Here is a 141,992-nt window from a genome sequence, read left to right as displayed (position 1 = left end):
AGACACCATTTCTGGGTTCTTAACTCATCAGCTCTCCCCTCTTCAATCTGTGCTTGAAAACTTCAGTCTCTGATTGCCATAGAATTTCCATGGAAAGGGGTTTATGGAACATCTAGTTCCCACTGTGAGCTTGGATCCTCTGTGTGTTCCCCCAAATTCAACCAAAGCCACTCAGTACCAATAGGAAACCCCTATTGGTACTTCCACAACAGGCCTGATTATTTCATCTCTGCTTATAAACATGCAGGGGCTTCACTTGCTGTCAGAATGAAAGGCAAAATATTAGCAAGCTTGCCACAGGCCCTTTGCACATGCTGCTCCCGCTGTGTACTCCCCATGCCTGGGTAAACCCACTCAGCCTGCTGAATCCACTAGCTGGGTTCATCTAGAAGGGGCATTCAAGGGCTGACTGTAAAATTTTCAAAAATGTTACAAGCTAGTTGTTAAAAAGAGCTGCTCTCATTTTAAAACTTAATTACATAAATGGATGAACAATTTATATTAAAATAAAGGCAAGCCTCAAAATCCATCACTTCCTGATTATCTTGCTACACTGTCCTTCAATCTCTGCTCTTTTATTTCCTGGTCTTATTGTGATATAATTGACATAGAACATCGCACAAGTTCAAGGTTCCCATGTTGATCTGATACACCTGCACGTTGCTAAATGATCATCACCGTAGCATCTCCGTCGCATCTCATGATTATAATTTCTTTTTTGTGGTGAGGACATTTAAGACCAAGTTTCAAGTATATAGTATGTATTGATTGGAGTCACCAAGCTGTACCTTAGACCCCAAGAACTGACTCCTCCCCTAACTCTGACCTATATCTCCTCATTTTCCCCAACCATCTCCCTATGGGAGCCACCATTCACCTGCCTGTTTCTATGAGTTCATCTTTTTTAGATTCCACCCAGATGTGATGTCACGCGGTATATATGCTCTTAATGTCTTTTCTCTAAGGCTGAAACGTGTGTAACAGGCCTGACTCTACTTGACTTCCCAACTCTGGATTCAAACACACCACGTGGACAGCCTGAAATCAGACACTATGGAAACCGGCAAAATCAGGTGTCCCCAACCAACAGCTCATTGTGAAAGCTTTAGGAATGCACCACTGCCTCAAAAGCCCCTCCGTCCTCACCCCCAGGGAAACTATTCTTAATCCCCAGTCTAGGCCAGATTCTTAAGAAGTGGGATTTCATAGGACAGAATTCCTTTCTTGCAAAGTTTTCTCCTTTTCGTAATTACACATTACTGCAGATGGCACTGCCAGCCAGGGACATGCTATGCACGCTGACAGCAAAATTCCTGCTGGGCTCCTCACATGATTATCATGCCCTGGCAGCAAGAGGATTGCCACACTTGTGAGTTCTTCATAAAAACTGTAGGATGGATATCACCCCAAATTATTAGAAAGGTTTAACTGAGTTGAAATTTTCAGCCCCTTTGAGGGAGAATAATAATGTATCATCCTGACACCTGACACTCGGATGAGAGTTCCTCTTGGGAAGAGACTGTTTTCATTCTTGGAGTAACAATGATAAGTCGCTGGAGATGAGGACTGGGCGTGAGCAGGGCTAAGGTGCCAAGCCCCGGGCATGGAGGAGAGGCACAGGTGAGCCCACAGCGTGAGGGCAGAGCACTAGGACCTGTGAACTCTGCCAGAGAGTATTTGAGAAAAAGAATGTCTAGTATGTCGTGGAAAGGTTTTGTTGTGCGCCAGTTAAGGCTCATCTAGTCTCCCACACTGAAACAGGCCACTAGGCCGCGCCCCCAGAGCTGCTGTGTCACCAGAACTGGGCTGAGGCCCTGCGTTTGCATTTCTCACAAGCTCCCAGGAGATGCTGCTGGACCCGGTATCAGGGATCGAGAACCCCTCTCCAGTTCATTTCTTCCCATGGCTTCCTGGCCCGGAATCTGCAGCCTCTGCACTAGACTCATTCATTCCTCCAAAGATGTGTGGCCTGGAGGTCTCGGTTCCGCCGTTCCACACGCAGTGTTGCACTCAGCATCGTCCTGCCACCCTCCCCTCACACGCACTGCGCGTGACAGTCTCTTCCTTTCTACCCAGGAATGGAGCCCATAGGGCACGTGAGTGTTTTATGTCAGAAAGCACTGCCTAGTCACACTCTGGTATGGCGGAGCCAGGCCATGATCCCACCCTCTGGGCCCAAGCAGTTTTATCCTCATGTAACAGAGCAGAAACCATTCAGCTGACCCCTTTTACCCCCACCACGAACATGGCTCATGAGCCAAGATTCAGGTGCACACCCCCCTCTGACTGCACCCTGCTGGGCACTTACAAAACCGCCAGGCAGTGGCTTTGAGTTCACCACAGAATGTTCCACCAGGCTCAGACTGATCTTTGTGCTTCACCTCACCCCTGAATGTACTTTCTTAACCCACCTGGACCTAATGGTCTTATGCTGACAAAAAAGCCAGCATTTTGTTCAGAAGTTTAATGTTTATAAAAGCCAAGGGAGCCCCACTCAGGTCAAATGCCCAATTTCCATCTTGAGTCGATCACTCTGACGTATTGCCCACCCCTCCCCAGCAGAGACTTGGGCTTCTGCTTGAACATCCAGAGACGGGGGTGGCCGAGGCAGTGCTGTGTCTGAGGAAACAGCCCAGACTTGATGTGGTGACCAAAGACCATTGTACGTGGCCTTGAAGCTCAAGCAGCTTCTGGGTAATGGAACTGCTTGACCGCAGTCCCCATGCTGGGCAGCATCAATCAGGCCTTGTCACCCCGGTGTAGAGGACACAGCTTCTAGGTAACTCCAGGTCATGAGGCTAAAACTCTGGACATATTCTTGAGTTCACAACATGTCTGTGATTTGACCTTCTGCATAAACTGAGAAGGTTGAAGGAGTTGTGCTTGTCCATAGTTTACTCCTTTTCGTCGCTGTGCAGTACTCCATGGTATAGACAGGCCACAGGTTGCCTAAATCCCTCACTCCTTGAAGGATATTTGCAGTCTTTCCATTTTTTTACCATTATGAATAATAACCTGTATTTGTGTGTGTTATTATGTGAACATAAGCTTTCGTTTCTCTGGAATACGTGCCTGGAGCTGCAATTGCTAGACATTTGTGTTTTAAAAAATAGCAAAACTGTTTTCCACTACCATTTTATATGCTCACCAGTAACTTATGAGTAACTTATGTGTGACCTTATGGGGAATCTGGACCCCTTAAACATTGCTGGTGGCTACTTAAAATGGCACGGGGTCTCTGGAGAGCAGACACTTTGATGCAGCCATTCTCATAGGTGTGCAGTGATATTTAATTCAGGTTTTGATTTGCATTTTTCTAATAGTTAATGACATTGGACATCTTTTCATGTGCTTATTTGCCACCAGTGTATCCTCTTGTGTGAAATGTCTGCTCATGTCTTTAGCCCATTTTCTCATCCAATTTTTGCTGTTGAGTTTTGAGAGTGCTTTAAATAGTCTAGATATCAGTTCTTTGTCAGGTAGATATATGGTTTGCAAATTTTTCCTCCCAGTCTACGGTTTGTCTTTCATCCTTTCAAGTCTTTCATAGAACAAGAGGTTTTCATTTTGATGAAGTCAAATTTATCAACTCTTCCTCTTCTGAATTATGCTTTTGGTGTCAAGTCTAAGAACTCTTTGCCCTTGATGCAAAGATTTGTCCTATTTCTCTCTAAAAGTTTTACAATTTAGATTTTATATTTAAACCTATGACCCAGTTTGAATTAATATTTGTATAAAGTATGAGACCTCGCTTCTTTATATTGTTATTATTACCTCTGGATGTCCAATTACTCCTCAACTATTAGCTTAAAAGACTATTTTTCCTCCACTGATTCACTTTTGTGCTTTTGTCAAAAATCAGTTGGGCATATTTGTGTAAATCTATTTCTGGGCTATCTGTTCGACTCCGGTAATCTTTATGTCCATCATCCCAATATCACACAGTCTTCTTGCTATCTTGTAATTAAATAAACTGATCCTTACATTTTATTATTTTATCTCCAAAATTGTTTTGGCTCTCCCAGTTATTTTGCCTTTTCATATAAACTTTGGAATAATCTTATCTGTATCTACCCAAAATAATCCTATTTGACTCTCCATAATAATTGTGTTATTCTTATGTATCAAATTGAAGAGAATTGTACATGCTTTCTTAGACATACCCCTAAGCATTAATTATATTTTTTATAATGATTGTAAGTGATATTTTAATTTCAATGTCCTTATGTCAGTGCTAATATATAATTATGCCAGGAGCTTGATATACTCGTTTATTAATCTAAGAGGTTTTTGCTAGATTACTCAGGTTTTCTATATTGATTGTAATGCCATCTACACATAGAGACAGTTTTATTTCTTCCTCTTTGACTGTATGACTCATTTCTTTTTCTAACCTCATTGAAGGCTAGAAATTCTAGCACTATATTGACCAAGAGCTGTAAGAGCAGGTGCCCTAGTTTTCTTCCTGGTCCTAAAGAGAAAACAGTTAGTCATTCAACACCCAATATGATGTAAGCTGAGTTTCTCTGTAGGTATTCTTTATCCGGATGATATTTACCCCCTCTACTCCAATTTTCCAGAGTTTTTATCATCAGTGGATGTTGCATTTTGTCAGTGCTTTTTCTAACATAAATTTATTGGGTCATACAGTTTTTGTTCTTTAGCTTGTTAACATAGTGGATTACATGGATTGAATTTTAAATATTAAGCCAGCCTTGCATTCCTGGAATAAACTCCACTTGGTCATGTTATACAATTCTTTTACAATTGTTGGGTTTTATTTGCTAATATGTTGTTAAAGTTTTTTTACATCTCTATTCATAAGGTGCATTTCTCCCTTGTTTTTTTATCTTGTACTGTCTTTGGCATTTTTGGTAGCAACATCACAGTAGCTTCATAAAATGAATTAGAAAGTTTCCCTCTTCTTCTATTTTCTGGAAAAATATTGTATAGAATTTGTGTTAATTCCTCTGTAATGTTTGAGGAAGTTCTCCAAAGAAACCATCTGAGAAACCAAATTCAATTTCTTTTATAGGACAAGTCAAGTTACCTATTTTATATTGGGTGGACAGTGATATTTTGTATTTTTTGAGGAATTGATTATAAATTTTGTCTAGGTTTTAAAATCAATGTGTGTGGAGTTGTTTCGAGTTCCCTTTTTATCATTTCCATGTCTAGAAATACTCCAATCTCTCCTTCCTGCCAGTGACTATTTATATCTTCTCTCTTTTTTTCTTAGTCTTTCTCCAGGTGTGTAAATTTTAATGACTTTTTTCAAATAAACAGATTCTTGTTTCACTGATTTTCTCTAATGTTTTTATGTTTTTTAAGTCATTTCATTGACTTTTTGCTCCTAGCTTTATGGTTTTCTTCCTCTGCATGTACTTTGTTCTTTTTTTGGTTTAGATTATTGATTTTATATTTTACTTTTTCATATATTCTGATTGTGCTATAAATTCCCATCTCTACATTTTTTGGCCATGTCCTAATCAATCTTTATATATTGTTTTGTCATGTTCATTCAGTTCAGTGTGTTTTTGTAATTTCCCTTGAGACATCCTCTTTGATCCTTGGGTTAGTATGCTGTGTAGTTCTCAAGTGCTTGGAGATATTCTAGTTATCTTTGCTAGTTATCTTTCCTCTAGTTCTACTTGGTCAGGTAACACACACTGTATGATATAAACTCATCAATTTTTTGAGATTTGTTTTATGACCCAGGATGTTATTCTTGATATACTTCCCATGGACACTTGAAAAGAGTGCTTATTCTGCTAATGTCAGGGCACTTTGTAATAACTAGATTAAATATTTTTCAAATACAAGAGGCCAATAGCCATGATCCATAAAGAAGTTATACAACTCAATAAAAAGTAAACAAACGAATAACCAAGTCAAACATTGGGAAGAAGCAACAAGTAGGCACTTCTCCAAATAAGACAAAGAGTTGGCCAACAGACACATGAGAAAATGCTCATCATCAAGGAAATGCAAATCAAACAATGAGATACCATCTCACACTGTGAGAATCACCCATAAGGACCCTCTGCACTGCAGGTGGGAGTGCAGACTGGTCCAGTCCATGGAAACAGAATGGGGATTTCTCACAAACTTAAAAATATATCTGCAATGTGGTCCAGCAACCCCACTCTTAAGTATCTACTCAAAGATTGCAAAATCACTCATTTGAAGGGATAGATACACGCGTGTATTCATTATAGCACTACTTACAATCATGAAGTTATGGAAACAACCTAAGTGTTCAACAACTGGTGAGAGGCTGGAGAAGTGGTGCACATACACTGGAATACTTCTGAGCATAAAACAGAGGGAACATTACCATGTGCGACAACAGGAATGGAACTGGAGGGGCTGATGCTAAGTGAAAAAAGTCAGAAGAGAAAGACAAATACCAGATGATTTCACCCATAAGTGAAATATAAAGAAATCAAACCAAAAAAAAAGAATATAAAAACTAGCCCCCATCCCTGACCCTGCTCCCAGCGTGTCGGGGCTGGACACGGACAACAGGATAGAGTGTGGGTGGGCTGAGCGGCCAGGCTCCGCGGAGGACACGGGCGCTCTCCTACCCAGGCCAAGCAGGGAATTTGAATCTCAGTAGCTTGGATCACTTTAGTGCAACTAAAGTACTGTGAGCTCATTTTTAATTATACTCTGGGTGACTGAGATGGCCGAATGAGTAGAGGAGGAGGGAAGCAGGAGGGAGAGAGGCGAGGGAGGGAGGGAGGCAGGCTGGGAGGGTATTAAGTGTGGGGTGTGGGTTGAATGCGCACCAAGCTGGATCCATCAAAGATCCAGGACTCTGGTCCCTTATTTAGGTTTTCCAAATTCCTGCTATGAGTGAGACCATCCGGTATTTTTCCCTTTCTTTCTGGCTAATTTCGCTGAGCATGATCCCTTCCAGTGCCATCCATGTTGTTGCAAACTGCATGTGTTTATCTTTTTTGAAGGCTGAGTAATATTCCATGGTGTATATGTACCACATCTTCTTGATCCAGTCATCTATTTTTGGGCATTTGGGTTGTTTCCAGAAAAAAAGGCTAATTATAATAAAGTAAAAATCAAAACCAACAAGCAACTATAAACCAGAGACACACTGGGGCGGGGGGAGGGAGCAGGATCAAAAAAGGGGGGGGGGAATTTTACGGGGACTATAACCAAAATGAAAATGCATACATTGTGCAAAAATGAAAAATGATATAAAAAGTATATAAAAGAAAAAAAAAATCCAGGTGTCTGAGTGCCTCCCTGACACTGAACCCTGGAGGTAGCCAGGCTGAAACAGTGCTTCGCTGATGCTAATGAGCTTCAGGCTCCTGCTCAGTGAGCCCAAGACAGACTTGCGAATGTGGACATATAACCAGGCTACAAATTATTCTGCTGCTTCTGTTCCCCTGACTACATTATAAACACCAAGGACCTAAAAGCTCCCCTGCGGTCATATGTAAAGTTCTACAATCCAAAGTATTTCAGGCAATTCCTTGTTTTTTTCTTAAATGAAACAGTCATAAAAAATATATGTCTGCCTCATTACTGATATTGAAAATGAATCGGGATGTTGATTTAAGGCAGGGGGGGAAAGCAGACTGCACATAAATGCAGAAAGAAAATTCCTGAATATGAAAAGAAAACTCAGCCCTTGCCAGTTACCAAAAGTTGTGCTTATTTAAGCGACCTTTCCATTGAGATGTGGCATATTTAACCCCACACACACTCTGAACAAGTTATCCAAAAGACTTCAGATTGAAACTGATCTAAAGGCCTAGGAGTGTTTATTTTCCAGCTGCTGTCCTGGTTGTTGAATCTGTGGTGTGTCTAAGTCAAAACGCAGCCCTGTGCAGGGCGATCGAAGGGAAGTGCTTAGCCCTTTGAGCAGCAGAGACCCCGGTGTGCTCCAGGTGATTCTGTTTTCATCAGTCCTGCCTCTCCTCTCTAGTCCAGCCGGTTGAAGTCACAAGCACAATTGTGCTTCATTATTTAAAAAGTGCACTTCCTGTAAAATGCAACTTTTCGTTCTTCATATAATCGTATCACTTTATGTTAGGTGACTTTGACTGGGAACTGTGCATGGCTTAGGGCTCTAGCTTTGCTCCTCTTCAGATGACTGTGACCACACCACACCACCACCAAACCCCAAAATCTCCATCCTAGTCCACTGGGCCCCCTCCCTCCTTTACCACCCCCCCCCCCCGCCCTTCCCTCTCCCATGGCGGCAATTCTTAAAAAGCGAAATTTCAGTGTCCTTTAGATAAATACCTAGGAGGGGAATTGCTGGATCATATGGAAGCTCCATCGTTAGCAGGTTGAGGAATCTCCACACAGCTTCCATAGTGGACCCAAAGGGCACCCACACCCCACTATTTTCAAATGGCTAAGCTATGGAAACAACCCAAATGCCCAAAAATAGATAACTGGACAAGAAGAAGTGGTACATATACACCATGGAATATTACTCAGCAATCAAAAAAGAAAAAACTCATGCCATTTGCAGCAACATGGATGGAGCTAGAAGGGATCATGCTCAGCGAAACAAGCCAGAAAGAAAAAGAAAAACACCGGACGGTCTCACTCATAGCAGGAATTTGGAAAACCTAAATAAGGGACCAGGAAGAAGACTAATTATAATAAAGTAAAAATCAAAATCAACAAGCAACTATAAACCAGAGACAAACTACTGGGGTAGGGTTGGGGTGGCAGTGGAGGAGGGATTAGGGTCAAAATAAGGAAGGTGGGAATTGTATAGGGACTATAACCAAGATGAAAATGCTTACACTGTGTAAAAATGAAAAATGATGCAAACAATATATAAAATTAAAAAATGGGGAAAAAACTAAAAGATGTGGCTTAAAAAAAAAGCAAAATTTCAACCTGAGGGTCACAGCTCCTCTCCTCCCTCCTGCCCCCCGGTGGACCTGCAGTTTGGGGGAAGCACAGCCAGGGAAGGGGCCTCAAGGTGGCTCCTGCTCTTTCCCCTACTAGTGCTTTGTCCTGGAGCAGCCTGCAGGTGCGGAGCAGGTGGAAAGGAAGCAAAGGAGAGGGTGACGGGGAAGTTCTGGCCTGGCCGATGCTGCCGGGAGCAGGTGGAAGGGCTTGGCAGATGCAGCAAGGGTCATGAAGTGTCCCAAAGGGGGTCAACGTCAGAGACTCCCCCATCCCTGCCCCGCTGTTGGCTCCCCCGGCGGCAGCTCTCCCGCCCTCTGTCCACTCGTCTTCCTCTTTTAGACGACTTTCACCCTCCAGCGCCATCTTGGACAGCAGCTAAGACGACCCAGGCCAGCTCCCTGTGGCCCGCGACACTCAGGCTGTCTGTGGAGAGCGCTTCCGCGGAGAAAGGCTTGGAGCACAAGGTGTCCAACGCAGTCGAGCCCCGTGCCCCAGCCCCCATGCCTGGCTCATCCGTGACAGCCAGCAGCTCCCTCTCACTCCTCAGAGAAGGAATCTTCCCAGAGAAGACTCAGACACCCTGGATGTGGGGGAGACACTGGTCTGTGACGACCTACTTGACCCTTCTGCCTATGATCTGCCTCGTTCTTGGAAACGAGAGCTCCATGGCCTCCTCAGCCAGTATTTCCACCACCACCTTCATATCCTCCGGCTACAGCAGCGGGCCTCCAGAGTCGCCAAGAGTGTCTCTGAAATTTCCTCCAGCATCAAATCTTCTTGAAGGGGCCAGTCCCGGGGCTGGTTTGGAACACGTCTTGCACGTGAGCGTGCCGGCACTGGCAAGGCCTTCACAAGTCCTCTATTTCAAATTCCTCCCTTAGTAGGGAAGGTGATGGGGGTCCTGAGGGTTCGTGGATTAAGTAAAGGCGCCCAGGTTCCGAGTGGCAGGCGGAGGAGGGGGATAGTCGCCAGACCGCAGACCCCCCACCACCCAAGGGCCAGGAAGGAGTCACAGGCTTCCAGGAGAATAAAAACATCTTTTGTTGTTTTGTTTTTTTTTTTTAAGTGGCACTAAACGAGTCTTTCAAAACAGAAAGACTCCGTGAAGAACACGTGAGCAGTGTGTGTGTTTTCAAGACTCTGCTCCAGCGTTCCCTGGCATTCTGAATTCACGTGCATTTTCTATTCTTCAAAGTGACTTGGCAGCGACTGTTTGGGGGACAGGGTCCTGTGACTCAGCAGTGTCAGTGGATGGTCTCCTGAGCAGCGAGAGGCCAAGTCGGGGGCACCTCTCTGAGGCGGAGAGACCCGATGGCTCTCGGGCTTGTGTTGGCTGCAGCGTCCCTAGGGCCTGTGACCTCAGCGGCAGGAAGCAGTTAAGAGCAGAGACGCTTCGGCGTCCCCAGTGAGTCCTGACCGCCAGCTCACACCTGCAGAGGAAGAAGACTGTGGCCTCCCAGTTCTAAAAATGCTTTATTGTCTACAGATGTTGCACTTCGCGAGGCACCTTCACACCCAGAAGACCAATTCACACCTGTGGCCATAAACCTCACTCATCAGACACTAGTGCTCAGACCTCAAGCCCAGGAGGAAACGTTCTTGCAGCATCTGGGTTCCATCTGGCCCGATCAGACTCGCCTGCCCGTCTGCTCTGCAGCTTCTTGCCCAATCTTCCCCTGGCCTTGCATTAAGCAGCTAACGCGTGAAGAGGACCCCACCATAAATTCATATGACAGCCCTGGAGGTGACAGGATAAAGGGAGACACAGACGTGGCAAAGAGAAGCAGCCCTCTTTCCCCGCGCGGTGACCCCAGGGGCCAGGGACACGCACCCCGGCTTTGGGGTAGGACACATCCCAGTTCTGCTCCAAAGATGCAGGGAATTCACGGCCTTGGTCGGGATCCTTAGCATCCCACGGCCCCGTCGCCTGGCCCACTAGAGTCAAGGACCCTGAAGGCCAGACGCGCTGGCATGTCCAGCTTAGCGAGGACCGAGCGCTGCGCGCCATCCAGGCGACACACACGCTCGTAGTCCGGAGGGTGATGATGGGCCAGCGCCAGGAAATAAACAGAAGAAGCCGGTGTCCTGTCATTATTTTGCAAGTGTTTCCTGAGCTCACTTCTCCCCTTTCACTTTTCAGTTATGACCAGCGTCACTTTCACCCGCTCCCTGGGCGCTGGACGGCCACCCTGGCCTGGCCAGCAAAAACACCACACGGCAAACAGACCCCACCCAGTGATGTCCTGCGCGTCTGGAGTCCGGCTTTGAGGGCGGGTGGGAAGACCTGTGGCAAGCTCTTTCAATAAACAAACTGGTCTCCAGTGTCCCGCGGAGGCAACGCTCTGTTACCCACTCAGGCCTTCTGGACAGCACCGGGCGGAGGCCCTGCAGCGGGTCCCCGGCCCCATTTGCCCAGCTCTCCCGGGCTCCTGTGTGGGGCGATGCCCCTGTCGCCCCTGCCCGGCTGGAGCCGACACCGCGTGCCGTGTACTGTGCTCTGCCCACCTGGGGGTGCGCCCGGGCGGGGACTCCAGCTTTCCGCGCATTAATTAACTCGTGACCTTGGCCAGGACTCACTTTTCTACAGTTTCTTCATCATTGGAATAGGGCAAAGAGCAGTGTCTAAAACAAAGAATTGTGAAGATTAAAGAAATAACAGTCACAAAGACTTCGAAGAGTACCTGGAAGTAAGAAATACTGTGTTCGCTGTCTTATTTTATCTACTATGGTTGCCATGGGGTGGCACAGAATCATGTTTCCACTTGCAGATGGAAAAGCCCCATGAAAAGAAAGATTAATATGAACAGTAAGTGACTCCGTTGGGATTTGAGGCCCAGGGTGCAGGCCTGGCCCCCGCATCCACCAGGATGGGTTTGTGGGTGGTCCTGCTGTTCTTCATGACACTAAGGGGTCTCAGAGCCTGTGGACATTCTAGGGCTGAATTTAAGAAAAGCAAGAAAGCTGGCAGAGGCCAGGTCTGCTGTGATTTATATTACTGTGTGCCGGGCATTTGACCAGCCACTTTATATAATTGTGTCATTTATTTTTCCCAGTCCAGGCTCTTCGCTTCAGAGAATTAGCCCTCTCCCAAGCCCACAGGCAGCAAGAAGCACAGCGGGATTGTCAGCCCCAGAGAGGGGACCTGTGGGTATAGGGGCTCTGCCCATGGCCGGGACAGAGACGTGGCCTCCCAGAGCTGGGCAGCCTGTCCTACCAGAGCCACACTGCCCAGGAGGGGGTGGGCCTGGGCCTCCCCCAGCTGACGGTGAACTGAGGCCAGGGGCGGGAGGGAGCTGAAACACCATCCCCAGGGGCCAGGACAGGCAGCTGACATCATCCAGCAAGAAAAATCCACTTTTAAAATAGCATAAGAAAAATTAAACTTGCAGCTCCATCATTTCATATAAAAACCCAAGAATGAAAATAAAAATGATCCCAAGTTATTTTATTCTGAATTTATTTTTAATGCCAATGACAACAAAATAGCTCTTTTACATGAGTCATTTTACAAAGCAGAAAACACGATTTCCTGAAATGGCCTTTTACAGAAGCATAAAGGAAACCACTATTTGACATGAGAAAGATGGAATGTAATTAACCGTTCACAGCGCTGGTCTCTCTCTGTGTCTCTGTCTGTCTGTCTGTCTGCCTGTGTGTTTGTGTGTCTATGTGGGAGGGAGTCTATTTCTCATCCCGCCCCCCAATCTCTGGAATGTTCTCCCTTCTCTCTTTTCTAGCTACCTCCCCCCATTCTATCTGCAAATCTTATTTAAATAAGATTTCTCATAAGGTCTTTTCTGGCTGCCCCCTCATTTTAGGTGCCATCCCATTATTATACTCTCAAATAATACGGTGCTATTTCTTCCCAGCACTTCCTGAACTTGTGCTAATCATTCTGTTCGTTTACGTGCTGGGAGCTTCGGACGCCAGGCAGTGTAGACCAACCAGGACCCTCTCGAGCTCTCTGATCAGGAGAGCAGGATGGTTTCTGTGTCTCTCAACAACTGTACTAAGAAATGCGGAACTCGGAAAACAGCTGGGCTGAGGCAGGACCCGGAGGACACCTAGCAGGGGGCAGGCACATGTGCTCAGACGTGAAATAACCACCAAAGCACGTGTCTCCTGCTGACTCTGGGCCCGTCGTCCCTGGCACATCCCATACACCGGATGGAAACTCTAAAGCAGCCGCAGCCACCCCTGGCCCGCAGCTACCGTGCAGGTAAGGCCTGCAGCTGTGGGGCCAGCCACACGCCAGGTGTGTGAGGAACACGCCTGGACTGGGGGTGGGTAATGAGCCACAACCACGTTCGACTCCCCCAAAGGTTGATTCCAACACCGGAGGCTCATTTCCATCTTGAACCTACTTGTTCTCCGGGCTGGTTTCTGCCCCGCTGACACCACCTTCTCCGAGGAGCTTGGCGCCTTACACAAGGGCAGAAAGGAGCCAGGGTGTGGCATCCTAGGAAGGCCGCAGGAGCCCAGGAATGGACGGTCACCCTCCCCACACCTGGCGCAAAACCCGCGGGGACAGGGATCTGGGAAGGTGTGTGGTGTGTTCCACACACCCCACCTGGACACCGGGGCCAGGACACGCAGCTCTCACGAAGAACATTCCACGGCCCTGGCTGTGAGGGGGTGTGTGCAGGGGAGGCGTGGGGCGCGTGTCCACGGGCAGCAGGGGCAGCCGAGCCTGAAACAGACGGTGTTGCTCTTCAGGGCGGCGGTGAGGTGCAAGCATTTTCTGGTCCAAGTATCGACAGAGAAATGAGACAAGATGCATCTTACTCGCAGCTGAAAAAGCTGGGGAGGAGGGCCCCGCGGACGTCTTTATTAAATAAATGAACTCATTCGGGGCTTATGGAAGTGTTGATGCCGCAGAGGTTAAGAGCTGGCACAGCTTCCACCGGTGCTGAAGGCGGTTGCCATTTTCCAGCGTATCGAGATCCTCACAATTTGAAGTGTTTTGGCAACAAAACCGTGGAATGACTTAAGCTCTAAACATAGTCTCTGTGGAAATATGTGTGCACGACTCGAGCTGCTCTTCAGTGTGCTGTGCGTGTCCCTGTTTGCCATTGTTTAGGGGAAATCACGTTTCTTCGGCTTGATGGAAGGCGCAGAGATTTCTGTAGGCGTCTCCGCCCAGGCCTGTGGCCTCACCAGCTCCGGAAGGGGCTCCGAGAACCAGCCCCGCAAAGCAGGCGGCCCAGCGAGAATGCTGCAGGATGAACAACTCACATTGCTTCCCCAAGTCTCCAGCATCCTTATCTGTACCATTAAAAATAGCACCCACTTTGCAAGCTGGGTGCCCAGGGCTGAGTGAGGTAATGAGCACCAACTTTCGGGTGTCTGGGAAGCTCGGTGCTTGTGTAATAGGAGCCCGGCCTCAGTCTCTCAGGCAAAATAGCGGGTAGCTCCGGGGTCCCTGCAGAGCTGCTGTGGACGGCGTCGCCCGCTGCCCGGGTGTCGTCAGGATTTCCCTGCACGCTCCCCTCTTTGCTCCCCTCTGCCTCTCAGACGCCCCAGAGGCTCATGTTAGAGCCACTGGCCGTTCCGGCCCAAGGGTGGGGCTGGATGTGAGAAGCCCCAGACTCAGAATCCAAACCACAAGCCTCAGCTCTGCAAGTGCTAACTGAGAACTTGGCGGTGACCTTCATGTCACCGTGCCTCGGCTCCCCCTGCGTTAGGATGCGGGAAATGCTGGCTGGGGCAAGACCCGAGGGCTGGAGGTTCCGCTGGTGCTTGCTCCGTGGTTTGCCAGCTAGGGGAGACCAACTAGACTCAAAACGTTGTTCGCTTGAGTCAAAAATGATGCTGACAGAGGCCACGTCACAGACTATGGTGCAAATGAGAATCCAGTCAGGAAAAGATCAGAAAATTGTAGCTACTCTACTTATTCCAGCTGTTGTTTTTCCTACTCAGCCTAAGGAAGAGAAAGCAGTTTAGGCCTCCTTCTCTCTTCATCTAGAAAAAGAAAAAAGAAATTAAAGAAAAAGACCGAGGGCCTCCCTGGTGGCGCAAGGGGTTAAGATGCGGCCTATGAAGCTATCCACAGACTCTGCAGCATGAGTTCAATCCCTGGCAGGGCAGGGAGCTACCCACAGGGCGCAGCAGACCTCTCCTGTCTCTCCGCTGCTCCCCTCAGCAGTGGATTTCAGTGGATCTGCCTGTTCTGCTCCCCACTCTGTCTCTGGTGAATCCTCTCACCCCCCGAACCTCTGGCCTGTACCCCAGTTCTTGTATGCATAAATAAATAAAATAAATCTTTAAAAAAATCAGTTTCTTAGCAGAAACTAGGGGAGGGGCTACCTGGGCCTTCTCTGTGCAATTTAGAGAGAGTTGAGAGATATTAAAATAATTTCTAAATTGTAGATAAAAATTTCAATTTCTCCTCATGTGCACTAATTTCTTAAGAACTGAAAAAAAGGTCAAGATCGGTGGGTGGGTTCCAGGTGTTCGCATGTGGTTACCCTCAGATCCCGTCTGCAGTTTGCAAGGTGACCTCATCATGCTATGCACTAAGAACTGCAATGAATTTCGAAGTATCACACCCTTCATAAAGGTGGAAAAAAAGAGAATCCGTTAGTTTCGATTACTTGCTAGAATTCACTGAGTGAGGCCAGGAGGGACTGGACCGAAGCCAGGGACGCCCCAAGGCCCGGCAATCCCCAGTTCTGTCTCCTGGCAAGACCTGCAAAAACCAGCACAGAGTCCTTCTCTCCCTCCCAGAACCTGGGGCCTACTTCAACAGGACTGGGGCTTGTGGGTCCTATTGGGGGTGGGGGCTTACCTTTAAATTAAAAATGAGGTTGTTAGATGGAACCTGATCCAATGTGGCTGATATATTTTTTGAAGATTTATTTTTATTTATTTATGCATACAAGAACTGGGGTGTAGACCAGAGGTACAGGGGTGAGAGGACTCACCAGAGACAGAGTGGGGAACAGAACAGGTAGACTGACTGAGATACACTGCTGAGGGGAGCAGTGGGGAGACGGGAGAGGTCTGCTGCGCCATGTGGGTAGCTCCCTGACCAGCCAGGCATAGAATTCATGCCTCAGTGACTGGCCATAGCTTGATAGTGCTGAGACTTTAACCCCAATGCCACCAGGGAGGCCCCCAACATGCTGATCTCAAGGATAGGAAATTTGCTCATGGACCCAAGGGAGTCTCCTGGGAAGGTGCTGGTCCCCGAGGAGCTAAGGGGCCTTCCCTGCCAGCCTCAGAAGGAAGCGGCTCCCCCTGGCTCTCCCTGCACCTGTATTCCCAGGCTCCAGCAGTGGAGACACCCATTTCTGAAGGGTCAGCCACTTGGTGAGACTCTGACAGCAGCCCCAGGAAGCTGACACAGGAGGGGCCAGAAGAACTGACCACATAAGCCACATGGTTGTGAACAACACAAAATGGTTCTTGCTCAAAGCCCCATGGCAGCAAAAGCTAATTGATAAAGTGGGAAATTACTTGACCCTGTCTAGGCTGCCCTTTTCACAGTGGTAAGGGGAGTTTAAAACTATTTTCCTTACAAGGTTATCAGAAAGATCTTGTAGGCTAATACCTGTAAATTGCCCAGCAAGTTACCCAGCACAAAATTAGCATTTAATGAGCGCTTCTGTGGTAGCTTGGGGCCATATGTTAAGTTAAAACAGAGTTATTTACCAAAGATAATATAAACATCTACCTGTGGATTTATTTCTATGGATGTTGGGGTTTATTATGGCATGCAACATCAATTTACATAAAACTAGAGTTTTCTGTGAGACAAATGGTGGAAATGCTTGGCGAGGGCTAACTTGGAGTTTAAACGAACCAGAGTTAAGGTGGAGAGAAATTCAATTATGCTACGAGCTTAATCCATGCCCCAAACCTTGCTACATGTCTTTATTTACATTACTTTGTTCATTTGTTGGAATATCTCTAAAATATGAAAGATTTTATCCCTCACCCCCGACATGGAAACTAGTTGAGAAATAAATTGCCATTTGCCCCAGATGACAAAACTCATATTAAAAAGTGAGAACTAGAGCCCGCCTCTCCCATCCCTGTCCCCAGCTCCTCCCCGTAACACAGAGACCCTGTGTCTTGGGTGGTCTTGGGAAGCCACTGGCAACATCAAGTCACAGGAAAATGAGTGTTCCAGAAGAAGTGAGGCGAAACCAGCAAAACCTAAGCTTGAACGTCCACCATTGTTAATCTGCATCACGGTCTTCAAGGAGAGGGTGAGCCACGGCCTCCTGGCCCCCCACGGCCTCCTCCGTTGTCTTCAGCCCTAGAAGAGGAAGTCCTGCCCGCTCGCCCGGCCAAGCCCCCTGGGTCTGTGGCTGCGTTTCACAGGAAGCCAAACCTGAAACTGACCTGGGAGGAGGTTTCTGCTGAAGGCCACTGCTCAGCGGTGAGAAAAAGGCACCCAACTCCCTGCCCTCGATCAGCAGCTCCCGGATTCCCTGTGATGCCGCCATGGCCTCCCACACAGGAGTCCCACGTCCCGGCCGGCAGCCTGGGGTGCGCCCCCCACTGCACAGGTAAATGAAGAAGGCCCGCCCCACCTGAGCGGTGCTCTCCCTGCCCCTCTTGAGCATCAGAACGAGCTGGCCCTAGCCAAAGGGGTTTCTCTGGCATGGAACTCAGGACCTCCTAGGGAGGAGAGAAAGTCAGGTCCCTCCACTCAGCTTTTAAAGATCCCTTCTTTCTGCAGGAAGAGGGAATCAAGACACCCACCCATCGCAATGAAAAGACTAAATTTTTCTTTTTTTTAAGATTTATTTATTTTTATACAATAGCTGGGGTACAAGCCAGAGGCATGGGAGGGGGAGAGGATTCACCAGAGACAGAGCAGGGAGCAGAACAGGCAGACGGACCAAAGACACTGCTGAGAAGAGCAGCGGGGAGACAGGAGAGGTCTGCTGCGCCATGTGGGATTCTCCCTGGCTGGCTGGGTATCGAACCCGCACTGCAGAGGCTGCGGACAGCTCCACAGCGCTATGCTCAACCCACTGTGCCACCGGGGAGGCCCGAAAAGACTAAATTTTCAATCTTTTCTGTCTGGCACTTGAGCCCCCGATGGACCCCACTAAAATCTGAAGACCAGGCCAGTGGCTGACTTTCTTGGTGACCTCCCTGAGGACAGCTCTTTAAAGTGCAGAGCAGGTGATTGAAAAGTGGAAGCTAAGTCCCATCCCGCATGGGTAGATGGTTTTCTAAACTGCAGTGGTGCTTTTTCTGCGTTGGTGTGGAGGAGACGGTGGCGTTCTGCCTCACCGAGCATTCTCGCCCTCCCAAGGGGGAGGTACCCGGCGGTGAGGTTAAAGCTGGGGTAAAATGTTACCCTTTGGGGTGCCAGGACACTTCTTTTCCAAGTTTTTCTTGGCAAGAACAAACAAATAAGCTGGAGGGAAACGGACAGTTAGCTGGAGGTGCTCTGTAATTTGAAACTGGGCGGAATAACACACTGTGTGCGTTGCTGAGAGGACAGGAATGTCACTGAGGCATCCAGACCTAGAAGGATCCCAAGAGAGGGAACTTCATGCTGGTGGCATCACTGGCCCCTGTGTCCTGGTCAGAGTCGCCTCCCAGGGCTCAGCCTCCGTGGGGCCTCTGGTCTGGCCATGCAGCCTGCCCCCCACCCTGAGCCTCGGGAACCGTCATGTCAGGAAGACAGTGGCAGGAGGCTCCTCGGAGGGCTGCCAGGGAAACGCAAAGCTTCCAAAAGCCTCTGAAGCTGCAGAAAATTGATGCCCTGAGAAGCAGGAGGGGCAGCGATGGAACCCGGCTCTGGCCAGACCTCTCTATTCATGAACTCAGTCCTTCCTCCCGAACGTGAGGTGTAGGCATCACTGCCCTAGTTCGCAGAGGAAGCACTGAGTAACCCGGGTGAGTGTGCGAGTCGGTGCCATCGCTGGGGTCAGGAGCAGGTTCACACCAGGCGGAGCTGCACTGAGTCGCTGGAGGCGCGGTGCCCGGTCCCCGCAGCCCAGGGAGCTCAGCCCCAGCCCACCCCTGCTGCGGTCTCTCGCCGCTGGCATTGCTCCTCCCGCCAAGGGTCTCTGAGAGGAACAAGATCAGCCTAAGAGCTCCACACCTCCTGGCCGGCTCTGGCCGTAGCCTCCTGGGGCCCCATTTCAGGCTCACTTGCCACGAGTCAGGGGTTGTCCCCAAAACACTGGGATTTAGCCTCGGACCAAATTGGCTGATCCAAACAGTGCTGCTGGGACCGCGCATTTTATCCCATCCCTCTGACCCTCAATCCCTGCATGTTTATAGGAGAGCAAGACAGCATCGCACTGAACTGACAGCTATTTAGCTTCAATAGTTTAATACTTGTAGTGAATAAAATATGGGGCAGACTTGGCGCTTAGCGGGTCCTCGGTGATGCTACCTTCTTTCCTTTCCTTGCCCCAGCTCAGCCTGTGCTTATTCCTACAACACCCCCTGGGTGCCGGGGAACTCACGCAGAGCTCTTCTGCGTGTTTTATTTCAACTCTCCTTCGTGGTCGGCCACAGCTGCCCAGTCTCGGGCGATCTGCGAAGGCTTCAGACACTTTCTCATTAACGGTCTTCGCTTAGTAAAGTAGGCATGGCGATATTAGGTCATGCATGGGTAGGAGTCAAAATGGAGGTTCAGAGACGCGGATGAGGATGGACAGTGTGGTGAAATGAAGGTGGCTTTGAGCTCACTCGAAACTTAGTTGTGTGTCCTCAGGTAAGTGGCTGAGCCTCTCTGGGCTTCCGTTAGCTGTTGGTGCTTTGTAATTTGGAATAACACATTCTGTGTGTTGCTGTGAGGACAAGACCAGGAAGCAGAACCTCAGGCAGAGAAGATATTCAGTACATGGATTTATGGCAGCTATGACCAAGGGCACACGGTGAGTGGCAGAATTACGTGTAGAAGGATCCTTTCATGGATGCCACTCCATAAATCAATCACTCCCACCTTTGCAGGCACTCACCCAGGTCTACCCAGGCCTGATTTCTGGAGTTTTGCTCCAGGCTAGACAGAATGCCCAAGGGATTAAATTATCAAATGGAGAGAAGCACTTGAATCGAAATTAGATTTAACATTTCAAACAGATTGTGCCAAAGTTTCCAGTGATTTTTGAAAGTAAACTATCAATAGGACTGGGAACTATCAGGTGAGGTAGCTTAGGTGTGGGAACTTAGAAAGAAAAATAACCATGCAAAGTAGACTTGTGGAAAACGGCAATCAGAGGAATTTGTTTTGTGGATTTTGTTCCCTTCTGTTACTTTTGTGGATAAAATGCATGGGAAATCCTTCCCATGATGGTGCCGCTTGGTTTTAATCAGATGTCGGAGCAGCGATGGCGGGTAGGTCGCCCTCTGAGGGCCCGCTCGTTTCAAAAGCTTGTCGGTTCTCGTTGGATCTGAGACTTCTTACGCAGCAGGAGAGGATCTGAGATTCAGAGTGCCCCCGCACTGTACTGTCCAGCCCCCCTGCTGGATGAGGTCGTGCTTGGAGCCTCCCTTTGGTCAGTCTAACCTGCAGGCTCAGGATTCCCAGACAAGCCACGGCCACAGGAAAACACGTGTGTGAGTCCGGGCCTCGTGTCTCATGGGTGGTGCTGATGGAAACGTGGCTTCCCAAGCCCCTCACAGCAGAAATGGAATCCCACTGGCTTTACCCACTGGGTTTACCCAGCACCGAGCACGGGGACTCGGGCCGTGGAGTGAAATGAGATGAGTGTCCTGAGCTCAGAGTGGAACATCAACGTGGGAGGCCGAGGGCTTCCCTGGTGGAGTGTTCTCTGTTCAGTAGCGTGAAATGAAGATGAAGGGTGGCGGGCAGCCCCCGGCCAGCCTCGGAGAGGGGCGAACCTTTGTGGGGTCCCTGAGCCCCGCACTGGGGCAGAGCATTGCAGAATGAGAGGGCTGATTCCGCCCGCGGCACTCAGGGTAGGTAGGCCTTGGGCCTCTGTCTCCATCTGGCCTGCCGGTCCATCCCTCCATCCGCTGAGGCCCAGGCCGTGCTAAAAGTGAGCTCAAGTTGTAAGTTCCCTCCCAGGAGGTGTTCTGTCTGGGGAACCAAACGCCTGCTGGGAGGCTGTGTTGTTGCAAGAGCTGCGTTTGCTGAGCTCTTGACAGTCTGATGCCTCAACAGGTACCTGGGAGCCAGTCTGCCTTGGACACCTGTGGGTCTTCCTCGGTCAGCCTAGGGGCCTCCTGACCAGTCCATCTCTCTGCGCATTCCCGGAACTCACTTCCATACTTCGCCCACTCCATACTCTGGCTTCTGTGTCTACACTCTTTGCACCACATGGTTCCATCCAGTCCTTGAGAAATAACCTGGGGTTGAAGTCAGGAGGTTGATCCCTGGTGGAATGATTTTAGGCGAGTTTTTTCACCCCTCAGCATCTCAAGCTATCTGTATAACGTGGAATTGCAATACCTGCCTTCTGAGCTTAGGATAATACATGAGATAAGCCACACATAAAAATTAAATTATTATATTACGGTGTCTCATAGCTATGAAGGGCAAAGTAGATGATAGCCGCCATATTATTGTTTTAACACAATTTTCTTGAGTTTATTTTACATTCAGACAAATCATCATTATATATTCTCGCGTGTTTAGTCCCCTTTTTAAGAATTTTGACCGAAAGAAGTCTCATTTTAAGGTGGTTTCTCAGAAAACTAAGCTCATCGTTTTCAAATTTATTTTAATTCATCTGCCAAAGCCTTGGTAATATTCTACAAGTCCCCAAATATGTTGACCCTCTGAGAATATTGAGATTGAATTACAAAGTGCTAGGCATGGCTTTCGAGCACTTTCCTTGCCAATGTGGAGTCCTCAGTGTCGCTCGTGGGGCTGGCACCACGGTGTTGCTCAGTGACTGCCTGTGCACCATGTCCGTGTAACTGTTTATAGTTCGCAAGGCACTTTTGCTCTCATGATCTCACTTAAGTCCAAAATCATCTGAGCAAAGACAGGTATGTGCTTGAATCCCCATTTTTCATTCTGGTACTATTGAGGCTCACGCTGTCCCGATCACTGGACAATTCTGCACACCTGGGCTCATGGGCGGGCACCTACGTGCCCTGATTCCAAGAGTTAACGACACGGAGAAAGTTCAATTCAGGAGTTAAGTCTTAAAGGCGCTGGGAGCTAGAAATGCCTCCATACTGTGTATTTTTTCACTAGACAGATTTGATTCAAGAGAATTCACACTGCGCAACATGGCAGAATTGTTCAATATTGAAAAATCTGGGTCGCTTGGATTTTTGCCTTACGATGGAATCTAAATTAAACTGGATTTCCTACTGAGGGCTCTAGCATTCAGGAAATGCCGTGATCGCTGGAGTAACGTTGCATCCCAGCATCATGTGAGTGTCAGGCGTGTGTCGCTGACAATCAACACATCTACATGCCACGGGAGTTCACCCCAAGAGCCCCGATCCATCCTTCACCTACAACATTGACACCCGTGACTCCAATTTCACACCTTCCCCTTCTCATTCTGGTAACTACTGGTTGGTTTTAGAGTTTGCGGGTTTATTTTTTTTACTTTATTTAGTTCATTCCTTTGCTTTCTCCATGTACCGCATGTGAGTGAACTCATGCAGAGCTGGGCTTTCTCCACTGAACTTTCAATTACTTTACTCTAGTTCAGTCTTGGTAAGATCGCCCATCTTTCATGTTCCTATTTTGGATTTGAAATCTCTCTCAAACTTGTCTAAGGTCCCTCTTACTGTGAAACAACTCCTCTCAAAATGACTGCGTGCAGCAGGGCTCAGGATGTGTTTGAGAAGAAGGGTGCGTTCACCTCTGGCCTCCAGATGTGCATGGGGGTGGGGGTCCCTGGCTGTAACTGGTAAAATTAAATGTTATGTTTAATTAAAATTAGCTGGCTGCCCAAAGCCATACACTGGCAGAGCACAGCAAAAATGATTCCTAGGCTTTGTGAAAAATGAACCGGTTACCAGAGGAAAGAGAAGGGAGGAGCAGGTCGGGAGGGGTGAGGGTAGGGGACACAGGGCCTTTGGTGGAGGGTGAGCGAAGCTTGTGCACCCATGGAGTGGAGGAGTAAACGTGTAACCCAAAGTGAAAGAGTACAAATGACCGACAAATTAATTGTTTTTAGAAAGGAACCCAAGCAGCTTCTCTTCCTCTAAGTGTGAGCATCTCTAAAATAGAGCTTTCTCATTCTGAATATGAAAATAGAGGAAAGTTACATGTGCAATCAAATTAATAGGAGTCTGCACCTGAGAAATCTTGATTCCAATGCAATTATCCAAAGTTCATTCATACACACACACACACATGCACACACACTATACACTCTAGTCCACCCCTCGACTTCACACCCCTTTCCAAACTGATGCTTTCCTTTCGATCACTTCCTACGTCTACCTGAGGACTTTGTCTTATTAGAATAACATTTCTTACAGTTTGGAATAAACAGAAGCTAGTATTTTTATAAGCTTTATCTTCAAGGAAGAAGTAAGAAATGTTTGAGAGCAAATAAAATGCTCTTACTGTAAAAGCATGGTTTTCCCATCATGAAACATTAATTTCGGATCAGGTGAAATGCGCAGAAATATTTACGATCAAATGTCTCTTCGCCAGCTCGCTTTCATAGCGTTGGGGACGTCCCAGTGGAGAACAAGAGTTCTCCGGGATAACAAGGAAATGTGATTTGTAGCTTTACATATTTCCAATTGTTTAAACTGCTTATGATACCAGAAGGGTATTAATTATTTTTGGATTAAGATCTGCACCCAAATCCAATTTATTTATAAAACAAGTCTTGCTTCCTCACACATTCTCTGCAGCCCCAGGTGGGCGCGAGCTCTGAGACCATCATCCTGGTTTGCATGCTCAGCTCCTCGGAACCCACACCCTCCTTCCCTTCAGTTTAGTTTTCTAAAATACTGAGGTGTTTTAGCCATCAAATCCATTATCTTTACAAACGGTTTTAACCCACAAAGCCCTCAGTGGACAGTCAGACACACTCATGGGCGGCTTCACCTGGAAAGCGGAGACTTGACCAGAAGGGAAGGTTGGGGCAGGCCCCCTCCTCCTGAGGCCCCACGGTGCTAATGCATCTCCCAGCCCGGGGCCCACTTGACACCTTGAGGGGGTGGCAGTGAGCCTTTATGAGAGACAGAATAGGATAGAAGCAGCGTTTCTCAAACTGGGACTCAGTTTGGACTCCCAGGAAGAGCCAGGTCCTTAGCTGGGTTGGGGGTGGGTGGAGAGAGAGAGTGACTGCCTCGAAATCCCAAGGGATTTTGAAATGGAAATGAGGGACTGGAGTCCTAAGCCAAAATAAATTACTTTGGGCATAGCTTGGCTTTTTTGCCTGTGCTTTGGTGTCTGGTCTGCAGGGCAGTGCCCAGGTTGGCATTTAAATTGGATTTGTATGGGTATCTAGACTCCAATGCAGTTGGCATCTCCCCCGGCGGGAGAGATGACCAGACCGCCCGAGGAGAGGTGGCTTCTGCCTGCAGACTCCGTGGGGGCCCAGGGGTCTTCCTGCCAAGTCTCTCCCAAACTGTGGGCCCCTGCAGTCAGGCGTGGTCCCCTGCTGAGACCCCCCACACCGTGTGCCTGTGGCACAGTCCACTCTGGATGTGCCCACAGTGTGGTCACCTCTGCCAGACAGAGGGCAGCCAAGTGTCACTTCCCTTTCACAGAAAGGCTGAAACTTCGTTTCTGTGACAGACGAGGAAGCGAAACTGAAATAAATACCCCCATTCTTGCTGGGAGTGGATGTACTGAGCACAGGATCCCCCCTTGCTCCAGGCTCCCGAGTGAAGGAAGGGTAGCAAACACCCACCAGCCTCTTTTTCTTGCACTGTGCCTCCATCCTGAGGCTGAAGGCTTATGCCCACTTCCCACCTCCGTGGGGGGAGAGATTCCAGATTCCCATGGGCCCAAGCCAGACACTCACAGGCCCAGAGAAGCCTCCGCCAGTGAGAGTCAACAGCCACCCAGACGCCAGAGATGGCGGTGCGGTCCTGGGGTAACACACACAGTGTCAGAAAACCTGGAGCCGAGTCCTGGTTCTGCAGGGGCTTTTCTGCCGTGACTAGTCCAAGGTCACAAGCCGAGTCCACATCCCACCTTGGTTTGCAGGGACCTTCACAGCCAGGATCCAGTGTCCTCACCAAATCTTCACCGGCACTGCCAACACCCACACTGCTGGCCTCTGGGCCCCACCCAGCTGGGCAGAGCCCCTCTGGCACACTCTGCCTTCAACATCTTCACACCTTGGCTCGTGGCTCCCCATGCACCTGAGCACCCCACTAATTCTGAGCCTGCAAGACCCACCCATTGTTACCTCCTCTATGAAGATGGCCTTGACTGCCCAAGGAGAGTGAGGGTTTGGGATTCTTCTCTCTGTGTCATCCCTCGGGTGCTTACAGCAGCCGGCCCAGGGGCGCAGGCTCTCTCTTAGCTCCAGCATTTCCCACGGCGCAGAGACTGTGTCCTGGCACCCAATATTTGCACAAAGTACATTTTTAGCAAATGGTGGTGGGATCAGTGGATGGGTACGTGGATGGACAGATGGATGCGAGGATGACCTCGGAGTGCCTGAAACTCCGTGGAGTACAATGTGGTGACCAGTTCGCAAATGAAATATTAGGGCCCTGTTGTCCTGGGTTCTTTTTGCAGCTGGATGGTCGCCCACAGTTCAACCCCCAAGCCTCCTCCTCTTTCACGGTGAAGTCCACCCTCCACCCCCTCCCTGCAGCTGGGAGCCCCAGGGGCTGATGGATGGAAAGCATGTCAGCAGCTCCTCACCCTCCATTCCTTGGTGTTTGGCCAGTGAGGCAGGAGGAACACGAGATGGGGTTGTAATTGCACCCACCAGGTCTGCATCCCTGTGTGTCCCTGAAACAGACATCACAGCCAGCCCTGCGTCTGTGTCCACTGCTCCCCCACCCCTCAAGCCAAGCACCAGCGCCCCTGTCACCCCCCAGCACTCCCCTGTCCCCGTGGAGTTCCTACACCTGTCACATCTCTCACCTGGTGTCTTTATCAAACTGTTCGCAATTTACCCAGTTGGAGGCGTCACCCCAACCTCACGGAACCCCACCTAATGTGCGGGGAAAATCCTTTCTATATTAGAGATTTACATGACAACACCCTCAAGGGTCTCTGTGCAGGTGAAACGCGTCTGTTCATGCAAAGGCCTTGTTAGCTCTCCAGGGTCTCTGTTGCTGACTTACAGGGTAAATGGGACTAAAGATCCCCCCGGAGGCCAGTGCCAGCCCCACGGAAAATGCTGCGTCCATGTGAAGGGGTGTAGAAACGTAGCTCCCATAAATATTTCATGGCAAAGTCACAGTGTGAAGGCAAAGCATCCCCGCAGGGCCAGGCACCCCTGAGTAGGGCCCCGAGCCTGGGCTAAGCCGCCGGGGAGCCCTGGCAGGCACAGCTCAGGGTGTGTTTGCGGCCCGGGGCAGATGGGATGGATGCTGACAGAAAGAGGACAGCGTGTCAGGGAAAGGCCCCGCACCCGCACCAGAAATAAACCAATTACCCACCTGGACGGATGCGCCTGCCCCTCCCTCCAGGCCGCGCCTGCACCCGCTCTAACAAGGAGCGACAGCAGCATGTTCACCAGAATTAAACACGCGGCGGAAGGCCCAGTAACGAGCTGGCTTTTGTTTCCACAGGCTGAGCTGAAGATCCCCCTGCTTTGCCGGGCGCCGAGAACTATGAACAAGCAGTAAGTACCGGGACGCTGAGCCCAAGGCCCCGGGGGGGCAGCAGCAAGGGGCGACGCCCGCGTGCCCCGTGGGGAGGGCACTTCCCGTGTGGAGGTGTCCCCAGGAGCCTGGGGTGAGGACGTGTGGCCGCGTTCAGAGACGCCCCTTTCCTGGAACAGTGGCCACGGTGCTGCCTGCGTGGTGCGTGGTGAGGGCGGGGACCGCCACCCCGGCCCCAGGACGGGCAGGGCCCCGGAAGCCCCACCGATGGCTTCACACCCAAGTGTGGGATGAAAGTAACAGAAAGGGGTCCCCCGCCAGCGACCCTGGAGCCCAGCTTCCTCTTGGCGACCGCTGGGCCTGGGGCACCAGACGTGAGCCTGCGTCAGCAGAAACCCTCCCATCTTGGTGCTTGTGAGCAAAGGGAAAAGACAGCAGCTCTCCAGGTTGTGGGAAATATTTTGAAATGAACAGAAACCCCCCCCCTTTGCACTGAGAAAGCTGGTGCTCTGATTTTACACGACCCGCCCGGCTCTTTCTGGCTTGGTGTCGCCGCTGGGGGCTGCCACCCATGGGGCCAGGCAGAGCGGCCGTGGAGGCATCTCGGGGTCAGGCAGGCGAGCCCGCCCTGCACTGGCCACTGGCAGCGTGACCATCGGGCAGGCGCTCAGTCCTCCCTCTCGAGCAGGATCTGGCTGGGCCAGTGGAAGCACCTGTGTCTGCCGGGAACCGGGGGGCAGCGAGGGTGACCACATGACGCCTGGTCTCCCGGTGCAGCTGCCGGCGCAGGGCTGGGGCCCAGAGTGACACGCGGGCAGGTGTCCCCCACAGGAGCTCACAGGCGTCCAGGTGGGCGGCCTGACCCCCAGTCAGGCCAGGGGGACCTGGAGCTGGTGCCTTTCATCCTGCGCGGGGCTGCTGGGGTCCACAGTCCACAGAGCTCCTGCCTGACCCAGGATAACCCAGCCGTGGGGCATCTGCCCCCTGGGGGTGCGGGGCCTCTTGGGAACGGCAGGCAGGCACCACTGAGGTCTCGCACGTCCTTTTCCTTGTCTAAGTCGCCTGACTGAAGCACACAGAAGCCATGAGGGAGCTGGGACTGGACCTGATTCCAGGTGCAGGGCTCCACCCCCAGCCCTGGGGGTCTGGGGGGCAGGGTGGGAAGGGCGCGTTGGCCCAGGCTGACTGACCTGGACGTGGCAGGTGGCGCCTCGGCAGCCTCAGGCTCCGGACATGACACACAAATGGTTTGTGGGTGTTGTGTGAACTTGAGGCTGCACGTTCGCTGCCCAGGACTGCAGAGCAGACTGCCACTGGGCGGCCCCAAGCCACCAAGAAGGTGTTCCCTGGCATCCTAGGGCCTGGAAGTTCAAACTCAAGGTGTGGGCAGCCCGAGCTCCCCCTGGAGGTGCTGGGCCCCTCCTCCCTCCCTCCTCCCGCCTCTCGTGGCCCTGTGTCCTTGGCCTCTGGTGCGTTTGACGGGAACCCGGTTCAGGACCACATGCACCCTCGGTAACAGGCCGGATATCAAGGCCTGCACCCCACTTTGGCAGCAGCGTGAGGTTTCCTTGACAACCAGGGCAGTATTTGCTGTGAGCTTCGACCTGCTCTGTGGTCGGGAGCCCCTCCCCTCAGTCTCTGCTCCCCCTTCTTTCTGTGACCCCACCAGCACCCACATCTCCTCCCAGAGGGGGCACCTCCTCTTCAACTTTGGGTTTTGGGCCACACAGTTGGTTTCACATCAGCTTTTCCAAGGGTCACCTTGTGATTTCCACTTGAGTCTGGAGTTTCATCAGAACAGACGCCCCAGCTCATCATAACTTCATACACATCAGTTTTCCCTAAAGCTCAGGATGCTGAATCCCAGCTGCACGCTCATAAAACCCCCGTGGGTTCCCAGCCAGATTAACATGTGAGAATCCCCGGGCTCGACAACAGCCCCAGCACCTTCCTGTCCAGGCATGCGGAGAAGTGTCCGCCACACTCACCAAGATGCCGCTAGGACGCACAGTCGCCATCCTGCATGGTGCATGAGCATGGTGTGAAAACTGGCGCCCCCCCCCCCTCAAAATACATACGCACACAAACACACAGAGAAACAAACACACGGTTTTGTTCTGCTGTGCCTGGCTGGGGGCGGGGAGCACTGCTTTGTGAAAATCACTAACCCAGTTAATTCTAGGCAGCAGAGTGTAAACCTGCCTGGACACTAGAATTACCCAGGAAGCTCTAAACCAAAAGCAATTTCAGCATCTTTCCCCAGGCCAGAAAATTAGAACTCCTGGACGCGGGTCTTGTCTTTTAATGCTCAACTCAATCTAATCTGAAGCGAGGGTTGTGAAATGCTGACCTAAGGTACCTAATAATTTTATAACCTGGCCTTTGTAGGCAGAACTAGCTCCTTACTAACTCCCAGTGGGCACTTAACAGTGAATGAGTAAACATAAAAAGAAAGGCTGATGTAGAGAAGCTGATAAACACAAACATAGATGCATGTCCATGTATCTACACGCAACTGCATGCGTTATCTCCAACACCGTGTGAGATATGCACATGCATTTGCCTGTGAAAGGATCAGTTAAGTCAAAAGGATTTACCCAGTTAGGTCACCCCTTATAAAGATAAAGGGCCAGCCCTTGTCCTCAAACTGCTGTAAGTAAATCATTTTAGTTAGGTGCAAAGTGGTGGGGAAGCACTGAGAAGCTGGGATCCCATGATCTGCTGGCTCCTGAGAACCGCAGGCTGGTTCGCATCACCTCTCCCTGCAACAAAGCTTGCAGCTTCCCTAACAATTAATTAAGCTACTTAAGCTCCCTCCTTGGCTCCGATGATCCTGCTGCTGCCCCTTCTGCCCTCAGGACTGGAAAAGGCATCTTGGGTTTATTTTCCAATATCTTCATCACTCTGGACAGAACCGATAAGGACATGGGCGCTGCGCTTCTGAGTGTCTTGTAAGAGGCGGAGAGAGATGACTTCAGGCCCTTTCCAGCAGGCAGGGGCCCTGCATGGGCCAGGTGCTCTGGGAACCCGAAAGAACGGCGTCCCCAGTCTCCCAGACTGAGGACTGGTGGGGAACAAGCATCCCCAAGAGTCTACTTTGAAATACTGAAAAGGTAGAAGAGTAAACTAGTTTTGTTTGTTGTTAAAATTGTTCCAAGTTCTCATGGAAATTTTAGAAAATGCACAAAGAGAATGAAAATTCCCAATGATCCTATTACTTAGAAATAGCCTCTATTTGCTATAAATTTCTCAAATTATTGTTTCTGTATCTTTGTGTAGTATTTTAAAATTCCTTACACCATTTTGTCTATATCTGTATGTAATATTTTAAAATTTCAGGAAAACTACTTTCTTTAAAATGGAAGTAGCATTGCAGAATGACAGTAAGTTTCAGGTGTGCCTCATTGCAAATCATGTGTTTATACTAAATAAGTCCAATCACATCCACCACCATAAAATTGAGTCCTTTCACCCATTTTTACCCACCCCCTTCCCTCTTCCCTTCTTGTAACCACTAATTGGTCTCATAGTCTAAAAGTTCGTTTGTGTTTCGTTCCTCCATTGGTTGGTTTCTTTATATATTAGACATGAGAGAACACACAGTGTTTGTCTTTCTCACTTTGGCTTATTTCACTAAGTATAACCTCTAGGTCCATTCATTTTGTTGCAAATAGCAATATCTCTCCTTTTTCGTAGCTGAACAGTATTCCACTGTGTGCATAAACCACATCTTCTTTATCCATTTTTCAGTCAACGAGCACTTAGATTGTTTGCATTCTTGGCAATTGTAAGTAACGCTACAATAAACATAGGGGCGCTGTATCTCTTCGAATCAGTGGGCTGTGTTTTATATGGAGGGTAAATACCCAGAAGTGAGATAACTGGAGCAAATGGAACTTCTATTTTTAATTTTTGAGATATCAGCATCCTGCTTTCCATCATGTCTGCACCAATTTATATTCCCATTCACTGTTGTAGGGTAAGGAAAAATATCAGGCTTTTCTGCCCTCCTGCCATCAGAATAAATGAGGGAACCCTGTGATCCTGAATGCATGCCTGATGGCGGGCACCTGGAGTGGGTGCACCTGGGCTAAGACTGTGCTTTTAAGGGCAGCTTCACGGGGACGCCAGGAGAAGCCAAAGCCGAAGCTGAAAGAGAAGCCAAGAAGCAGCAGAACGAACGCCGGAGAGCCCAGATAGAGTGAAGACTTGCTGGGGGCTGGGAGGCCTGCCAGCCTCCCTGCCCCCCAGCCAGCACCCCTGCCTGCCATATGCCTGGTGAACCCCAATAAAAGACCTGCAAAAAACCACTGAGGACTCTGACTCCTCCTTTACCCGGTCTGCATGGGAGCAGGAAACCTGCACCGTGTTTAGTCCTGCCCCTTACAACGGTGAACGGGATTCCCTTCTTTAAAGGGCAGGAATGACCACTGAGCAGGTTTTCTGATCCCATGCAGACCAGGTAAAGGAGGAATCAGAGTCCTCAGTGGTTTTGCAGGTTTTTTATTGGGATTACCAGGTACGCAGCAGGCAGGGGTGCTGGGGGGCCGGGAGGCTGGCAGTCTTCCAGCCCCCAGCAAATCCTCACTCTAGCTGGGCTCTCTGGTGATCTCTGCTTCTGTTTCTGTTTCTCTGCTTCTCTCTCGGCTTCTCTTTCGGCTTCTACTGGGTTCCCCTGACGCCGCCCTTAAAAGCCCAGTCTCAGCACAGGTGAATCCCATCTACCTAGGCCCACACCCTACTCCAGGTGCCGCCATCAGGCATGCGTTCAGGACCCCAAGGATCCATCATCTATCCTGATGGCGGGAGGGCAGAAAAGCCTGACATTTTTCCTTACCCTACACCTTCTCTCTACCGCCTCTCCAATACCTGTTGTTCCTTGCTTTGGGGGTTAATAACCATTCTCACAGGTTCTAGGTAGGATCTTGTTTTGCTTTGCATTTCTCTAGTAAGAGATAATGAACATCTTCTCGTGTCCCTCTTGGCCATCTGTTCATCTTCTTTGGAGAAGTGTCTATTCAGACCTTCTGCCCATTTTTAAATAATACTGCTTGTTTTTTATTGTTGAGTTTTATGATTTAATTGTACAGTTTGGATATTAACCACTTATCAGATGTCTAATACATAAAATCTCCCATTGGGAAACCAACTCATTTAACCATTCAATAATTTTTATAGTGATTATTGTCCCACATTTATGAACTTGTCTTCAAAATTGCAATGTCTTAAGACTGGTACCTAAGTCAAGCTAACTATCTCTTATCTATAAATCCAAAGTCAAAAGGCTTCCAGAGCCTGAGATGTGTTCACAACTGATTTGAGCCTAAAAGCTGCAGTGGGGCAAAGCAGTGCGAGCTCCTCATTCATCCCACTCAGTGTGGACGTGTAGGTTTCACTGCAGAAATATCAGTGTTTAACGACCAGGCGCCGCCCCAGATGTTACTGGGGATATGGCGCTCAGTGCATGCCTAGAATTACCTCCTCAAACCCAAAGTAGCCCCAGTCCCTGGTGCTGAGGAATTGGGTAGGTCTGGCGGCCTTGTATTTTATCCGCCAGTTTATCTTGACCTTGCTGTTGGACATATTAGTCGTTATCTATAAAGTTTTATGGGGCAGTTTTAGTGCCAGGATTAAACGTAATACTTTCATACTCGAGGTGGGTGCTTCCCAGGGCTCTGGACACCCAGTGGTGAGCTTCTTGACACGTGTAACACGAGGCAGTTTCCATCAAATTAGCCGATGTAGCCTGCTCCTTCTTTTGTTGCATCAGGGAACTTATCACTCCTGTTCATCGATTTTGGAAAGAGTTTTGATGATACAAACAAAACAGTAAAGTTAGAAAGATAGAGCGCTATATGTAAGGAATTCAAGCTCCTACCCTTACCAATGCATGGGGACTTTTCTCGAATAATCTTAAAATACAGGACTTACTACTTTCTCAGGCAGCGAGTTTAAAAAGCCCAAGAAGTTCCTCCTGGTGGTGACAGCTGCGAAGCCAGCTTCGAGTCGCCAGACGGCTCGCCAAGCAAAGTAACATCCATCCCCACCGCTCTCTCACTTGAATTCAGGGTCGAGTCATGAGGGTGGACAGGGAAGGAGGCTAGAACCTTGCTGACCAGCTCCTAGAAGCCCAGCCTCACCTGGGTATTTTGTGTGAGGGTCTCTCCCGCCCCATCTGGCTGCTCAATAGGACAGCCCCTTCTGCATCGCCCCATGAGATCTCCTGCTGGGGTCCCGCAGGGAGGCCAATTCAGCATCAGGAGAGAAGCCCCATCTCTGACTCTAAAGCCCCTCATTGCCGCGCCATGCTGAACTGCCTGCGAGAGCCACGAACCTCGCCTCTGTGTGTTTCTCTCCAGGGTCACATTTGCAAACTGAGTGGCGGTTTGCCCATGAGAGGCATATCTGAGTGAGTGCGCATGCTTGTCAGCGCCCCTGGAAAGGCCCCAGCTCAATGTCCGGCCCACAGAAGAGGCCCCATAGGTGACCCTCCCCCTATCGGGGTGCGTGCAGGATAAAACTCTGTAAACTTCAGATCGTTCTTTTCTCTCATGATGTATGTGAACAACCCCTGCCTTCCACCTTAGGGAGAAACTTCGTTTTGATTTGCAGGAATTAATAAGTGTAAATCCCACTGAATCTTGGGGACATGGAAAGCAGCAATTTTGGCATCCTGAGATCAGAGTCTGCACCCAACAGGGTAGTCAGCTCAGCTGCCTTCTACTTACCCAGAAGTAATTAGGGCCCAGCTCTCGGGCCAACCAGGCCTGTCCTCTGGTGCTATGAGAGCCGCCTAAGTAGGATTCAGCTTTGTGGTAGGCTGGTAATTAAAAAGCTACAAGCTGTGAAGAACACAGCGGAGATGCAGGACGAGCGCTGACAGAGGCTGCAGACTCTGCCGCCGCTGCGTCCTTTGCTGGAGCCGCGGCCGTGGTGGCCCGGGACAGGGCTCGTGGCCCCGGGCAGCACTGGGGAAGGGAGGGTTTAGGATTGACATCTTTCTCCCGTCCTGGGAATTGCAGCGGGTGATGGAAGCAGCTCACTTGACCTGCTGACGGCGGCTTGGGTAACTGCCAGCTGAACAAACTTGGGGTCCTGCAGACTGTCCGCACGGCTGGACTTTTTGAAATGTCAGCAGGTAGAACGAAGGCTGTGACTTATTTTCCTATTTGAGTTTGTTACCATATCAGTAATGTGACCGCAGTGTACACTCACTAAGTCTGTGCAAAGTTCCCCAAATACGCATCCGTGTGTATGTATAGATGACCACTGACAACCACACACGTCCTCAGCGTTGCTGCATGTTTCCTTTTAGACATTCTTACACAACTGTGCGTTCTAATTTTGAAGCTCACTCTGTCATAAGTATTTTCCACTGTGACTGAAGCCATCGTTACAGCCACGCAACCTCCCATCATTAGGCAGCTCAGATTTTATGTTCTTCCACTGCTGGAAAACAACACAACTCATGAACAAATCTGACAAATTCCAGTAATATAACCAGGCCCCAACGTTAAGATGCTGTGTTTTGTTAATGGCAAGAAGCAAAACCAGCTACCCCCAAGGGGTTTTTTGAGGCAAGCAAGTGTTTGGGGGGCTGAGTCCCGATGGCAGTTTACAATGAGAGCATAGATTTGATTATGTGAACACACAGAGAACTCGGAAGAAGGCCTGGCATGGGTGGTTGGGGCCTTCATGGAGGCCAAAGCAGCAGTCACTTGCCTGTTCTATTTTACGTACACCCAACATTTCCCCACAGCTAAGATGCAGAAAGAGAGGGAGGTTGACCTCATGGAATCTGTGGTCATGTCCAAATGGCCCTGATGCCAGAAAGGGGAGGAGATGTCTGAAGGCTTGGGGTGGGTGTGATTTGGAGCCCATATCAAGAGGTCCTGGAAAATGCACCCGTTGGAAAGAGAACGGAGGATTTCCTGGAGACCGGGCTGCCTGGAATTTCAAAATTCCAGGTCCAGAGAGAGCACGTGGCAGCCAAGAACAGAGGGGTTTTGATCAAAGGCTAAAAGTCAAGTAGAAAAGCCTCGTCTCTGCTTGCCTTCCGGCCTCCCTGTTACAACGGAGAGGGGAGAATATTTTTCAAGATACAAAGAGCTTAAAAGGGATTCTGCTGTGTTAATCCGAGAAAGGAGATATTAAAGTCACATGTTTGTTTAGCCCCATCCGAATACTTCAGTGAACTAAAGGGTGGGCTTTGAAGTGACCTGTGGGAATCTCAGCCCGCACTCCCAGCTGTGACAACGTAAGCAATTATTTAGCCGTCCTGGGCCTCACTCCCTTCATCTATTAAACGGAAGCCAAAATAGCCCCTGACTCAAAGGGCTGTTGAGAAGATGAAGAGATGTAATGAACACGGTACATCTCACCCCGGGCCTGGCACAGGGGACCCCACACATGTCAGAGCAGACTGGACTTTCTGAAGGTTGACACAGTGTCTCCCCTCGCGATGTAGAGCATTATGACCTGGGCACTCCCCATACAGAGGTGCATCCATGTCTCCCCTCCCATACCTTGTATGGGCGGTGGCAGTGCTGACCGCTGGCATACGCCAGGAGGGTGTGTTAGGCAGCAAGAGATGCCCAGGTCAGACACTGCTCACTGTTTCATCATCACATGTGTGACTTCCTGTGTGCAAGCCCCTTCGGGTAGGTATTCAGACACAATTTAGAGATTCATGTGACTAGAAAGCCCACCTTAAGGCACATTCCAGATGAGGATGGCGATGATGAACAATGAATAGTAGGGAGCAGGGTGCTAATGAGGGGTCCTTTGGGCCAAGTGTGTGCAGAGTGCTGAGGGGCACAGAGGAGTACATGTTTATTCTGTGTGGGGGCAAACCCTGGGGGAGACATCCAGAATGGAGAGGGTGACTTAGCTGAGTTTGGGGGATAATGGGGTGTTATGGAACAACAAATGAAGGAGAGAGCAGGGTTGGTTTTCTTAAGTAATTACAGCCACTGGGAAAGCGCCATCCGGATTGAATATAAAGGATAACATTAAAGTGGTTGATGGTTTGAACGATGTTGCTTAAAGACAGATTCTAAGTAAATGAAAAAAGAATTTCTTGGCTGTGTGTGATGGATGGGAGATGCCAGTTGCCACATTTCCTGATGCCCTTGCCGGCCGCAGGCTGGAACCAGAGGAGGCAAAGGCTTGACTTTAGGCGGCAAAGCTGACGTCCCCATGTGGCAGGCCAGGGTTGCTGCCCGCGGTGCTGCCCTGGGTCAGGCTGCAGCCGCAGGTGTTGGTGCTGCCATTTGTGGCTCTTGTTTGTTTCAGCAGAAATTCTTTTGAATGGAAATCCTGTGTCCAGAGCAGCATCTGTGGACTTTCCTAAGGACTTTACGGGCAAAGATCTGAGATGTTTTATGAGGCAAAACCATGAAGTGTTTGCTCTCTTTGGCAGGGGTTCCTGTTCTCCCCTTATTTCCTTCAATTGCTTTAAATATTGATTAGTAACAAAAGACTCATGAAATATGCAGAAGGCATAAAGGATGATAAAATTCTTAAGATATGTGCCCTTGTTTGCAGTCTTTGTAAAAAGTGCCCCCACTTTGATGTTCCCCCCCCCAACAACCCCCACAGGGGACAACTGTCCAGAAGTTTGTGTAATTCGTGCAACTTGCTTTCGTTTTTAGCTTTGCCACAAATGTTTGCATCATGAAAAATAACCTGTTTGGTTTTGCTAAGTTTTGAATTTTAGTCCCAAAGAAACTTACTACAGAGTGTATTTTGAGCCCCGAATACCTGAGCCTTGACAACTGGTTGAGCAGCTCTGTGCTGTGAGATTCTGGTGGACTTAGTGGCTTGTTTCTTAAGCACAAAATGGAAGTAATAACAGTGCCTACCTTGTAGAGTTCTGTGAAAGTTAAATGAGCAACTTCATAGAAGACATTTGCAGGAGCCTCCATGGTAGCACAAGGGGTTAAGCACCTCACTGTGAAGCTATCCATAGCCTCTGCAGCACCAGTTCAATCCCAGCCAGGGAGCTACCCACAGGGTGCAGCAGACCTCTCCTGACTCCCCGCTGCTCCCCTCAGCAGTGTATTTCAGTGGATCTGCCTGTTCTGCTCCCCACTCTGTCTCTGGGGAATCCTCTCACCTCCCCCACCTCTGGCCTGTACCCCAGTTCTTGTATGCATAAATAAATAAATAAATCTTAAAAAAAAAAAAAAATTTACAGCAGTGCCTGGAACAGTGTGGCCTACTGAAGGATGAGTAAGAGCACCTAGGATTGCTCTACAATCTAATGATGCTTCAGTTCACCTTCCCAAAATGATCTACGCTACTGTGAATAGTCAGAAGTCCTTCAACTTGGTGGCTCTGTAACATGCGCTTGTGTGCATATGATCCTATGTATTCACTCACTTTCCAGGCCATAAACATATGAGTTGCTTTTCAGCTTTTATTTATACCCATGCTGCTAAGAACGTTCTAGTTAGTGTCAGGGCGTATCTACAAGAGAATCTGTACAAAGTAATGTCTCCTCAGGCCTGAGTTCTGGGACACAGGGTAAGTGTAGCTCCTATTTCTCTAGACAGTATCACCGTTCCCCAAGTTACCAGGCCCTGACACACTCCCACGAGTGTGTGTGACCCAGTCGCTTCGAGGTCCCATCAACCCCCGAAACAGGCCATGACAATGTCTACCAAATGTGTGAGTGGTTTTCTCTGACCTTTTGTTGAGAAAGAATGTGGTTTGCATCCTTTCAGATCTTCTCTTCTGATGAAATGTTTCTCGTCTACACACGGTGCTTGTTCAAATCTTTTGCCCGCTCTTCTCTCATTTTTGCTTTTTCATATTGATTTATAAGAGCTATTTATTTATTTTGTGCATTTTTTCCAGTTTGAGACTTCAGTTTTCATTTGCTTTTGGTGGATTTGTTGTTTTGGTTTTTTTTTGTTTGTTTGTTTGTTTTGTTTTCTTGGGTTTTGTATTTTGTTTTGTTTTGTTTTGTTTTGTTTTGTTTTGTTTTGTTTTGTTTTGGGGTAACCAGAGTTTTGAGGCAGTTGAGCTTATCAAACTTTTCCTTATGACTTGTTCATTGTATCTACTTTTATAAAAATATTTCCCTACCCTGATATTATTAAGATAGCTGTCTATGTTGAACTAAGATAGCTTCTTATAGTAATTTAAGATCTCTTCCTGTATTGAATTTCAGACATCATAAAAATTGCCTTTCACTGTTGGACCTTTAATCAGCTTGGACTTGATTAATTTGTGTATGTTGTGAACTAGGGATGGTGGGGTGTCAATTTATTTCCATACGTATAAGCATTTTATTCAACTATATATATTAAAAAGTCTATCCCTTCAGCTCTGATCCGCAACATCACCTCTGTCATAAACAAAGTTTCTTTACACAGTTGACTTTTTCTCAGGTTTTTCTCTTCTGTGTGATGATTAAAGTATCTACCCCAGTCAATCACATAAACCCCAATCAGTATAACTCTCCAGTAATTCATAGTGTCTATGACTTTATATCCCCTGGCTGGTACTTCATCAATGAATTGGCTCTTGAATGTTTGCTCTTTAATGTAAATATTAGGCTCAACTTCAGTGCACACACATTGGCAAACTTTGTCTTCAGTTTCCTGCAGTTTCACTATGTGTCTAGGTGTGAATTTCTTCTTATTTATCCTGATCCACTAGACATCCTGCTTCTCGATTTAATGTTTTTCACCATTTCTGAACACCCTAAGCCATTATCTCCTCAAATATTCATTTCCTTCTTAAACTCTGATTAGACATACATCAGACCGCTATCTCCTAACTGCACTTCGCAAAGTCTCCTTCACAGTTTCTGTTGCTTTGTGAGATCCTGAATTCTGAATGCTGTGCTTTAAAGACCCATCTTTCAGTTTGTTAATTCATTCTCTTTACTTGTATCTAAGTTGTGTTAAACCAATAATACAATTCATTTTCCAAATCTTGATTATTTTTATGGTGTCTCTCCTTCCTTCCTTAAATTAAAGATGCTCCTTTTTATGCAAGCATTATGGGCGTGCTGAGTACACAGACATTGAGCATTTTAACATCTAAGGATTGAACAGCTGTTCTTTTGTTTCTCCCATTTCTTACTTTGGTGCTCTGGTATCATACAGGTTTTCTGGTGTGTTTCTGTCTATATGCACATTTTCTTAGAAATTAATGTGTGGCAATGGTTTGAGGCCTGGATTGAAAGTAAACTCTTCTAGAAAGAATTTGTTTTTACTTTTGTCAGGTGCCCAAAGAAAGTACAAAAAGAACATATTTACACTAGATCCCCAGGTTTAAAGGGTGTTTGCTAGGCTGAAACCCCATGTGTGCCTATAAATTTTCAGAGGGACACACTGCCCTGCCCTATTCCCTGCACACCATTGTCTGAGACTGCAAAGGCAGGCTGACCCCTAACCCATGTCCCGTGGACACTGCAGTGCTTTAGAGCCTAGTTTCACATGGGACAGGGTCTCCTTCTAGACTCTCCCTGGACTAGAACAGCTGGGATGCATTTCAAGTCCACCAGCTCTGTGAGGCCATTTTCCCCTACGTCAGCAAAGCCTTCGCAGAGAGGCCTGGCTCAGTGTTGGGCTTCACGGTCTGGATTCTCACCTTCATGTAAATACTGGACCCTCTCGGAGAAGTTCTTAAGTTTTCCAGCAATTAATTCAAATAACTTTTGGTTGTTTTTTTTTTAATTATGTCTTGAGGAAGATTCAGTCAGATTGTCTAGTTTACTATGCTGCAAAAAATAAGACATTCTCCTTAGGAGACTCGTTTTTTTAATTATATTTTGATTAAAAAATTTAGTTAAAAAAGAAGAGAAGATTTCATATTTTTAGTTTCAGCAGTGATACTCTTGCTTTGATATAAGGGAAAGTAACACATCTCTGGATCAGTGCCCCCTTTGTTTAAAGCAATTCACCAAGGTTTTGCAAATGCTCAGTGAACATGAACTAAGCTCCTAGCACATGCCAAATCGTGTGCTGTGTGTATTTGTACACATTATCACATTAGATTTAATCTTCAAAAATAAAGGATTCAAATTCTACCTGATATGTTAAAGTGAGAAAACAGGATTAGACAGCAATCTGGGCAAAGCCATTACTGCCTGTTATGTGCCTGTTTGCATAAGCCATATCTGCCCTGCCAATTAATGTTTATATTTGCAAACGAGCAAACAAATTGACATCAGTAAATAAATATCTGAATGGATGAACTACCATATATGCTGTTACGTGAAGATTATGGAGTTTGCACTAGGTGATACCAGCTCTTAAGTCCAGAAGAACCATGATTACTGACAATTCTCAGTGCCACAGTTTCCATGGTCAGGGGAGATACTAACACTCTGCTTCATGGAATAAAAAGAGGGATTAAATGAGATAATAAATGCTAGATCTCTTCTCCCTGTTCATCAATCAAGTTATCATTGCTACCTTGTCTGCTGGGTGACATTGAACAGGCTACTTGAAACTGTGTTTCTCATTTCTTCATAAATGCAATGTAGGTGACAATAACCCTAACCTTATGAAGTTGTTCTGACTAAGTGACTTCGTGCATGTAGAAGCTTAGAACATTATGTTGAACATAGGACTCCTTCACAGATTTCAGCTACTCTCAGCAGTAATTTTTTATGTCAATGTAAGGGAAAACCTAAAAAGTATTACATTTTTAATATTAGAAACAAGATGTTAAAATGTGTTTTCTCTGATGATAAACTAGAAACACGTTTATTTGAGACAAAAGGTAAATCAGAAGGCACAGTGACAGTAAAAGCACGGCAAAATGGCTCACACGTTAATAACACTGTGTCATTCTGGATACAGAAAGTTTTAGAAGCATAGACACTAAAATGTTAGCAGTAATCTCTTCATGTGAGCTCCAGGTGATTGATTTATAACTTTTTGTGGGTATCAACTTAACATAAGTTGATCCAAGCTTAGATATAAATATAGGTATGTTCAAGCTAAGTAGGCTTTGTAGATCTATCCACTTGTCTGTCTCTTTCTAATCAAGTCATTGAAATATGCCCAGTGAGTAGTGTCTATATTTAAAGAAATAAATTAAGACTTTAGCTGATGCAATATGTTATTCCCTTCTCTATTCATTGATGTGTTAATTCAACCCATCATCTATTCACCTGTGTATCTACTCGCTCATTTATTTCTTGTACGCACGCCCCTGTACTGACTGCTAGGAACAAATAGATGGACACATGTGTGTTCCAAACTCATGATCCAGTGATGCCAGTAGAGCAGTGGACATCTAGGCAATAATGTTCACTCTCAGCCCGAGGACAGCACATGGCAGAACAGAAACTCAGGAGTAAAGGAACCTACACCTAGCCAGGTAGGAAAGGCAGGTGGTTGGTAGAGGACTTGGGTTTTCTTCAGAGCTTGTGTTGAAGACAAGGAGGAAGTTTCTAAATGGACATAGAAGAATAATTCATCCCTGGCATGAGCTTGCTTGGTGAGGTCTGGAAAACATGCTAGCGAAATGATGGTTCTGTTCTCCCGGGAAAGCAGGCAACTCAGCCTGAGGGATGAAAGTAAGGGAGTTAGCCGAGGTTAGTAAATGTAACCCGTTAAACCTCTCATTCTTTGAGAAACATTTCTCACTGCTAGCACCATGTTAAAGTTCCTAAAGTAGCTATTAGGCATGAAAAGTTAGAGAATTTGTGTTAGTGTTGAGCAGCTTTGTTTTCTCAAGTTTTTGGTACTAAAGTCTAGGAGGCTAGAACGAAGGGGCAGCCCTACCTTGACTGAGAACCAGAAAGCCTCTGTCTGGTCCTCTCTCTGCCACTCACAAGCTCTTTGAACCCAGGCAGGATCATCACTCTATGAGTCTTGGACCCTCCTATCTAAAAAGAAATATAATAGCACCAATTTTTTCCACCATTTTTCATATTCTGGGTGCTTGAAATGGTGATGTGGTTGGTCATGAAGATAGATGAGCGTAGCTTCTGAGAAAGAGATGACGTGAAAAGAGATTAAGCCTTGAAATCAAGGGACCAAGGTCCAATCTTTGTTTCATCCCTTGCCAGATAACGGTTATGTGATATAATATATGTAAAGTGTAGAGGAAATGCCTCTTAATTGCCAGTTCTTTGAACTTGGAGTTACAAGACAGGAACAGCTTGTGCATTCAGTGATGTGAGACTCACACAAATCACCCAGTTTCCTCATTCATCAACCAGTGAGGTCTCACGAGATCGTGGCCCCGTGCTGCTACTTGAGATAATGCATGGAAAAGGGCTTAATCAGCTCAGGACCAGAAGGGTGTGATGTCTCCTGCATGACAACTCACGTGATGACACGTGCTCTGAGATGATGAGTCACCAGGTGTGGAGCTGTCCTGTCACAGCAGGAAGCAAGTGAGACACAGCCTGGCATTCCTGTCCCGTTTCCAACCTGAGCTGCAGGTGGCCTGCCAGGAGCCAGTGTCCAGAGAGGGCAGCACAGCTTGTAGCAGGATGAGCACTGAGCTGGAAATCCAGCATCAGTGAAGAGTCTGGTCTTTTGAGGACCAGAGTAGGAGCATCGATGGGCGTTAGGGCAGCTAACATGCCTGTGTGTATCATTTTCCATCACCATCACTTAGATCGGTGTCTCCTGGGCAATCAAATACATAAATGAGCAACTACTTTGCAGTTAACTTCCCCTCTGTGGGATGTGAGTGTAACACCTCAGAGTTACTGGGACAGAAAGGAAATGCCTCGAGGCCTCCCTGGTGGCGAAAGGGGTAAAGCACCGTATTATAAAGCAATCTGCAGCCTCTGCAGCACAAGTTCGATTCCCAATTGGCCAGGGAGCAACCCACATGGCGCAGCAGACCTCTCCTGACTCGCCCACTGCTCCCCTCAGCAGTGTATTTCGGTCAGTCTGCCTGTTCTGTTCCCCACTCTGTCTCTGGTGAATCTTCTCACCCCACCCCCAGCCCCCCGCATCTCTGGCCTGTATCCCAGCCCTTGCATGCATAAATAAATAAATCTTTAAAAAAAAAAAAAAAGAAAGGAAATGCCTCCCCTGGGACACAGTAGGTGCTTGGTAGAGAACACGTCTCTCCCCACCTGCTGATAAGAAGCTACCTACCTCTGTTGACGGTGGATTTAGTATGGTGTTTTCCTATCATTCTTCCCAGAGAACTTAGCGGTATGCTCCTAAACCAAATGCCCTTCAAACTTCCAAAAGGCTCCAACTTACATTGACTTCTTCACCAGAATTAATGACAAAATCATAAGAAAATGAATTGTTTCTGCTAGTAACACTCAAGATCGAAAGAGAACAGACACTTAGCTATTTCCTAGCTTAGATCCCTCAAGGAAGATAATGGGACAGGAGACAGGAATGGGAGACATTGAAGGAATGTCTTGCTCATTTATGTATTTGATTGCCCAGGAATGGGAGACAGGTGGGGGAGCCCCCACCAAGCTGGAGATGGTGACCACAGTTCCTCAGTCCCTGCTTTCCACCAGAGAGACAGAAGAAAACATTAAGGAAGGGAATTATCTCTTGACAGCAAGTTTCTGGTGATGACTTCAGGGTCGAACTAGGATAATCCACATCTCCTATGCATCTCTCAGAGCCTAGACCCACCCAGTAGGTGCTAATAAAGGGAGCCCTAGACCCTGCCCAGATCTCCGGCAGTGTACTGCAAGCCTGGGAGACGTGTCAATAGCAACACTCTATCGGGAATCCCAGGGCCAAGTGTATCCAATGTTCAGTAACAGCAACCAAAAAGAGTGAGGGGGAATCTGCCTGAAGATGAGGGGGGATGGTCCAGGAAGGCTGCCTCGCAAATGCTTTTCTTCAGTGTAATCTTGGCAACAAGAATCTTAGTTCAGCAATTTCTTTGTGTTGCCAAACCATGGTGGCGAAAGTAACATGGGGGCCAGAACAGTTCCTATGGAAACCTCTGAGTAAAACCCATCCTAGGAGGCAACGCATCGTCAGGAACAACGGCTCAAGCGCTGGCTGCTTAGACACCCGTGAGCCATAGAGACTTCCATTCGCTCATGAAAATACCTGAAACAAGAGGGAAGAAGCAGGTGAGAGGAGACCACCTCCTCCATCACGCGGAGGCTCAGGGGAGACAGTCTCTTTACCTGCTCACAGGAGAGCGGCAGGGAGATCAGGCTCCCTGGACAGCAGCACACAGCTAGATGGCCCGAGTCTGTCTTCCACAGGCCAGGTCCTTGGGCGTGGAGTTTTTCTTCCAGACAGAAAACATTTGCTTGGGCGTACCTGCTCCAAAGCTGACTCCATGTTCTGGAACCTGTCCTTGGACCATTTCACTTCGCGCCTCCAGTCTCAGGTGTGTTACTGGAGCTGACGCATAAGGGCCAGAAGGTCTCTTCCACCTGTGCACTAGGGGGTTAAAAATAAACCTTAACCTTGTAGAGTTCAGCCTCTAATTCACTCTGGGTTCTGTTTTGTTTAAAGGAAGCATTAAACTTAGCAGAAATGCATTTAGAATTTGAAAATTTAAAATCAGACGTCTATCCCTACTGCTGTGATATCTGGTGCACAGGTGCCATTTCTGAAGTACCGGGTAGGTAGCTGGTGCATCCATGGCATCAGGGTGTTATCCAAGGCAAATTCCATTGTATTGAAGGAATTTCAAAAATACTCTCCATCCGGTGATTTCAGGACGTTTCTGGCCAAGGCAAAGCATAGTCCGATGTCAGATTCCAGGCCCTTCCTTACACTGCTGGGTGAGGCTGCCTGAAAGCAAGGGAAGGCCCTGAGCCTCTGACCCAGAGCCGTGTCCCGCTGGTGGCAGGAGTAATCTACACGGCGCGCCTCGGCCCTGCACCACTGTGGTGGCTGCGGCTCATCCCAGAGCCTCTGAGTGGGAGCACCTGACCGGCCTTGGGGCTGATGTGCCTGCTGGGCTGCGGGCTGGGAGCTGACGAGCTGTTGGTGAGCGATGCCCCTGCAAGGTCTTCGCAGGACCCCTCAAGACCACGTTGCCTCCTCGTTACATAACAAAAGACTTTCTCTATCATATAAGTCACCAGCTCGTGATGAAGAACAAACAAGACTTGAATTGATAGTCTCTAGATCTGCCCTGTCTGATGCATAAGTCACATGTAGGGGGCTACTTACATGTAATTAAAAATTAGTTTTAAAAATAAGAGTGGCATCCTCAGTTACTTTACTCACAGCTAAGTGCTCATGACCCGCCCGCAGCCAGCAGCCGCCACGTTGGGCAGTGCAGACTTGGGTCATCTCCATCCTGCGGAAGTTTCTGCTGGTTGGAGCGGCTTTCGGTGCTTAAAAATCGTCCCTCACAAAGGGCGTTGTTCCCTCCCCACAGGTGAAGCATTTGAGGGGAGCACGTCCCATATAAAACAGGCTAGCTGAGACTCCTCCAGGCCGTGCAAGCTCGACAGCTTCGTTCTATTTCATTTCCCCAACGACCTGTGTTTTCAGTGCAATGGATGACTTTCCCTCTGTCATCAGAGTCGACAACACTGTGGTCTCACCTGCAAGACAATAAATAATCTTTTGGCTTCTGCAATCTCCTCCGAGGAGGTTATCCAGTGTGTGGATGCACTGGACAGGAGGTGGATGAAAACTTCTGGAAGAGGTCTTAAAGGCCTCTCTCCCTACCCCCCATACGCGCCTCCACCCCCAAGTATCATAACTCTTTCTCTGTGCTAACTGCTGTGCAGCTTTATATGAGCCCAGAGACGTCTTCACCTGTGTGCCCGTGATGTGAGGGAGCAGGGCCCCACCCACTGCTGGACTGTGGGTCCGTCTAGGAGACCCGGGACGCAGACCACGCAGAGCCGCGCCAGGAAGAGCCCTTACTGTTCTCCCACCATCTGTTCTGCCTCTCCCGAGCGCCGCAATGCCTGCTCCCCACAACTGCCCTTGCGGCAGCGCCGTGAGCAGGAGCGCACCTTCTTCCAGGCAGAAGAAAAGCAGATGCTGGACGCCAGCAGGAAGCCCCAGCAGGAGCCTGGGCCGCAAGTTTCAGAGGCACAGCTTTGCTCCAGCTGAAGAGAAGCCTCAGCCAAGAGGGCCCTGGCAGCTGGCTCTGGAAGCATGCCCACCCGCTCCCCAGCCTCCGAGCATGTCCGGGCTGTTTCCATGTGAGAAAAAAATCAAATGTTAGATCAGGAGGCTGATGTCTGCCTGGGGTGTCTTCAGGCTACAGGGAAGTAAGCTCGCACTTTCGGGCCTGATTGAGCCCTGTGTTCACGGAGGGACACGGGGTGGGCCCTGGGAGGCCTGCTGGGGTGGGGGTGGGCTCACTGGGTGAGGTTGCACAGGCCCTTGGGCCCGGAGGGCTGGAAAGGCGGGGGAGGTAGTTGCAATGGCATTGCTGAGGTTATGCTGGTTACAGCAGAGAACTCAAGGGAGGCAGAAAGACACCAGGTGGCTCCCCATGTCAGGGGCACCCAGATTACATCCAGGCCTGCACTCAGGGCTCAGCACAACTTCAGCAGAAAAGAAGGATTCACATGGACTAGAAGGAGAAGCAACTGCAGACACCACTGCCGTGGCGCCCCTTCGACTTGGCAGAGACTCCAGACGAGGCCAGCACCCCAGTGGACACTATGATGGGCCCCGTGACCTCCGCGGAGCTGGAGCATCCAGTCACAGCTGCCGGCCGCCGCCTGTCGCCCAAGGCCAGAACTTTCTACCGAATGAACGCATGAGGAAAGCGATGAGCGCTGACGCGTCCTTCAGCCACATCAGCTGCTAGTCTGGCGGCCCTAAGCGCATGGCTGGAGGAAGGAGTACATGAGAAGCAAATGTTTTAAGTTGATTTTGTGGGAAAGGCAAGGTGGAAATAGGAGTAAAAATAAATAAGAAACCGGCCTGTGGATCTCTGCAGCCCTTTTGGTTCTCAGCTTGCTCAAGGGAGCAGGGACAGCATGGCAGGCACAGAACCACTGGGCGAGGGGCTCACGCCGGCCCCCTGTGCAAACCCGCGAGCGTTCAGCCACCCTGACGGTGTCCGCGCTCACCTGCACGGCCCCAGCGTCTGACCACAGGACACTCGGCAGCAGCGGGAGAATTTTCGCCATCACTGTGGCAATCGTGGAGATGCCACAGTCCCCGTGGAGATGCCACAGCATCTGGCGCGAGCTGGCCTTCCCTTCCACACATGCAACCTGCACTTCGTGACGTCTTGTTCTCAACATCTTCCTGGACAGACAGAACTTGAACTGCAGATCAGTTCAGGGAATCCAAGCCTGGAAGGAGCTCAGGGACTCAAGCCGCCGTGGCTGACGCAGGTAGGGCTGCTGGACCAGATGGGCCACCTTCCAGCTAAGAAGATCGCCCTTGACTCCAGGGGCCCCAATTGGAGAGGCCCCGATGACACTCGGCTTCTTCGCAGAGAGCTGTGGCCGGGCCACACTTCCTCGTCCCGCAGCCTTTAGCAAACCGTAGTGGCCGCAGGGCCGGTGTGCTGGGAGCCGAGAACTGAGGTCCGGTGGGATGGAGTCCCCACTGCCAGGACCTCCCGCCTCGGGCGTGCTCCTCCGCCCTCTCTAGGGTCACGGTCTCCGGCAAGCGCAGTGCTCACTGCCGTCCGACGACATGGTGAACGTCGTAGACGAGGGAGCGCAGAGCCCTGGGGGCTGGGACTGGGCCACGGTCAGGCCAGGCAGGACACGCTTGAGGAGGCGGGACTGGTCTCAGCTTCGAGAGGCGCCTGAGAATAGCTGACTTTGCATGTGTTCCACCAAGTGGGGCACCCCGGGCACTAGCGGAGGACTGTGGCTGCCTTGGGGGGCAGGGGGGGGGGTAGAAGTAGCATCCGCCTGAAGGGTGTGATCCTGTAAAGGGCTGGACTGGCCACAGTGCAGGTTTTCTGATCCCATGCAGACCGGGTAAAGGAGGAGCCAGAGTCCTCAGTAGTTTTGCAGGTTTTTTATTTGGGGTTCACCAGGCATATGGCAGGCAGGGGTGCTGGCTGGGGGGCTGGGAGGCTGGCAGGCCTCCCAGCCCCCAGCAAGTCTTCACTCTATCTGGGCTCTCTAGCGTTCGTTCTGCTGCTTCTCGGCTTCTCTTTCGGTTTCTGCTTCGGCTTCCACTGCTGCTGCTGGTACTGCTATTGCTGCTGCTACTGCTGCTGCTGCTTCTGCTGGCGTCCCCGCGACGCCGCCCTTAAAAGCACAGTCTTAGCCCAGGTGAATCCCATCTACCTAGGCCCACACCCTCCTCCAGGTGCCGCCATCAGGCCTGCATTCAGGACAAGGATCCATCATCTATCCTGATGGCGGAAGGGCAGAAAAGCCTGATATTTTCTTTACCCTACAGATCCTGTACCCCAAAATCACACACAGTGTTGTAAACCAATGTCACCTCAATTTTAAAAAAAATGCTGTGATGTTTTGAGGTTTGTTTGTTTCTTGAAGATCGTAGAAATCCAACCCAACTCATTTACAGTTCTGAACATCCTTTCTGATTTTTTATTTCCTGCCTTTCCTGGGACACACCCCAGCCCACAGGCCGGCCTCTCCTGCAGACACGAGGCTCGTTGCCTTGTGAGGTGTCGGTCCCAGGCGGGCAGCAGAAGGGCTCCGAGAAGGCGGTGGCTGAGGACAGTAGCTTTATTTGCAGCACTGACCACGACGCCATCTGCCTCCCTGTGATGCCTCCTCCTGGCTGGCTGGCGGGAGCTTGAGGAGAATGGCTGGTTTCAACACACAAAGCTCCAGAAGCCAGAGCTGGTTTATTTTCCCAACAGGTGATTGCTGTGCTTAACGCCAATCTAGTGTGAAAGGCTCTGGCATTTGCCTTCGGAGAGTGCGGGTGGCAGTCGGATGGATTACAGTGCGCCGTCTGAGGGTTCTCGCCTGCTGCAGGCCCAGCTGCAGGATTAATCGGCTGTGGGTTTCAGCAGAGCTGAGCGGTGGTGTGGCAGTACCCACCGCGGCGTCCCTGAGGCCAGGACAGAGCCCAAGACCATCCACCATGATCCATCACAGCCAAAGGATGCTGGCTCTAGCAGTTTACTCCCAGACCTTCTTTTAAATGCCTTTATTTAGGTATGGCCATGGCATTTTATAATTCACCCCGTTCAAGTGTATGAGTCCAAAGTTCTTTTAGCAAATTGACCAAGTTGTGCGACCATCACCATCAATCAGTTTTAGGACCTTTCCATCATCCCAGTAAGATTTCTCATTCCCAATTACTGTCATGGGGCTCAGTCCCCCAGTACCCAGGCTCTGCACTGGCAACCACGAATCGACTCTGTGTCTTTTTATAGATTTCTCTCTTTTGGACATTTCGTTCCATTTCGTGTGGAATGATACAACATGTGGCCTCAGTGTCTGGCTCTGTCAGTGACGTGGTTTTGAGGTTTGTCCAAGTTGTAGTCTGTTTAATAGTTCATTCCTTTTTATTGCTGAATAATATTCCATTGCATCCATGTGTGATCGATTCACCAGCTGATGAACATTTAGCTTGTTTTCCATTGGGGGCGCGGGTGAAGAACTATCGAGAATATTTGTGGCAAGTGTGTGTGTGTGTGTGTGGATGTGTCTTCTTCTCCCTCGGGCAGCTGCCTCAGTGTGGAATTGCTGGGGCACTTGGTAAACTTCTGTTTAACTCTAAGGAACTTTCTGCAGCATCTTGACTCTTGCCTGCAAGTTCATCAACCCCCTCACCCCCATGACTGAAAGGCTAGTGGTGTTCCATGAGGAATGATGGTGCTCTCTGTTCTCCTTGCTCACAGCACACCTCTCTTTGTAGCCCAGGATTAAAAACAAAAGCCAAAGCTCTTCTCTCTCTCTCCTGATTGTACACATAGCAAAAAAAAAAAAAAAAAGAGGTCAGGGGCTCGGGCCCCTGAGGCCGCCAGCGTTGAAATCCAGTCTCTTCCCCTCTCTGCTTCTCTTCTCTGACGGTGGAGCCCAGGGAAACCACACTCCAAAGGCGAGCGGGAAGTCAAGCCCTCAGCTCCAGGCCATTGGTGTGGCTCCTGAACCACTAGATAAAATCGTTATTTCCAACATTCTGGACAAATATTAACTCTCGTCTCCTTGTGATTTAATTCCCCAGAGGCGTTGCGGTACCTGCTACCTGCTTGGCGCAGAAAAAGGTCACAGTGGGAAGGTCATTCCCAAAGTGCAGCCCCGTCTTTGGCAGCTCGCAGGAGCCCGGCTGAGGAGCCCGGCTGAGGAGCCCAGACTGACCGTTCCCCCTCACGCGTCTTGGGCCGTGAAAGGACTTTGGATGGCACCCACCCTGTTGACAAAGTTGTTTAGGAGCAAAGAGAATAGAATAGTCGGGTTTGGGTCTGCCCCGCGTTGCTCCTCTCTCTGAGAACAGTCGATGCCTGGGAGCTGACCTCGGAGAACAGGAACGCGAGTGTGAGGCCGTCGGCCTGCGGGGGAGGGTGACAGGCGGCGGTTAGGTGTGCGTGGGATGGGCAGGGGAGGAAGGCGGCCATGTCTCTGGGATTTCACACTCCTATATTTAAAGGAGAGCAGCATTGCCTTCCATGCCGCTCGTCACACCTGCTGAGACATGGCTGTCCCTGTGGCAGACGTGGGAGGTTTTGGCCCCAGTGGTAACATCATCATCCCCAGCCAGAAATATGGGGTCTCGTCACGGGAGGGCCAGATGCCGGCGACGGCTGGTGCCTGAGCCAGCGCCTTGTGCCCACGAAGCTGCGAGTGGCCGCTGCTCGGGCAGGTTAGACCCCGGGGTCGAGCATTCAGCTAAATTTAAAAAAGGCTCAAGCAATAGTTCTTGGGGGATAGAGGTATGCAGACACACATATATATGTGGACACGGACATGTGTGTATTGTGTTAGTGTGCACGCGTGTGTACACACGCATATCTGCATGCAGGGACGAAGCCTGTCATACAGTCTGCTGCTGCAAATGACATACAAAACATAATTGGCAAATAACGATGAAATACAGTGCTCCTTCCCTCTCGCCCACCGCGCTCACGGGATGGCTCCATTCAGTTCTGCTGATTCATACCCTGCGCTGACCTTGGTCTGCAACCTACAAATCGAGTGCAGTTCTGACAACAGAACCGGTTATTTCCTCTATAGTAATGAGTAAAAGAGAAATGAAACAGCAGAGAAGTGAGCCAGAACTTCACTTTTTTGTCCACGATCTGAGCAAAAGCTTTGCTGCACCAGAAATTAGTTTTGAATTCTGGAAAAATACCTCCTGGCCTCTTGTGCTATCGCCAGGGCAACTGCTTCTCCATAATGATGGCGTTGACCAGGGTGGTCACTCATCAGGGTGCCAGGTGGCAAGAACCCTAAAAAAGCCCATGCACCCTGCTCCTGCTGGCACCCCGCTCCTGCTGGCACCCCACCAGGACAGGCACCCTGGGGAGAATGTAATTGCTGCACCCACAGTGGCTGGAGCTAACAGATCTCTGCGGACGGATCCGTGCAGGGGGCACTGCAGAGTCCACAGGCAGCAGGTGGGCGCTGGTAAGTCCTGTCTCTGGCACATCCTTGAGATTAGAGCTCTGGGAAAGGAAGGAGCTAAATTCAGACATCACCCTCCATTCTGCACTGCAACCCCGGGCACAGCAGAATATTCCAGCTCCATTTTCTGTCTCAGTAAACAAGAATTGGTAATTCTCTGGAGACATTTTGCCTCCACCTACGGACCTTCTCATGCACAAATGTTTCCTCTGCCCCATCCTGTGTGGGCAGCCCAGGTACTCAGAGTTTGGGTGGGAGGTGGCCACACCCACAGTGCCATGCAGGCCCCCGGAAACCAAGCCTGGTCCATTTCAACAGGGAGCCCCCCACCTCTGAGTTGGGAGAAGCTTCTGTCTCCCAGCTGATGGCGCAAGGCGGTCACCCCACTAGAGACCGGGTCACAGCCACAGACGGCCCCCCCGCTGTCCTCAGGGCCAGCTCCAATCCAGCACAATTCAGGCAAGGGTGGGGAGAGACAGTGTCCCTGCTGGGGGCCATGGCGACCTGCCTGCTGGCTGCCCTCAGGCCTGCTCTGAAGAAACCAGCTCAGGACCTTCTCAGCCCCAGTGCAACCGATCCCTGGGGCGACAGCCCTTCCCTGTGCCCCCTCCCTGCGCCCACGTGTGCTGTGGCACAGAGGGAAACCTCCACAACCTGTGCAGTCGGTGGTGGAAGAACAGCTTTGGCAATGAGATTTGTCTCACTGTGGAGTCTCTGGGGCTGGAGGCCGAGTCTTTGCGGAGACCATGAGGTAGAAGGTGAGGGGCTGCTCTGAGGATTATATTAAATCACCTGGGGCCACATTTGGAACCAGGAGGCACTCACCACCTGTAAATGACCTTTCCTTCCTTCTCTGTTGGGAGCTGCTGCCCAACGACTAAATATTGAAGAAATATATTAGTCAGGGAGCTCCAGAGAAATAGAACCAAGAGAATTATAAATATGTATTTTATACTTATATTTATGTTATATATAAAAATACATACTTATGTATTTACTTATATAAATGTATTTACTCATAAATATATTTCCATAATTTATATATAAATATATTTATATATGTATCGTCTATAGATATAGATATATAAATGCGTGTGCACATGTGTCCATATATATGCAGACCAGCAGACTGGAGACGCCGATAACAATGGCCAGCAGGTTGGAAACCCAGGCAGGGCTCCTGTGTTTCTGTCTTCAAGTGGAATTTCTTCTTCTGAAAACCGCAGTCTTTGCTCCAAAGCCTTCAACTGCTTAGATGAGGCCCGCCCATATCAGGAGGGTCATCTGCTTTACTCAGTGTCTACTCTGAGTTAATCACATCTAAGAAATGCCTCAACAGTTCCCAGACAATGTTTGAACAAACAGCTGGGTACCATCACCTAGCAAAGTTGGGCCAAAATTAACCATCAGAATATGGAACTGGGGAGAGGTGAACTGGTAAGGAAGAGCAACTGAAGCATCTCCCTGGGGTCAATTTATGATTGAGCGACTTCCCGCTCAAGTTCCTCTAGGAAGGGTCGCCAGTTCATATCTCCAGGGACCGGTTAGAACATGCTACATTTTTAATATAAAAGTGCAAGGTTAAGTGGGATCCGAGTGGCTGGGCTTTGTCAGCTGAAGGACGAGGCCCTCTGCAGATAGATTCAATTTCAAACCCAAAAACTGGGTGGCAGGAAGGTCGCGTACCGTGCAGCTGCTTCTGTTTCTCTGGGTTCAGTGCCGGCACATGGACAGTGTCCAGCAGGCAGACTGCGGCGCATCAAACCCCCAGAACCTGGGCTTTGCTCTGGGCAAGCGCTAAGTATTCCCTGGTCCAGAAGAAGCTGTTGACAGGAATGCCCCATTGAGATAAGCTTGCACTTGCCCCCATATGGCTGAGCAACCAAAGGAAATCACTGCTATGGGTCCCCCTCACCAAGATGAGTGTTTTGTGACAACTGATGTGGTGACTATTCTAAAGGCATTAGAATTAAAATACCCAGAGGCAAAAATTATTAAAATGGCCTCTCGAATGCAAGGGCAAAGAGTCAGAAGACCAGTTTATTCTGGTATTTGCTAGAGCCTTCTAAAATTAGCTGAAAAGCTTTTGAAAATTGTCCTGACATTTTCAGGGGTCAGGAAAGTTTATAAAATAAGCTGCAGGAAGATTTCAGCTAATTTGATTTATAGGTTTGCAAAAAAAAAAAATCCTTCTCGATGTTACTTAAGTGTCCTCTCTACTCACACTCCCACATGAAATACGCAGGATGTGTGAAGACAGTCACATAACCCTCCAGCTTCCCACCTCTGGCACCCACGGCCCTCCCCGGGGATGCCTCTCCCCTAGGTGTGAGTGAGGCCTCGACCACTTCTAAATAATAGGGAATGGCAAACTTGACATTTCCGGTGTGATAGAAGATTGAAACTTTCCTCTTGTCTTCCATGCTCCTATGACTTGATGAAGGGAGGAGCCCCGTCAGGAACCCCAAGGGGCACGGCACCAAGGGGAGCCTCTACGCAGCAGACTCCAGGGAACTGAGGTTCTTAGTCCAACAGGCCAACAGACTGACACCAGGGCCTTTCCCAGCTGAGCTTTCAGATGAAACCCCATCCCTACTGACACCTTAATTGGTCTCCTCATAGGAGACCCTAACACAGCAGGCCCTTGAAGCTACACCCAGATCCCTGACCCATATAAACCGTTAGATTATAAACGTGAGTTATTTAAGCTGCTGAATCTGGGCTAATATCACCACACAGCAGGAGACAACTATGACAGTGGCACCATTTTTAAGAAGGAAACAAAAGGCAACGTGACTTCTCTAAAGATGCTGAAATAGTGGCGTGTTCTTGTTCTGTGGACAGATAGCAGAAGCCGAGGGAACGGAGTGGAACATCATAAAGGAATTTGGTCCATCATATAAGGGAAAAAAAATCTTGAATATTTGTAAGGAAAAAAATCCCATGAACAGTATAAGGGAGAAAAACATCTCAAGGGTTGTGCAGAGAAGGAAATTTTACAGCGGCCCAAATAAAAGTCCTGGTGGGGCTGATAGAAGGTCAGAATAACAGCTGGCCGGGGCGTTCACGGCCTGGAGCTCAGCTCCCTCTCTCCCCAGCACAGCAGGGTTCCCGGGAAGTCCCCTAAAGCCCTCCCTGTGCCTCCACCCTGGAATCTGCCTCAGGTCCAGAGGGATGGCGGGAGGCGAGCAGGGTGAACTTTGCAGCAGGGCTGGGGATGCACTAGGGCGGGTCTCAGAGGGTTGTCCTGAGGACTGGATGGATTCGTTGGACAGCAGCCTGTGGTTGGGAATCATTGGCAAGTTTTCAAATGTTATTATCATAACAATTCTTGTCCTTCATGACCTTGGCCTCCGCAATTCAGCCCCCAAGTTCTCCAAAGAGAATTATGACTCAAGAGCCACATGTGTGACTGCGGGCCCCGCAGGCTCACTGAGTTCGCGGCTGTGTCGTTGGGGTGGGCAGGTCGCGTGGCTGGCCACTGTAAAGGTGTCAATTCACAGAGTGCAGACACCCCGAGGCTCCACAGCCAGGGCGGGAGGGGATGCAAGGACGCCGGGCAGCGCGCAGGCCAGCAAGTCCCCCCTCAGGAGGACAAGGGCAGGCACACGCGGGGGCTGGGGCTGGGGCTGCGTGTCCGCTTGTCCATGCTCTGGCCCCGCCAGCCTTGCTGCATCAGTGAACTAGCAAAGGGATTTCACAGGCCCGCTGGCGGGCCTCGAGGCGCAGAGCCCAGGGAGAGGCATTTGAACTGGACCTAAGTTTTTGCCAGCACAAGTCTGGGCCTGGGCTCATGTGGAGAAGCTGGTCCAGACAGCGGGCAGAGTGGGCCTGGCCGCGGGAGGGGTGGCAGGACACAGGCCAAGCGCCACAGGAGACTGCTTGGGCCTCGGACCAGCATCTTGGTGACCATGGGAAGGGTTTGGGCCTGGTCCTGCAGGATGGACCTCGGGGCAGGGGGCCGAAGCTAGAGGCCGGGGTGGAGGGCAAGACCAAAAGCAAGACAGAGGGTCACTCCTGGAAGCACAGAGGAGGCTCCAAGAGCCGCTTGGGGTTGGGGAGATGGCCATGAGGGAGGCGGGAGGAGCAGAGGACCCCAGGCTGCAGGTGGAAACAGCCAGCAGGGCGCCCTCACCAGCCAAAGGCCCGGCCTGCTGGAGCGCCACCAGGGAACCACAACAGATGCTCAGGGCCAATTAGAAAGGCCCAGAAAATAGTCCAATGTTTGTGTCTAGAACTTAGAAGCGAGAGGACAGATTTATGACTCCAGCTTTACCCAGATGGAAAAAGAAGGATGAAGTCATGGAATACCACAGCAACCAAACAATTCTCAAATCATGACATAACCAAAAGATAAGTAAAAAGCCACGCAATAGCGCAGTCTTCCCAGAGGGTCGCACAGAGGAGGCAGGGATCCCACCAGGTGTTCCACCCATCAGGCCACAGCCTGGGTAGAGAGAAGCATCGCAGGCTTCTCAGGAGTCTTGACCGTGCGACCGCCAGGCGTATCCACTGAGGGCCGGCACTGCCCAGGCCCTGGAGGGGGAGCCTGCCGATCTCCACCCCACAGAGTGTGGCTGGTGGCGCAGGTTTCAGGTGACACCCAGAGGAAGACGGCCACTCGGTGGGCTCCTGGCTCCGTGCGGGAGCCAGGCCACAGGTCGGCAAGGTCCCCGAGGATTTGAGGATGGTTGAGCTGAGCTCAGACGCCGGAGCTGGAACTAACGAGGAGGAGGAGCAGAAGCAGGGCCTGGAAGCATCCTGGTCTGTTCCACTGTGCGCCAGGCCCTAGATGCAGCTCTGCTGCTCAGATTTGCTTGAGGAAATAGTTCCCCTAAGCAGTGAAGGAACAGCTGTCACGTGAAATAGCTTCAGGGCCACATTCAGCCCCAGAAGATCTGAGGGTGGAGAGGAAGTCCAAGGAGCAGAAGCCAGGGAGACCCCAGCAGAGAGCAGGAGGCCTGAGGTCAGGAGGCTCGGAGGCCGCTGAGGGAGCTGGTCCTGGCGGGATGTCTGATGAAGTGTACCGAGCGCCTGGAAAGGGAAAGAAAGTGTATTAAACTTGCTTAATTAAATGAACAAGGGTGCACGATAGTGATGGTTTATGATGGCGAATGCCTTGCCGCATTTGAACAAATTGACTCAATTTAAAATAATTGAATCTCTTCATAGAAAATGCCACAGCCAAGTGCTGAAATTATAGAGCATTCAATAAATATTATTTGAATCCCAGTTGCTATTGCTAAATAACCGGCATTCTTGCATTGGATGGCATCTGCTACTTTGGGGTCAAATTCAGCTGACACGGGGAGCAGCTAGAACCTTCCTTGGCTCAAGGTCACTGTCCTTGTTTGACAGACCCCCATTGTGTGATGACAGTATGGTGACAGTATGGTGGCCCAGACACCCACAGAGCTGAGGGGTAGCGCCCAGCCAGCCTGGCAAGATGGGGGCGCACCCCATCTGTCTTGATGGGATGTTACCTCCACCCCCAGGCTGCTGTCCTTGTCAAATCCAGGTCTTGCATTAAAAAAATATATTTTAAACGAATTGAATTACTTTAAACCCACATTTTTTTAAAACCCAATGGAAATACAAAAAGAGATTTGGAATTATGTGTGAGACGTTAATTACTTAAATCTGACTGAGTGGTTGTTTCTATGAATGAATGCACTTAATTAATTTTTTTCCCCTCGCTTCTTGCTATTTCCTGACTACAATCTATTTTCTTTCATCCCAGGGGCAATCGAAGGACAACAAAAGAAGGATCCAGTGATTTGAAATTCCAGAACTTCAGTCTGCAGAAAAATAGGTCAGAATATTTATTTGTTTATTAATCGAGGAGTGAAAACTTTGGTTCTGCAGCAAATAAGCTGACCCCTCTCTCTCTCTCCCCCTACCCGCCCTCTCTCTCTCTCTCTCTCTCTCTCTCTCTCTCTCTCTCTCTCTCTCTCACTCACACACACACACACACATGTGCACACACACAATGTTGATGTGAGGGACTAGAATTGTTGCTGGTTGTGATCTCAGGGCTCACGGAGCCTGAAGTCCAGAAGGAGGAGGGACGAGGGGTCTGGGCCTGCTGTGTGCAGGATGCAGGTAGAGACTGAAGGGCCCTCGGCCTCCCAGGCAGGGCTCTGGACAGCCCAGGAAGCGGGCCTGGGACGCCGCCTCGGCCAATGACCCATCTAAAGCTGGATCAGCTCCCAAGTCCGGTGCAGGCCTCTCAAGCGGGGAGACCATAGCAGCCTGTCATTTCTTTAATTTGTCCTTCAATTGAGCAAAAAAATTTACTGAGCAATTATGCGTCGGGGCACATACGGGCTGCTGACCAGCAGATAAAACACATGGTCCGGGGTCACGGCTGAGGCTTAAAGCTCCTAAAGGGATGGACAGATGTGGCGAAATAACCTACAGGGGGCCCCAAAGCCCAGCTCTGCAGCGACACTGGTGCCCACGGCAGAGGGTCCTCTGCAGCCTCCTCAGAATACCCCCACTGAGCCCTGCCGGGGCCACCTCTGATGCGAGGATGTCCACGCGTCCTCTAGTCCTCGGGCCCCAGCGTGGCTCCCCGAGTCACCATCCAACACTTGCATGGACCCGACCCACCGCGCCAGGCCCTGGAAGCTTCTCAAGCTCCTCGCATGGGCGCAAGGAAATCTTTTCCCTGAACAGAGTGGCCAAGCGTCCGAAAAGAAAATACGCGAAATATTTTCAAGAGCAGATTCGGCCAAGCGCAATGTGTGGCTATTCCCAGACTTCTTTAATGTTTACATTAAATACATTTGAATAATGCATTTTAAGTCAGATTTTCTTATTTCCTGACAAAGCAGGAGATGGGAGATGGAAGGGTTAGAAGCTTTCCTTCAAATGGAGATGGCTAAAGCAATTACATACATCAAAGTAATATTTACGGTTACATTGGCAAAAAGAGCGCGGGAGAGCAGTGCTTTTTTCCAAAGCAAATTATTTCAGGACATGTCATAGCATGCTCAAGATATATTAAAAAGAGCAACAGACGGTATTTCTGCAACCCGTTCCAAACCATTTATAAACCCAAATTAAAAAAAAAAATTCTCATATACATACAAATCTCTATAGCACTGCATATTTTATAATGAAAGTATTATATGAATATAAATTAGTATTTGAGATATATAAATCAAATCAAATGTCTGGAAAATACGTATAAGGCCTACTGCCTTATTTTAATAACTATTAAATGTTGGCATCATTCTCTACACAGATCGTAATTGTGGACTGGGGGGGCTGGGGCCCCCGCGGGGACAGGACTCAGGACAGAACCAGTGTCCCGGCCTGGAGGCCTGGATTTCGCCCCATGACCTGCTGGAACCCGGGGCCTTGCGGGACAAGCCCCTCCGCCCACACCAGCGCCTCCTCCAGTAGAAATGCTACTGGACGTAACAGGGCAGCCTTGTCCCCACCGCCCCTGCACCCAAAGCCTGTGCTGGGGACCCGAAAAACAAAGGCAAGGAAGACTCAGTCCCGGCCACCAACATGCTCTCTAGGGCAGGGAAATATGGAAAGAATATAGAGCAGACCGTGTGCCGGCTGTGGGGACAGAGGCGGGCCTGGCAGGGGAGAGGGAGGCTGGGGGCCACCGTCCAGCATGTCTTCAGGCCCAGCTGCAGGCCTCGATGTCCCTTCCTGGAGGTCCCTGCAGCCAGGGACGGTGTCATCACACTTGCCCCCTGGGCCCTGTCACTGAAAGCATCTATTGATTTCTGCTCTGGGTTCCTGGCACAGGGCTCAGGAAACCCCTGTGATTTCCCGAGTGATAAGAGAACCAGGTGCACCCTCTGTTCTGGCTGCTGGGGGGGGCTGGTCCCCCAAAGTCCAAACAGGACCAGAAGCTTGGATCTCCCCGCAGCCTCCAGAGAGGGGAGAGGAGCTGGCCGTGGAGTTATTAGTGGGTCACGTCTACAGGAGGAAACATCCATGACACCCCAAGGCAGGGGGTTGGGAGGGCTTCCATGGGGGGGCCCATCCACACCAGGAAGGTGACGCGCCCCAACTCCAAGGGACGGGTCTTGTGCGCAGGGCCTCCCAGAGCTCGGCCTGTGTCTCTGTGTGTCTCCACCTGGCTCTCCCCTTACCCTTTCTCTCACCCTTTAATCAAGTGGCGAAGCAGCTGATTCGCTAATGAGGTGAGTCCTGACCTGACTCTACCTTGGAGTGAGTTTCATCTGTTTCAGAGTGACGTGGGCTGGGGAGGGCCCCCATCTCCCATCAGCAAGGTGCACCCCATGTGCGCACACATGCAGAGACATTCCCTCGGGGCCCTAGGCGTGCTGGGATAGGGTAGGTGGTTGGTGTGCAGACCCAGGCCTGCGCAGGGGCCTCACTCAGGGCCTGCTCCTCCGTGCCCCCCTTGCCGGTGTATGTGGCACGACTCACACGCTGTGTGCCGGCGTGTCCTGGCCCCCGCATTGATAGGTACCTGGTCTCCCTTACTCTGTTCTGGTTGATGAGTGAGCAAACCTTGGCCAGGAGCCAGGTGATCAGAGGCAGACTCTGGGGGCAGCCTGGGGAGCAAGGAAGTGCTGGCTCTCGAGGCCATCACGCCCTCTGACTTAGATGTCACCTCCCCCTCCATCCCCTCCAGTTGGCCACAGGCTCCGCGTTACTTTCGGGAGCCACAGCACTGAACACCCTTTACTGCACCTTGCCCAGCTCCCGCTGCCTCCCAGAGCGCCGGCCTCTCAGTGTCCCAGCAGCTGCCCTAGTCTCTGGCAGGTGCATGTCCCAGCCCAAGCGCCACAGCTGCCCCAGACAGCCGTCCACCCCCCGCCCCGCCCGGCACCACCCTCTGGCTGAGAGGAAGGAGGGTGTCCTGCCACCTGGCAGGTGTGAAACAGGACACCGTGACCCCGGGGTGCTGACCTCAGCCCGCTCCCTCCATCTGACAGCTGAGCTCACGGCTGCCAAGTGCTGACTTTCCACAAAAGCGCTAAACTTGAGTTAAAAATACTGCTGCCCAGAGTCGCCAGGAGCTCTGGGGGCCCCATTCCCGACCCTGGGTGCCTCAAAACAGAGGAAGAGGGAATGAATTTAGCAGCTGTAGGCACTTGGCAGTTCTCTCTACGTTACATTTAAAATGACGTCAGTAACCATTAACACTCTCCTTTTGACTAAATTGATACCAATTGGCGCAGAATTGAAGATTTTATCCTAAAGACATCTCTGGATTCCGGGGCAGAACTGAAGTGAGATGCGGAGCTGAGCCAGCGCCTCCCAGAAGCTGGGAGTGGGGAGAGAGGCCAGCAGGGGAAGTTGCCCCGAGCTGCCCCGGGTGCTGCTGCTGCCTCCTGCACCCCCAGTGGGTTCCTGGGGGCCACCCAGAGGCGACCACAGCACCACACTGGAGGGGCGATAGGAATAGTCTCCACAGCAGGAGCGGCGGGAGCGTGGCTCATAGGACGGTCTCGTCTCCATGGGAGCAGAATTACACACCTGCCAGCCTGGCCCCCTGGATAAGCGCAGCAGGTGGATCCCGCCGCTGCATTAGATCCAGGCCCCCAGGCTCCAGGGCAGGGGTCGGGGGGAGCCGAGGGAATTTAATTCCTTGTCCTTTAAAAATTAAAACACATTCCAGGTATTAAATTATTAAGAAGGATTAAAAATTAAAAATCAGAAAATTTTAATCTTTATTTGTAATGAGCCTTAAATATTGAATACCGCAGGGTTGGTGGCCAGGCTGGTGAGGTTCCTAGTCTGGACCGCCCGGCTGCATGGGCTCCGGCCTGTCCGCTTTCCCTGGGAGACACAGAGGCAGCCCCGGACCTCAGGCCCAGCGGGAAGGGAGCAGCGGCGCTGGGGCGGGCAGGAGCGGGAAGCGGAGCAGCACCCCACCCCCCAGCCCTGGCTGTCCGCAGGGACTGACGCTGTCAGGACAGGCAGCCGGCCAGTGGGCCCATGACCTTGGCCCCACAAGAGGAGCTGGATAACGCCAGGGCCTTGCTCGGCCCCTGGGCGCGCACAGCCTATCTCTGTCTCCGCAAAGCCTGCAGGCAGCACCTTCCACGCGTCGTCCTGGGCCATCAAGCTGCAAAGGCATCCACATGGGACCCTTTTCAGAGAGCGTGTCAGCTGCCGGTGTCCAGCATGCCTCCCCCACCCCTGCTTCCAGGCCCCTGGAGGCAGCCTCCCAGCATCCTCTCCCCCTCCTCGGGCTCAGCTGGAATAACACCTTCCAGGCCTCGCTGGAGCTTCCTCTGCTAATTCACTTGGCCTTGCAGTGACGCAGGGAGAGCCCTGGGGTGCATAATCCCAGAGGAAATGACATATGAATGAGCGCCTCTGCTTTGGGCCCCCAGGAGGCAGGGCGGATCAAGAGGCCACTTTCAGACACTCTCTCCCAAAGGCCGAGAGCCCCGGGGGCTGCTCCGCTCCAGGTGAATCGTCCTGGACACACCCCACTCTGTCCCCTGCCCACCTCCATCCACAGCCCACCATGCCCCTCGAGGCAGGTCTCTTAACTTAGTGGCATCTGCAAAGTGGGGGAGCCCACCCACCAGGGAAGTCAGGCCCGCAGACACTAGCCCCTTCGCTCCAGCCTCTTTGGGTGTCAGAAGGCCTCGGTTCTGCCGCCTAGTGTCTGAAACGTGGAAAAAGAAGCTGGACATCACCTCCACAGCACTTTCCTCGTTCAGTCTCTGATTCTACAAAGCAAGTGAGGTCAAGGTCAGAAGAAGAATGGACACTGCTTTAAAAGGGGCCCTCCGCCCTGACGTCCTGGAGGTGAGGACTACGCAGCTAAACCCCTGTCTAGGCCGGGCCGGGGCTGCCTCCATAGAGGGCAGGATGACCACAGGACATGGAGTCCACTGCCCACCGTCAGGAGAGCTGTCCTTCCAGCGCACACCTCAGGAGTTAGAGTCTGGGGAGGCCCGTGAGGTCATCATCAAAGAACCAGGAAGTCAGAGCAGAGGCAGGAGAGTCTCGGCCCCGATAAACGGTCTGCTGACCGGCTGATTCTCCGTCGACTTCTGCAGAATCTCGGGCGGCTTGAACGGCTGCCAGGACTATCCACAAGGGTTCCCAGCCCCAGCTGCACCGCCTCCAGGGGTGACTCACCCCTGCCTCTAGGGGAAGGCCAGGGAGGCGGCCAAGAACGGGTTCAGATAGGCTGGTATCAGAGTCTCCCCTCGCCGTGTGCATGGGTGAGTTGTGGGCCCCTCTGAAGCCCCCACGTTCTGATCTATAATTTGGAACAAGAATAGCTCCCCCAGAGGGTCATTATGAGGATTAAAATGGAGAAGCAGAGGACCACGGGGTGAGCTGGAAGCTGGACTCGTGGGCTGTGTCTCCTGGTTACTAGTAGCTCATGGCTTAACTCTTCTGTGCCCAGTATCCCAGCCACCAGGCAGGCCTCATAAATATTTACACCCGGCGTGTGTTGCGATGCTCAGTAATTGCACCTGTGACGCAGGTGGAGGCCTCGGAGGGGAGGCGTGATGCCAGCACCATCGCGCGCGGGAGGCACAAACAAGCCGGCTGTCACAGCAGCGGCCTTGGCGCTTCCATGGCCCCAGGGCTTTGCAGATCACGGCCCAAAACTTAGGGAAAAGCTGTTCCCAAGACACACAATCCAAGAGCGAGCGGCAGGGCTGTGCCCTGCCTGGGGGAGCGTGGACATGGATGTAGACAGGAGACTTAGCTGGGAGGAAATGCAAGTGGCCCAGGGCCATTTGAAAGGAAGTCAGCAATTCAGTCTAGTCCGACATGAAACAGACAGGATGAGGCAGCAGACAAAGGTTTGGAAGTGTGGGTTTCACACTGGGAGGCACAGGCGTGGCCCTTCTGTGGCGAGACATGACAGCACTGCAGACCCCAACGATGGGGACCTGCACATGACTTGCCCCCTTCATGGAACTCGATGGAGTCTCTCTATGGAAATATTCAGTGATTAGACTGAAAACACCACGTGCATCTCGACATTACTCAGCACAGGGAAAACTAGCCTGGACCCAAGTGCCTCTCCCAAACCCCCGGAGCTGCTAAGCACCATGTTGGGGGGTGATAGTTGAAGTACAATGTGTGTGGGCCTCCCTGGTGGTGCAAGGGGGTAAACACAGCACTGTGAAGCTATCAGCAGCCTCTGCAGCTCTAGTTCGATCCCCGGCCAGGGAGCTACCCACATGGCACAGCAGACCTCTCCTGTCTCCCCGCTGCTCCCCTCAGCAGTGTATTTCGGTAGCTCTGCCTGCTCTGCTCCCCACTCTGTCTCTGGTGGATCCTCTCACCCCCACACCTCTGGCCTGTACTCCAGTTCTTGCATGCATAAATAAATCTTAAAAAAAAAAATAAAAAAAGTACAACGTGTATGTGACCCCAAGCGCCTGTGCATCCTCCGCTGCTGCTGTGATATTTCTGGGGATTTAAACCCGGCCAACGACCGCATACACTCTGTGTAGATGCGCAGGCAGGTCTCCAAAATACTCGCTGTGGGGGTGACGGCTGTCTCCCTCCACCTGCATTCTGCTGTTTTCCATGTTCCCCGAAATGATGTGCCATTTCAGGTCAAAACAACATGAACATAAAGAAACCGCCCCTCTCGAGGGGTGGGTACAGGAGATGACTGACAACAGGCACGCCTGAGGCTTGCTGGATGTCGGCATGGGTGTCACCTAACAAAAAAAGGAAAAAATCATTCAGTGGGTTGACCCCGAACAGCCCATGGCCACCTCACACTGCGGGGCCGGGGCTGCGGGCCGCTGACACTCACCCCTTGTCTCTGCTCCCTAGGTCGTGGCCTCACATCAGCAGTCCCGCAGGTGAGTCGGGCTCGGCCCCCGCGCGCGGGAACGTCAGCGGGTCTGTTCGATTTTCTCTCCATCCCTGTACCTTCCCCTCTGGTAGGGCCTTCAGCCTGTTCTGCAGAGTAGCAGGGTCTTGTCCTCCCGCTGCTCCCAGCTGCAGCCTGGTCTGCGATTCCCACGAGCTTGGGGGTCCCTCTGGCAGGCAGAGGGGAACCCTGGCTCGCCCTTTATTCACCACGTCTGGGATATGGTGCAGCTCCCTCGGGGGCGCCCCTGCTTCTGTGAAACGTGCGTGGGTCTGCCAGTGGCGGCGAATGCTGGCCGGCTGGGCGGTATTGGGGTCCCGTGAGTGTCTGCGCGGGTAAACGCGCCAGAAGCCACACTTCACGGTGCCCTGGCATCCGTTCAGAGCCCGGCTCCTGGTGCTGGACACTCGTGAGGAGGCCACGGAAGCGTGTGCGGTTCATCCTGCAACATTGTTCTTTCGGAAAGTCCTCAGAAAGCTGGTGGCTAAGAACGATGACGGGAGTGAGACAGGAAAAACAGAGCAGAGATAAGAGGAAGATGCAAGACCACAGGCGGGGTGTCATCAGCAAACGGATGCCAAAGGTCATCCCAGCGCCCCTGCAGCCTAGAGCCAGCGCTCGGCAGCCCCCAGAGCTGTGAGGAAAAGAGGGAAAAGCCAAATAAAGTCCAAGAGCGCACCTCAGTCAGCGGCGAGCACCAGCTCCAATCCTCCTGCAGAGGATGCTTTTATTAAGCTTCCCCCCAGGTCCTGGCAAAGGCTGCACTCTCTCAAGGTCGATGCCTCCAAATTGCTCTGGAAACTTTGGTCTCAATTAAACCCTCCTCAGCCTGTCCACCAGCGTCACCCCTTCCCACAATCTGCTTAGAGAGCTGGGGGGCCTCAGAGGATTCCATGGGGAGGGGGCCTGAAAACCAATGTGCTGGGAACCGTTGGTCACGCTCCTGCAGCCCTCGCCTCCCACCTTGCCCTTCACCGTCCTGGGGAAGAGAGAAGCTGATCTGGGGGTGTTCCATGTGTGTCTAGACACACAAGCAGGGAAAAGAGATCACATCAGAATTCCAAAAACATCGATTGAGATAAAACTGCCCAGGCCTGCCCGTCCCTGGAATCTACACCCTGCCAAAGATAGCGGGCAGCACAGCACCCACCTAAGCCCTGCTTCAGAGCCTCTGCTGTGTCTATTCGAATGGAACAGAGTGGATGCAGCTGAGGACGCACTGATGCTTTACCTAAGAGACCACCCATCGCAGCGCTGTTCATGCTGTTCCTCGACACGTCTAAGGCGTGGGCAATTTTCTAACACAGGACTAGTTGAAAATATGATGGGGCAGCTGTGAGAGGGAATTCCATGCAGCCAGCAAAAACGATGATGTTATATGTGTAGGTTATATCATGCTATTATGTGAAAAAGCAGGCAAGAAAATAGCAGGCAGGGGCCTGGGGGTTAAGTCTCAGCACTATCGCTGTCCAGGTTGTGGCCAGGTTGCTGACCCACATGGCAAAGCAGACCCCTCCTGTCTCACCTGCTGCTCCCCTCAGCAGTGTGTTTCAGTGGATCTGCCTGTTCTGCTTCCCACTCTGTCTCTGGTGAATCCTCTCACTCCCTACACTTCTGGCCTGCACCCCAGTTCTTCTTCTACACAAAAATAAATAGAAGTTAAATATATATATATATATATATGTGAAAATAAAATAGTGGGCATACAGTGTGATCCCATATATACACCCTATCATGTGTGACTTAGTTATAATCAGTTTTTTATAGTGAGTGTCTCAGCACAGGAACATTGGGATGATTTTTTTCTCTTCTTTGTATCATATATTTTTTCTGTAATACATGCATTTTTGTATGCAAAAAACAATCTATTAAAAAAATACTCCAGCCTGAAAAAGACAGACACATACTCGGACTTGGAGGCTGCCGGCACCAGCGCCTCCTGGGAGGGCGACATCCAGAGGTCGGTGACACGCGTTCCCACAAAATAACTCAGGGTGTTCCTCCTTCCACTCAACGGAGAACTAAACTGGAGACGATCCTACTTAGAATGTGGCTCCTTCTGGCTGAAATCACTGAGCACAATGAAAATCCTGATGAAGATACATAGTGTCTGTTTCAATTAAACAGACAGGAAAGTTCATTTTGTCCGGAAACACTTGTTTTGTTTTGTTTTTCAGTTTTCTAAGGTTCTGTTCTTGAAGGTTGATTTTTTGCCCACTTAAAAAGAAAAATTAATAAGGACTTTAGGACTTGAAAGAGGAAGGGCAGGTATAGCATGTGTGAGCAGGCAGTGCCCCCCACTGACCATTGCAGGAATCGCGCAGCCTGGTGATTTAGCAGCAGCCTGGATGAATTCCGTGACTGGCTTGGGATGACTTTGGGGGACAGGTTGACACCGTGATAGGTATGACGTCTGGAGGGGGTCAGCCCAAAGGCATCCATTTGGGGCCTGTTTGTTCCATTCTTGTCCCTGATCAGAGGTTCCGCTGCGTAATGGAGAGCCTCAAAGTGACCTCAAAAGCAACTTTGGTGGGAATGTTGGTTTCTGTAAAAAGATGTTTGCTCGAGGGGCATGCAGACGGGTCCCCCGCCAGGGCGCTGACTCCAGCGGCTGGACGGCCCTCTGCAGATGCAGCACCAGCCACTCCCGGGGGGGCCACGTGAAAACGGGGTCAGTCGCCGAGGGAGACCATGCCCCCTGCACGGGCTGGCGCTGGCCCCGCTCTGGGCGCTTGTCCTGGTGCCCACACTGTGGCCAGCGCCTGTGCAGGCTAACCCCGCGCCGGTTCCCCAGGGCGCCCGAGCCCTCGACGGACGGCACCGCAGTCCACAACCAGGGCCCTGTTTATCAGCTGGCTTTGCGCCCACCTGCTACTGAGAACCCAAACAGGGCCTGCTGTCCAGGGAGGGCCCATATCTGCCATGGATACACGGGGGAGGAGCGTGGCGAGGCGACGGCTGAGCCCTTGTTCATGTCACAATCCTGGGGTTGAAGGTCTTTCACTAGACATTCAGATTCACCCTTTGACCCAGTGGTTTCCATCATCTCTGGTGGCTTTGGGGGGTCCTGTCTCTGGCCAACCACTGAGACAAGAGGGAGAGCACTGAGGGTCCGGAAAGCCCGCCTGGTCCAGCAGCCACAAAGCCTGGAGGCCAAGGGCGCCAGTGTGAGCGCCGGGAGCTGCTCTCCAGCTGGGCGCCCCCAGGATGAGGGGTGGCAGCAAGCACTCAGCATTCTCCCTGCCATGCCGGGCACGCCGGGCACTTGATGGGCACAGGGCCAGGGCAGGAGAGGGCTCTTTGCTTTTCAGCTGAGCTGGGGGTCAGGGCAGTGCCCCAGGGAAGTGACCATCTGGTGGATGAAAGGACCCGGCGTGGACAGAACTTGGGCAGAAGGTTCCGGGCTGAGGACAACATTGCTGGGGTAGCAGGAGGTTGGGGTGGCCGGAGCACAGAGGTGAGGGGGACATTGGGGAGAGAGGAGAGCAGGTGCGGGGCTGAGGCCAAGCTGGGAAGCTACACTGCGTGACGTGGGCCACGAGTGGCATGACCCGATTTACAGTTTTTTATGTGTTGCTTTGTTTTCGGTGTTCGCGCCGGTTTGACTTACAGTTTTACACTATCCTTCTGACATGGCCCAAGTTCTGCGTGTGTTAACAGCACACACAGGCATTGTGGGAGACGGAGACAGAACACTGTTCTGTCCCTAAAGAGGAGCCGCGCCCGGGCTCAGCCGGCAGCCGCTGCCGCTGCTTTATGCACGTGCCCTTGAGTGTGAGAACTGAGCCTCCCGCCGCCAGTGAGGTCCCGGCACCCCGGAGCATCTGAAGGATCCATGGAGCATTTGGAAAAGAAACTGGGGAGGGAGCGGAAGCTCCAGGTGGACTCAACGCTCTCGAGGACCCAGCGGTGGCAGGAAGCATATTGGGAAGCTGGCTTCTCCGGCTGCCGCGCTGACCTCTGGCGGAGGAAGAGACCCATGGGGTGGGTGGAAGGTCGTATTCACAGGGGCACTGTCCCCAAATGGAATTATGTTGAACCCTGAATCCGACCGTGAATTAGCTGCTTTGCTAGATCATGAAGATCATAATGGATCCCCAAAAATGCTCATTTGTCCCCTCCAAGCCAGCTGGTCTTTAAGGGGTGACCTTATTAATTTGACTCAACTCACAGGAGGGTACAACTTGCTACCCTGGAAAGCCTGGGGGTTTCTAGCCAGAGATCTCAGTAGGGGTGAGGTGGGGCAGGATCAGGAAGGTGCCACTGGTGCCCAGGGTGGGCTGGCACTGGCAGCAGGCACGGGTAGGCTGCTGCGGCCCCGAGCTCATTATCTCAAAGAGGTGGCTTTGGCTGGTGAGCACTTGCTGTGCACTGGTGCTAGCAAATTCCAGAGAGTGGTCTCCACTGAGCCAAACTCCCACCCATTTGCATATCACCCCGCAAAGGACTTGGGCATGCTGACACACGCTTGCGGTGATTCATTTCATGTTTTGGTATGGCAAGAGAATTCAGGGTAAAAGGATGAAAGTTTAAGAAAATAACAAAGCCAGAGCCGACTGAGAAAAGCCCGGCCCGCGGGGGCGCTCACGCTAACTGCGCACAGTCAGAAATCTGCCCGGAGATCTCCAGCCGCCAAAGGAGGGAAAGATGATGTCGTAGGGGACTGGTGTTTTCTAGTAAATCAGATTGTTAAGAAGCACACAGCTCTGGTCCTGAAATCTGCTAGAAAGTTCTCATGTGTGCTAATAAAGAGATAATGATAAGGAAAAAATTTTGCCTGTGATGTTCTTCCGTGTAGACTGAGAATGCCACTGACATAATTTAGGAAAATTAAAGCCACGAAGAAGCAATACACCTGCAGGTCCTCTGAGCGGCCCTTTCGTGGTTTTGCATAACAGAAGGTAAATTTAAAATGTAGATTCAGAATGTACCTGGTGACTGTCAGACAATTTTAAGACACAGTCCTGGTGAGGATGCTGAGTGCTGAGAAACCTCGAGTGGACAATGTTCACTCACCACATACCTACCGGAAGGTACGTGGTCGGTGCGAGCCCCTGGACGTGGGTAGTTGACTGGCAGGGGCGAGTTGAGTGGATGTGGCTAACCCTGCCTGAAAACACTTAGTCTTTTAAGGAGACAGATGAGTGGACAGGTCATTGCAAATGGAGGTGTGTGTCGTGGGGAGGAGAACCAGGAGACCGCCCTCCCCGCCGGCTGCGATGTGAGTCTCAACTTCGGGTGATGCTGATGTTGGAGGTGTTCTACGCTGGCTGCTCTTGGGGGGAGCACGTTAACCTGCCAGAGAGAGAGCAAAGCTGCTCAGCGCGGATCCCACTGCCTCCCCTTCTGTTCCAATGGCCCCGTTTTGCAAGAGCCGTCGCTAGAAGGAGGAACTGGAAATAGACACTTGGCTTTGAGCAATTGCAGTCAAGACAAATTAGTCGCAAGGAGCACCAGGTTTGTAGAGAGAAACAAGGGCCCAGTCTTCTCGGCATTTTGCAATAACGTTTGGCCTGTTTTTGTTGCAGGTCAGTACCAGGCTATTAAGGAGCCTCTTCTGGATTGCGTAAGTCAGTCACCCCCTTTACTTATTTTTTGGTCTTTGATTTTTAACAAAGTAAGTGGTTTTTTTTCAAGGACCTGTTGAATTAAAGGAAAACAAACTTTCGGATGACACAATTTCCTGGAAGGAAACTGCATTTCTTGGTTATAAAACTGTATTCCAATTCTTCAGCTGTAAAATGGAGACAAAAATTAATTTTCCCAGGCCCTGTGAAGACTGAATAAGGTGAAAATATCAGTGCATGGTGCTGGCAAGCGTGTGACAAGAAAAACACCTCCTAACACTCATGGTGAAATGTTAATTGATACAAACTTTCTGAAAAGCAATTTCATGATATTAACTAACTATATTAACATTAACTAGAAAAATGTCCATTTTCCGTGACCCAATAATTCTATGGTTGGGAACTTAAGAAGCTAACCTAAAATTTGGATTAATATTTAAACACACTCATTTATATTTTATAACATTATATTTTAAATGGCAACACACTGGAATCATGCTAAATATTCAATAGCAGAAAAATAGTTGAACATATTATGATATAATCCTATTATGAAGTCATTAGTAATATTTACCAAAACTTTTGATGATTAAAATGTATAACATGAACTCAAGTATCTAATATTATAAATAATTTTACTGTTAAATGTATATATAATCTAAATAGTTTTAACTAACATATCTGTAGATGATGGGTGGATAGCTGGATAGACATGGGGGATGGATGGATGATAGATAAATAGGTGGGTGGATGGATGGATGGGTGGATGGACAGATAGACAAATAGAATCTATCATTGGTTCCTCACTGTTTGAAAGACTTAAGAGTCTAATTATTTTGCACTCCATGGATATATCTCAAAGGCAGTATACTAGGTAAATAATTCAGGCAAATAAAGGCAAACACTAATTCTCACTAATAGGTTGGATCTGAAAAATACAAAACCTCATAGAAGAGCTCAGATGTGTGGTTAACATGCGTGGCTGGCAGAGGTGGGTGCTGAGAGAGGGAGCTGCAGGAAGGCAGACAGGCATGAGCTCGCCGTGGTAAAGACAAGCCACCATCGGTGTGGAGCGCCCATGAGACTCGTTGGCGCTGCTGCGTGATGAGCTGGGGGTGGCCGAGGGTGGATGCAGGGGGTTCTCATAACAAGGGGACACGATCTGTCTTTTCCCTTTTCTCTTTGTGGTATCTGATGAGGTGAAGGGTGTTGGCTGGACCTATTGCGGGCATCATCTCACAACACAGTGCTGAAGCGCGGTGCTGTGCTCCCGGGACTCCAGAGCATGTTGGTGATTTCTCCACAGAACAGGGGGAGGAATCTAAGCAAGCCCTGTGTGCTCCCGGCAGGACACGCAATCAATCGATCAGTCAGTCAGTCAATCAATCACACCATCTTCTCTTAATGTTGAGCTTTTTGGCAGAGAATACTGGGTTTTAGTTAAGAACCCCGGAGACTGACAGCACAGAGATAATAGATCAGTTCACAGATCAACAGGCGTAAGTCATTATACTTAACACCGTCTTTTCTGGAAAGAAATAAACCAAGACATTTCTATTAGGTGCTGGGGCTGGTCTGTTCAATCTGCGGGGGCTGGTCCAGGTTCTCTCGGGCCCGGGGGGAGGCCAGTCCTCCCAGCACCCCTGTTTCCCTGCCCCGCGTGTGCTATCACAGCGACGGAGAGCCGTGGGCTCTGGCCCCAACCCCAGTCCTTCCAGCGGGTCTGAGACTCTCCCAACGAGGCTGAGGGGGTCTGGCGGCTGCCAGGACAGTATGTAAATGGTGTTTAAGACATGTCAGGCCGCCAGAGTCACTCTAACCGATTTTGTAGAGCTCGTGCAATGGCCCTGGGCCGGGCCTGGCCATCCAGGACAACCTCCCTGTCTTCACGACAGCCGAGTAGCATTTGTCACTGCATCCTCCATCTCCCCTCACGGCGGTGCCCAAATCATCCTTTGATTGACCAGGCTGGGATGAGAATAGTGGGGGCTTCTTTAGAATCCTGCCTGCCACGTGGATGGAACTGCCCCAGCCACCGAGCTCTTCAATGGTTAACCCTGCAGCGGGAGTACGAGTCGCACCTCCCCTGCCCTGCGGGGCCTCTGTCCGCTTCTCCGGCCCCGGGACTCACTGCACTTCCCTCCTGTTAGGAAAGGAACTTTGCTGCTGCCCCAGATGGAGCAAAAAGCTACAGTGATGACGACTACGAGGACCCCAAACTCCTCAGAGCAGAGAGGTGGCGAGCCGTGAGGCTCTTCCCTGCCAGGCCCGCCAAGGAACCGGAATACGCAGGTACGGCTGGGGTCACCTGGAATCCAGAATGCCGTCCACGCGGCCACACGCCTGGTCATCAAAGTGCGAGGGTTCTGGACTCAACCAGGTTAAAAATCCCATCTCCTGGCTTTCTGCTGGTGTGACTGGGGCAATCCTGGTTTTCTCGCCCTGTGAAGAGAGACACGCGCCTGGGGGCCTGCAGTCAGCTCTGGGGCCCTGGGCTATTGCAGCACCTGCTCTTCTGGAGCCTTGGGACCCGCCAGTGAGCCCGGCAGAGCAAGGACAGGCAGGGTGGGGCTGCAGGTGAGCCCGGCAGAGAGAGGACAGGCAGGGGTGGGCTGCAGGGACAGTTGAAGACAGCGGGCACAGAGGGGGAGCAGAGTGACGGGGGAGCCGGGAAAGACAGGGGAGCCAGCAGCTCGGTGACTCATCTTGCAGCTGACCCCACAGGCCGGGAGGGGTCTCCGAAGCTTTCCAAGGGAGGACATAGCCGAGTGCGGGATGAGGTGGCTGAGCCGACGAAGGATGTTCAAGCCCAGACTCTGGCAGCAAGGCGTGTGTGGACCAAGGGGTGACTCCTGTCCTCCAGGCTCGCCTGTGAGCAGGAGAAGCGCTGCCTCGGCTCCGTTGTGACGATGCAATGAGTCTGTGGACACACAAATATTTTATCAATTGTGACGTGATGAGTCTGCCTTGGAGGTGACTTTAAACATCTCTCTTTTCACAGATACTCGCTGTTTCAGGGGGGTGACGGACAGGTCCCTTCCCCGTGACGGCACGACCTCTATCCCCATGGAGAGACAGGCCTGGATCAGTCAGATGAGGCTGGAAGATGTGAGTAAACACTTGACTGTGTGAACCAAACGCGCGAGGCCCCTGCCGGCCCCCAGCAGCCTCCCGTCTCCGCTGGACACGTGTCCTCGGTCATGAGCAGGTCAAGTCCAGTGAGGTGGGGGTGGACTCCATGGCTGGCGGGGTCTCAGTCAATGGAATAAGCACCCAGAAGAATGAATGCTTTGGGGACTTGCTGGGAGCCCAACGACAGGCAGAGGCTTCTCGTCCTCTACCCAAGCGCTTCGTCCATCTTTGGAGCAGACTCAAACGCAAACCTTTGATACTATAGTCTGGCCTAAACTCTAAATTCTGAGCTCGACGTGGCCACCCGCTGGCTGGGGGGTGCTAAGGAGACTGAGCAACCTCCCTGAGCCTCTTTGGAGACTCGGTTACAAAACAAAAGCAAAAATCCCCACCACACCCACTCGAAAGGGCTGCTTGGAGATCGCAAAGTTCACCTGATGAAAATGTTTTCTAAATGCAAAGGCTCCAAACACATTATAGAATTTTAGTTCAAAGAAAATTGTGCTAATGTTCCATTTTCTCAATGCAGAAATGCATGAGATACACATGAGCCGCCCCAGGGCTACAGGATGAGCAGCCCCAACATGCTGGCGCATATCCTGTTGGTATTTGCTCAGCAAGGGGCCCCCAGCCTCGTTCACGCCTGCCTCTCCTTTCTTCAAACGTTAGTGTCCCATGATCTCTGTAGCTCCATCACACCCTCCTGCGGAACCCAGCCTCAAGGCGTGGCGAGACATCTAGGGGCCATGGTCACGGCCAGGAGCTAACGCCATGTGCTGTCTCCTGCAGGTGGACAAGCCCAATTCCCAGGACCTCAGGAGCCACCACGTCAAAGGTAAAGCCGACTCACAACATTTGAAATATCAGTTTATTCCTCTGCTACCTGGATGCTCATGTGCTTCTATGTGGTCATGGATTTTCTTAAACAAGGTGGCCTATTGAATTATCCTTTATGAAATAATTTTAGAAAGCAGCTCACACATCTTATGCCTTTTTAATCACCTTACCTTATTGATGAGAACATTGATCGTGAAAACTCATATTGGGTGTCGGGCCGTTTCAGAAAGGAATTGTTTCAAAACGTATGGATTGCATAAAATATATGGCTGTGTTGTTTCTCAAAGTGTACCCTAGTAAAATCACAATAAGGTAGAAATCCAATTTTAAAATGTTGATTAATTAATATAAAAACAGATTTTAAAGCTTTAGGCAAAGCAACTCAATTTGAGTTGAAGATACAGGGAGGAGGCTGAGAGGAAATAATCAATTTCAGAAGAGCTGGGAGCACAAATTGAGGACAGCCCGAGAAATTTAATTGGGCCGCATCCACCGCGGCCTCTTTTCTTTCTTCCAACGTCCCTTCGGAAGAAAGGACAATCCTCGATTTATGTTTCCCATTAACTGAGGCCTGTCAGCTTGACGGGGCAGCGTTGCGTGTCTGGGGCTGTGGTCTGAGGTCTAGTACTAATTGTCATTCGATGGGAAAGCGTCGCGGTTAGGGTCCTGCCGGGCACAGCTAGGACACCCACATCGGGATCGTTTAAGGAAGGTTATTTACAAGTGAGCAATTCACTTAGGGGTGTGTGTGTGCTGGGAAGGAACAGGGGATGGCATGGGGAGAGGGGTACATGGGTGGCACGCCACCACCCTAGACCCAAAGCAAAGGGGGCTGGAGGCTCCAGGTCCTTAGTTTGATCCATTTGCTAGAACGACCCACAGAGAAGCTCTTCACACTAGCGACGCCGCCTTATTAGAAAGGGACAGAGCTCAGGAGCAGCCAGAAGCAAGGTGGTGGGGGGGAAGCTGGGAGCTCCCCTGCGCTGTCCAGATGAACCCCTCTCCCCGAATCGCCCCCTGTTCATCAACCAGAAACCCTCTGACCCATTTTGGGGAGTCACAGGGGCTTCAATACATAGGCTTGGTTAATTGTATTGGCCCTCAGTGTGGGGACTTATTCTCAAGTCCCTCTTCTGTGGTCGGGGGGCAGGACTTAGAGTTCTAACCTCACACCACCTGGGTGTCTCCACTGGCACCCAGCCCCCAGGCTTAGGCGTGGCCACAGGTGCCCCATGATCATAACAACATACCTTTACAGCTGTCACTGCTTAGGAGATCCCCAGGGTAGGAGCTCTGTGCCAGGAACAGGGGCAAAGATGAAATACGCTATTATAAATCACAATATCATAATTATCCATCCTAGAGTCATCTACATTTTGCCTCAGCTCACAAAGATATTGGCGTAATTAACAAAAAAAAGTCCCATCATAACAGAAGGAAAAGAAATCGTAGGGAAAGATCTCTACAGACTATGTGACTAAGAGGTAAAATTCAGGTCCTCTGCATGTGACACCACATTCTATTACAATTTAACTGTTCTCTCTGAGCTTCCTGGTAGTCTAAGCAAAAAGGGGCTCATGCTTCTTTATGTGATATTAATTGTCTATAACAAAAAGCAAGCCAGTTTCACAGAGAAAGCAACAAAGGACATAGATATCAGAGTTGAGTTGGTGCTGTCGATTTTAATGGGGCTATTGGCTGATTTGGGGTACAAAAAAAGAGCTTTTTTTAAAATAAGCTCATAACTATAGTGAGGTCCTCAGTGAAAGCAAATCTCACAGCTGTGGATGCTTGTAATGAATGGGGTGAGGTGGTGTGAGAATCTCCTTCAATAAGAGTCCTTTTCTCCCTTAATTGATGGTTCTCCCTTACCACTCAGAGCTCTAAGGTGCTCTACAGAGAAGAAAGCTGCAAGGGGGAGATTAATATGAATGCCCCCATTTTTAGGATCAGGCATCTTTCTGGAAAATGCTTGAATGATTTATGTGTTTATTATAAAATTCTGTACTTTTGATGCAAACATTCTCAGATAATTTATTCATTCTCACAAAATGTCATAGAAAAACATATCGGGTGATTCAGTAATGGCAGAATTTTATGGTGATATTTTTCATCAAGTTGAGCAGTTATAGATTTATGTTAATGTATATTTCCTGTCATTTTTCTTGCAATAATATTCTGACATTATCTGGAAAACATCAGATTTCAAGAACTTTTCTCCCGCAAAGTTTCACTTCTTTCCATTCCTAAAAAATGAGTAAAAGTTTGGAGGAAAAAAGTTAGATCGCTTAAGCTGCTTGACCTGAGCGTCAGCATTAACCACAGATCTGGAAGAAACTGGCTTCTTTTTAGATGAGGATAGATGGAACGTTCAAATATAGTGTGCTTAGCTTTTTAGTGTCAAGAATAAAAGAAGCTAAGATGATTTTCCTTCTACCTTAGATGTGAACCAAGCACAGACTCTAAGCCAGTTTCCTTTGAGGTGACAGGCATGCCATATTCTAGGATGAACTTATAAAGAAATACAATAAGCCATCCAGGAAAAGAAAGAAAATTATGCACGGGAGGCTGAGCAGGTCTAACCAGAAACACGAGCTTCGTTGAAAGAGGCAAAGTGGAATTCCTTTTTGTCTTTCTTTCCAAAAGACCTTTCTGCTGGTTTGCTTTTATGTGAATTTAGATGCCAAAGAAATTAGAGTCAGAGCTGAGATTAGAGCTAATCTGGTTGACCTCTTTTATGCAAGGAAGCCGAGCAAGAGGCATGGCTTGCTGGGGCCATCCAGCTGGTAATCAGAGCCAAACTCGGAGTTCAGTGTTTCGCCCGCTCTGGCACTTTTCTGGGCTTTACTGTTTTTGCTTCTGTCTAAACCATTCCACCAGCTTCCCTTCCTGCTCCTAAATCCCTCAGCCGCTCATCCCAACTGCGAGCTTTAGTGCTTAGGAGTGAAACGGTGGCCAACACTGCCCCCTGGCTGCCTGACACGGCAACGCAAAAATGGGGTCATCAGCATCTTCTCGCCCAGCACCCCAGGTTATTCTCCTGCCGTGTTAGGTTTAAATTTATTTCAGCCACAACCCATCTGTGGCGTAAATGACTTAATCGGGCTTCCCACTAGCCTCTGAGGCTATCACCTGCGGCCTCAGTAGTATTAATGCGGGAGGGAGATGCTGGACACCTGCTTGTGGGTGTGGGCGCCTGTGAGTGGGCACACCCGGGCCTAGCGGCAGGGCCATAAGGACGGCATCACTCAGAGACAGACGAGGGCTACGTGAGGACCAGCCAGGTGATGACAGAGGCGACCACCCTTCAACACTAGCGAGAGAACCCCAGAGACAGCACAGAGATTTGTGGAGGGCTGGGAGGCTCAGTTGCCTGCCTGCTTCCCAGCCCACCTTTGCCTCCCCATATGCCAGCCTCCCTGCCTGGCTACCTGGGCGCCTGGGTCCTGAGAGCATCAAAGCCTGAAAAATCAACCAAGGGCTCCGGGCGCTCCTTATCCATCTGCCTGAGTAGATAGTGGCCCCGCCCTGTGCCTGCTGGCACTGCGTCACCCCAAAGAAAGAGACATTGACCCAATGTTCAGGTCATAGGTCAGGCTGCAACCTTCACTTCCGTCCCTCACCGGTGGGACCACAAATTTGTTGTCTGACACCCCCACACTGGGAAAGACAAAGACCCGGGGTAAAGGAAGGGCCTTGTAACTGCTGGTGCAGCAGACACTGTCCACAGACGAGTATAAAGGAGCCACAGATAGAAAAAGGAGCCACAGGAAGTTCCGCTGCTCAGATCCCGCCCGACCACAGTGAGCTCGGTTGAGATTCTGGTGCCTGAGGGGTCGAGGAGTGGGGTCCCACCCAGCAGACTTCAGCCCTGAGGGCCCCATGGGTCCTGTAAGTTCTAAGCAACCTTCCAATCTAGAAGATGGAGAGAAGGGAGTGGCCCCTGAGGGGCTGGGCCCCCAGAGCTGGGCGCCTGGCACGTGGGGACACTCTGGACTCTGTCCTCCCTTCACCACCCCCGTCCTTCTGTCCCTCAGCTCTCTCTCTCTGGGTGAAACCCCCTCATGCTCTCTACAGTTTGGTGCTTCACCTACCAAACAGCTCTTGTAGATGGACTCCTCCATCACGGAGACCACAGCTTATTCAACATGGTCTTCCCTGCAGCAAACTCCCAGCCCCATGGCGGGCACCTAGTAGGTGTCTGCCAAGTGCACTCTACGCTGTAACCCATCCTCATGGCACATTAGATCAGCACCGCCAGGCTGGGCCACCTAGGGGCAGGCTGGGCCTCGGCACTCCCAAGGAGGCGGGTCTACGGAGGCCCAAGTCAGAAGCCTGGGCTGCTTCTGGCCTCGTGGCTGTCTCTGTTCCTAAACTTAGGCAAATTCTATTCCCTACCCCGGCCTTCAGATCCCATCTGTAGAATTGCTTTAGCATCTAAATTTGTCTAAGAGCAAGCTAGCAGGAAAGTCTTCTGAGGGCATCCCATAGAATTCCGCTTTGCTTCTCTCAACCGAGCTCGTGCTTCTGGCTTCTGGCGCTCAGGGACCTGTGCGTGATTCTCTTTTCTTGGGATGTCCCCAGCATTTTGTGAGTCTGTGGACAGGCTTCCTGCATACAAATCCAGTCACTCCCAGCCCAGCACACCTCGTGGCCTCTTCTTTGCTTGGACCTACCTGCTTGTCCACCCTCCCTCCACTGCCAGAGACAGCTGGGCCACAGGAAAGCCATCCCCCAGGCTTGCCTGGGAAAGATGCCTCCTCTTCGCCTCCCTCATCTCTCACGACCCCACGCACACAGCTACTGAACCCAACGCTCAAATGCCAGTGATAGAAAAATCACACTTTCTGACCTCATTTGAGAAGCTCTTAAAGCAGACAATCCCTGCCATCATCTTGGCTTGGCTGGACTTAATCCACTCCCACTCCCAAGAATGGTTTCGGCAATTTATCGCTGGAATTAATTCCTGAAGGTTTCCACAAACTTGGGCAGATTTCTCAAACAGTCCTTGTCAAATATGCATCAGCCTCTTCGATCCTAAGCTGCTTCTTTGGGCTTCTCTATAATTAACCATCAGGACTGGGGAGCCTAATGGTTCACTTTCATCTCCTATAAAACTCTTAGACATAATAAATACGTAATTGAGGCCAAATTTTACCCAGTCAGTCCAGAATCCATTTCCCTAATTATAGAGCATTAGACTGATGTTCTCTCCCTGACACTGTTGATTTTTTATAATCAGACTTTATAGATAAAGGCCATTATATACATTTAGCACAAATTGAATGGTGGTTGGCAGAAAAACAAGTATTACTTGACTCAATCCTAACTATCCAGGAGCTGCAGACCATTGTGGGCATTTCACACCAAAGAAACAGAAGCCCAGGGCATTCCAAGGTGTCAGCTGGTGATGGGGGTGGGACTAGAACCCAACTTGAATGATTTCAAAAGACCCAGGGTGGGATTTTTCCTACTGTCATTGTCCCTTCTGTCAAGAAACAGATTCTTGGATCCTACATGTCTTCTTCTAGCCTTCTAAGTCACAGATGAACGTACCAACGCTAAAGAGGCCAAAGTGTGTGCTAAGTCACTCAGCTCATTAGAGCATTAAATGCTCTGCATCCTGCATCATCAGGGAAACGCTAATGAAAAGCACGATGAGCTACCCCCACACACCTGTTAGAACAACCAAAATGCAAAGCACTGGCAACACCAGATGCCGATGAAGAACAGCACCTCTGCTTATTGTGGGAGGGATCCAGAATGGCACAGCCACTTAGAAAGACAGCTTGGCAATTTCTTACAAACCAAACATGCTCTTCCCCTCTGATCCAGCAGCTGTGCTCACTCCTTGGTGTTTACCGAGAGGATTGGAAACTTATATCTATCCCAAAAAGGAAGTTGTGCGCTGATGTGCCAAAACTTGGAAGATGCCATTCAGTAGGTGAATGGATGGATAAACAGACTGTGGTACATCCAGGCAATGGAATATTATTCAGCACTAAAAAGAGATGTAACATCAAGCCATGAAAAGAGATGGAGGAATCTTCAAGGTCTATGGAGCCAATTACTCTGAAAAAAGACTTCATACTTCATGATTTCAACGAAAAGAAAAACAAGTATTACTTGACTCAATCCTAACTGTCCAAGGAGCTGCATCTCATTGTGGGCATTTCACACTATGGAAACGGAAGCCCAGTGGTTGCCAATAAAAATAAAAATGTCAGTGGTTGTCAAGATTATGGGCTGGGGAAGAGATGAATAGGCAGAGCAGGGAAAAGATTCTGTATGAGATTAGAGTGATGGATAAATGTCATTATACATTTGTCCAGATCCATAGGCTGTACAGCACCAAAGTGAACCCTAAAGCAAACTGTACACTTTGGGTGATTATGATGTGCAATGTAGGTTCATCTTTTGGTTTATTACTCTGGTGAGTGATGTTGATCATGGGGCTACGATGCAGGTGTGGGTTCAGGAAATTAACCAAACTGTCTGCACCTTCCCCTCAATGCTGTGATAAACCTAAAAATGCAAATTAAAACCACAATGAGAGAACACCACATACCTATCAAAATTACCAAAATCCAGGGCACTGACAACACCAAATGCTGGCAAAGATGTGAAGCAACAGGAACTGTCATTCATTGCTGGTGTCTTCAAAAAATGTTTTATTATTTTTACAAATTATGTTCATGTTTCACTGCAAAAAAAAAAGTCTGAATATGCATTTATATAAGGTTATTATAAACTTACTGATAAACAGATGGGTAGCAGACAACTTTCAAACCATAGTCAGTGTTCTTTATCAATGATTCCCAGAGCCAGTTGATTTTCACACAATGTTTATGTTGATTTTTGCTAAACTCTTATCTCCGTGGCCAGTTAAGATTAAATGACAGGAACAGCCTCTGAGCTGAGACAGATAGTAGTTTCCAAATACTGGGGTGTGTTTCCTACATTTTCCTCTTTCACAAGCTTACACAGAATGCTTTTACTTAATGTGCTTTATTAACATCGTCTTTTTAACTTTAAGTTCACACAAGCAGCAAAAGAGTCAATCAAAACCACTGGTAGCTCAGCCGGTTTCCTTGGTATAAATACTCCAGATTTCAAGCTGCCAACTTGATCGTTCAACATGCACTTGGAAAGAGACACCATCTCATAATATTTCCACCAGAGATACGACAGGAGTAAAGAACTTCAAGAGCACAGATAACACGCGGTGGGATAATTAGGAGTCATGTGTTGGAGCAACTGAGACCTTCTTTTTTGACATAAGTGCACATTTATGTCTTTTTTTTTTTTAATGGCTGTGTTGAACTGCACTAGTGAGTTTCTGGAAATGTAAGCACCGGCTCTTGGAAAGCAGCTCAGCACACCGCTCGCCTGCACAAGGCGACAGGTCTGGAGACCCTTTCTGCTTGTGAAATGACAGCCCCTTCGTGCCTCAGGCTAGCAGCCGCAGAGGTGGCGCCACACCCCATCAGGTCCCTCTGCCACCCTGAGCCCTTTCACTGCTCTGCCTCCCAAGAAGCAATAGATGTTGCCACTGAAGTCAAAGTTGGGTGAGCCTGAGGAGCCAGTAAGGACAGGCAGGGGAGGCGCTGGTCACACCTGCGGCCGCCAGGTGGCGAGCGCGCCCATGCGGGGGGCGGGGGGGTGGGGGGGAAGCCTAGTTGGATTTCAGGATGGAGCCAGGCCTGGTCCCCTGAGGGGTGGGTGGGGAACCCTCCAGGCATTTGGGAATGTGTGCGCCCTTGGTCAGGAAGGCAAACTGCCGTTTTCCCCGGTTTCGTTCCACAGTAAAGCAGTAATCGTAGGGGCCTCCCCGATGGCGCAGGCAGTTGAGCGCAGCACTGTGAAGCTGTCCGCAGCCTCTGCAGCGCGGGTTCGATTCCCAGCCGACCAAGGAGATACCCTCAGGGCGCGGCAGACCTCTCCTGTCTCGTCCACTGCTCCCCTCAGCAGTGTGTTTCAGTCCGTCTGCCTGTTCTATTCCCCGCTCTGTCTCTGGTGAATCCTCTCACCCCCCGTATCGCTGGCTGGTACCCCAGTTCTTGTATGCATCAATAAATAAATCTTTAAAAAAAAAAAAAAAAAAAGCAGTAACCGTAAAAAGCCACGAGCAGGACCAGAGCCGGCTAGAGTATTCCACACGGGATCTCACGCAGAGTATGAGCAACCCTTAATTATTTTGCCAGTTGAGAAAAGTCACCCCTTCATTTTATTTCTATCATAAATATTTAATAGGCACCTGCTAGTCTCCCCCAGTAGGAAACATCAGTGCCAGGATTCAAACTCAAGAAACTCAGCTTCAAATCTTATCTTCTTCCATTATTCCAGACACCTGGGTTGTCTTACTTTATTAAACCTGGCTCCCTCCGCCCTTAAAAACAAAACACCGGTTGAATTTTATCTGAATTCTGATCAAAGCTGCATGATTTGACAAGTCAGGTTGTTTTCTCTCTCACGGGGGAGATCCCTGCCTCTCACATCCCCCATAGCGAAGCAACCAGTAGGAAAAGACCAGAAGATGCACCAGGGTGAGGCCAAGTTCTTATCAAAACTCAAAACAGAAGCACAAGGCCCTGGAGGGGCCAACCCCAAGGCTGCTGCCCCCCGTGCCCGCTGACCCCCAGTGCCCTCTGACCCGCCATGCCTGCTGACCCCCAGTGCAGCCTCTCCCCGGTGCCCACTGACCTCCAGTGCCTGCTGATCCCCCTGGCCCCCAGTGCCACCTGCCCCCCGGGGCCTGCTGCCCCTCTGAGCTCCAGTAGCAGCCCGGGATTGTCGGGTTGAACTGTGGAGATGAAACCGCCTCCGCATCAGCAAAGTCCTTTCCAGGCCTCTTTCAGGCTCTCCCAGGGCTGGGTGATCTCGAGCCACTGCCCTTCCTGTTCGTCCTCAGTTCTGTCATCCCTAAAACACAGAGCATCTGTGTCTTCAGCACCCTAACATCCAGAAACCCCGGTGCTGCTGCTTCCCTGGGGACATGTGGGTAAAGAGCAGGGGGAACTGCCTGGAGGAGAGGGCCTGGGGCACAACCCCTGTCTGCCGCTTGCTGTCTCCTGTCCTGTCTCCATTTACTGTGAGGGTGGGGGAGGCACAAGGGCAGGCGAGTGAGACGCCATCGCTGGAGAGTCAGCAGGGTGGGGCCTGCGCTCTCCACAGCTGCTCGTGGCCATCATCAGGGGATATTCCAACAGTTTCCCTCTGGGCCTGTGGCGCAGCAGCTGGCCAGCTCCCCATAACTTACCTGGGCTCCCTCTTCTGTTTCAGGGGACGCACCCACAAAGGGAAGCAAGGTAAGAGGCCGGAACCGCGCTGCGAGCAGCTGAGGAAGCGCAGGGGCTGGAGGCTGGGTCGGATCTGTAGTTTTTAGTTGTAAATCAAAAGCAGTGGCGCAGAGCAGAACCTCTAACTCCTGACTCTCTCCACCTTGCAGACGCCTTTACCCCCTCCCCGGTGAGAGGCTGCGCGGGACAGCGCGGGCGGAACTGGACAGTGACTCTGGCCCTGAAACAGTGTGGTTGGGGTCAGCGGGAGAGGTGCAGGCCGACCTGGGGCGGGTGCGGGGAGCACAGGCCCAAGGGGGTAAGCAGCCTGCTCCCCCAGTTATGGCTTCACAAACACGGGGGTCAATGGTCAATCAGGAAAACTTGGGAGCAAAATGAAAGGCCGCGGACCCGCCCCAAACGCACGCAGGTGAGGCGCCCGAGGCTCCTGTGGAGTGACCCTTCGCGTGGCCCTGTGGGAAGCGCGGGCTGGAGGCCGCCGCCGGCGGCGCGGCCCACCCAGTGCGGGACACAGAGCAAACAGGAGACCAGCTGGACGAGACGGACGAACCTTTGGACTCTCAGATGAAGCAGCAGCTCCCAGAGGAAGGGGCAGGGGCAATGGGGGAAGGCGACGCTACAGGGAAGGACGGAATGGACCCCTGGGTGACCTTAGTGTCATGGAGACGTGAGTGGGGTCTCGGGGTGCACACTGAGGCTTCTGTAACGTTACCATGTGGTGTCACCTCAATTAAGCACAAGTGTGACTTTCCGGCCACTCCCCGCCTGGTGGGCAGGGAGCCGCCCAAGCTGGCACCTCCGACCCGAAGCTGGGGGGTCCCCTGTGACCAGCCTCTGACTCTCCGCAGGCCTCCCGTCACCCTTCCAAAGAAGTACCAGCCCCTGCCCCCCGAGCCGGAGAGCTGCAGGCCCTCCTGTCCTCTGAGACACACCTTCCCGGAAGCCCAGGGGAGGGCCAGGTGAGAGCGGGTCTCCCGCGTGGGGGGCGCGGCCTGGGGCGCAAGCAAGGACAGGCTCCTCCATGGGGGGCGCAGCCTGGGGCACAGGCAAGGACAGGCAGCAGTGGCGGAGCAGGAGACAGTCTCAGAAACCTGCAGGGCGGCTTCTTTTTCCTAGGGACCACGGCTGTTTTGACATAAAGCGAGAGCGGGACAGTGGCTCGCTGGAGGCCGTCGTCAGTAAAGAAAATGTGAATTCAGACTGTAGCGGGGACACTATGTAAAAAACATAAGGGGGTCCCTGAATAAGCAGGGGCTTGGCTCCCAGCTGGGGCCCTGCAGGCGGTCAGAGGGCCATGACCGAGGACCGGTCACGTTCTCTTGGCGATCGGCCCCCTGGCCTCTCCCTCGCCAGGCCAGCGCCGGGCTCTGGGGGTGGATCTGGCTCCGGACAGGCGCTGTGGTTCCTGCCTGCGGTCACCGCAGGGCAAGGGGCCAGTAGCCTGACCACGGGGGTCGGGGGGGGGGGTCACCCTGGACAGCAAGGCCTCTGCTTGGTGCTGCGGCCCTGCAGGTCAGGTCTCCGCCAGCCCTGCTTTCTCTGTGTTGAGCTAAGTCTTGGCCTCACAAAACAATCGCTGGATGGAAGCTCTGCAGTCTAGAGAAATGCCATTTGGATGATTCATTGACACTCAGAACTAGAAGAGAACTGGCTGTTTGGGGAAGGTGGGCGGGAATTCTCAGCCCTGTATGTGCCACTGTTACAGAGCCCACTGTTGACATGTTTTTCTCAGCTCTTTTTAAAACATTCAGAACACTGAGATCAGCCTCCATTTGCCCCCAGGTAACTCACACCAAGGGTATTTGTTCCTTATCTTCTTCCTGGCCCCACTAAAAGGGCTAGGCAGGGAGCAGATATCTTATCTCTGATGGACAACATAGGCGGGACCTCAGCTGCCTCCTCCCTGAAGACCCAGACCAGGATGGAGCCTCTGACAGGGAACCACCTTTCTGGAAGCAGATGGAGCTTTATAGCGACACCAACAGCCTCCCACTGAGACTGGGGCCTCGGCCTTAACGAATCTCTTGACATTTCTTCGTCCCTGCCTTTTCACCACCAGACAGATGTGCATGTCACCCCCGCTGCCCCCCATACCTGCCGGTCTTCTCCCATATTGCCCGCACAGCGCCCACCCAACACCAGCATTGCCATTTTCCCTCTAGCTCCCGCAGCCGCCATCTGGAGGAAGCCCGGGTGGGCACACTGCAGGTGTGCACGTGAGACTTAGCAGGTTAACGGGCTTGTCCGCAGAAGCAGGCGTGGGGGTACTTGCGAGACCGTCCAGTTTTATCCAAGAGTCCCAGCGCTATCAGATTCCACGCTCAATTATTGCCTGATGGTTCAGCGTTGGGGCCTTTTTGCCGTCCCCTTTTGTTATCAGCATCCTCTCTCTCACACATGCCTTCAGGGACCCCACCAGCCCTGACGGCTCATGAGAACACCCTTCACACTCCCTCCAAGCACAGCGCTGGGCGCTCACACGTCAAGGCAGCAGCAGCAGGTGTGGCGGAGCCCATGAAACTGAGCACAGAGCAAAGGTCCAGGGCGGTGACGTTATTCAAATCCTCCTAAAATGAGAAGCCAGTTTATTCATGCCTTCCTGCCACCGCCTTTTATATTGGCTCGTAACCTCTTTTGCTTATAAAATTATGAGAAAAATAACCTGCCTTTGTTTTATAGGACAGTGATAAACGCCACAGTGGACCACAGACTATTAATTTGGCCATGAAAACGTAGCCAAGGGTTTTTAAGAGCGCAGGATGATTTTATCTCCATAATTATGAACTATATTTTATGTAACGCTGTATTTCTTTGCCTTGCAGACAGATAAACCTAAAGAACTTAAGTGAGGTAAGTAGCAATTTCGTCCTTGGAAACAAAGGAGGGGATTTTTGTGTGTGAGTGTCCCTGGTGGGGAAGATACTGTTTGCTTCAAAGCCTTTATCTCACTTAGTCACCACCATGGCCATGCTCCCAGCGTGTGATAATTCTTATTTTAAGGATGAGGAAATGAGAGCAAAGCTAGATCCAGGTTCTGAACCAAGATCCTCCTTTGCCACCAGGCTTAGCATTCACTGCTAGCATAGGTGCCTGCCCACCTCTGCCGGGAGAGGGGTCTCCAGCAGCGGCACCCAAATATCCGTAGGGAAAACATCTAGGTTTTAATCTCAGAAAGTTGGTGGACCCCACAAAGCCCTCCAGAGAGTGCTTCTGTTCTCCAGGCTAAGAAGCTCTGGCGTGGTGATCTCGAGGCCCTCCCCACTGACACGACGGTAAAGCAGGCTGCAGAAAGGTCTTTGCAGCCAGGCTAACCCTCTAGGAAACTCTGCAGCTCTGTCAGTTCTTCAAGAGCAGAGCTGGGCGCAGGGATGCAAGTCCAGTGAGTAATTAGAGTCTCATAATGAAGGATGTTCAGGAATCCAACCACTAAAGAAAGAGAAGGGCAATCTTTGGGAAGATAAATAAATGGCTGCATCTGATCAGAATCATGTGAATATTTTTCCTGTCCATTCTGTAAAATAAGTTTCAGAACAGGTATAAAGAAAGGAAATTAATCCTTAGACCTAAACAAAGCTCTGGGAATATTTTATGGCATCTCTTCCAATCCTTCTTTCTACACACACATCAACACACGCACCTGCGTGCAAAAGGTCATGAGCCTGACTGTTAGTGTGAACTTTCTGTGTAACAACACCTACACGCGTGTTTGCAATCCTGTCCCATACTCCACATGAGAACTTATAAAGTCGTCTTAATATTCCCAGTGAGTGAGTCCAGCGCCAGAACTAGTTTCTGGTTTGCACGGAGATGCTGCCAGTGTTCCAACAGGGGAAGTCATGATGTACTTGACACCTTCGCACAAGCACTTCATCCACGTTGCAGAGTTTTGGATTATTGGGTTGGGGATGAGGACTTCTAAGTCCCTTTGTGGCTGTGGTTAAACTGCTTTCCAAGAGTCAGAGCAATTCACAATCACGTCAGCAGGCTTGTACTTGCCGGATACATCACACACAAAAACATAAAATGGGGGAGTTTCAGTCTTTTGGAAAATGATTTGTAGATGTTTTAAAAAAATCTATCCTAACAAAATGTTGCCCAAACTCCACTAACCAGTTACTCCCAAAACACACATATAAGGTAAAATTCTCAATCACCAAGTCATTCAACAATATATGTACATCTATATTTTTTATTCCGTGCAGGTCCTTGGAGCAGAGAAAGGTAAACTCTTTATATTTGTTTTCTTACACTAACACCATTAGATTAAATTCCATTTTCATTAGTGATAGTCATTTTTTTCTTAACTGACTGAGTCAGAGCCTGGGCTGTAAGGACAAGAGTGTGTGTGCTTGACGCTGTGACCCAGGTGGACCCAGGACCTCATAGTTGATTCAGGGTCCTCTAATCTAAGTGGGGGGAATTAAGCTGGGGGTGGGCGAGAGTCCCCTGCAGCCACAGGCTGACCAGGCAGCACGCTGTCACCAGGCCCCCTCGGGAGGATGTAGCTGGCCGGGTGGTACAGACATGGCCTGGTCTCCCCAGCTGCGATGTCACCCTCATACACGCGAGGCCTCCCCCGCTGCACTCAGAGACGAGCACACGGCTGGGGGTCACTGTGGAAGCTTGTGACTATGCACCAGCCCGTAACATGCCCACCTTTGCAGCCAGGATAACCCTACAGAAAGGGTCACCTTGCACTTAGGAAGACGAACACCATCCGCAGCCAAGGCACATTGACAAGGGCCCTTTGTCAGGGCTCTGGAGGCCCCAACACCACTCACGGTGTGACCTTGACCAGGTTGCATTTTCTCTGAGTCTCAGGCCAGCTGGTCTTCAGAGTGAGGACACTGCCGAGCAGGCCTGCCCAAGCTGATGGATTCCCAAGAGCCCCAGATGGAGGAGCGGAGCAATTTAAATCATTTTAAAGCCTAACGCAGAGTGTCCTTCTGCACGTTAGAGTTCAACCAGAATGCTCAGGTGTTGCCACACTGGCCTCAGGGTGTTGACAGCGACTGACCTTGGCAGTGCATGAGGGCCAGGTGCTCCAGGCGGCTGTGGGAGGCATGAAGTGACTTTACGGCCATGGGATTAGTGGGCCCGTCACCGCCTCCTATCACATTTCCAGTAATTGCCATCCTGTCATCAGAGGTGTCCACTCTGCGGGCAACCTTCAGAGCACAGAGCAGCGGCCAGAATGAAGACACGTCGCTGTCGATATGCTTCCTTAATTTTATCACTTAGACTCACAACTGGAGAGTGTTTTATGGGATTTCATATCCAGGAGTTATTACCTACCCTTGGTGATTCTGGGCAGCTGGTTAAAGGCGCTCCGTGATGAAGAGGAAATAAAAGGCGGTGACCCCAGTGGCATGTGTAATGACCACATGGTCCAGCTCGTGTGGTTGGCAGGACTTCTCAAAACCCGAACACCAGAGGGAAAAACTGAGAAAATGCATGCCTGGTAGGAACTGCTGGTCGACCTCAGGACCCAGAGTCTCTCTTAGGCCTGATCACAGGAGGGGTATGAAAATCTGGGTGCATGAGCCTGCACTAAGCACCCCATGCCCCGGCTCACCCAGCACAGCATTAAGGTTCAACTTTCCTGTTTCTTGTAAGTTTTCAGAAATGCACAACTCATCTGCCTCCACTTCTGGTTCTTCAGGGAGAGGGTCTTGGTCTCAAGCTCAGGCACCCCTCCTCACGTCTTGCACACTGACTCCCCCTCTCATGAGCTCTCAGTTCAGCTGTCCTGTCACAAATGACCTCAGTGGTCATGCAGGTCTCGTGGTCACTTCCTGCCCCAAAGCAGCACTTTATTTTCCTCGCCTTGCGTACACTGTCTGAAGTTTTCTCACTGGTCTGCCTGTCTGCTTATTTCCTCTTTCTTCTGCTAGAATGCAAGGACCATCTCTATCTTGTTTTCCATCATATCTCCAGATTCTAGCAGGACACCTGTCCCACAGAGGTGTGTGATAAACACTGGTGAAATTGCATGACTGATGCATGAAGCTAAAAGCCTCTTAGCAAATCTTACAGCCCTGGAGAGGGTGCTCTCCAGGACCAAGGGGAGTAACTGCTTCCACGGAGCACCGACAGCCCACTTCCAATAATCAGAGATTGCTTGGGTGGAATTCTAGAGTCCCAGCAGTTTCTAATGGCCTTACTCATTTTTCTTTTGCAACCTGATCAAATAATGTGTCTCCTTTGTGCAGTTCCTCCTCGCCAGGGGAAACCTGAGTCGTCTTGCCTGTCGCAGAACCAAAATACTCAAGCGGTGCCTGTTGCAATTACCAGGTAAGGAGCCAGGTAAGAAGCCAGGAGCCCCTTGTAGGGGCCCCGCTGGGGAGCAGGCCACATGTTGTTTAGATAATGTGCCAAGGGTCCCTGGGAAACCAAAAATCTTTGACCTTTGTGCATGAAGCTCAATGGTGAGACCCGAGCTTCTCAGCTGGGGCTGCGGCTAGCACATGGGCCTCCCTGCACCTGGTGATTGGCCATCAGGGAAGCTTGGGGGATGTGCAGACTTGAATATAAACCAGACAGGATTCATTGGAATGACTGCTGGTCAGTCTTGGAAGTTGTCCCTCTCTACCACCTCTCAGCTGATGACCACATGGAAACCCAGTTACTCTGGAGTGGTTCTGTCTAGGTGGCTGGCGCGGAAAATGCAGGCTCTGGTTAAATTGCTGCCTGACCAGGTCACTGTGATGTCTGCATCCCAACTGAATCATCCGGGAAGCTCAGGCTCAGGTCCGTGACACATTGCGGGGGTTGGTAGCTTGGGGGTGGCTTCCTTGAAACAAAATCTGGAGCCTCCACTAAGTGCTGGGCAGCCCCACCTGGCCATGGCTCCAGGCTCAGTCCATGCCCCTCGCTCCCTCGCCCCCCGCACCCTCTCAGCGGATCATCTAGGACCTTTGCACATCTGTCGGGCGTCCCTAAACCTCTTTTGACCCACTACCCTGCTTAGCTCCACAACCCACGGCAGCTCGTCTTGGGGAGCTGACAGGCATCTTGAGCTCATGATGTCAGAAACTGAACTCCTGGTTTCTACTTTCACCCCCAAACCAACACTACCCTCCTACAGACGTTCTCACTGTCCTAACAAATAAGCCCTCCTCCCTCCACTGTTCCTGTCCCATCCATTCCCAACTCCCAAAACTCTACCTCCAACACACATCTCGAATCCATTCATTGCTCCATATTTTCTGAGCTCACATAAACCAGACACCACCAGCTCTTGCCTGGGCTGTTCCAATAGCCATTGACTTTCATCTCCATCTGCTTTTCACCTCTATGCCCTCCTTTCCAGTCAGAAGGATCTAAGTTCTGCTCTCTTGACGAATAAGTCATGCTTTCTTGCCTCTGAGCCTTTGCACATGCTGTTCCCTCCGCTGGAACACACCCTCACGCCTTCCCCACCCCCTGTTCATCTGTCAGTGTCGGACCAGTTACCATGTCTCCCAGGAGGTCTTTCCTGAGATCCAGAGCAACGGTATGTGGGCAAGTGACCTTCTGCCAGCACAGGGTCTGCTGCAGCCCGTCTGCAAGGCATTTACCCCATATTGGGACTGTGATCCAATTCTCTTTCCTCCCTAAATTCGGCTGCTATAGGGCACGGGCATGCCTTATTCATTTGCTATTCCCCAAACCTGCCCCCTCCTGCTACACACACAACATGTTTGTAAAATGTAAGAACTACCTGACTATCGTAGTTAGTTTGTTGGTGGAGGTTTCTATTTTTATAAACGCTGTACTTGAGAATACCCACATTCTTTCAATATTTTCTAAAAATCCTGAAAAATTAAAGCAGAAAAATTTTGCTATTGATGGTTTTCCCAGACATGCAATAAAATCGCACCCCAGCTCCAAGTTAAGGAGACTGGTTCTAGCAGCCAGCGTCTCTGGTGTCACCGGGAGCGGGTGATAGCACACGTGGTGGTTAAATGATCCCCAGCATCTCACACTACAAAGCAAGTACTCACTGAGGCGGCATAGATACTAAACTACACAGCAAGCCTTAAGACCCCAGGTTTCCATGGAGATGACAATACTAGCTGATTCCATCAGTGCTAGAAGTGGACCCAGAGGTTGTAGTGAATAGCGTTGTCCCTGGCAGAGCTGGTTCTGTGTAATTAGGTTTAAACTGCAGTAGCACCTAAAGCCTATAATGACAGGGCCGACCACACCACCGAATGAACCAGAAAATTAGAGCCAAGTGTTAAGTAAAGCTCAGCATTAAGTGACATGCAAACAAGCCAGTCATGAACAGCTGGTGACATTATCATGACGGCCAGAAAGGCAGGTGCTTTTCTGGCTGGCTTTGATTATATTTATGAAAATCTCTTTTCATGATGGATTTACTTATAATCAACCACAGAGTTTTCTCACCAAGCTCACACTTCAGGAAGGAATAAAATGACTTCTCTCCCCCCTCCCTTCCTTGCTGACTCTCCTCCCATGGGGGACAGTCTCTGCGGACCATGAGCCCTGACCAGCCACCCACCAGTCTCTACAGTGACAGTGGTCACGAGGCAAGTCTAAGCTGGTGGCTTCCATGGGTGAAGAATCAGGATGTCTGCTCAGGGAAGGAATTCTAGGGGCCAGGTTTGTCCACCTTGAGAACAAGGAGAAAGAACAAACCTCTCCCTCATGACACTTCACACGATTCCTCTAGTGCACCCACTAAAATCTTAGGTGCTTTGCACGTGTGACCTTAGCTGTTACCATGGCCTTGCCTTTGGGTGGCATTTTACCTGGAACGGGAAACACTAACATCCTTCAATTCCACATTTCCTGTAGCTCTTCATTCCTGACGAGCAACGACAGCGCCCAGAAGTGGGGTAAAAGAACCTTAGGTGAGCATCATAATGACACAGGTAAGTCACCCCATGACCGTGTTCCTGCTCTGTGATCCAGCTCTCAAGGCCCCCAGAGTGGCTGAGCTGGTATGTCCAGACGTGACCAGGCCACTTTCATCAGTTGAGAGCATGTTGTTACATTAATGTAGCAGCCCCAGCCCTGGCGGGAACAGGATGCTGAGAGCAGGAGAGGGGATGGACAGGGGAGAGCATGGCCCCAGGGACTTCGAGGACAGTTCGTACATAAATAAAACTATGCTCCACCAAGCACTCGGTTTTTTGTACCCAAAATCGGCTTGGCTGTAAGAATACAGAAGAGAGACACCCCGCCCTCTGCTGACCTGTGCTTAAGCACCTGGGAGGCACCTCCAACTTACTGAAAAGATGTTCTTTGCTAGGGTAAAAGTCTTCCTCTGGATCACCAGTGCGCGCCACAGAAAGTAGCCACAACCCCAGGACTCTCTGAGCTCTTCTGCCAGGGTCGCCCCGGAGCTTCTAAGTGTTCGCTCAAGCGCCCCCAGAGAGGACGCGGGACCCTCATGGAGGGCCATGGGGCTGCTTCCATCCATCACCACCCTTGCCAGTGAGAGGGGGGTCTGGGTGAGGCCTGGCGCATCCCAAGAGTGCACTGACCCCTTGATGAACAGACTTGGCCTAGTGATGCGCTAAGCGATTGCAGCTAAGCCATCAGCAGTGTAAGCGGATGGATTTTGGGACCAAAAGTAAATAGTTTGCTTTGTGGGAAGAGGATCCTAAATGGCTTGGTTCTGCTTGAAAGCAGTGCCCCCACTGCTCTCTAAGTTTGTGAGTGTGGCTGGTGTCTTTCTTTTTTGCTTTTTGCTTTGAGTGCTCAGTAATATCTTCTTTTTCTGTGTGCGTTTGGTAAATACACCTTCAGAGCTATGACTCCTGTAAAATTATTTTTTAAATTGTATGTAAGAGTAAATTAAAATTGTCTGGTAAGTTACATAAGGACGTGTACGGATACCTGCTTAAAGACACTGCTCTTAGAGCAGCCGGGGAAAGGTGGAGGGCTGTGTTTCTCCCACCACCTTAGCAGCAGCATTTACTGGGCGACTGGGAAGGATCAGGCATTGTGCTAAGACCTCTTCATACTGAGGAATTATAAAATATTAGTAATTGATGATATCCATGTGATCTCACTGCCAATATCTTTGTTCTTAGACTGCCCTGTGGCAAATTTTATTTTTTTAAAGATTTATTTATTTATGCATACAAGAGCTGGGGTGCAGGCCAGAGGTGTGGGGGGTGAGAGGATTCCCCAGAGACAGAGTGGGGAGCAGAACAGGCAGATCCACTGAAATACACTGCTAAGGGGAGCAGCGGGCAGGACAGGAGAGGTCTGCCGTGCCATGTGGGTAGCTGCCTGGCTGGCCGGGGATCAAACTCATGCTGCAGAGGCTGGGGACAGCTTCATAGGTTGTGTCTTAACCCCTTGAGCCACCTTGGAGTCCTATGGCAAATTTTATTAGCACTACACAGACACTTCCCTGGTGGTCCTCCACTGCTCTGCCAATCTCTTCATGCTCGCTCCTCCACCTCCAGGTAGGAGAGTTTAGTTTCATGGAGACCCCCTGAAGCCCACGTGCAATGTTTCACATCCCGAAAATTTCTCAAACATTAGCTGCCGTTATTTTAGAACAAAATCAATTAACTACTTGTAGTGCTTTAGAGACTCACATTATCTGCTCATTATCGACTCATTTATTCATTAAACAAAGATCCCACCAAAACTTCAGGGGAAAATTTGGGGGTTTTGTTGTGTTTTATGTAACTCACTTTCTGAATAGACTTACATATGCAAACTGCTGTTTCCAAATGCTTCTGTTCAAGTAGGACTATTTTAATATTCAAGCAAGGCACGAAGGGTTGAAATATAATAAATCCGTTGCTGCAATATCATGAAAAATTCATAATTGCTGAACACTGGTTATTCGTGCTGTACAAACTAAGTCAGAGGGAGTGCTGAGGAAGGTTAGTTTCGCCTCCCAAGCATGGTCTACTCTTTCCATCCACTTTGAGTAGTTGCGGCCATTTCAGTGATAAGTCTCTATGTGTTGCTTCACTACAATTTAAAGTTTTGAAACCATTTTTTGTAGTCGCCGTGACTCTTTCAGCTTTCCTTAGGCCAGGATTCACCTGGTACAGTCCCCACCCTCTCACTCATGGTTTGTGGGTGTCTTTATACCCAGCACATGCCTGCAACATTCACACTGGAATCTGCATCTGAGTTTTAATGCTACGTGTACACTTTAGTATTCATTATGATTTACTCTACTTTTTCAATAAAAACATACTTGAATTTTTAAAATATGTGCTTCATACCCTCTTCCCAAATAATGGAAAAGATCTAGAAGCTTCTATTCTAACCATATAGATCAGCAATCTGTTGGAAAATTAAGCTCTTTAACTTACAACATAACATTTTATTTATTTTTAATTTTTTTTTTTTTTTGTGGGACCCTCGCCGGCGGCCAGGGAACGAACCGGCAGAGGCTGCGGCGCTCCACCGCTGCGCCACCAGGGAGGCCCTACAACATAACATTTTAAAGGAGAGATGTCTTTGACATTCTTCCGGTTTTCAAGGTCACAAACTGGTGGATGGAGTCAGCTTGCTGTGACGAATGTATTTAAATTTCAGTGATTGGGCAGTTGTCAGATAACAGGCGACTTCTGTTTTGAATCACGAAATTCCCCCAACAGGCACCCTCAGCTTCCGCATGAAGAGTGAGAGCTAGAACATCAAACTAGAACTTTCAATGTTTGGGAAGCCATTTTTGTTCTTTTCAGTAAACTTAAGGAGAAACTTGGCTTTGGAAGACCAGTAGCTGGACAAATATGCATCTAACCTAAATGTTATGGCAACCAGCATGTAAACATTGCCTAATGTTTCGTTTAGTAGTGAGCCTTCTAAAATGCAGTGTCAAAAGCATCCATTTTTTCAAAGTTCTGGTTAAGTTACCAGGCAGGAGTGTAACTGGCCTATTCCTAGGCTGGATTAAGGTGAGATGGCTTAGAATTCTGCCTTCACACTAACACCCCCGGCCACCGTAGATGGTAGTATTGTCCAGAACTTATGCCCATATCGTTTTGATGCCCTCAAGCCTCTGTTATTTTTTTATGTAATTAATCCTTGCTTAAAATTGCCAACATATTACAACCTCTTTCTTTAGCATTCTTTCTAAGACCTCATTCCCGTGGTCTTAATTTCCTGAAACTCTTTTTAGTGTTTTCTGGAATGGCTTGCGGTGGAAGTGTGTTTCTTTCATTGAAGTGTCCAGAGAAAATGCCACATCAAACTCCACACAGGACAGTATCTTAAACCTTGGGTGACATGTGAAATCACACTGTTTCTACTGTTAGGTTTTTTTTGTTTTTTTTTTTGCTCTTTAGAATCTCTCTTACCCATGAAAGATTCCATAGCACCCTACCTGGGTGCCTTGGAAAATAATGATTCACAGACCTGAGCAGAACTTGCCAGTGTTTATGGACTTTATTATATAATATTTTAAAAATCTCATTTGCAAGTAAGACCACCTACCTCGGTAAAAAAGTCAAACGTTGGGATTTTGGTCTAGCAGCAACTACAATTTTTTCCAAATTTCTATTTGCATTTAAAAAGCTCATTTTATAATTGGCAACAAATACTGCCAGTTGTTTTCCACGAAGTGACAAACTCGATTTTGTTCTTTTTAAATAAAACATCTAGCAAATGTCCAAGTCTGAGTAACCACAGTTTGCCAGTTGTTTTCTCAGGTTAAAAAAAAAAAAAAAAACGGTATTTCATGAAAACAGAAAGTTCTTTCCAGTTAAGAAAAATGGCGTTTCCTGAGTTGGGAAAGAGCCTGACTTGTTTAAGAAACTGAACCATTTTTGTTAGGACCAGAACAGGGCAATGGGGGATGAGAGATGGGTAGAGAAATAAGAAGAGAAAGATTATCTAGGGCTTTATTGGCAGAAATAAAATGTTAGGATTTGTTCCCAGGGAAACCGTGGGAGAATTTACCCAGATGCCCTGGAGAGAATGGAGAGGAGCAAAGGCTGGAGCAAGAACACAATGGCAGGGCAGGGTGAGGGGTGCTGGCCTGGAGTGAGTGGAAGGTGTGGGGGGAACCCCCAAAAGGTGCCACAGACACGGGGAGGAGAAGCAGATCTCGGCTCCTGTTGGAGGAAGGAAATCTGAGACAGGAACAAAGCAGCTTCAAATGTGACCTGAATGAACTCTCCCCAGATCATCAAGAAACCATGCGGTTCCATTCTCCGCAGAGATGTCCTTCCCCAGCCAGCCACGACTACCACAACAATTTGTTGTGCTATAAAAACACAAGCTGGAGAAGACCTTCCCCGGCAAGATCTGAGGACAAGGTAGGAAGCCTCTGGGCACCATCTTTCTAGATGAATTAGCAGCTCCACTCTAAGACTGTGATTTCACATGGATGGGGCAAAAGTAAAGTTTAATTAATGACCCCATTAATGACACTTCTCTTTCACCCTAAAATATGCATCATTTAGCCTGGACAGTGGGATGTGCCCCACAATGAGTGGTACATTGGAGAATACAGCCGCCAGGCAGTGGAAGAGGCGCTGATGAAGGAGAACAAGGTGAGCCCCCCAGCGTTCTCGCTGTTCTGGAATCATCTCTGGTTACATAGAGTAGTGTGCTCCACAGAGAGGACTATAAAGCGACCATCTAGTTTATCCGATATTTAGATTCTCTGTGAAGGGGAAGTGTCAGCACAGCACATGGACCTGGGTCTGTAGCTCCCACCCCAGCCTTCCCATCACACATACCATCATCTGGCAACGCGCAAGCGCAGTGGCAGCTGGCTCAGTGTATTTCACCACATAAGGAAGGTGCTGCCATCTCAGAACTCAGCCGGCAGGTGTGAGGTGCAGGGGTTGGCACCATTTCCTAGCCTTCTACAGCCCCCTTGCATCCTCAGCTCTCCTGCAGGGACAGCCGGCAAGCCTCCGGCCACCACACATGTTGACCTGAACGCTCCCTCGCCATGCTGGGCTCCTGTACTCTGAAGCTTTGGGGTTTCCCTGTGTCCCTCCATACAGCCTCCTAAGCACCTTTCACGCCTCCTTGTCCTCACCCTGCACTTGCTGCACCTCGGCCCAGGCTCCTCGGCTTCTCCCCATGCTCCCAGGCCCCACCTTCCTGCTGCTCCCTCCCTCCCTCCTACAGCCTCTCCACTCACCTTCACAGCTTGATTGCATAAAATCCTCCCCCTGGATGGACACTGCCCACACAGAGCCCCCACTTATTGTGCTAAGTTCCCCTTCCTCGGGCAGCGTGCTGTGGCCCCCACTCTCTCTGGAGTGACCTGCGCATCAGGCAGAACAGGGAGCGTGCAAACATGGCTGCCTGCTGGGGAAGGGGTCCTCCTCCGGGAGACTAGAAGCCTTTGGGAGATGCTGGCTTGACTGGAGCCAGGGGCAGAGGATGGGAGGGTGGGAGGTGAAACCACAGACAGCTGAGCAGTGACCATGGACCTTTCATTGAGGTTGCAGGCAGCTCCCTGGGAACAGCAGGGGGGTGGAGATTTGCAACTGGGTGTGACTTGCATACTGCCCAGCAAATAACGAGAACCCTTCTGCAGACTGACGCCAATTGCCTACGGCCTCTGCTCGGGAAGCCGTTCTGCAGTGTGGGAACCTCCCAGGCAGGAGTCTCTGCAGAGGAGGGGCCACAGGCAAGCCAGGAAGGTCATTGTTCTTCCCTTTCTTCAGGATGGCACTTTCTTGGTCCGAGATTGTTCCACCAAATCCAGAGCAGAGCCCTACGTTCTGGTGGTGTTTTATGGGAACAAAGTCTACAACGTGAAGATCCGCTTCCTTGAGAAGAACCAGCAGTTTGCCCTGGGGACAGGACTCAGGGGAGATGAGGTGGGTACCACGCGGTGGCTTCCCTTTTCCAGGCTAGAGACAGTACAGGAGAGGAAACGGCGCCACCCGGGTGGTGGGAAATGGACTCTGCTCCTTCAGCCCCTGCTGCCGACATGCCCACCCCGTCTGACAAGGTCGGCTGGCAGGACCAGCAGCCGGGCCCTACCATGCCAGACACCCACTGCCCCGCCGTGCCTGGTAAGGAAAACCCATTCCACAGGACACCTGTAAATTCCCCTCCCGGGAACCATGCTCAGGCTACATTTCTTCCCACCCCAGCACTGAACTCCCACCAGGGGCACATCTGATGGCATCAGTAGGGTTGGGAACTGTAGGTCTGCATTTCTACTGAATGTCATCACCACATCAGCTGTACATCAGTGTGCCTGCCCTCAGTGCAGCTGTGCTGACAGGAGAATCAGAGAGTGGTTTGAACGGGTTTCAGCTGGTTTGAACTGGTCCAAACCAGTTTCAACCATTCTGAGCCGGTCAGAATCAGCGTTAGTTGGTTTCAGTAACAGTATTTTGTTGGTTTCATTTTCAGTTGGTGTGAACAAATTAGAAACAGATCAGCCATTTCAGACAGCCAGAACTGGTTTTTGTAGTCAGAACCGGTTTCAGATAGTTTGAGCAGGTAGGAAACGGTTTGAGCCAGTCAGAACCATTTTAACCGGTCAGAAACAGTTACCGCCAGTTTCAGCCATTTTAAGCCAGTCAGTTGGTTTCCATTTCCGTTAATGTGAACAAGTCAGAACCAGATTCAGCCAATTTCAGCCAGTCAACTGGCTGATACCAGCTCAAACCGGTTCAAACCAACTGAAACCTGTTCCAACCAGACTGATTCTCATTGGCTAAAACCAGTTCTGACTGGATAAAACTGGTTCTGACTGGATAACACCAGCTGAGACCAGTTCTGACTCTATAAAACCAACTGGCACCATGTAGGGGCAAGAATGGACACAGTGCAGGTTTCCTGATCCAGCAGACCGGGTAAAGAAGGAGTCAGAATCCTTAGCGGCTTTTTGCAGGTCTTTTTATTGGGGTTCACCAGGCATATGGCAGGCAGGGGTGCTGGGGGGCCAGGAGGCTGGCAGGCCTCCCAGCCCCCAGCAGGTCTTCACTCTGTGGGCTCTCCAGCCTTCTCTCAGCTTCTGCTTCTCTTGCTTCTCGCTCGGCTTCTGCTACTTCTTTCTCGGCTTCTTGGCTTCTGCTGGCGTCCCCGTGACACCGCCCTTAAAAGCACAGTCTTAGCCCAGGTGAATCCCATCTACCTAGGCCCACACCCTACTCCAGGTGCCCGCCATCAGGCATGCATTCAGGACCTCAAGGATCCATCATCTATCCTGATGGCGGGAGGGCAGAAAAACCTGACATTTTTCCTTACCCTACACACTGGTTCCAGCCAGATGAGACCAGTTCCAACCAGCTGAAACCAGTTCAAACTGGTTCCAACCAGATGAAACCAGCCAAGACTGGTTCTGACTGGATATGACTGGATAAGATAAACATCTTTCAGCCATTTTGAGCAAATCAGAGCCAGTGTCAGTTGGTTTCAGTTACAGTGTTTTCACTTGGTTTCTAGTTTCAGTTGGTGTGAAAGTCAGACAGATTCAGCCATTTTCAGCCAGTCTGAACTGGTTTTGCCCATCAGAACTGTATTCAGACAGTTTACAATAGTTGGAACTGTTTTCAGCAGGTTTGGACTGATTTGGCAGGTTTGACCCAGTTTGCAGCCTACTTGAACCAGTCGGAACAGGTTTCAACTGGCTTGGACCGGTCAGAACAGGTTTCAGCTGGCTCTGAACCAGTCAGAACCTGTCTCAGCAGGCCTGAACCAGTTTCCACTGGCTTGGACCAGTCTCTGCCGGCTTGGACCTGTCTCCACTGCCTTGAGCCAGTCAGAACCAGTTTCAGTCAGTTTGAACTGGTCAAAACCAGTCTCAACCAGCTTGGACCAATCGTTTTCAGCTGGCTGGAACCTCTTTGAAACAATTGAAACCAGTTTCAGCTGGTTTGAACTGATTGGAATAAGTCAAAACTGCTATTAGCTGGTTTGAATTAGTCAGAGCCAGTGTCAGTTGGTTTCATTTTCAATTGATGTGAACAATTCAGAACCTGTTTCAGCCATTTTCAGCCACTTGGAACTGGTTTTTGCCTGACAGTTTATTCAGACAGTTTGAGATGGTCAGAAACCAGTTTCAGCTGGATTGAACCTGTTTGAATTGGTCAGAACCATTTTTAGCTGGTTTGAACTGGTCGGAACCAGTTTCTGCTATTTTTAAAATATATTCAACCAGTTTGACATGGTCAGAACCGGTTTCAGCTGGCTGAAACTGGTTTCATCTTGTCTGAAGCAGTCAGAACTAGTTTCATTCACTTTCAGCTGGTTTCAGTGTAAATCAGTCCAAAATGGTTTTAGCTGGTCTGAGCCTCTTGGACCCAGCGTCAGTTGGTTTCATTTTCAGTTGGTTTACACAAGTCAGAGCTAGTTTCAACCGTTTTCAGCCAGTTGAAATTGGTTTTTCCCGTCAGAACTGGTTTCAGATGGTCTAACTGGATAACAGCAGCTGAAAACTGGTTCTGACTGGATATGACTGCATAAAACTGGTTCTTAAGACTGATTCTGACTAGATAAAACAGGTTAAAACCAGTTCTATCTGGTTCTGGCTGGATAAAACCAGTTCTTACTGGATAAGACTGGGTTTTACTGGATAAGACTGGATAAAACTGGTTCTGACTGGATAAAACCATACTGGATAAAACTGGTTCCAGTGGTTTGGTTCTGACTGGATAAAACTGGTTCTGACTGTATAAAACCGGTTCCAGTGGATAAGATGCAATAAAACCAGTTCTGACTGCTTCAAAATGGCTGAAACCTGAAAACGGTTGAATCTGGGTCTGACTTGTTCACACCAACTGACATTGAAACCAACTGAAAACACTGTAACTGAAACTAACTGACACTGACTTCAACACTGCCTCCAACTGGTTCAAAATGGCTGAAGTGGTTCTGACTGGTTCAAATAACTAAAACCAACTGAAATTGAAACCAACTAACACTGGTTCCAACCTGCTCAAACTTGCTGAAATCAGTTCTGACCAGCTAAAACCAGTTGCATCCAGTTCAAACCAGCTCCAACTGGCCAAAACCAGTTCTGACTGGTTCTAACCAACTGAAACTAGTTCTGACTGGCAAAAACCGGCTCTGACTGGCTGAAAATGGCTGAATCTGGTACTGACTTGTTCACATCAACTGAAACGGAGACCAGTAACTAAGAACAACGTAAACTGAAACCAACTAACACTACTTCCAATGGTCTCAAACCAGTTAAAATCAGTTCCAACCAATTCAAACTGGTTCTGACCAGCTGAAACTGGTTCCAACTGGATAAAACTGGTTTCTGACTGGCTCAAACTCTCTGAAACCAGTTCCGACCAGCAAAAACGTTCACAAACAGTTGTGTAATTCATCAAAGAGAAAGGAGTGAGGATGCTGATTTTCACCAACTGTGTTCCTGCCAGACCTGGTAGACCTGCATCAGCTCATGTTAACTCCTCAGTCCTTCTTTGATGTATGATCACCCCTGTCTTGGATGAGGAAAGTAGGGCTCAGAAAATCAAGTCAATAGCTAGCAACTCATAGGTGGCAAGTGGAGGGCAGTGAGAAGCAGAGAGCAAAGGAGGAAGGAAGCCAGCCTCAAGGTCCAGGTTCTACGGATCAAGTGTGTGAGCTCAGACCTGTCACCTTATTGCTCTGGCTTTAGTTTCCTCTAAGGTTTTCAAGTCTAAGCTTCTAGAACTTGTTGAGTTCCACTTAGCATCACCCATCTCACAAAACTTCTCATTAAACAGCAACAAAAAAAATTCCATGTATTTTAAATTCTTGGGATTAAGATTCCTTCTCCTTAGAGATTGTAGAAAATGGAAACCAACCATGTTGGCCAAGGGGGACACTTTGAAATTTATTCTCACATTTGATCTACCCCCCAACCCCCCCTCCCAACTCTGGGAAGGACCCAGCAGTCATGCCCCATGGGCAGTGAGGAAGTTATGAGACTGGGGAGCAAAAGTTTTCTTCCCCAAGTGCTGTGCTTGGGTCCGCTGATGGCAGAGGAGAAGGGGCCTGTGGTAATGTCCTAAGGGCTTCCTGGCATCCCTCCTTCACTGATGCCTCAGCAGGTGAACAGGTGAGGGACTCAAATGCCTGTTTAAGAAGACTCTTTGGGGGCTATGCCAGAATTTTCTCCTCCCATGCATCCCCCAGGCAGGATCCTTTCTCATGTATTTATTTAACACTGTATTTTTGCATGGTGTTATTTACGTTATGTAACACACTTGCATTGTGTGTTTATTTAACTTGTCTTCCCCATGCACAGGCGCGAGTGTACACTTAGCCATCAGTTACCAGCTCGATGGATTTGATCCCCAAGTTCGCCCCATGAGTGAGGTGCTGCCCATTTCTTCATTTAGCAGAGGGTGAAACAGAGGCACAGAGAAGTTAAGTCACTGGACTAATACTTGGCAAAGCTGGAAATTGTCAGGATGCAAAGGAAGTCATGCCCCACCCTTCTGGGTTCTCAGTCACTGAATGAGCATCGGATGGGTTAGACAGGGAAATATTGTTATAGGGCAGCCCCGATATTGACCGGGTTCCTGGCTATGGGTCCTCACCCGTGCACTTAAAAGGGACTTATGAATACTCCACTACAGACATCCTTTATCCCCCTAACAATATCAATTCAATAACGTGTGTGGAGAATTTGCGTGGTTGTGTTATAGGACAGGGAGAGGGGCAGCCCAAACCCCGCAAACCTGCCTATTCTAAATGGGTTCTGCCATCCGCCGCATCAACACAAAACATAGGAGACTTTAATGGGAAGGAACTTTAATAAAACTAGGAAACAATACAGGAAAGGCAAAGAGTCTAGTTTCTAAATGAAGCACCCAAAGTTACCCGTCCCCTCGTGGGTAAAAGTCCATCCAAATGGGATTGGTCCAGAACAAGGCCCCAAAGCCTGCCACAAGTCTAAAGCATCTTCCAGTGGGGACCCACAGAAAAGGGTCACAAACAACCGGACAAGCCCGGAAGGAAAAGAGCAAAATCAACATCAAGATAAAAGCTGCCATTGTCACCTCCCCACGGGTCTCACCCACATCTGTGTCACCCAGTCCACGACCAAAAGACAAGCACAGTTTCTTCACGTGTCTCTAGGCTCCGTGTGCCTCCTCCAGGTCTCCTGGCTCCATCCTGCTTCCTTCCTCAGTCTCTTCTTGCAGCTTCTTCTCTTGCTGCTCAGCTCCACCTCCCTTGGGTGGGGCAGGGAACCTCCCCCTTTCCTGGGGACCACCCTGTTGCAGTTGTACCTTCTAAAGAGTAGTGGAGCAGACCCAGGATGTCTGTGCAGTGTTTAGAGTCCTGGGCCATGGGGGGGCTAGGAGGCGGGGAGCGGGGGAAGCACTTCATTTGACAGACAATATGGGGGTGACCTCATCCTCAGAGTAAAGATGAGATACTCAGAGCAAATGTTCCCTGATAACCCCATACCCGGATGAGACCCCCCCACAACTACATTCTTGTAGGTCATAAAGGCGGGGCGGGGGGGGGCAGCAATGGCTTCACAGATTAGGAAAAGGGCAAAGGACTCAGAAAAGGAGAAAAACTTCTCTTAAATCTCCAGGGTCCTCCCTGCTCTCACCCCAAACAATGCTTTCTTTACATTATGGGATAGACCTCTGAGCCTTCTGGGCCTGTAGTTCCCACCCCAAGGTGTCAGAGGCTTACTGTGGGCACCTGAAAAAGCCTATCTGACCCTTTTGGAAAGAAGAACCCCAGAGATTCGGGGTAGTCTGCAAAAACACTCATTTGTGCACAGTCTCAGAAAGCATCATGACCCAAGGCGGTCAGTCCAGGCCCACTGGAAATCAGCCCAAGTGTTGGTTGAAGGACAGTGAACAATGATGGAGTTTCTTCCTGAGCTTCAGGCACTGCGTGAGGCATCTAGGTCCACAGGTGGTTCTTCCTGCCTTCCTGAGGCTCTTCAGGAAGGTGTGAGACTTCTGCCTGCCCTCAGTTCTCTGGAGGCTTTCACAGTGGGAGCCCTTTGTCTTTCTGAGGAAGAATCTGCAACTTCAAAAGCAGATAGCAGAGTTGTTATGGCAAGACTCTGCTACAGGCAAGCCAGCTACTCCCATTTTGTTTGACTCTGCACAGAAAAAAAATAATGAGAAATAGGGTTTTCAAGGATATTTTTGACTTGTGTGGCTGCGATGACCTTGCAAACTTTAGAATTTAACCACACGTACAATGCAGGGACACCGATTTTAAGGGAATCGTTCTGATTGTAAGATGAAGTGATGGAAATAAAACCAGGCCACACAGAGGCAGGTGCTTTGTAAGTATGGGTAGTCATCTTAGGTGGTATGTTCATAAGACCTATCTGACCACCCCCAACCCCCCGCCATAGGCCAGCAATAGCTCACACTGGGGTCCAGTGTGGCAGATGAGGCCCATGGGGCAACCCACATAAGCTGCAGAGACCCAGCCTGGGAAGGCCTGCTTTGCCGCTGATCAGGAATCGGGGTCAAAGCACTAGCCATGTGGCAAGAAATTCAGGTCTGAATTCAAATTTAGCTGCTGTAGCAAATTGTTACAAACTTGATGGTTTAAAATAACAGAAATATACTCTCTGCGAATTCTAGAGGCTAAAAACCCCAAATGAAGGTGTCCTCATGTTATAGGACAGCCCCAATATTGAACGGGTTGCCTGGCTGTGGGTCCTCACCCGTGCGCTTAAAAGGGACTTATGAATACTCCACTACAGGCACACACAAAAGGTTCATAAAAGGTTTATTTACAAGGGAAAAGGAAATAAGGAAAATGTACAACTCAGGGAGAAAATAGGAAAATAAAGTCTTTCATGCGTCCTACCCGATCCGCCGACCTGGAAACCCAAAGTCACTCTCAGAGCTGGCCGGACGCTGCGAGCTGGCGGGGAGCCAAAATGGGGGACTCCCCCAAAGCCCATGTGTCTGGCTTTATACCAACCTGGCTGCTTAACCCTCCCTCAGGTCCCAGCCACCTTCCCTTGGGTGGGGATGGGATTTGGAGTTCCCAGTGTCTTTGGCTTTGGCCTGGGGTGGGGGTGGAGTCCACAAAGCCTATATGGAATTAGCTTTAGGACAGCCTTTGCCCCCTAACACTCAGGACACAGAGGGCGGGTTGTTGAAACTCTTCTCAATTATCTCCCCATCTCCCCTTTCCAGGACTCACAATTCCTATCTCACAATTCCTATCTCAACGCCTGTCTTTGTTTATGCTTCTTCCTCTGCTTTTAATATACAGAAACCTCCCCCAGCCGTCCCGCATGTGCCTATAGCATGTCTGCATCTGAAAATAAGGACTTCCTGATTCCCATAAAACTGAAATAATCTAACTTTCCATTAAACTGCCACAGCCCTTCATTGCAGAGCGACGGGCAACCACTCGGTTATTGCACAAGCAGCCCGGGAAGGAAGTGCAGCTGGCTGAGAGCTGCAGCAGCCGTGGCCCTGGGCCATAGGCCTCCCGTCTTTATGACCTGCTAGATGCAAACGTTTAATGCAAACATTTACACACTAGCTTCTTTCTGGTTGTGCTAGAATCCCTGAGAACGAGAGGTGGGGCGGGCGGGGAGGAAGGGTGTGCACTGCAGGCTTCTCTGCCAGCTTACCAGAGAGTGGCAGCCTCAACTTCTTCACTTGGGCTTGGCAGCGGGTGGGGACAAGGGGCGGCGCCATGCTGGATTCCCGCAGCTGCCTGCTGTGGACTGAGCTGTTGAATCGCTCTCGGGTCCGCTGAAGTTTGGGGTCACCCCAGAGTGGACCTGCTGGCCTGAATGGTGGGCACCTGCAGAGGCGAGATTTCCAAAGTCTCTGAAGAGCTCGCTTTGGGCCCCCAGGCGCCTAGATTCCCCTGTGCCCTTGTCATCTTATCATGCATCCGTCCCAGACTTGTTTGCCACATCCTTTAAAAGAAATCACTTTCTGACTCACCTTTGCAATCTAATTTTAAATGAGTTCGCCCTTCCCCAAGTAAGGCGAGGCATCTTAAGCCTCCACTGTCGTGGACAGACACAGCCGCTGCCTAAGTTGCCATTAAATTCCTGTTCTGTGTTTCAGAAGTTCAACTCGGTGGAGGACATCATCGAACACTACAAGTATTTTCCCATCATACTGATTGATGGCAAAGACAAAAGCGGGGTCCGCAGGCAGCAGTGCTACCTGGCCCGGCCCCTCCCGCTCGGCCGGCTCCGCCCTGCGTGGTAGCCGACTGCTCTGTGGCTTCCAGGGGTGGCTCCTTCACCTCCCCAGAGAAGAAGAACATTCTGTAATGGACACTGGAAAATCGATGATGGTTTTCAAAACTCAAAACCTAGAAGAAGCATTTAAGAAACAAAAACTTGCTCTTTGAAGACGTCTTCTGAAGAGAGAAAGGTCAACGCGGCCCTTCTGCTCCGGTGACTCCAGCAGCGAAGCGCAGGAGTCGGCTAAGGCCCGTCTCCACCCTTGTGGGCCTGGTGTGGGCTCACAGCTCACCCTGTCTCCACGGAGCCCTGTGCTAAAGGTGGTGGTGAATGTTAACTCTTTCCTTCGTAATCCTGGAAATTCAATGCTAAGGCAGGCCCGTGAGTAACACTTTTAAAACAGAGGCCAGGAAAGCGTTTATGGTGGTGGGAAGTGCCACAGGGCCAAGTGCCCACGTGCTCTCTTTAGGTTTAAACCAAATGGAATTAGCAAATTCATAGTACAGGGTGAAGCTTGAGTCTGAATGAAAACACACAATTTTGTTTTTTCATGCCGACTGCAGACTTCCATTCAAGAGGAAAGCAGCCCTGCCCTCAGTGCCATGCTCAATGGCAACTGCTGGCAGACCCTCTCAAGGCCAGCAGTTTTCATTGATCCCTGTTTCCTAAGATGAGAGACAGAGGCCCAAAGATCTTACTCAATATATTGGCTTACTGAGCTTACTCAAGATAAGAAGCCCAGATTTGTATCCATTTTGTTTGGCCCTATCCAAGCTCATCTTCCCAGATGAATTCTCTTCCCTTAGACTTTTACACTCACGTTGGAAAGGCAAATGAGAGAAACACAGTTTGAAAATACAAATTTACCCCTCTTAAAATATATAAATAAGGAAACTCTGGTAGTGGGGTAATTTTTTTTTTTTTTTTAAAGAGAGAATTCTGGTCTAAATTAATGGTGACTATGACTTTCATGCTGGCAAAGCCTCCATGTGAAATACACGTTGGTACCAGTGGCTGCCCATGGAATTGCAGATTTAACGCACTGGTAAGACCCAAAGCTCATCCACAGAGCCCTGCGCAGCTGACATGCCCTCTGCCCTCACACCATGCGTGAGAAGTTAGGTCTGGAGCGTCTGAAGGAGAAGCTGCTTATAAAGGCAAAACCCTAGATACCCAGTTGAGCCTCCTCAAGTGCAAATGTACAGCATGACTTATGAACCACGATGCAAGAACGTTTAAACTGGAGCTTGGCTACGAGGAGCAGATCACTCAGAGCTGAAGGCATTATGGCTGCTGGTCACTCCCAGCTGGCCTCCAGCAAGCCCATGTCAGCGTGGAAGCAGACTCAGCGGGCGGGCTGGTGAATGGGAAGAGTTTGGCCCCCACCCTAAAGGGCTATTGGGAGATGACTGAGAACTTTGATTGGCTGGGGCAGTGCTGCTCAAGGCTGCTCTCAAGAAATATCGCTGAAACTTCTCAAGCCCAGTCGTGGTTAAATTAGACGGACATCGGATGGTGGTTAGCATTTTGAGGGGTTTGTGGCCTAAAAATAATGCTTTATTACCTCTATTCACAAATGCATGATGTGGAATGAGAGCAAAAAGAAATCAACCATCTTAAAAGTCAAAGCTCAAAATGCTTACATATGACGACACATTCATTAGAGGCGATGCCAACATAGACAAAGGGGAGAAGACAGAGCGAGCCTCCAGCTGTGGTGGGGCCTGGCACTGTGAGTGGAGAGAAGGCAGGCAGGAGGGATGAACAAAAAAGCAGTTGACTAGGGTGCAGCTCTGGGAATCTAGGGCAGTGCAACGTAGCATTCGGACCAAAGATTGCCTCTAGAGGAGAGAGTCCCATCGTGGACAGAAATGGCCAGATCTTAGTAGGCACCATGCATAGTCATTGCCAGAGGCCACCCAGGGGAGACCTGACCTTCAAATGGGGGAGATCCATAAGAACTCGCAGTGGGCAGCTGTCCGGAAACTTGCTGATGAGAAAGTTCTTTTCTGGGAGATCCCTGTCCCCCCCCACGCCCCAAGCCAGCCACAGTGACACCATTCTTATGCCCGTTGTAATAAGGACATTTTGCTTATAGCAGATTACTAAAGAATGCATTCAATGGTACTTGATACTTAGCAGTGGTTCTGCAAGGATGGCCGGGCAGGTAGCCTTAATCTGAGTTGTCATTGAGGAACCGGTGCCTTATTGACCCAAATCCTAGTTGGGCGAACTAAGATTGGGTGAACATTAATGATTTGGGTCTGGCCTGCCCAGATTCCAAAGGGTTCATTCCTCTTCAATTAATATTTAATTTCCAATTGAAAAGTACACTTAATATCTAGTCTCAATAGAACAATGGAATTTTAGCTTCATCTGATTCTAGCATCCAGGCATTTGAGATCTTTATTTTTTATTTTTTTAGTAATTCTCATTGTGGATCCATTTCTAGCTTCTTCATCTTTAATAATCTCTCTTATTAGAATTTGTTTGAGTACTGCATATGTATTTGTTGCTAGGCACTCTTGTAGATGTTGGGATTATAGCAGAGAATTAAATGAGAGAAGCAAAGAACAAATATACAATAAATAACCTACGTTAATTTCCCATTACTTTATCGTAGTCGGCCTTCAGCTCTTATCACTGAGTGCTTATGAGTGAGAATAATAGGTATTTTGGTGAAATTTACTTGAAATAGATTTCAAAAGAAAATTTTACATTTTTCCAAATTCCTTTAGGGGAGACTCACGTGTGTGTGTGTGTGTGTGTGTAAAACCACACCATAGCTGAAATCAATTAAACCTTACTACTGCAGAGGAATCAAAGTATACCCCATTGCCATTTTTTTTATAAATATTTACTTAGGATTTAATTTACTATACTCTTTGTCTATTATGACATCCTGTGTAACATAAAAGCAAATGTACAAACATTACAAAATTCCTAAGTACTTGAGTGAATTAATACTAATTGAGTTGCTAAATGTGAATCAAAGAGTATACCATTTCCTGTCTTTGAAATATCCACTTATTAATATAAAAATGTTTATTTGTATGTTTAGGATTTTTTAGAAGCATTTTCAGTGTGTGCTAAAAATTTCATTTTGTATATTAACAAAATCAGAAATAACCAAGCCATTTGAAAAATATTTCAATTACGTTTCATTTCCTCCCCCATGGTAATTTTAGTCCATTGTCATGTGTGTATAAATACACATGCTTTTTTTTTTTTCACACCCTTGCTTATTTTTTCACAATATAGAATTTCTCCCCTCAGGTACAGTCACCATAGTTTTCCCACCACATACATTTTTTATAAAATGGTTTATAGCATATACAATTAGCAGTATGTTTGTGTGTTTATTCTGATTAATGTTTGTTCTAGCTAAGTATGTTTTTGTATGAACATTCATGATTTACAGCTGTACTAAAATTAAAGCAAATTTATAATTAAATATCATAATATCTCTGTAACTGAGTATTAAGAAGAGAAATCATAATTCAGTTCAATTGTGGGTTTTTTTTTTCAAGCTGTTGGGGAGCAAAGGAAATCATCCAGTACCCTTGTGTTCTTCTTGTGCTGAATGAGTAATCAAAACAGCATCAAACAGACCCATATGGAATCTCAAGGGATCCCCAAAAAGAACAATATCAAAAAAGAACAAATTTGGAGGCTCCATTCTTCCAGACTTCAAAACACACTACAAAGCAACAGTAATCAAGATGGTATGGTACTAGCATAAAGATAGATACACAGATCAATGAAATAGAGTCCAAATAAAGTCTTGCATATATGACCAGATGATTTTCCAACAAGGGTGCCAAGGCTACCTACTGGAGGAAAACTAGTCTTTTTATCAAGTGATTTTTAGAAAACTGGACATTCACATGCAATAGATTGGAGTTGACCCTTACCTTAGGCCATATGCAAAAATTAACTCAAAATGGGTTGCAGACCCAAACATAAGATTTAAAAACTATAACAATCCTGAAGAAAAACATAGGGGCCATACTTTAAGACATTGAATTTGGCACTGATTTCTTGAATATGACCAAAAACATAGGCAACAAAAGCAAAGACAGACTATGTCACACTTAAAAACTTCTGCACGTCGGGACTCCCTGGTGGCACAGCGATTGAGCACTGGATTGCGAAGCTGTCTGCAGCCTCTGCAGCACAAGTTCGATCCCCGGCCGCCAGGCGAGGGCCCCACATGGCACGCAGACCTCTCCTGCCGCCCGCTGCTCCCCTCAGCAGTGTACTTCAGTCTGCCTGCTCTGCTCCCCGCTCTGGCTCTGGTGAATTCTCTCGCCTTCCCACACTTCTGACTATACCCAGTGCTTGTATAAATTAATTATTTATTTAAAAAAAAAAAAAAACTTCTGCACATCAAAGAAATAATGAACCATGTGGAAAGGTAACCTGTGCAACTGGAGGAAATATTTACAAAACCATTGATACTCAATAAGGAGTAACTAGTCTGTATAGTGAACTCCCACAACTTAACAGCAACAAAAAACAAGTACCTGAAAGGAAGTTGGCAAAGGACTTGAGATAATTCTCAAGAAGATAAACAGATCACCAACTTATATATGAAAGATGCTCAATATCACCAGTCATCAGAGAGCGGCAGATCAAAACCTCACGCCCACTAGTATGCTCACAATGAGAAAAACAGAAAATAGCGAGTGCTGACGAGGACACAGAGCAACAGGGACACTGTGTACTCTTCGGGAGAATGTAAAATGGTGCAGTATGAAGTTTCCTTGACAATTAAAAATAGAATTACCCTGTGATCCAACAATCTCACTTCTTGGTATCTATACAAGAGAACTGAAAACAAGATCTCACAGAGATGTTTGCACATCCCTGTTCATTGCAGCAAGATTCACAATAGTGGAGAGTTGGAAGCAACCTAAATCTTCATTGATGGATGAATGGATAAGGAAAAAAAATGTCTATACAATATGGATAAAGAAATAATAACCATTAATGAAACACTATTCAGCTTTCAAAGGAAGGAAAATCTATCGTACTATGCAACATGCGTGAACTTTTAGACATTATGCTAAATGAAAAAACCAGTCATAAAACCACAAATACTGTGTGATTCACAAATAAAGACGCTATCTAACGTAATCAAAATCATAGAAACAGAAAGTAGAATGTGGTTACCAGGAGCCGGGGGAGGAGGAAATGAGCGATTGTTGCTTAATGAGTATAGTGTTTCAGTTTTGCAAGATCTGGCTACTGATACATGTCCTTGTCCTTCCTCTGTAATAAACTGGTGATCAAGGGGGTATTTACTGAAACTGACCAAATTAACTGACCCTGGAAAGGGTGTCCTGGCAACTTTTCAAAGGAAGGAATCTTTGGTGTTACAACTGACAGCCAGTTGGTCAGAAGCACAGGTAACAACCTGGGCTGGCAGAGTATGAGCTGGTGGTTGTGGGAAACTCCAATCCTTAGCTGGCTGGTCAGAATGCAGGTGCAAGCCTGCGCTGGTACAGGCATCTGAAGGGGAAGGCAGCCTTGGGAGAGGGAGCCGTCACCATGGAACCTGATGCTATCTCTGGAGAGACAGTGGCAGAGTTGAATTCTCAGACACCTGCTGGTATCTGAGAAGTGCTTGTGTTTGTGGGGGAACCCTCCAAAAACACACAAGTTGGAATTGGGCCCAGGAACCCTAAACAGAAAGATAATTTCTGCCTTTCACCTCCATAAAAAAAGTAAATCCCACCAAGATTAAACCTTTGTAGATAAAAACAGACAAAAATAACTATTTAGAAGAAAATCTATAAAAATAGCTGCACGCCTGTGGCACTTTCGGCAGTGGCATCCATGTTTCAGGGCTTCTTAACACAGGAACCTCAAAATAACAAAGGGAAGTAAAGAAACAAGTGACTTTGTAAATATTTAAACTACAAAAATAAAGACAATAAACAAAGTCAGAAAGCAAAGAACAGACCAAGAAAAAAATCTTCACCGCACATGTCAGATGAACGATGCATCAGTAGCTCCCATAAATTGATATAAGGACCACTAGACCATGAAGAGGAGCCAAATGGGGAAACAGCTATTTTATAGAAGAGGAAATCCTGATGCTCACAAACTCTACAGTTTTCAGGAAAATGCCAATTAAAGTAACAATGAGTTAATATGTTTTTCACTCAACTGGTGGCAAAAAGTTCAGAAGAATGTTATACCCGGCGAGAGCTGGGGGGGTGAGGACAGGCAAGCCAGAGGTTCTGTGAATTGTTATTAACAACAGGCACTGGAATTACTGCAACTCATTGGAAATTAATTTGGCAAACTCTGTTAAACTTTAAAATATATGTATCCTTCTGCTCACCAAATTTATCCTATAGGATTAACAGTATATTTGCTCAAGTAGGAAGTATATATGGAAAGGGAGTTTATGGAAGGATTGCTTGCCACAGATCAAAAAAGAAGTTAAAATTCATTCATTAAAGGCTGGTTCAGTCGACTGGAATGTAGCCCTGCCGTAGCGGACCGTCATGCAGCTATTCAACAAGCATGCTTTCACACAGCATCTGTTTTCCTACTGAAATATTCACCTGGACTGGAAGTGATCAGAGCACCTTGGCAAAAATCGCTCTGTTCTGAAAATAGCTATGTCTCACGGCATGCATCTGGCAAGTTATTTTTATAGCAGCACTATATAAGAATACCCCAAGTTATTAAAATTGGTTAAACATGGCAACATCTTTGAGACAGATGAGGGAGAAGACCGCAACGTGAAAAATACTCTGTGTGTTGTGTAAGAGAAAGAGAAAAAAAATTTTATTACAATAAGAGAAATGTGTAAAACTAAGTATGGATTTGGATAAGATTGGAAGGGGACGTAGGACAATGGGAACATTATCTTAATTGACTGAAAAAGAAAATAACCACACCTTGGCAGCACAGCAGGCCTCATAACTCACTCAACCCTCTCTAAAATGATGGTGTCTGTAAAACTCAATTTACTAAATCAACACCTTTCTGTAAATCCTCCCTCATTACAATCAATCACCATTTTTCACATCCCAAGCATGGACACAACTCAACTCCCCCATTTTAACTTCTTTTAAAAAAAAAAAAACAGGAAAGCTAAAATGTTAACTTTTTTCCCACTTTTGCCAACCAACACACTTAGCATTTTTAAAGGTAATTCTTAACAATTTGGAAACGCTGCCTCACTATTATTCAAAAGTAGAAAGTGCCAATGTGTTATGATTTGGTGATTTGGGAAATGCTGTTACCATTCATTTTCTGAGCATTTCCAGACCCTCCATCATAACCTACCAAATCACAGCAAATAGAAATGAACTATTTTCTGGCAGCAAGGGAAACCTGGATTGGAAAGATAAATTCCGGAAGCTCTAGTCCCTTTGCCAGCAACATAAGCTATATTTGCTAAACGATCACCAAATCAATAGAATCTGTGTCACCACGAACCCAGGAGCTCAGCATAAAGAGGCAAACAAAATAAAAGGAATTTTTTTTTTCTCATGGATCTTACCGTCTAGTACTACTTGGTACTGCCCAGATTTGTGAAGTGAGAACAAGTGGACCCAATATATTTCTTAGGCATAGAAAAAGGGTGCTAGGGACAGGAAAAAAATCCAAGCCAAATAACTAGGTAAGCTCGGCCTTCCTAGAGTTTTGTCATTCGTCATGCATAGGAGCCTCATCAGTGGACAGAAGAGAGACTGTGATGGTAGCAATAATAACAGCTGGTATTATCTGAGAAATACGCCCCGCTCTGCAAGGCACATGGTGGGAGGCCTACTCTGTCTCTTGCAGGGAGGTGTGGTCACATGACTTGCCGGGAGCCAACTAAATGTGAGTGGAAGCCAAAGAGTCAGCCCCAACTCAGTCAGCTTTTCTTCTACCTGCCTTGGCAACATCAGGTAGGGGCTGCTTTGTCTGCCTGATTTCTAGAAAAAAGATGTCAAGAAGCCAAGTCACCAGCCAATCCGCGAGGGCATAGAGAGTAGGTGAAAATGGGCTTTGTCTTTTCAAGCCACTGAGATGTGGGCCTTGTTTATGGCTACGATATAACTGAGCTGGTATGTTGCTATACCCTAGCAATACGGTTGAAGTCTCCTACAAAGGGTAACTCAGACCCCCTCTAGGAAGCAGACACTATTAATATACACATTTCCCCAGACGCAAAAGATCAGGGACACACGAGTGGATGAATAGTTAAGCGTCAAGATTTGGACCTTGGGTTTCCAAGTCTGCTTCAGGCCCTGGTCCCTCAAACCGCAGCTTTTTTCTTCTCTTGCCAAATGGCGATTGAACTCCTGGGGTGTCTATGAAGTGTCAGGCCTTCCTATTTAGGCGCTGGAGATAGAAACGTGAAAAGACAGTAACTACTTTGTCGTGCAGGAGAATGGGGAAACCAAGTAAGCCAATCATAGAAAACTTCAGCTCGCTGTGGAGTAAAACCCAAGGATACGGTGCACCTGAGAGGTGGCGGCTGGAAAGGGCCGAGAAGGTGGTGACAGAGTTGAGAGGTGACAGCTGGGAGACAGCCCCGAGAGGGAACATGTGCCAGGTCTTACACCAGAGGCAGCCGGCTCGTGGGGCATGCAGAGGGCGCGCGGCCGGCAGGGCGCACAGGCCCAAGGGGCGAGGGCTGGAGGAGAGGCAGCGGGCGCAGGCTGTGTTAGGGGGAAATGATGGCCTGAGTTAATCCCATGCAGGCTTTGTGGACCCCACCCCCACTCCAGACTAAAGCCATCAAGACATTGGGAAAGACAAATCCCGTCACCACCAAGGGGAGGGTGGCTGGGACCTGAGGGTGGAGTTGGGCAGCCAGGTTGGATATAAAAAACCAAACACGTGGGCCTTGGGTTCTCTCTGGCTCGCGATCGCTCGCCTCCTGGCTTCACGGCTCCTGGCTGGTGGCCAACTCTCAGAGCGCCATTTTGGGATTCCTGATCGGCGGATGGGGTAGGACTCATTTAAAACTTTGTCTCCCACTTTTCTCCCAGAGCTGTACATTTCCTCATTTCCCCTTCCCTTGTTAATAAACCTTTTATGAACCTTTCGCGTGTGCCTGCAGTAGAGCATTGATAAGTCCTTTTAAGCGCGCGGGTGAGGACCCACAGTCAGGCACCCCGTTTTGTATCGGGGTTGCTCTACAACAGCTGGAGGGACCCCGCGAGGCGCCTCCGGGCAGGAGTGGCTCAACCCCCTCTGCTGCGCGGACCCGCCACCGTGGGTGCTGCGCATCAATGAGAGGCCTCGAGTAGCAGCTGGGAGGCAAGACAGGAGACCCAGATAGTCCAGGGCTCTCCGGGGCGAAGGCCCAGGTCTGCGGCGCGCCCCGCCTTCGAACCCGCTGCGTCCCGTCCCCTGCGCTTGGGTCGCAGCCAGCTCCAGCCGGGAGCAGCCCCGTGATCGGACTCCCCGCGCGGTCCTCTCCCCGGAGCCGAGGCGCCCGCGCTGGGAAGCCGCTGCGGAGTCCTCCGGCTGGGCACGGTCCCAAACGCTTTCTGGAGCCACGTCCGTCGCGGTGCCCGAGGCAGGATGCGCCTCGGTGCCCACCACGCTGCGCGCACATGGGCAGGGCGGGGGGCGCCGGCGGCGGGCACGGCTCGCTCCTGGAAGCCAGGGCCGCTCTGCGCCCGGCGTTGCGCGACACCCCGCGCGGCGGCGAGGAGCGAGGCGGCACGACGCGCGCCGGGGGCGGAGCTGGGGCCTCACCGCCTGGAGCCAGGGCGCGCGCCGGGTGCGGGTCTGACACCACGCGAGGCCTTGGACCCTCACGAACGCCTGGAGCCCCGCCCTCGGGGGCGATTTTGGCACCTGGGTCCGTGCCACGGTGCCAGCGTTGGTCTGGCGCGCGCCAGCCAAGGCTCCCGGCGCTGCGCCGAGGGCTCCGCGGCGTCGCCAACGGGGCGGATCAGACTCCGCCGCACGAGCGAACAGCCCGCAGCCCTCGCGGCGCGCGGGGGCGGGGCCCGGCCGGGGCGCCAGGCTGCAGCGCGCGGGCAGGTGCGCGCGGGCAGGTGCGCGCCCGGTGGAGCCCACGCGCCCGCGCCGGGAGGCCGGCCCGCAGCGACGCCCCCGGCCGCCCGCGGTACTGCAGGCGCTCCGGGCCGGGCGCGGGGCCGAGGTCCAGGGGCGGCCGCGCCCCCGGGAGGCACAGGGCAGCGGGCACCCGACCCTGGAGCCTGCGCGCGCTCCTGCGCCCCGGCCACTCCCAGCCAGGGCTGCGCCCCACACCCGCAGTCACTTGCAGGGGTCACACCAGGGGTGCAGAGCCGTGATGGGAAGCGGGGGTCGACCCTGCAGCTCCACTCCTGCACCCCAAGACTGAGAGGAGAAGTGGATTTGAGTATCGGGGCTGTCTTGTAGGAACTCGAGTTTGGGGATTCCGGGCGGAAGCCTTTATTCCTCTTTCACAGACATGCAAATTGAGGTCAGAAAGGTTACCAGATATCTCAGAAATGTTTTGAACAATAGCAACAAAAGCCACTTCCTCGGGCTCCCGCTTATGCATAGTCTTGAAGTGCCTGAGATTTAAATGTTTTGCTCCCTCTCCCCACCCCCAACCCCAAGCGCTAGACCCGCTGTTAGAGACCCGGCACTTTCTCAAGGGGCAGAGGGTCAAGGCCTGCTCCAGCCAGCGGCTGCTGACAGCTTCGGGAGGACGACTTCCTCGGAGCAACCCCTGCGTAAGTGCTGGGGACGATCGGAAGCCCCACCGCCTTCCCCATTGCCCTCAAACCTGCCCAGCTCAGGATGGTGGCGCGGGTTCTCCCTGCAGGGACACTTTCCTGATCCTGTGGCTGGCTCCTCCTGCGGCTTGGAGCTCATCTTCAAAGGCCCCTTCTTTGGGTCTAGCTCGAGCTTTGCACGCCCTTCCACATCGCATTACCCCCCACCCCCCCAGCTTCTAGCTCGCCCTAATATTAACACTTTATTCCTTTGGCCTATGCTGGAGGTCCACCAACCCCAACCAAGCGAGACTCCCTCGGGCAGAGCCTTCCTTGGGCCTCACGATCCCCAGCACCTGGCCTGCGCCTGCACTAAAAGGGCACTCGATAAAGGTTTGTTGAAGGAATGTGCAAGTCAGTGAAAACCAGCTCCCGGCCCTTATACTGAGTGGCTGGTTTGGTCACATGCTCCTCCTCTCGCCTGTGTTTCAGGCAATCCTATCTGGGGTCTTGTATTAGTTTCTTGGGGCTGCCGGAACCGAAAGAAATTTGTTGTCTCCGGGTTCTGAGGCCAGAAATTTGACATCAAGGTGCCATCAGGGCCACGCTCCCCAAAAAGTCTATGGGGGGATCCTTTCTTGACTCTTCCAGCTTCTGAGGGTTTCCGTCATTCCAGTCTCCGCCTGTCTTCACGTGCCTTTTCTCCCGCTGCCCCTCTGTCTTCGAAGGGCCTTCTCTGCTCTGTGTCTCCTAAGGAAGCCAATCCCGTACCACCTACTGAGCTCAACTCCACGATGTCTGCAAAGGCCTGATTCCTGGCAAGGTCACATTCACAGGTATGAATTCCAAGTCACGGGCAGGAGGTGAGGGCTCAAACGCCTTTTGAGAAGATATGGCTCACCCCACACATGGGTGATCCCTGGGACACTGAAAACGGGTTCAGGCAAACGAGCTGGGAGCACGGAGGAGCCGTAACTGTCAGAGAGGGGCCGGTCCAGAAGTGACCTTTCCGGGTGAACGAACACTCCCTGCATGAAAGCCTCTTGGAGGACCCCAACTTGAAGGGTTTCTGCAGGCATGTGTGCTTTCCCTGCTCGGCCCTTTTCCAGGGCAAATACCCCAGACCTTCCAGAGTGTTCTATCTCACTGGATGGGCTCCAGAGAAGTGAGCTGCTGGGCGCCTCCTCTCTGCAGGGGCTGTGCCAGGAGCTGGTGTTTCTCTTGTTCGATGCTGGCAGCTCCTTTGGGGCGTGGGGGGCTACCCCTCACTGAATGTTCCAAGAGAACAGGGATTCAGACAGCTTCCGGGGGGCAGCTGCAGCTTCCTTGGGCCCAGGCCGGGGATGTGGAAGCAGGTCTCACTCTGTCGGCCATTCCTTGTGCCTCCGGAGGACAGAACAGCAAGGCACACGTGGCAGGCAGGCGAGGCCAGGACAGGAGCTACCTCGGGGGGGGAAATCCTCTGGGATTCCGATTCTCCAGTCCTTGTAATGAAGACTTTTTCCTGATGTGACTCCTTGTCCTCCAGAGACTTCCAAGCAGTGTCCAGTTTGCATCTGCGTCCCCCCCAAGCCCCTCCCACTCCGGCGGGAAACAACTCTCCGCTCTCTTCTCCCTGATGCAAACTCGGGTGCAGAAGAGGGTCTTTGCTGAGAAGCCCCCACCAGCTTCTTCGGGCCCTAGAAGCTAAAGGGCCGGAGGCGAGCAGGGGCCGCCCTGGTCAGCGCGGGGTCGCGTCTGGCAGCGCAGCGCGGAGGAAGACTTGGGGTGGGGGGCCCCTCTAGCGCGGGCCTGCCGTCTGCCCGGCGCCGGCTATTTCGCCGTGGACATGCCGCGGGCGCAGCGGCCACCGGCCTCCCTGGGCGCCCCAGCCCGCTCGCGCCCCCCCCCCCCCCCCCGGCTGCCAGGGGCCGGCGTCCACGCGCTGACCTCTGGCCTCCAGCAGGAGGGTGCTGGGACCCAGCGCGGCTCCCTCTGGAGCGTGACACGGTCTTGCCGGGGTCCCGTGGAGACGCGGGGGACAGTCCCACCCCGCGGGGAGCAGCATCTGAGCCACCGTCTGGCCCAGGTCCCTGGGGTGCTCGGAGACGCTTCTGCGCTAGGGACGTCTCCCTGCGGGAAGGTCAGGAGCGTGCGGGGTGAGGTGCCGGGACAGCGCCCCCAAACCGCGCCGGCGCACGGGGAGCCGTCCGGCCGCGGCCTTGCTGCGCCCAGGGCCTCCCCGCCGCTCCCCGCCGGCCCGACCTGCCCCACCCGGGACCGAGGCGGCGCCGCGCGCCGGGTCGGATCCTCCCACCGGCCGGAGCGCCCGCGGCTCGGCGAAGCCGGGGTGGTCCGCGCTCGCGCCCCGCGGTGCCGGGATTCGAACCCGCGGCTCCCCGGCGCCAGCCCGCGGTTCGGCCTCCGGGCTCGGCGGCGGCCGCGCGCTCCGGGAGGCGGGAGGCGGGGGCCGGGCGCGCGGGGCCGGGGCGGGGCGCGGGGGGCGCGCGCTGCGCGGGTCGGGGCGGCGCGCCGGGGCCTCGCGCTCCGGCCGGGGGCGCCGCAGTGCGCACGCGCGCCGGGCCGGCTCCGCCCCCGAGTCGGACCCACGGGCGCGGCGGCGGGGCCGGCGGGCGGGCGGGCGGGCGGGCGGCGCGGCGGGGACGCCCCTTCCCGGGACGGGCGCGGCGCGCGGCCGGTGAGTGGGCGCGGGGGCCGGGCGCGCGGGGCGGGGGCGGGCGGGCGGGCGCGCGGGGCGGGGGCGCGCGGGGCGCCGGCCGGCGCGGGGACCCGGGCGCGGGGACCCGGGCGCGGGGGGCGCGGGGGGCGCCGGGCCGCGGGCTCCGGCCTGGGGCGCCGGGCCGGGCCGGGCCGGGCTGGGCCGCCTTTGTGCCGCCGCCGCGCCGCGCGCCGGGCCGGGCGGGTGTGCGCGCCCCGCGGCCCCTCCCGCCCTCGGCGGCGCGTCCCGGGAGGCGCCCGCGGCCGCGAGCAGGAAGTGGCGTCAGGAGGCCATTTTTAAAGCCTCCTGCGGCCTCGGGGCGCGCCGACGCGCGTGGCTGGCGGGGCGCGCCCCCGGCCCCCGAGGCGCCCCGCCCCCGCCGCCCCGGCGCGCGCACCCCGGGCGGGCGCCGTCCTCTTGCAGACCCGCCTGGCATTGTCTCCCTGGGGGCCGGGCCGGGGTCGGGGCCGGCGCGTCGGGGGCGGGGAGACGGAGGACCCCGGGCGGGGGGACCCCCGCGGAGGCGCCCCGGCTGGGAGGGACCCCCGGCCCGCTGCCCCGGTGCGGGGGCCCTTGGGCAGCTGCAGGCCGGGGCGGCCAGGGAGCGCGCCAAGACAAGGATGGAGCTTTTTTTAAAAAAAAAAAGGACAAAACCCAAAAGAACAGGAAAGGAAACGCCAAAGAAGAGAAGGAAAGACAGACTGGAGGCCTCCGTGCGCTCGGTGGCCCCTTTCAGAGCACCCCGACTGTAGAAACTGGGATCGGGACCCGCTGGCCCGCCTCGTTAAAACAGAGCAGCGTGGTGAGCGCTTTCTCCTCTTGGCGCATGGAGGTCTACACAGCCTGCCTGGATCGTGCTGGAGCCTTCGGAGGCTGGAGCCAGGAGCCGGGCGCGGCTGGCCCCGGGGTCGGTGGTGTTTTTCCCGAGACAGGGCCTGGGAGAGGCGCGGCCTCCCGGCTACACACGCAGCGTCCAGCCCCGCCCCGGCCTGTGCATTGTCGGACACGCTTCCTGGCCGGGGTTCTGGAAGCCAGTGGAGGGTTCTTGGAAGCCGGGATATTGTCTCGGCTGTGAGATTGTATGATCTTGATGTTATCTTGAACCCAGGATGCATTTTGACCATTTTTAATCTCAAATCTTATAGGGCCTTGAAGGAAAACAAACCTTAGTAGCCGTTGGTTCTGCTGATAGCGTCCATTGTAAGTGCCCTGCTGGAAAGGCAGACAAAGGAGGGTGACGGTTCGGTTTGGTTTTTCTAGTTGGGCCCGCCCCGCCGCTGGTCACGATAGGCTAAACTAATGTAGGTTTTTAAATATCCAATAATGGCAATTTAAAAAACACATCCGTGGCCGGTCTGTTTGCCTTAAAGTCAGGGATCTGAACCAGCTTTCGTGCAAGAGGAAGAACAAAGAGCATTTCTATGATTGTCATCACCAAAGCGGATTCTTTCTCTGTCCAGCCCCTCATCCCGCCGGTGTGAATCCGGAGCCTCTGGCCCAGCCCCGCGCTGTTGAAGGCCAGAGCAGGTCCGCACGGTGAGGTGCCCGGCCTCGTCCTTCTCCAGCTGCCTGGCATACGCTGCATTTTCTTTGTTCACGTGGACAGATCCAGCCAATGGCAATTTCTAGGCTCCACCCTGGGAGTGAGTGTGGCTGGAGAAGTCCTCGCCAGGGGCTGGGCGGGGTGAGAATAGGAAACCGCAAGCCCGGCTAAAGGACAGTCGGATCCCTTCGTCCCCGAGCGTCGTGTGAGGTCGCCATACACCTCTGCTTAAGAAGCACTTTGGGGACTCACTCCCCTTGTTTTTACAGAGAAGTGCCTGTGGCAGCCTGAGACTTGGTAGCTCAGGACTGGATCCCTGAGCCAGGCCTCTGTTGCCGGGTGTCTTGGCAGTACCGGCCACCTCAGTGGGTGTCAGGGAGAGGCCAGGGCCCGAGGTGCTCACCGGATGGGACTCCGGCCCGAAGAGGGAAGCTGGAGCCCGGGCCACCTGCCCGGTCTTGACTCACGTTGGCAGCTTGGTGGCTCCAGCAGGAAGTCCAGGCAGTGCTGAGGAGCCGCCTGTGCTGGCTGGTCCACAGCTCGGTGTGGCGGCTTCCACGGGGGCGCCAGGAATGCAGGGCTCCGGTTAGACACTGGCCGACGGGCTCGGACCGCAGGAGGCCGCTCGGCTTCTCCAGTTCTGTTGTCTTGCAGGAGGTGGCAGTTGGAGGTGAGCCCTGAGGAGTCGGGTATGAATCTGCCTCTGCAGGCAGGCACCCGGCGACCTGCGGGGCCCAGGTGCTCTGGGGTGGGCAGCCGCCCTAAGCCGGACCCTGATCAGACCACTGGTGTGGCATTACCTCGTCCCTAGGGCGCACTGCTGTTTGGAGACCAGCCCACGGCGTGGGTGAACAGCCCCAGCTTACTCCAGGTGGACCCGGTGCTGGCGGCGCTCCGAGTCTGTGAAGCCCACTGCCCTTGGCTCACTTTACGGAGACAGCGGTGATGTGGCCCAGGCCGTGTGGCTAAGCCAGGGCCCTCATCACCTGCCCGCTGCCCCGTTCAGTCCCTGGCTGGGCCCGTGCACAGAGGGCACACAAGGAGATGGGCCGGGCCAGGCCATGCGCTCCCTGTCCCTGAGACGCCGGGGATGCGCCTCAGCCTCAGCCACATGTTACCGTCCCGGGGAAGGTTTTAAGACTGAAGGGTCTCGGCAGCCTCCTGCCTGCCTGCGACCATGCAGGTGTTTCTTCTCCAGCCTTCTCCCTGTGCACATCAGCAGCGGCAGCTCGTCCTGCCTGCTTGCGTGTGTGCCCAGTTCTTCCCTTCCCTCCCCTCCTCCCTTTCCCTTTTTATGACAAACCTGCCCCTGTGGACATAAGGGGGAAAAGACCGAAGGGCCTCCCCATTCCCACCCACACCTGCCGGCTCAGGGCTGCTGCCACCTCACACCTCCCCTGCCCCCGGTAGGCTCCTGGTTAAGCTGAGTTTCTGCTGCTCTGCACGTGGCTTTCTGCATTTAGAGGGTTCTCAAAGTTACACTAACTTATTTCTTAACATGACTGCTTGCCGAGCGCGCGCCCCTGCCCTGCGTACCCCTCCACCTTCCACCCGCCGTGTAAATTGGGCACTGCTGTTTCCCTTTGACCACGGAGGCCCCTCGGGCTCGGAGGTGAGCAGGTCCGGCATCAGCCACCCAGTAAGCCGAACACCTAGGCTTGGGACCTCGTCCCGGACCGCCCAGGTGTCCCGTCCACTCCACCACCTCTTCCCCAGAGAGCAGAGGATGAGGACGGAGCTGTCGGGCCCAGCCGCCTACCCCATGGCCCAGCGCTGCTCCAGTGCAGAAGAAAATCTGCGCGCAGCCTTTGCCGCCAGGGCCGGCCCTCTGAGCGCGCGTCATTGTGAATGGAAGGTAGTTTGGGAAAGAGAAAACGATACTTGCCGTTTCCTCCTTGTTTAGATCTGTTTACCCATTCGGCCCAATTCTGAATCTTTATCGCAGTCTAAGTTGCGGAGTAAACAGTTTCCTCCTGAGCACCGTCCAACTGGGGAAACGCTTTGCACAGCTGATGCTGGTTTTTGTCCCTGCTTGAATATTACGCGTCTCCGGGTACTGGGCGCCGTGGGGTGGGGTGGGGTGGGGTGGGGTGGGCTTATCGAAGTTCTGCTCACTGCGAAACACCTTCTCTTTGGCCAACTGGGCGGAAGGAGCAGATGCGGGTTTTGAGCACGGGCGCCCCGGCTGCGTGCTTTGCAGACGTTACCTCTTCTTTCCTAATTACCCCTCTTTACGTGTGACTCAAAGCTGGTTTCCTCACCAGACAGAGTAAAGCAGGCCCAGCAAAAGGGACAGGATCAGAGTTTGAACTGCAGATCTTCCAGCTTCCCTGGCTCTTCTGGGTGTGAGGGCTGCACGCTGCCCAGGGGCAGATGTGGGGGAAGCCGCTGTGAGGGCTAGAGTTCTGGGACGCGCTTCCTCAGTTTGCTTCCCCGTCCTAAAAGGGTGCAGTTGGCCAAGCAGTGCCTCCTGCTTTGGGGGGCAGCATGAGGGTGATGGTCGTCCCCGCATCCTTCTTGCCACGGAGACATGCCCGTGTCCCGTGCGGCTGGTCTGGCGGAAAGGCAGTCCATGCTGCTGGTGTGGGAGCACGGTGCGTGCTCGGCAGTGAGAGCGTGTCCAGGTGCATCTGTGGCTCTGCAGCCGCTCTGCCACCAAGGCCAGGTGCATGGCGCTGCCCTCAGGGTCATTCTGGCTGAAGATTCTAGAATTTCAGGGCATATTCTGGAAAGAGCAATCGCCAGGTGACTTAAAAGTCCATATTCATCCCCTTTGGCCGTGTGTGTGATTGGCATCATTTTCCTTTTATTTCCTTCATTTAAAACAATGGAAAATTTTATTTTGCGCAGTTCATGACGTGTGAATGGCTCACCCAAGCCCCTCAGCCGCGTGGCCACCTGGGTCCTTGTGGCAGCCCTGTGAGGCCGGTACCCTCACCTTCTCTGTGTCACAGGTGAGGCGTCGGCCCCGGTACACCTAAAAGTAACGGCCTGGCGTTGACTGTGACCCTGGGTTCCAGCCCCAGGAGCTGGCGCCTTGAGTCCCATTTTGTTCCTTACTTCGCTTGTAATTCTGTCGGGCGCTTTCTGTTGCCAGCATTTAAAAGTCAGATGCTTCCTTTCTAGTAGAGTTCACACCGTCCTGCACGGTGGCTACAGCCCTCAGTGTCGCGCGCTGGTTTCTGACAGACTCAGTGTTGCTTTCCGCCCGTCTCCGTGGTGCGTCTTCAGACCAGAGCAAGGGAACGCAAAGGCAAACCACACCCACCACGGCAAACACGGCGTCCAGGCCCCACTCCAGGAGAGGACGAGCCTCTGCCCGTGGGAGGCCTCGGCCTCGGCCTCCCCTAATGGGGGCCAGTGGTCCTCGGCTGGTGCTGAGGATACCGCACGCAAAGCTCCAGGTCACAGACCAGGCGACTTCTGTTCAGCGACCATCTTACTGGCCGTGTCAGCCAGGTCTTCTGAGTTGCCTGACGAGGGATGCACGTCCCTGGGCCATGGAGCCCTCTGCGGAGGCTCCAGGCACCAGTTGTTGGTGGGGGGCTGTGGTGTTAGGTGCCCCCCGCTGCAGCAGCTTCGGGAGGGACACGCTCAAGCCTCCGGCCACAGAAGCCTGCCGACCTCGGCACCTGGACCAGGGGGTGTGCTGGGAGCAACGAGGCTTTTGAAACTAGTCTGCAAGTGAAGACCCTTCCCAACGGGTGGCAAGGCCTGGCCCCCATAGTACCTGTCTTGTTGGGTCCAGCCTGGTGCCCCTGTTGGCTCTTCTGTGGATTCTCCTCCAAGCGCAAGCCCCTGCTCACCCACCTGCTCCGGCCCTGCAGCCTCAGCCTCGGGGTTCTGGTCTTGGGAACAAGGGGACCCCTGACTTTTAAAAGGATCTGAAGAGAAAGGGGCAAAACTGCCTTCTGTGGGTTTAAGGATTTATTTATACAAGAACTGGGGTACAGGCCAGAGACTTCACCAGAGTGGGGAGCAGAATAGGCAGATGGACCGAAAACACTGCTGAGGGGAGCAGTGGGCGAGGCAGGACACTGCAGAGGCTGAGGATGGCTTCGCAGCATTCAACCCGCTGTGCCACCGGGGAGGCCCTGCCTTCTGTGGTTTTTGAGGAATCCTGGAGGCTGGAAAACTGAAAGTGGGCACATGGGATCCTGCTTTGGACGAGTTTTCCAACCAAGCAGTCCCCGACATGTCTGGCGGGACCATCTCAGGGCAGCGTGCAAGGGGCCCATGTGGGAAGAGCCAGTGAGGTGCCGGGCGGGGCCCCCTTCCCACCCCATTCTCTGCTCTCCCCTTTCCTTCTTCCCCCCCACCCCATGCTCTCACTCGTGGAATCAGGAGGTGGGCAGGTGCAGGCAGGGGTGCACGTGCCCGCTGGCGCCAGGTCTCCAGATCAGAGTTGAGGCCGAGGCCGGGGTGGAGGAAGAGCGTGCCGGGGAGCAGCTGGCGAGGGGTTCAGTTGCTCATGGCGCTGGAGTTAGGATACAGGGAGGTTATAGGAGGCGCCTCCAGTGCAGGTTCCCTGGGGCCAGACCCCCCCCCCTTTGTAGCCCCTCGTTCAGCCTTTTTGGGCCTGCACACTAGGTGGGGGAGGCTGATGGAGGCCCTCCAGGGCGCTGCTGCTTGCTGGGAATGGCTTTTGCAAACGCACAAGGGGGAGGTACACGGAGAAGGCATGGCAGCGTGTTGAGCTGTGTGGTCTTGCATGCCAGAGTGCTCTCGGGCGGGCTCTGCTAGGTCTCAATTGCGGTAATTGTCTCCCCACAGCGAGACCTGCCCCCGCAGCCCAGCCTCTCAGACGGTGGCCGAGGAAGCGCTGGTTCTCCCTGTCTTGCTGCCCATCGCTGAGCACTTAGAAGCCTCTAAGACGCCTGGGGTGCCCTCACCCCGCAGCGCTCGGGTCCTCCTGGCAGCGCGGCGGGGCAGCGGACCAGCGTCCTCGGTTCTGGTTGCCAGATGGAGAAACAGGCCCTTGCGGGTGGGAGTGGGTTTTTAAGGTCACAAAAGACACGATGCCCAAACTAGAGGGACCTTTGTTTGCCTCCTGGTTCTGTGTATTCTGGGGGGAAAACCAACGTGTTTAGAGAGAACTAGTGTGGTGAGGTCAGAGCTGGTCTCCGCTGCCACGCGGGCTCGGGAGAGCACTTGCGCACCTCCGCGGCCACGCGCGCCCTGGCCCGGCCTGCTGCCCTCCCAGCTGCTTGGGCAGAAATCAGCATGGCCTCCCCTCCAGGACCCCCCGGCTCTCCAGACCGGGATCCTGTGTCTAGGGCTTTCCTTGGCCAGCTTCCCACTCTGAAGCTCCTGCTCTCCCCCACCCGCTCCAGGCTCTCGGCCCCTCCCTTGGTAATTGCGCCAGGCCTGGACCCTGACTGCCTCCTTCCGGGTGCCCTGCGGCTCTGCTGGCATCTCCACTGTCCCCAGCCTGCCCCAGCCCCCCCACTTCCAGCCCCAGGCCGTGTCTCCGAGTTCGCCTTGTCACCTGCCGTCGCTAGCATCACTGGCAGCATGTGTCCTGTTGAGATTTCTCGAGGCCATTGAAACTTCGGGCGAGTTCGGAAAGTGCTTGGCTCGCCCTGAAGTCCCAGCATTAATCCTGCTGTGTGGTTCTTGCTTCCCTTTAGTGCCGCCTGGAGTGTCAGGAGGACCCCTCGGCGAGCACCTGGAGGTGGCTGCGGCTCGGACGGGGCCTCCGAGGAGCTGCCATGCGACGCCGCCCTGAGCTCCCGAACCTCCTCCGGAGATGCAGATAAAGAAGATGAAGGAGACGGGGCAGCAGTCCTACGCGGCAGGGGCGCTCGGCGGGCGGGGTGCCTTGAGTATGTCGCCCAAGCAGCCCAGCGCCAGCAGAGCCCCCCGGCCTGAGCGGCACGGCGCCCCCGCCCTGCTGTACCCGGGCGTGGAGGCAGAGGCCGCCCTGCTGAGCAGCGCCACGTGCACCCAGTGCCGCAGCGTCCACGATGTCCCCCTGCACGACTTGAACAAGGGCCCGGGGTCCAGCCAGAGGGAAGACGGGTATGTCTGCTTCAGGTGCAACTTCAGGGTGGCGCCCACCCCCTTGCACTACACCAGCAAGAACCCCAGCCCCACCCGCGTGGCTCAGGACACGGAGCCCGCCGTGGACTCGGCCGGCAACAAGTTCAAGGTGAGGAACTTCAAGCCGGGCAAGCACTACTGCGACAAGTGCCGCTTCTCCACCAAGGACCCGCTGCAGTACCGGAAGCACACGCTGCAGCACGAGGAGATCAAGTTCATCTGCTCCCACTGCAGCTGCGTCTCCTACACCAAGGGCGAGTTCCAGAGGCACCTGGTGAAGCACACGGGCGTGTTCCCCTACCGCTGCGAGTACTGTGACTACGGGGCCGTCAGGAACGACTACATCGTCAAGCACAGGAAGCGGGTGCACGAGCGGCCCGGGGGCAGGCGGCTGCCCCGGGCGGCAGCCAGGCCCGAGCTCCACAGGGTGGGTGCCAAGCCCAGCCCGGAGCCATCCAAGGCAGCCAGCCCCAGGGGCGCGCTGCAGGGCAAGGTGTCCGACCACCTGGCCCGGTTCCCACCCCCCGCCCCCCAGGACGAGGGGCACAGCCTCCTGCCTCTGCCCGAGCCGAAGGGCTTCCAGAAGGACGTAGTGTGTGTTCCTAACAGGGGGGCCCTGGCGGAGCCCGGTGAGGCCGGGCTCTTCGAGAACAAGAGCGTGGAGGTGGAGGTGCTGTCCCCAGCCCAGGAGCCCGTGCAGCCGGGGGTGCCGCTGACCGTGGTGGCGCCTGCCGAGCTGGTCGTGCCAGCCAACTGCCTGGCCCAGCTGATGGACGTCAAGGTGGTCAACGGGACCCAGCAGCTCGTCCTGAAGCTCTTCCCGCTGGAGGAGAGCAACGGCCTGGACACGGCGGGAAGAGACTGGGGCGACGCCGAGCGGACGGCCAGAGACAAGGGCTCCTGGGAGCGGGAGGCGGCAGCCGGAGCGGAGCCCACGAAGGCCCTGGCACTCGAGGGGGATGTGGGGAGGCTGGCGGGCCTTCATCGCCTCCAGGCGTCCGTTCAGAGGCGACTCAAAGACATGAAGTGGGTGAGGTCCTACGAAGTCTTCATGTCCAATTCCAGCGCGCACGGCCTCGGGGAGTCGCCCCTCAGCCCCGAGGTGGCCGAGGAGCTGCAGAGGAAAAGTCACTTTTATCTCCACAGAACAGATCTTCCTGCTTTCGCCTTCAAAGGCTCCTTGCCCCCGTCGTCTGTGATAAAAAATGGTGTTTTGTGTGATCTGGGCAGGGCATCAAACACTTTTCCTTATAAAGCTGCTGCTGCTTTCCCTGAGCACAGAAGAGGTTCGCACCGCGAGGCCCCGCCGCCATTCCCCTTCCCTGTGGCCGCCCCCCACTCTGCCGACAAGGGCTTGCTGCCCGCCAGCAAAAACGGCTTGGCGCCCAGGAGGGAGCTCGCTGTCCGCGCGCGCGTGGGCTCCGCCAGGAAGCTGGGCCTCCAGCCCGAGCAGCCCCACGCGGCCCCCAGTCCAGGCCAGGTCCCCTCTCCACCCAGAGGCGAGTGTCCACCCCGAGCGCTGCCTGGGGAGGGCAGGGCCCGGCCGCCCGCGGACTCACCTTGGGACTTAAAGAATTCTGAAAGGACTAGTGACTCTTTCGACGGCCCCGTCATCTCGTCCGTGTTTTCTCTGAGCTCCGGATCCGAGAACGTCCCCGAGGGCATTAAGTGGAGCAGCTCAACCTCCAAGATAAAGTCAATTGAGCTCTTGCGCAAGAAGATAGCCAAGCTGATCGAATCCTGCGGCAAGCCTTCGTCTCTGGCCGCGAGCGCGCACGGGCCGCCTGGGGGCCAGGCCTCGAAGATCGGCTCGAAAGCCGTCCCAGAATGTCATGGAGAAATCATTGGCTGTTCCTCGGGCACCCTCTTAAAACCTCGGGGTGACGGGAGGGCTGGTGGGCTGCCGCCTCACCCACAGATGCGTCCACAGTTTGCGGACGGCCGCCGCGGGGACGCTGACGGCAGGGCCACCAGGAAGGCCCACGTGGCCACCCCTGTGCTGATCCCCAAAGGGGCGGTGCTGAGGGTTCTGAACTCCTCGGAGGATGCCCACATCATAGAGGCCACGTGCGACACGCCGGTCAGCATCCCCTGCAGCAAGACGCAGTTAATCAAACCCCTCCCTTTCTGCCCAGTGAGACACGCAGACTCGCGCGCCCTGCCCGGTGCTGGTGGGCCTGCGGACTCGCACCCTGACCCCAGCCTGGCTCTTCGGCCTAAGCCAAGGAAAGAGAGCGCTTTCTGTAGCCTCGCCCCAAAGAAAGCGGGCCCCCCGCAGGTCCAGCAGGGGAGCGGTGCATTCAGCAAGCCTGGAAAGCTCCTTCCCCGAAGTCTTCCAAGTAGTAAAAATAAAACCAGACAAGTAAACCCCTCCAAGAAGAAAAGCAAAGTGCAGCCCGACCCCGGCCGCTGCCTCAAGGACCCCGCCATCCTGCAGGTGGCCCGGCAGCTGCGCCTGGTTGCGGCCAAGCCCGGGCAGCTCATCAAATGCCCCCGACGCAACCAGCCGGTCATCGTGCTGAACCACCCCGACGTGGACTCGCCCGAAGTGACCAACGTGATGAAGGTCATCAACAAGTACAAGGGCAACGTGCTCAAGGTCGTCCTGTCAGAGCGGACACGCTGCCAGCTGGGCATCCGGCGGCACCACGTCCGACTCACGTACCGGGACGTGGAGGAAGCCAACCAAGTCAAAAGGCAGATGATGCTGAAAATGAAACTGAAAAAAGTCCATAAAAACAACTACCAGGTGGTAGGCCCCCTGCCAGACGACGCCGCGCCGTGCATCTTCAAGTGCTGGTTCTGCGGGCGGCTCTACGAGGACCAGGAGGAATGGATGAGCCACGGCCAGCGGCACCTGATCGAGGCCACCCGGGACTGGGACGTTCTCTCTTCCAAGGTCAAATAAGCTTTTTTTTTTTTTTTAAAGAAAAAAAGGTCTTTGTAGCAAATTGGTTTTTAGTGGGTTGCAGGTCAGGTTTTCCTCCCCCTCCCCGACTCAGGTGGCAGGGAGGGAGACGCCCGGTCCCTCAGGTCCCTCACAGGACAAGGGGCGGGCGCTGGCCTGAGTGGGACTCGCCCTTGGAAGGCCCAGAGCCCCTAAGCAGGACACGCATTTCTGTCACGCATTCCTCTGGAGACAAGAAGCGAGACTGCCCAGCTTTTCCGTAGGACTTTCCACTGTGTAGCTCCCTTTTCTGTGTCGATCACGGCGGGCGTGATGCGTTCAGAGGCCCCCGGTCAGAGTGTCGCGTTCTGGTGTGACGGAACCTACTGAGGGATCCCGCCCGGGCTGCTGTGCACACCCACCAGCTGCTGCTTTAACCTGATGCCTGAATGTTTGATGCAGGACGAGAGCTGTGTTTTCTGTTAGTCGTCTTAAGTCTGTTCTAGAAAGTGGCTGGCCCCTTCTCTCCCGGACCTGTTCTGTAATTCTCGCAAGTGTTTGACTTAACCCAGAATTAGGCTTTTCAGTTGTTGGCTGTTTTAAGAGAATGAGTCCATGGAATTGCCTGAATAAACTACTTCAGAGGCAAGGAAGGAAAGAACGCACCTTCAAGCTTTGGGGTCTTTTTCTGCTATCTTCGTTTATGACAGCTGGGGCTGGGAATATGCCTTTTTTTTTGCAAATGAAAAAATGGATCAAGCGAGGGGAAAATACCTAAAATTAAGTTCCCGCCTGTCCTTCCCGTATTTACAGACGTTAAGGAGTCACCTTGAAATGTGGACAGGCCCCTACGACACACACACTTGGAAAACATTCAAGGCAGGACTGGAGAGCGAGCTGTGACTTTGACCTTAGTTTTCACCTGGGAGTTGGCACAGATGTGGGGGAGGAGGTCCTCATGGCTGGGGGTCACAGCCCTGCTCCCCGGCCCTGCGCCCGCTCTTAACCCTGGACCGACCGCTTCCTTGCCCGCCTCCTGTTTGCAACCTTTGAGCCCCTGTACGCTTTCCTCATGGAAATATTAAAAACAAGCAGGAATCAACAAAATGCCCTCCCCACCCCCACCACGTCAGGGTGTAGGAACCGACCCTGTTTTCCCTCGGTGGTAAGAACCTGCCACTGATTCCTCTTCGCCACACCCTTGCCTTCCGGGCTGACGTGAGGCGAGTCCAGGACACCCATTCCTCTCCGGCCCTCTGCCAGGAGACGCTGGGACGGCTGCTGGTCCCGACAGCACCCCTGGGAGCTGGGGAGCCGACCCTCAGCCTCCTGCTCAGCAGCTGTAGACGGGGATTTTGGTCCTCACTTGCCCTCCCAGCAGAGCGCCCACCTTCAGGCAGAACAGAAGCGGCTCAGCCAGGAGGCAGCCCAGCTGGGGTTCCTCCCTGGAGGAGCTGCTCCCACTTGGGGAACTTAGCGGCACCCCCACCTTTAGCTCTGACAAGGACAGGAGCAGGTTCTACACTGTTGGGAGCCAGTGGGAGGCGTCCTGGTTTTTTTCCCACCCCCGTAGACTGTCCTCTGTTGGGGGCTGTTGATTTTTATTCCTTGGTTCTCATTGCAATGATGGGCGTCTCTTGCTGTCCTTCAGTTCGCGAGCGTGAAGTTGATTACTGGTTCATTTTGATCGAAACTTAAAACTTGGATTTTTTTTTTTTTTACGCGTACACATTCTTTTGTCATGGAAACAGTAGCTAATTTTCCGAGTTCCTATTTTGTAAAGAAATGATGTGGACCAGGGAATATAAAAAAAATTTTATATGCTAGAAATAATTTATTTTGGAGGCACACTTTTATAACAGTCTGATCTCATTTTTAGCAAATGAAAGCAGAGCCAGCGACAGGGTTGCTTTCTAGGAACAACCGGGAGTGGGGGCCCCCGAGGCGGCTCCGTGCAGTATTTCAGCCCCCGCGTCTGGTGGGTGCCTCCAGGGGACGGGCCACGGCCCCTCACCACGTGCCCGGGGTACGCCGAGCGCTTGCGCGTCTGTAGATTTGAACCGCTGCAGCGTGAAAGACGCCTAAGGCCCCCAAAGGAGAGAGAAGGCTGTGATTTTTTTTTCCCCCCCTTTCTATACCTCACTGCTTAGTAGCATCGTTCCCAGAAGGCTAGACCAGACCTTTCAGGAAAGGTGACCTTGACTGTGAACCAGACTGCAATGTCCAGCAACAGCACAGAATCCCTACACTCTGCAGCCTCCGCCGTTACCCGAGTGTTGCCTAGAGCGCGCCGTGTCTCCTCGGCAGAGCAGAACTGTGCGAGTCGCGTCTGTGGCTAAGCTCTGGGGGACTTCAGAGCTGCAGTGCTTTCGGAGGAAGTAAGGATCCCCAGAGGCGGAAGACTGAGACCAAGTAAGAGGCGGTCTTTCGTGTATAAAAAACTGTAGCACTAGCTTGTTCTCGCAGGTCAAGGCCCAGAAACAACCATTTCTAACACGGAGGCCGAGGGGCAGAACTGTGTGAAGTATTTGTGGACTTTTTCTTACCGTGATGTTGAAGGACCTCTACTCAGTAAATTTTATCAATCGTACTAATAAAATTATTTTAAACTTATTTTTTAAAGTAGATTTTCTTACTTTTGGGCATCAGAAATGAGATGATCTTGTTATATTTATGATATGACAGTGAAAATTTAAAAAAGACTCAAAGTATACGCTAATAGATTATATTTTCCTTAAATTTCTATCCCCAGCCCCCCACATTTGTGAGCTCCTATTTTGGGCCAAGTGCTGTTTGTTGAACCAAACTGAACAGTGTATGCCCCGAGGTGCCCCCCCTGCTCCTCCAGGCCACGCCGTCTGCGCCACCCCGGAGACCAGGCTGCGCCGCTGCTCAGCCTGCGGAGGCACCTGGAGTCTGTCGTATGAGCAGAAAACAAAACATTGCGTGACTTGTTCTAAGTGTTACGGTTGTGAGTCCTGTGTCAGCCGTCGGTGTCTGCTGCGCTGGTTTTGAAACACATTTGTACATAGGTCTAGAAGTTGGCATAAATTTTGTTAAATAAAGCAACTGTAAAATCTTCTCTGCCCTTTCATTTCCAGTGATGGCTGTCACACGGCCCTCCCCGTGCCGAACCGTGTTAAGTAAAGGTGGCCCTTCTACACGACACGGGCTTGGCACCCCCCCCCCCGGGGCCATGGCCCCCCAGCTGCCTGGCCACGCCTGCCATGAAACTGGGGTGCTGGTGAACTATTTAGCAATATCTAAACCCAAAGAAGTAATGTATTTTTTTTTTTTTTAATTACGGTAACTTTACAACATTGGACAGCACCGTCCAGTTGGTCCTCTTCCCATTTTTATCCCCTTCCCCTCTGGCAACCACCACAACTAGACCCTGGAATACTACTCGGTCATGAAAAATGGTGAGATCTTGCCAGTTATGACAACATGCATGGAAGGAACTGGAGGGAGTGATGCTAAGTGAGAAGTCAGAAGGAGAAAGACAATTTCACTATTTCTCTGATTCCTAATGGCATAATACAGTTCACTGCTCAGTGGACATTTTAACTTCTCATGTATGACTTGGCAGTATTCTCTAAAATTCATATATTTTCTCCCCTATGTTTTGGTGCTTCCTATGCTTTATTGCAAGAATCTTTCCCAATCTTGAAGTCAAAAAGATGATCTTTTACATTCAAATTGATAGTAATGATAAATCCATGTAACAGCTGGTGCCAAATTAAAAGAACTGACAGCTTGGTCAGTCATGGGGTTGAGATAATTACTTTGAAATAAAGCATTAAATCATGTTAGTGCTCAAAATCCTGAGACTGAAAAAAAACCAGATAACAAAACTCATCGAAGAGGTGTGTCTCCCCTGGGAAGCCCGCTGCAGACCAGGGAGCCTTCCTGCTGCCTGCCTGGGGACACTTTCCAGAGGGCAGAGGACAGCATGGAGAAGCAGGGGTGGAGGCCAAGAGGGGGCTGGCTCTTAGCTGCCTCTGCTAGGGGGTGACCAAGCCACGTCGCCACAGTCCTTGGGCTGGAATTAGTACGTCAGTGTCAATTACCTGCAAGGGGGAACGGTGGCTGGCAAGTGGGGGGAGCACCTGGAATATTCGGTCAGCAGCAACTTGCGGTGGCTGAGCAAGTCACTTACCCTCTGCGCCCCAGGGCATCTAGTAGTAGCCTCACTTCCACCTCCAAAACTGAATGTTTTATATCTTGCAGGATTACTACAAGAATTCAAGTGGCCAGCACGGTGTCTCAGATGCTAAGTGTCTCAATCCAGAAGTATTTACTTACTCACTTATGAAACAGCTTTCTGGGGCCATCTCGAGAAAGCAAGATCCTTCCCTCCAAGTGGCCTGGAGAACTTCCTATTCAAAGTGTGGTCTTTCCACCAGTAGCCTCTCCATCACCCGAAAGTGCTAAGGATCTCTGGCCCCACCCCTAACCTGGGAATCAGTCTGCACGCCCCTGGGGCCTGTGCGCTTTACGGCCACTCGAGCAGCACTGGCCTGGAACAGGAGGCCGCCTTCGCCCTTCATCTGGCTGACTGTTTCTCGGGAACACCTGCTCCGTGCCTCCCCACCCCTCTGGGACTGGGGATTAGGCGTTGCCATGGCACTGCCATTGCTCTGGAAAGTAAAAGAACACGGCTGAAGGTCCAGGGGGAGGAGGGCGCTGATCAGAAGCAGCACGTGCTGCCCACCCGGGGCTGTGACGGGGAACAGGAGCTGGGCTGCAGGGTAGGAGGACCTGCCCCAAGGAAGAAGGCGGGAAACTGAAGGGCCTGAGTCAAGAGAATCCTCCCACCCCCAGCACCTCTGGCCTGCACCCCAGCTCTCGTACGCCTAAATAAATACATCTTTGAAAAAAGAAATCCAGGCTCGCAAAGATGGAAGTGGATGCTGCCGCCAGGTCAGGGCTCACACCTGGGGTGGCCACTGCTGCTTCCAGAGCTGCCCCTGTGGCTGGTTTCCACGTAGCTGAAGGTAAGACTGCCGGGTCCTCAGGCCTAGAAAGCTCGCAATTTAAACTCTGAGTCTGAAACGCACTGGTTGACAATGCAAACCATCCAGAGGACCTCATGAAATACAGGTGCCAGCTTAGGATGTCCGAGGCCAGTCCTGGGCCGCCACCATCCCAGCTGCACGCCCAAGTTGCTCACAACTTGCTGTCACGCGTCCTCACTGGGCTCACAAGCCTCACTCGCCACTCACCCTTCAGGCGTAGCTCACGGAGCCTGGCGTCCCGGGCCTCAGGCCAGGCAGAGCCTAAGCTTGCGCATCTGTCCCTCCGCGTCACCCTTGAGGACTGGACCCTGGGGCTCCTCAGAAGATAATTTGAAGCATGGACCACCTAGGAGTGTGAGTCATAAACTTCTGGAACCAGCGCCGCGGAGACCCGTGCTGCTGCTCTCTTGGTTTTAAGGCTCATAGGGAGATGGGGCAGAGGCAAAATCACATCCTCCCACCATCTAGCCAGAACTTTCCTCACTGTTCTGAAATTTGGCTCCAAACTGTTTTGAGGAACAGAAACAATTTGGCTCTCAGAAATGGCAACAGTAGCCTTACCTGTTAGAGATGGAAGAGCTGGTGGGTCCCTGGTTTCTTACCTCGATCAGATAGTCTCGGTCTTTCAGCTGATTGTGTATATGACTCCTGGAGGGGGCGAGGGGAGGGAGTGCTCTCTAGTCTTCATTCTGTGTGGTAGACATTTCACTAAGAAATCCAAAAGGAAAATTGTGATTTAGAACTCAAAGGTTTCTCCAGTAAAATGGAAGAAGGGATTGTCAACAGGTATTTTTGCCAGCAATCCACACAAACACTCTCTAAAACTGGCAATCATCTGTTTGTTCGAATACAGTTAGAACTGAGAGTTGTAGGAAAGCTAAAAATATTTCTTAGGGCTGCGCTTTTTAAGGGCAAAATACATCTTTAACCTGCAAAATGTGGGGGTTGAACTAGATCCTAATAATGCTAGTAAATATCCATTTAGGAGAAATCACAGCCACTTTCAAAATAAAAAGGATCTTAGAAATAGCACAAACCTCAAAACCCCTCACTAGTACCTTTGCTCTCCGTTTTATCTGCCTTCTCTTATCAGGAAGTCTCTAACTGATTTTTCACATTTGTCTTGATTGAACCCTGTGCAATTTTTTTTTTTTTTTTGAGTCAACATTGGTTTTCAACTTTGTATTTGGTCTTCTTGATGTTTCAATTTACAGTGAAAAGGGAGTTTGAGAGGAACATTCTAGAAAGAAGGAACAACATGAAGGTCCATTGGTGGAAAGTGATGCAATGTTTGGAAAAGAGCATTCTGCTTGGCTGTTCCTGGGCAGATTCAATCTTTGAATAAAGTTTTTCTGTGGAGCAACATTATATTCCAGCATATGCAGTTATTTCTGGATTTCATCACCAGAGCACTGGAGATAATATCTGATGTGATATAGACATCGATCCCCAAGCACATTTCAGATAAGCTGCTGTTTTGGCTTCTTAGAGCTGTCCAGCCCCCTGGGCTCCCATGACAGCGTGGCCGGAGAGGGGCTCATATTCCGCTGTCAGTCTCACTGTCGGGAGGCGGGAGGTTCCTGGAAACTGACTTAAAGCCAAACGACGCATATTGGAGGCAGGTCCTCCCTCCCCGACTGGGGGTGTTTTTATCAACATTCTAATGAGCTGACATTGAACACAACACAACCATGGACCTCCTGCTTCCTCCACCCCTAGCTCACAGAGTAATATTCCTGCCCTTCTCCACGGGCACAGCACCTGCCGACTAGGGAGAGTCCACTCAAAAGCAGAACCAAGCAGTTAAAGCCAAGTTGTTCCCATAAGCCACAAACCGAACAGGAGCTGAGCAGAGCTGGAGAAGGTGAGGAAAGCTGGTTCGTTTAACTTCACTCTCCTGTGGGTAAGAGCCCATGACCGCGCCTGGACGCCCTGTTTCCTGCCTCCCCCACCCCCTGGCTTCTGCTGCAGTGTGCAGTCTGCACTGGGCAAAGTGGAGAGGCCGGGATCCACCTCAGCGATAACCGGAAGGTCCTGCAAGTCAGGCCGAAAGCCCGCTGTTGACCCGCCCGGCCCTTCTGCAGTGACTCCAGAGCGTCCTTCGTGGGGGGAGCGCAATGACCCGGAAGCAGCAGCCGGGAGCCCAGCGGGACAGAAACTGCTCTGCATGGCCAGGGCTGTGGAATCCTACATGTTTGAGAATTGTTCTATTTCCTTGAAGAATGTCATGTGAGATCTCCTGGCCCCACCGGTCCCGCCCTCAGCCCCGAAGGGTCCTCTTGCCAGTCCCAAGAGTTAGTCCTAAACATTACACACGACACGCGTGCATTTATTTCAAGACGCAGGGACCTCAGTCGCGTGGGATCAGAGCTGGCAGAGTGTAGCCGCCACACTGAACACCCGTCCTCCCAGCCAGCATGCTCAGGGCCCGCGGGCCCTCGCAGCCAGCGTGGTGCGCTAAGAACAAAGGGAGGTGCAAAGGCTGGTGGGCGCACTGCACCCCAGGTGTGGACAGCTTGAGCTGCAGACGCACTTAATTAGGAGATTAGCCCCTCAGATCCTCCTGCTAAGAGTGTGATATATTCATCACCACAACAGGCCCCGTTGCCACAGAACACCCATTTTATTGCTTCTCATGCACGTGGCCCCAGAAATTCTCACCAGTTGCCACGGTATTTACACCAGTTAGCTGCTAATTAGTTACCTGGTGCCTGACAAACATTTCACAACGAAAAACAACTCCTGTGCCTGTTTTACAGGCGGACCCTCTGCATGTGGGGAGCACGGCGCCAGCTCTCTGCTATGGTGCCCATGTGGGTGTTGAATGCAAGATTTGCAGTTAATTTTTATTAAATAACGTTCATTTTCAAATCGCCTTTTTCTGGATTTAAAGATCAGTTTAAAATTCTGTATTTCCAATTTTTCATTTTCCCTTCTTTTGTAGATAAGCTCACATTTTAAACTATTTGAAAATAAAAAAAATTTTTAAATACATGAAATTTAAGTCATTCCTGCCGGTAGAATGCACTATAAAAATCACGGCTCTAGCAGCTGGTGACTTAGCTGTGCTTAAGGCAGCATAAACCGTCTGGAAAGCAACTCAAGTGTTTGTAAGCGGTGCCTGTGCCTGAGCACTGCAGCCCACGGGCAGCAACATAGGGTCGCCCAGTTAAGCCGGGTCATCTCTGGCCTCCTGGTGGCATCCAGTCCTCTGAAGCCATAACTTAGACATGTTACAAGTTCCTTGTTGAGATCATACTTGCCAAAGCAGGACAGAGCACGTCAATTGAGCTAACAAGTGATCAAGTCAATAATTGCTAAACAGATGTGTCTGCACCCCACCTGGCGGATCTGCAAACAGCTAAGCCAGCTGTCTCCCCCTTCCGGCCTGCAGCCTCCTTGGCACTTCATGGTTCCGAGAGTATCACGCCCCGGCCAGTGCACCTGAAGATGAGCTCGCTTGGCCTGGAATCCCTCTGGGTGCTTTTGCTTCTGTTGGTGTAGGGTAAGGTAAAAGTATCAGGCTTTTCTGCCCTCCCGCCATTAGGATAGATGAGGGAACCCTGTGGTCCTGAATGCATGCCCGATGGCGGGCACCTGGAGTGGGTACACCTGGGCTGAGAGACTGAGTTTATAAGGGCGGCATCGTGGGGACCCCAGCAGAAGCCGAGAACGAGCAGAAGCCAAGAGAACACCAGAGCCCAGATAGTGAGGATTTGTGGGGGGCTGGGAGGACTGCCAGCCTCCCGGCCCCCCAGCACCCCTGCCTGCCCTGTGCCTGGTAAATCTTAATAAAAGACCTGCACAAGCCACTAAGGACTCTGACTCCTCCTTTACCCGGTCTGCTGGGTCAGAAAACCTGCTCCTTGGCCCATTCCTGCCCCTACAGTTGGCGTAAGTCAGCAAGATGATCATGCAGACGGGTATGGAGCCCTCCGAGGACCTGGAGGGACTCAGGAGTAACAGACTGTGTTTGCCGATGACGCTGGAGGCGTCATGGCAGCACAGGAGACGGACAAGGTCCGGGAGCTGCGGGACGAGACCTCGCCTGCCGGAGACGCCTGAGAGGACCAGCCCAAGACGGCCGAGGCAGCAGAGTCGTCAGGGACAGAGAGGAGCACGATTCGGAGCTCGCCGGTGCTGACACAAGGAGAAGCCTCTGGACTTGGGACTAATGGACTGACAATCCCACCAGAAGGTGGAGAACCTTGGCAGGTTATGTTTTTTGGGAATCTGGGGGTGGCCAGTGGGCCTCAGTGGCCAAAAGCAGCCTGTGTACTGCCTGGCAGCTAGGTGGAGGGAAAAAGCCAATTTTGAGAAGGCAAAAAAGGCTGGTACTAAGTTGAGAAGCCCTGAGCGGCTGTCAAGCAGCCTGAGTATGCTGAAGACCAGCTCTGCGAGTCGCATTGGTAGCTATGAAAGCCAAATGTCGGAGCGACTGCAGACAGAAACCCTGAGGGTTGGCAATTACCCTCAACAGTATAGAATCGCCAATCCCAGAGTGAGCGCATCCCGGAGTAGATGCTGTGTGTGGCTTGTAGCTGAGAACACAGCCAGAAGGCCAGGAAGCCTGATTGCTCTTGGCGTGTTGCAATAGATGCCATGAGTGGTTCCCCTCCCTCGTATGAGCAGTGTCTTCAGCAGCAGATTTGGTGGCTCATCTGCTGGTGCCAATAATTGTCTTTTGCCACTAGGTTGGGGCCCTGCCTGGACTTATTTGTGTTCTGTTGTATTTTATATATTTTATTGTTCTATTGTGATGTATATTTGTTTTTTGTGGGCCATGGCTGCAGTGTTCTATTGCCAAGAGAAACGTATATGACTTGTATAGACTGGCAGAAAACCCTGAGGGGGTGGATTGTAGGGTAAGGTAAAAGTGTCAGGCTTTTCTGCCCTCCCGCCATTAGGATAGATGAGGGAACCCTGTGGTCCTGAACGCATGCCTGATGGCGGCACCTGGAGGAGGGTGTGGGCATAGGTAGATGGGATTCACCTGGGCTGAGACTGGGCTTTTAGGGGCGGTGTCGCGGGGACACCAGCAGAAGGCGGGAGAAGCAGATGCAGAGAAGCAGAAGCAGCACTACCAGAGAAGGCCAGAGAGCCCAGGGAGAGTGAAGACTTGCTGGGGGCTGGGAGGCCTGCCAGCACCCCTGCCTGCCGTGTGCCTGGTAAATCCCAATAAAAAACCTGCAAAAGCCACTGAGGGCTCCGGGACTCCTTTACCCGGTCTGCTGGATCAGAAAACCTGCTCAGTGGCCCATTCTTGCCTCTACAGTTGGACTCATTGCTGTTTCTTGGTTAGCAAAACAAAATTAAAAGACTCGGACATAAAAAGGAAAGAAACTTGCTGCCAGGGAGCCTGCCACAGCGAGTGAGTGAAGGTGTCTGCCTGTGTCATCTCCCAGGGCGGCTGAAACAAAGTGCCCCAAACTGGGGGGCATCAAGAAAGCAGACTCCCTGGAAATGAGTGTCCAACACCGGGGCGCCAGCAGGGCCTTGCTCTCACCAGCGGCTCTCCGGCAGAATCCTTCGCGCGGCCCCCTCGGGTGGTGGTCACAAGGGCTGGAGATCCTGGGATCACTGCACCTGCCCAGCTCCCTGCTTCATCCATAAGGACAGACACCTCCCAGCCGTGACTTCTCACTGCACACCCAGCCAGTGCTCAGCAGCCTTTCTCCCTGGCCCTGGGGTCTTCAGGGAACTGCGTTTCGACCCTCCTGCATAAGGGGTGGGTGGGGTGCAGGCAGAGGCGGGAAGACACCAGCCTAATAACATCTCCCCACATTCTTGCCAGAAGCTCTAGGCACATGGCGAGGCTTCCAAAATGTGCTGAAGGGAGGGGTTTATCCACTTTCAGATTCGTCCTTCCAAGGCAGACCAACGGCGGGAAAGGAGCAGGTTTTGTTGGAAAAAGAACGTCAGGTTCCTCCTTTCATCTGCAGGCACCAGCCCTGTCTCTCGAGCGTGTCACCTGTCGAGCCTGCAGGAGGGGAGCCGACAGGGATAATCGCTCCGTGTGATGTGTTGGGGAAACATGAAAACCAGCAAGTGGGAGGATCCAAGGAAATTCATACGGCTGTCGCTCAGTTCTCAGACACTGAGGGGGAGATCACTGGCGTTCCTGTTCGGCTCCAGCCGAAAGTCGCGGAGCAGAAGGCCGAGGTGAGGACAGCCTCTTGGTCCCCGAGTCACTCGGCCACTGATAGAAGCGGAGTCTGACGCTGCACAGTGAGGGATGAGAGGTAACGGGGACGGACGATGGTGCCAGGGGTTTCCCATCGCCCTCCCCGGCTGCCCAGGGGCTCAGAGCGCCTTCTGGGGACGTAAAGCTGAGCTGAGTCAGGTCTAGCAGGTGTGAGCCGAGCTGGACAAACTCAGCGATGATGGACCGAGGAACTAGTAACCCCAACCTTGCCCCGGGCCGACTGCCCTCCAGTGCAGGCCTTCAAGCTCTTGTAGAAATCTCTTGCCTCCCAGAACCGCCACTATTCACATCCCTGCTTTTCACACGAGGCTAAAGAAGAGAGCGCGTGCCCGGGGTGGCTGGCATGCACCAGGACAGGGGCTCAGTGCCGTCTCCAAGACTAGTTTTCAGAGAAGGGTGTGGGGTTGAGCCAGGCATCCGAGGGTAACCCCAGAGGGCTCTGGCAGTGGTGCGAGGAGACTAGGGTCGCTTTTCCAGTTAAGCGAGGGAGAATTGAAATCCGAGCTGTCGCCTGGCTCGGCTGTGAGGTTCCTTCCCCCTGCCCGGAGCACCGCATCCCCTCAGGACAGGCACCTCAGAGCTGCTGGCCCCAGTGTGGTCTCCCGGCCCCTGGCATTTCACTTTCAAACACACTTTCCTTGGCCGTTAATGTCTTTGCACCACAAAAAAAAAAAAAAAAAAAATGAACAGTTCTGACCACTCTGGCTTCACGAGAGTTTACATTTGCTCCAAATCTGCAGCCTGGCCTGGACTCAGATCAGGCCCAAACTTGAGAACACTTAAACTTGAGAACACTCCGCGGGGAGCAGGGGTGGGGGTCGGTGGGGTCTGGACCCCTTGGGGCGGCAGAAGTGTTCACCGGGTTCTACTGGGGGACAGTCCCTGGCTTGCTTTGGATTCTCAGCGCAGCCTGGGAGCCCAGCGCCCTCACTGTGCAGGCCTGAAAACCCGCCGAGGCACTTAACATCCCTGGGGCCAAAGTCCCACCGCGAGGCCTGGGCAGGGTCAGCCGCCGCCTCCCTCTCAATTCCGCACGACCCAACGCGAGATCATCCTGTGAGACGTGTGGCCAACGTTTCTGCTCCTCTCATGGAGTAACCCCGCACACAACCAGCTTTGTTTTTATTAAACCGTCAGGTCCAAGCGGAGGGAACGTGGGGCGTGCATTGACATTTCAGGACCGGGACTGTCGCCTGACAGCTCCCGCCTGGTGGACGAGCCGCGGGAGGAGCAGG

At 51.3% G+C, this 141,992-nt stretch overlaps 2 protein-coding genes across 7 annotated transcripts; both read left to right on the top strand.

The window, feature by feature from the left end:
* The first annotated feature begins 26,542 nt into the window (after nt 1-26,542).
* On the top strand, nt 26,543-105,710 carry CLNK (cytokine dependent hematopoietic cell linker). The gene is made up of 18 exons (XM_037530543.1): nt 26,543-26,585; nt 56,727-56,798; nt 63,758-63,786; nt 69,326-69,363; nt 71,515-71,656; nt 72,366-72,472; nt 73,286-73,331; nt 82,616-82,641; nt 82,782-82,801; nt 83,481-83,591; nt 85,455-85,482; nt 86,835-86,853; nt 88,845-88,926; nt 91,435-91,475; nt 95,746-95,879; nt 96,036-96,116; nt 97,251-97,406; nt 105,564-105,710. The coding sequence occupies exons 1-18, from the start codon at nt 26,575-26,577 to the stop codon at nt 105,708-105,710; spliced, it is 1,290 nt and encodes a 429-aa protein (XP_037386440.1). The 5' UTR covers nt 26,543-26,574.
* A 13,308-nt stretch (nt 105,711-119,018) lies between these two features.
* On the top strand, nt 119,019-141,567 carry ZNF518B (zinc finger protein 518B). 6 transcript variants are annotated; one of them, XR_008549331.1, is made up of 4 exons: nt 119,620-121,275; nt 126,236-129,546; nt 133,765-135,134; nt 135,767-141,567. XR_008549331.1 is itself a non-coding variant. In XM_037529118.2 (3 exons), the coding sequence occupies exons 2-3, from the start codon at nt 126,355-126,357 to the stop codon at nt 133,966-133,968; spliced, it is 3,396 nt and encodes a 1,131-aa protein (XP_037385015.1). In that variant the 5' UTR covers nt 119,019-119,041; nt 126,236-126,354; the 3' UTR covers nt 133,969-141,567. The 6 variants fall into 6 exon arrangements, 5 of the variants coding, with proteins under 5 accessions (XP_037385015.1, XP_037385016.1, XP_037385012.1 ...); XM_037529118.2 differs by lacking the exon at nt 119,620-121,275 and adding an exon at nt 119,019-119,041 and having other exon boundaries at nt 133,765-141,567; XM_037529119.2 differs by having other exon boundaries at nt 119,620-119,864; nt 133,765-141,567.
* The last annotated feature ends 425 nt before the right edge of the window (nt 141,568-141,992 follow it).

Source organism: Talpa occidentalis, unplaced genomic scaffold (genome assembly GCF_014898055.3).
Source record: "Talpa occidentalis isolate TD23 unplaced genomic scaffold, MPIMG_talOcc4v2.1 talOcc4.6, whole genome shotgun sequence".
Lineage (NCBI taxonomy): Eukaryota > Metazoa > Chordata > Mammalia > Eulipotyphla > Talpidae > Talpa > Talpa occidentalis.
This window is presented reverse-complemented; position numbering and strand designations above follow the sequence as displayed.

Coding starts and splice junctions, on each gene's coding strand:
- CLNK (XM_037530543.1), top strand. Junction 88,927..91,434: donor GTGCCTGTTGCAATTACCAG/GTAAGGAGCCAG, acceptor CATTTCCTGTAG/CTCTTCATTCCTGACGAGCA. Junction 97,407..105,563: donor CAGGACTCAGGGGAGATGAG/GTGGGTACCACG, acceptor TCTGTGTTTCAG/AAGTTCAACTCGGTGGAGGA.
- ZNF518B (XM_037529118.2), top strand. CDS start 126,355: ATGCAGATAAAGAAGATGAAGGAGACGGGGCAGCAGTCCTACGCGGCA. Junction 129,547..133,764: donor GGGACGTTCTCTCTTCCAAG/GTCAAATAAGCT, acceptor TATATCTTGCAG/GATTACTACAAGAATTCAAG.